Source organism: Nerophis ophidion, linkage group LG03, assembly GCF_033978795.1.
Source record: "Nerophis ophidion isolate RoL-2023_Sa linkage group LG03, RoL_Noph_v1.0, whole genome shotgun sequence".
Lineage (NCBI taxonomy): Eukaryota > Metazoa > Chordata > Actinopteri > Syngnathiformes > Syngnathidae > Nerophis > Nerophis ophidion.
The window spans coordinates 10,872,604-11,003,800 of record NC_084613.1 but is presented as its reverse complement, the minus strand read 5'-3'; the positions used below and the strand labels follow the sequence as shown (position 1 = coordinate 11,003,800).

At 40.4% G+C, this 131,197-nt stretch overlaps 3 protein-coding genes and 3 non-coding genes across 6 annotated transcripts; 4 read left to right on the top strand and 2 right to left on the bottom strand.

Annotated features, from left to right (window-relative positions):
- The first annotated feature begins 1,661 nt into the window (after window positions 1-1,661).
- trnas-uga (transfer RNA serine (anticodon UGA)) lies at window positions 1,662-1,743 on the top strand. The gene has a single exon. It is a non-coding gene; the product is annotated as a tRNA-Ser (tRNA).
- A 9,465-nt stretch (window positions 1,744-11,208) lies between these two features.
- On the top strand, window positions 11,209-54,990 carry cnot1 (CCR4-NOT transcription complex, subunit 1). The gene is given in 51 exon segments (XM_061894251.1): window positions 11,209-11,362; window positions 19,612-19,906; window positions 19,990-20,097; window positions 20,348-20,446; window positions 22,380-22,448; window positions 22,547-22,601; window positions 22,680-22,883; window positions 22,955-23,047; window positions 23,050-23,122; window positions 23,198-23,324; window positions 26,068-26,178; window positions 27,620-27,790; window positions 28,223-28,350; window positions 28,475-28,715; window positions 28,826-28,945; window positions 29,881-30,003; window positions 30,082-30,233; window positions 30,319-30,469; window positions 31,636-31,837; window positions 31,973-32,098; window positions 32,541-32,665; window positions 32,802-33,088; window positions 33,157-33,235; window positions 33,372-33,611; window positions 33,736-33,876; window positions 33,956-34,135; window positions 34,239-34,355; window positions 34,421-34,531; window positions 34,616-34,693; window positions 35,322-35,499; window positions 35,738-35,892; window positions 35,998-36,294; window positions 36,372-36,512; window positions 36,649-36,753; window positions 39,320-39,439; window positions 39,522-39,716; window positions 39,813-39,955; window positions 40,149-40,257; window positions 41,278-41,447; window positions 41,529-41,760; window positions 41,834-42,082; window positions 42,159-42,322; window positions 42,398-42,515; window positions 42,595-42,696; window positions 42,849-43,022; window positions 44,783-44,932; window positions 45,008-45,188; window positions 45,264-45,396; window positions 45,476-45,610; window positions 47,531-47,614; window positions 54,135-54,990. Coding segments are annotated over 50 exon segments (7,227 nt in total). The 5' UTR covers window positions 11,209-11,362; window positions 19,612-19,804; the 3' UTR covers window positions 54,214-54,990.
- A 3,992-nt stretch (window positions 54,991-58,982) lies between these two features.
- Window positions 58,983-85,161, bottom strand: setd6 (SET domain containing 6, protein lysine methyltransferase). The gene is made up of 9 exons (XM_061894252.1): window positions 84,855-85,161; window positions 76,960-77,024; window positions 76,747-76,891; window positions 76,548-76,689; window positions 71,596-71,790; window positions 64,453-64,576; window positions 64,188-64,368; window positions 60,231-60,361; window positions 58,983-60,172 (listed from the first exon to the last, which is right to left on the bottom strand). The coding sequence occupies exons 1-9, from the start codon at window positions 84,883-84,885 to the stop codon at window positions 59,843-59,845; spliced, it is 1,344 nt and encodes a 447-aa protein (XP_061750236.1). The 5' UTR covers window positions 84,886-85,161; the 3' UTR covers window positions 58,983-59,842.
- On the top strand, window positions 71,968-72,039 carry trnap-agg (transfer RNA proline (anticodon AGG)). The gene has a single exon. It is a non-coding gene; the product is annotated as a tRNA-Pro (tRNA).
- Window positions 85,162-85,512: 351 nt separating the features above from the next.
- On the top strand, window positions 85,513-85,584 carry trnap-ugg (transfer RNA proline (anticodon UGG)). Its single transcript has one exon. It is a non-coding gene; the product is annotated as a tRNA-Pro (tRNA).
- A 26,957-nt stretch (window positions 85,585-112,541) lies between these two features.
- On the bottom strand, window positions 112,542-118,269 carry LOC133549112 (galactose-specific lectin nattectin-like). Its single transcript, XM_061894250.1, has 4 exons — window positions 118,124-118,269; window positions 115,467-115,601; window positions 113,002-113,113; window positions 112,542-112,897 (listed from the first exon to the last, which is right to left on the bottom strand). The coding sequence occupies exons 1-4, from the start codon at window positions 118,256-118,258 to the stop codon at window positions 112,821-112,823; spliced, it is 459 nt and encodes a 152-aa protein (XP_061750234.1). The 5' UTR covers window positions 118,259-118,269; the 3' UTR covers window positions 112,542-112,820.
- Window positions 118,270-131,197: the final 12,928 nt, after the last annotated feature.

Sequence of the window (131,197 nt, the reverse complement as noted above, 5' to 3'; positions counted from 1 at the left end):
AACTTAATTTTAAACATTTCCTCACAAAAAATAAGAAATCTGTAACATCAATATTTACGGAACATGTCCACAAAAAAATCTAGTTGTCAACAATGAATATTACATTGTTGTATTTCTTTTCACGGTTTATGAAGTTACAGGCCTACTGAAATGAGATTTTCTTATTTCCACTAAAGACGCCGAGATCATTATCCATGCGTTTGTTACGCCTCGTCTCGATTACTGTAACGTATTATTTTCGGGTCTCCCCATGTCTAGCATTAAAAGATTACAGTTGGTACAAAATGCGGCTGCTAGACTTTTGACAAGAACAAGAAAGTTTGATCACATTACGCCTGTACTGGCTCACCTGCACTGGCTTCCTGTGCACTTAAGATGTGACTTTAAGGTTTTACTACTTACGTATAAAATACTACACGGTCTAGCTCCATCCTATCTTGCCGATTGTATTGTACCATATGTCCCGGCAAGAAATCTGCGTTCAAAAGACTCCGGCTTATTAGTGATTCCCAAAGCCCAAAAAAAGTCTGCGGGCTATAGAGCGTTTTCCGTTCGGGCTCCAGTACTCTGGAATGCCCTCCCGGTAACAGTTCGAGATGCCACCTCAGTAGAAGCATTTAAGTCTCACCTTAAAACTCATCTGTATACTCTAGCCTTTAAATAGACTCCCTTTTTAGACCAGTTGATCTGCCGTTTCTTTTCTTTTTCTTCTATGTCCCACTCTCCCTTGTGGAGGGGGTCCGGTCCGATGACCATGGATGAAGTACTGGCTGTCCAGAGTCGAGACCCAGGATGGACCGCTCGTCGGGACCCAGGATGGACCGCTCGCCTGTATCGATTGGGGACATCTCTACACTGCTGATCCGCCTCCGCTTGAGATGGTCTCCTGTGGACAGGACTCTCCCTGCTGTCTTGGATCCGCTTTGGACTGAACTCTCGCGGCTGTGTTGGAGCCACTATGGATTGAACTTTCGCAGCATCATGTTAGACCCGCTCGACATCCATTGGTTTCGGTCCCCTAGAGGGGGGGGGGGGGGTTGCCCACATCTGAGGTCCTCTCCAAGGTTTCTCATAGTCAGCATTGTCACTGGCGTCCCACTGGATGTGAATTCTCCCTGCCCACTGGGTGTGAGTTTTCCTTGCCCTTTTGTGGGTTCTTCCGAGGATGTTGTAGTCGTAATGATTTGTGCAGTCCTTTGAGACATTTGTGATTTGGGGCTATATAAATAAACATTGATTGATTGATTGATTGATAGCAGGTCCATTCTGAATTGAATTGATGGGGATAGGTTGATTGGCAACACTAAATTGGCCCTAGTGTGTGAATGTGAGTGTGAATGTTGTCTGTCTATCTGTGTTGGCCCTGCGATGAGGTGGCGACTTGTCCAGGGTGTACCCTGCCTTCCGCCCGATTGTAGCTGAGATAGGCGCCAGCGCCCCCCGCGACCCCGAAAGGGAATAAGCGGTAGAAAATGGATGGATGGATGAAATATACATTTAAAACCTGCACAATACAACTAAAACACAGTTTTGTTTTGTTTTTCACATGTTGGCAAAGATATTTACGCAAGGCTTGAAAAGGGGTTGGATGAAGCAGCTGCTTATAATAGCCCAACCCCTCTCACTCATTCCACATTTAACATAAACAATATAATACAAGTGTTATCATGGCCGAGTGGTTAAGGCGATGGACTTGAAATCCACTGGGGTCTCCCTGCGCAGGTTCAAACCCTACTGGTAACGTGTCTGTGCTTGGGAAACTAGACGAGTTGGAGAAGGGTTAGTGCGTCTGCCTCACAATACGAAGTTCCTGCAGTCCTGGGTTCAAATCCAGGCTCGGGATCTTTCTGTGTGGAGTTTGCATGTTGCAAGGAATTTAGCAATTTCACCATCTACGCTCCGTGATATCATCAAAAGGTTCAGAGAATCTGGAGAAATCACTGCACGTAATTTATGATATTACGGACCTTTGATCCCTCAGGCGTTACTGCATCAAAAAGCGACATCAGCGTGTAAAGGATATCACCACATGGGCTCAGGAACATTTCAGAAAACCACTGTCAGTAACTGGGCTTCACGGTGGCAGGGGGGTTAGTGCGTCTGCCTCACAATACGAAGTTCCTGCAGTCCTGGGTTCAAATCCAGGCTCGGGATCTTTCTGTGTGGAGTTTGCATGTTCTCCCCGTGAATGCGTGGGTTCCCTCCGGGTACTCCGGCTTCCTCCCACTTCCAAAGACATGCACCTGGGGATAGGTTGATTGGCAACACCAAATTGGCTCTAGTGTGTGAATGTTGTCTGTCTATCTGTGTTGGCCCTGCGATGAGGTGGCGACTTGTCCAGGGTGTACCCTGCCTTCCGCCCGATTGTAGCTGAGATAGGCGCCAGCGCCCCCCGCGACCCCGAAAGGGAATAAGCGGTAGAAAATGGATGGAATATAATACAAGAACAAAACTCTATAAACAAAACAAGAAAAACTCCTGTACACTAACAATAATATGAGACAAAACACACACACACAATTTTGCAAAACTCATTCAAAGCAAAATCCATCCATCCATCCACCCATCATCTTCCGCTTATCCGAGGTCGGGTCGCGGGGGCAACAGCCTAAGCAGGGAAACCCAGACTTCCCTCTCCCCAGCCACTTCGTCTAGCTCTTCCCGGGGGATCCCGAGGCGTTCCCAGGCCAGCCGGGAGACATAGTCTTCCCAACGTGTCCTGGGTCTTCCCCGTGGCCTCCTACCGGTTGGACGGGCCCTAAACACCTCCCTAGGGAGGCGTTCGGGTGGCATCCTGACCAGATACCCGAACCACCTCATCTGGCTCCTCTCGATGTGAAGGAGCAGCGGCTTTACTTTGAGTCCCTCCCGGATGGTAGAGCTTCTCACCCTATCTCTAAGGGAGAGCCCCGCCACACGGCGGAGGAAACTCATTTCGGCCGCTTGTACCCGTGATCTTATCCTTTCGGTCATGACCCAAAGCTCATGACCATAGGTGAGGATGGGAACGTGGATCGACCGGTAAATTGAGAGCTTTGCCTTCCGGCTCAGCTCCTTCTTCACCACAACGGATCGGTACAACGTCCGCATTACTGAAGACGCCGCACCGATCCGCCAAAGCAAAATTTGCGCAAAAAATGCTATTTTTGCCTGTTTGAGCTGCAATTTGACCCCCTTAAAATGCTTCAAAACTCACTAAACTTGGCCCAAACACTCCCCGACCATACACCTCTCTCCCATCGCTCTGTGCTGCGGGCATCACTCTCTTTCCTCCTCGTACTTCTTCAGTACTTCTTTTTTAAACAGCTTTTTAAATTGAATCATGCTAGAACACGTTTTTAACTCGTCCCCTAAGTTGTTCCACGGACTGACTCCACGCACTGAAATGCACATTGATTTTAAAGTGCTACATATACATTTACTGTACAAACATTCATATACACATTCTGTTCATATACATACATACACTCAAGCACATAATCATGTTTCATCAAACATATATCAACGTTGTTGCCCTAGGGCAGGGGTAGGGAACCTATGGCTCTAGAGCCAGATGTGGCTCTTTTGATAACTGCATCTGGCTCTCGGATAAATCTGAGCTGACATTGCTTAACAGGATAAGTCAGGGGTCGGGAAGCTTTTTGGCTGAGAGAGCCAAAAAGCCAAATATTTTAAAATGTATTATAATATTTTTTTTAACACTGAACACAACTAAACGCGTGCATTTTTAAGTAAGACCAACATTTCTAGAGTATAATAGGTCTCTTATTCTTTGTAATAACATTGTTATTCTGAAGCTAACTGTGGAGGGGGCGTGGCCCGCGGGCCTGCAGCGACCCGGGGTGTGCCAGGACCGGCCTCAAAATCAGCAAGAGCTGCGTAGATGGCCCACCTGAGCCTTGTTATCTAATCACCTGTTGCTCTGTTATAAGCAGCAGCCAGGAGGAGAGACGGGGTTGGGGCTGGAGCCAGAGCGTTAGCGAGAACGAAAATGAAAAATACAATTGCTGGAAAGCAACTGAGAGACTTATTGAAAAATAAAACAATAGTGTAACCCTGAAACGGGCTCTCGTGTCGGTGCTTGGTGGTCTGAAGAACCCCCAGGAGGGCAAGCCCCACACTAACCAATAATAAATAAATAACTTCTTAACGCAACTTCTTGAACAGGTGCGGTAGTAAACGGATGGATGGACTAAAAATGCATGAAAATGTTTTATGTTTTGAACATTATTTTTAATGCTTATTACAAGTGGAATTATTCATTACTTATCATGTTAAGCAATGTCAGCTCAGATTTATCCGAGAGCCAGATGCAGTCATCAAAAGAGCCACATCTGGCTCGCGAGCCATAGGTTCCCTACCCCTGGTATAAGTAATGAATAATTCCACTCGTAATCATAGTGTTAAAAATAACATTCAAAATATAAAACATTCTCATGCATTTTTATGTTCAAGAAGTTGCTTTAATGGTAAGAAGTAATTTATTTATTATTGGTTAGTGTTGGGCTTGCCCTCCTGGGGGTTCTTCAGACCACCAAACACCGACATGAGAGCCTGTTTTAGGGTAAAATATTGTGTGTTTTTTTTCAATTAGTCTCTCAGTTGCTTTCCAGCATTTGTCTTTTTCTCTTTCGTCCTCACTCGCGCTCTGGCTCCAGCCCCAACCCCAACCCTGTCTCTCCTCCTGGCTGCTGCTTATAACAGAGCGACAGGTGATTAGATAAAAAGGCCCAGGTGGGCATTCTATGCACCCGTCGCTGATTTTGAGGCCGGTCCTGGCAACATCCCGCTTTGCTGCAGGCCTGCAGGCCACGCCCCCTGCACAGTTGGCTTCAGAATAACAATGTTATTACGAAGAATAAGAGACCTATTATACTCAGGAAATGTTGGTCTTACTTAAATATGTACGTGTTTAGTTGTGTTCAGTGTTAAAAAAATAAATAAATTATATGGCTCTTACGGAAATATATTTTAAAATATTTGTTTTTTTGCTCTCTCAGCCAAAAAGGTTCCCGACCCCTGCCCTAGGGTAAACTGGGTAACACAAGGCATATTGACAGAGCTTAAACCATTGTTACTATAACAATCTACAAGATTAAAATAGGTTGCCTCTCTCTGTATTCCTTCTTTTTTTTTTTTTCATTTATTTATTTATTTTTTTATTATCTTTCTAGCTATCATTATGTATACGTATCGTTGCATTTGAACAACTTTATTGTTGATAATAGAGGTAAACTATTGGTTTTGTTCATGATCAATAGCGCTTTTTCTATTGGTATTTGTATTGTTCCAGTTTTAGAGTAAAAATGCTCATTGTCATTACTATATTATTTATTTCACTAACTGTTTCTTTGCTATCACTTTTACGATCATATTTGTACATATCGTATGTGCTGGTGTTGTTCTATTGTTGTTGTTTTTGTTGTGTTTGCTATTGTTGTTTTTGTCTCTCTGTCTAATCCCCCTTTTATCCCCACAATTTCCCCCTATGTCTTCCTTTTTTTCTCTTTCTATCCCCTCCTGCTCCGGCCCGGCTGCACCAAATGATAATATAAATACATTAAATAAAGTCACATTCAAATAAGACAACAAGAGAAGTATCCTACACTTCTCTTTTGTAAAGTAAATCTGAACAGCCGATACGGGCATCTACATCAACTATATGATTTGCCCGAGAAGCTGGACAGGACAAAAAAAAAGTGGTCCTAAATTCCATCCATCCATCCATTTTCTACCGCTTATTCCCTTTCGGGGTCACGGGGGGCGCTGGCGCCTATCCCAGCTACAATCGGGCGGAAGGCAGGGTACACCCTGGACAAGTCGCCACCTCATCGCAGGGCCAACACAGATAGACAGACAACATTCACACTCACATTCACACATTAGGGCCAATTTAATGTTGCCAATCAATCCTAAATTTAGGCAAATATAATTTGTTGTTTCCTCTTAAACTGTAACCGTGGTGATCATCTCTGTCATGGAATAGGTTCTGTATTTTGGATGGTAGAAGTGAAGTGAATTATATTTATATAGCGCTTTTTCTCTAGTGACTCAAAGCGCTTTACATAGTGAAACCCAATATCTCAGTTACATTCAAACCAGTGTGGGTGGCACTGGGAGCAGGTGGGTAAAGTGTCTTGCCCAAGGACACAACGGCAGTGACTAGGATGGCGGAAGCGGGAATCGAACCTGCAACCCTCAAGTTGCTGGCACGGCCACTCTACCAACCGAGCTAAACCGAGAGAGTTTTGGGATGCCCTAAACATAATTTGAGCAGTTTTGAAATTGATCACATCGTTCAGTTTAAGTTGCTTTAAGTTCATAAATAGTTGATTTGAATGATGAACATTGGAAACAATCCTGATGGCCTTTTTCTGCAGAGTGACTAAAGGCTGTACATGTGATTTATAACAATTTCCCCGGACTTCAACACAATAGTTTAAATATGACACGATAAATGAATGATATAATAACAGCAGAGCATTGGTGTTCAATAAATGACATGATCTCCTCATCATTCCAACACATTTAGCAACTTTTTTCGCCAGGTAACTTATATGAGGTTTCCATGAGATATTTTCATCTATTACTACTCCTAAGAAAGAATTTTGATGAACATATTCTATTGGTGTATCATCAATAACAATCCTCATCAATCAATCAATCAATGTTTATTTATATAGCCCCAAATCACAAATGTCTCAAAGGACTGCACAAATCATTACGACTACAACATCCTCGGAAGAACCCACAAAAGGGCAAGGAAAACTCACACCCAGTGGGCAGGGAGAATTCACATCCAGTGGGACGCCAGTGACAATGCTGACTATGAGAAACCTTGGAGAGGACCTCAGATGTGGGCAACCCCCCCTCTCTAGGGGACCGAAAGCAATGGATGTCGAGCGGGTCTAACATGATACTGCGAAAGTTCAATCCATAGTGGCTCCAACACAGCCGCGAGAGTTCAGTTCAAGCGGATCCAAGACAGCAGCGAGAGTCCCGTCCACAGGAAACCATCTCAAGCGGATCAGCAGCGTAGAGATGTCCCCAACCGATACAGGCGAGCGGTCCATCCTGGGTCCCGACGAGCGGTCCATCCTGGGTCTCGACTCTGGACAGCCAGTACTTCATCCATGGTCATCGGACCGGACCCCCTCCACAAGGGAGGGGGGGACATAGGAGAAAGAAAAGAAGCGGCAGATCAACTGGTCTAAAAAGGAGGTCTATTTAAAGGCTAGAGTATACAGATGAGTTTTAAGGTGAGACTTAAATGCTTCTACTGAGGTAGCATCTCGAACTGTTACCGGGAGGGCATTCCAGAGTACTGGAGCCCGAACGGAAAACGCTCTATAGCCCGCAGACTTTTTTTGGGCTCTAGGAATCACTAATAAGCCGGAGTCTTTTGAACGCAGATTTCTTGCCGGGACATATGGTACAATACAATCGGCAAGATAGGCTGGAGCTAGACCGTGTAGTATTTTATACGTAAGTAGTAAAACCTTAAAGTCACATCTTAAGTGCACAGGAAGCCAGTGCAGGTGAGCCAGTACAGGCGTGATGTGATCAAACTTTCTTGTTCTTATCAAAAGTCTAGCAGCCGCATTTTGTACCAGCTGTAATCTTTTAATGCTAGACATGGGGAGACCCGAAAATAATATGTTACAGTAATCGAGACGAGGCGTAACAAACGCATGGATAATGATCTCGGCGTCTTTAGTGGACAAAATGGAGCAAATTTTAGCGATATTACGGAGATGAAAGAAGGCCGTTTTAGTAACGCTTTTAATGTGTGACTCAAAGGAGAGAGTTGGGTCGAAGATAATACCCAGATTCTTTACCGTGTCACCCTGTTTTATTATTTGGTTGTCAAATGTTAAAGTTGTATTATTAAATACAACTTTTAATATCCTGATCGGTATATTACTTTTGCGATTGCTAAAGAGCATTATTTTGGTCTTCTTTAAATTCAGAGACAATTTCTTCGTATTAAACCAAGTTTTTAACTTTATCATCTGCTCAGTTACAGATGTTACAGATTCTATGTGTCATACTTGATCATTTCGCGATATTGCCATATTTTGGCTGAAAGGATTTAGTAGAGGGTGTGTTCCAACTATCGCGGGATCACACTCCTCAGCCTTCCCGGTAAGGTTTATTCAGGTGTACTGGAGAGAAGGCTACGCCGGATAGTCGAACCTCGGATTCAGGAGGAACCGTGTGGTTTTCGTCCTGGTCGTGGAACTGTGGACCAGCTCTATACTCTCGGCAGGGTTCTTGAGGGTGCATGGGAGTTTGCCCAACCACTCTACATGTGCTTTGTGGACTTGGAGAAGGCATTTGACCGTGTCCCTCGGGAAGTCCTGTGGGGAGTGCTCAGAGAGTATGGGGTATCGGACTGTCTTATTGTGGCGGTCCGCTCCCTGGACGATCAGTGCCAGAGCTTGGTCCGCATTGCCGGCAGTAAGTCGAACACATTTCCAGTGAGGGTTGGACTCCGCCAAGGCTGTCCTTTGTCACCGATTCTGTTCATAACTTTTATAGACAGAATTTCTAGCCACAGTCAAGGCGTTGAGGGGTTCCGGTTTGGTGACCGCAGGATTAGGTCTCTGCTTTTTGCAGATGATGTGGTCCTGATGGCTTCATCTGACCGGGATCTTCAGCTCTTACTGGATCGGTTTGCAGCCGAGTGTGAAGCGACCGGAATGAGAATCAGCACCTCCAAGTCCGAGTCCATGGTTCTCGCCCGGAAAAGGGTGGAATGCCATCTCCGGGTTGGGGAGGAGACCCTGCCCCAAGTGGAGGAGTTCAAGTCACTAGGAGTCTTGTTCACGAGTGAGGGAAGAGTGGATCGTGAGATCGACAGGCGGATCGGTGCGGCGTCTTCAGTAATGCGGACGTTGTACCGATCCGTTGTGGTGAAGAAGGAGCTGAGCCGGAAGGCAAAGCTCTCAATTTATCGGTCGATCTGCGTTCCCATCCTCACCTATGGTCATGAGCTTTGGGTCATGACCGAAAGGATAAGATCACGGGTACAAGCAGCCGCAATTAGTTTCCTCAGCTGAGTGGGGGGGACTCTTAGAGATAGGGTGAGAAGCTCTGCCATCCGGGAGGAACTCAAAATAAAGCCGCTGCTCCTTCACATCGAGAGGAGCCAGATGAGGTGGTTCGGGCATCTGGTCAGGATGCCACCCGAACGCCTCCCTAGGGAGGTGTTTAGGGCACGTCCAACCGGTAGGAGGCCACGGGGAAGACCCAGGACACGTTGGGAAGACTATGTCTCCCGGCTGGCCTGGGAACGCCTCGGGATCCCCCGGGAAGAGCTAGACAAAGTGGCTGGGGAAAGGGAAGTCTGGGTTTCCCTGCTTAGGTTGTTGCCCCCGCGACCCGACCTCGGATAAGCGGAAGAAGATGTATGGATGGATGGATGGATGGATGGATGGATGGATTTAGTAGAGAACATCCACAATAAAGTTTGCAACTTTCGGTGCTGATAAAAAAAGCCTTGTCTTTGCCGGAAGTCGCAGACGATGACATCACAAGGGTGAGGGCTCCTCACGTCCTCACATTGTTTTTAATGTGAGCCTCCAGCAACAATAGCTATTCAAACCGAGAAAACGACAATTTCCCTGTTAATTTGAGCGAGGATGAAAGATTTGTGGATGATGATATTGATAGCGAAGGACTAGGAAAAAAAAAAAAGCGATTGCATTGGGACGGATTCAGATGTTTTTAGACACATTTACTAGGATAATTCTGGGAAATCCCTTATCTTTTGTGTTGCTAGTCTTTTAGTGAGATTAAATAGTACCTGATAGTCGGATCGGTGTGTCCACGGGTGTCTTAAGGCCAGTGTCTGAGGGAAGATACAAGGACGGCGCAAACTCCACAGATCTCCGGTAAGAGGCGACTTTTTAACACAATTTTCTCACCGAAACCTGCCGATTGACATGTAGTCATGATCCATGTCCGCTTGACTGCTCTGATCCATATTAAAGCTTCACCTCCGGGAATTTTAAACAAGGAATCACCGTGTGTTTGTGTGGCTAAAGGCTAAAGCTTCCCGACTCCATCTTTCTACTGTGACTTCTCCATTATTAATTGAACAAATTGCAAAAGATTCAGCAACACAGATCTCCAAAATACTATGTAATTACGCGGTTAAAGCAGACGACTTTTAGCTGCGTGTGTGCGCGGCGCTCATATTTCCTAACAGCCCGTGACGTCAAGCACACGACGTTTTCAAGAAGAAACTCCCGGGAAATTAAAAAATGCAATTTAGTAAACTAAAAAGGCCGTATTGGCATGTGTTGCAATGTTAATATTTCATCATTGATATATAAACTATCAGACTGCGTGGTCGGTAGTAGTGGGTTTCATCCATCCATCCATCCATTTCCTACCGCTTATTCCCTTTTGGGGTCGCGGGGAGCGCTGGCGCCTATCTCAGCTACAATCGGGCGGAAGGCGGGGTACACCCTGGACAAGTCGCCACCTCATCGCAGGGCCAACACAGATAGACAGACAACATTCACACTCACATTCACACACTAGGGCCAGGTGCATGTCTTTGGCGGTTTAGCTCGGTTGGTAGAGCGGCCGTGCCAGCAACTTGAGGGTTGCAGGTTCGATTCCCGCTTCCGCCATCCTAGTCAATGCCGTTGTGTCCTTGGGCAAGACACTTTACCCACCTGCTAGAGAAAAGCGCTATATAAATATAATTCACTTCACTTCACTTTGGAAGTGGGAGGAAGCCGGAGTACCCGGAGGGAACCCACGCAGTTGGGTTTGAACCCAGGACTGCAGGACCTTCGTATTGTGAGACAGACGCACTAACCCCTCTGCCACCGTGAAGCCTAGTAGTGGGTTTCAGTAGGCCTTTAAAATAATTTGCGCATGCTTACTTTTACCACATGCCTTTGGTGAGCGCAGGAGTGAGAAGAGGTTTTAAATTAATTAGCGCCCCCGGCGGCAATTCCAGGAAATACGGTATTTTTAGAACAGGCCAGCGGGCGAATCATCTGGTCCTTACGGGCGACCCGCGGTGACCCCTGATTTAATAAAATATTACGATTTTTATTTTCTTGTTGTTGAAAGCGCCTTGACTGTTGAGTGAATTATAAATGTATTGTTTGTTGTGCGATAAATTAAAAATAAATAAATAAATAAAAACAGGTGAGCGCGTCCACGCACGCCGCGCGCGCACCCTCCCCTCGCAGCGTGAGCGCGCCGCGGCGGTGACAGTCGCCATTTTATTTTGAAAATCAAACTGCCCCGAGAGGCGCCGCGACCCCCTTCGGTTTCGCCAAGTTTGCCGGGAGAAACGTGGACGAATGAGCCAGTGAACCGCCTTCGAGGACGCACGGTGAGACGGTTATATCAGCCTGAAAGCGGCGATATTAACCGGGACGGCGTTTAGCTTGCCTCAACCGAGGGGGGGGAGTCTATTTACTGGAAAGCAGCTGTCACATTAGCCACAACGTGAGGGTCTTATTTTCCCATTTACAGCGTCATTTGTGTATGGTACTCAGTTGAGACCTTTCATTTGTATCCCTACTATAATCACGCCATTTTGTGTTCTACTCGTTGATGCAAAATGGTTGGATATTTAGAGCTGAAAGGAGTGCAATATCACGGATTAGCCGTAGCCCTCGGGAGCTAAGCTAACAAGGGTAACGCTAGCTTAATATAACCAGTGGATTTTTACAAGCTACGTTTATATTTACTAACCGAACGTCAGTCGCTTTACCTTTTTAATTGTCTTCCTGGATAGTTTAGTTTCATTTCCAGTTTAATGAAGAGCTTTCGTTTAAAAAAAAAAGCTGTGGTTTACTCGGGCCGCGACACAGCAGCAAGGTTAGCTTCCAGCCGCTGTTTGCTACTCGGTTGCAGGTAATATGCAAGCCCACCTCCTCCTTTATAAGTGTCCACATTTCAACGTGACGTCACATAGACCGGTTGATTACTTTAAGCCAAGTTCAAGCGCTAAACGGGCGCTAACTGAAGCATTCGCGGCTAGCGTGGCGGCTTCCGTGGGAACGTGGGGGGTTTCCTGCAGACAACATTGGCTCTACCGTATTGACTGAAAAAAAGTTGTAATATGCCCGCGGTTTTGTCCGACGTCTTTGTGAAGGTATCCCCCCCCCCCTAAACCCCCCTCGACGATAATGGCGAGGTTACGTTTCCATGTTTATGGTTTGTGCTGTAGTGCAGTGTTTTTCAACCACTGTCCTGCCGTGAGATACAGTCTGGTGTGCCGTGGGAGATTATCTAATTTCACCTATCTTTTTTCTTTTCTTAGTTTATTTCGAACATGACATACATACATTATACATCAAGTAATTTCATCATTTCGCAATACACAATACATCACGTCCGAAAAGGAGTAGGAAGAAGCAAAGCTTATTTAATCCTACCCCTTTTCCACTTCAGAGCGCCCACAAATATATACATTCATTCACTGACATTCTTTACAGCAAAATATCAAATAGCAAAATGACATCTGTGAGTCATATGTCACCTATTTGGGTTAAAAATATTTTTTTTAGCAAACCAGTAATTATATGCAAATTATGTGGTGTTGTTGTTTTTGTAATAATGTATTTATTAATCAATCCAACAAAACAATACATAATAGGGCTGGGCGATAATGGCTTTTATTAATATTCCGATATTGTTATGCCATATTGCGATATACGATATCCATCCATCCATTTTCTACCGCTTATTCCCTTTTGGGGTCGCGGGGGGTGCTGGCGCGTATCTCAGCTACAATCGGGCGGAAGGCGGGGTACACCCTGGACAAGTCGCCACCTCATCACAGGGCCAACACAGATAGACAGACAACATTCACACTCGCATTCAAACACTAGAGCCAAATTTAGTGTTGCCAATCAACCTATCCCCAGGTGCATGTCTTTGGAAGTGGGAGGAAGCCGGAGTACCCGGAGGGAACCCACGCATTCACGGGGAGAACATGCAAACTCCACACAGAAAGTTCCCGAGCCTGGATTTGAACCCAGGACTGCAGGAATTTCGTATTGTGAGGCAGACGCACTAACCCCTCTGCCACCGTGAAGCCCCATATACGATATATATTGCGATATTTTGCCTTGGCCTTGAATGAACACTTGATGCATATAATCACAGCAGTATGATGATTCTATGTGTCCACATTAAAACATTCTTCTTCATACTGCATTAATATATGCTACTTTTAAACTTTCATGCAGATAGGGAAATCACAACTAAGTCAATTGACCAAAACTGTATTCATTAAATACTCTTCATTCTCTTACGGGTGACTTTTTAAATGAAAGAACAAATTAATAGTGTTGTCACCTTTTTCGTAGTAACACTTCTGCTGCATACTTTGCATCAATTGATTCTTTTATTAGTAGATTGCACAGTACAGTACATATTCCGTACAATTGACCACTAAATGGTAACACCCCAATAAGTTTTTCAACTTGTTTAAGTTGGGGTCCACGTTAATCAATTCATGGTACAAATATATACTATCAGCATAATACAGTCATCACACAGGTTAATCATAATATATACATTGAACAGCATATTGCTGTTGTCTGCTGAATATCTTCCCACTTGGAGCCAAACCACCGCCAGATGATGGAACCCCTGCTCTTTACGTTGGGCATTTATTGTTCTTCCTCCATTTGTGATCAGTTTGGCACCATCTCTTTCTCTCCCTGATTGGCGAGAGCTATGACGAAAGACTCGCGAAAGTATGTGACGTACTGTATGTAAGAAGGCGGGCTTGTTTTCCGTATCCGTCAGAATAAGAGACGAGGAGGAGTGAGAAACGCCTGTTGTGTGATGCACGCAGCTAAATGCAACTTGACCTGCCTCAGCTAACGTTAGCCATGCTAATGTTAGCTCTCGGCGAGAGCGTGTGACGCTACATGCGTGACAGTATGTGACGTATGTAAGAAGGCGGGCTTATTTTACGTCTCTGTGAGAAGGACAGACGAGAAAGAGTGAGACACGCCAATAATGTAATGCACGCAGCTTAAAGCAACGCTGTGAGAACATATCGAATATTACGATATAGCCATTTTATGTAGCGCACAGAGACAAACCTGCGATATGTTGTATATATCGATATATCGCCCAGCCCTACTTGAAGGTATGCCAAGGGGTACGTGAGATTTTTCTAAAATATTCTAAAAATAGCAACATTTAAAATATATTTTATATATATATATATTTATTTATTTATTGAATAATTATTCATCAAAATATGAATGTAAGTTCATAAACTGTGAAAATAAATGCAACCAGTGCCCTCCCGCGACCCCAAAGGGAATAAGCGGTAGAAAATGGATGGATGGAAGAAATGCAACAATGCAATATTCAGTGTTGACAGCTAGATTTTTTTGTAGACATGTTCCATAAATATTAATGTTAAAGATTAATTTTTTTTGTGACAAAATGTTTAGAATTAAGTGCATGAATCAGATGGATCTCTATTACAATCCCCAAAGAGGGCACTTTAAGGTGATGATTATTTCTGTGTAAAAATCTTTATTTGTAATTGAATCACTTGTTTATTTTTCAACAAGTTTTTAGTTATTTTTATATCTTTTTTTCCAAATAGTTCAAGAAAGACCACTTCAAATGAGCAATATTTTGCACTGTTTTACAGTTTAATAAATCGGAAACTGATGACATAGTGCTGTATTTTACTTCTTTATATCTTTTTTTCAACCAAAAATACTTTGCTCTGATTAGGGGGTACTTGAATTAAGAAAATGTTCACAGGGGGTACATCACTGAAAAAAGGTTGAGGACCACTGCTGTAGTGCATGCACTTTCCCTTTGTTTCGGCTTGTTTGTTTTCAGTTTTGTTTATTCAGCCATCTTCTTCCGCTTAGCCGAGGTCAGGTCGCGGGGGCAGCAGCCTAAGCAGGGTAGCCCAGACTTCCCTCTCCCCAGACCATACTCGCCAACCTTGAGAGCTCCAAATTCTGGAAATGGAGTGTGTTGAGGCCGGGGTGTATATATTTTTAAGTAGGGCTGGGCGATATGGCCTTTTTTTAATATCGCAAAATTTTTAGGCCACATTGCGATATACGATATCCATCCATCCATTTTCTACCGCTTATTCCCCTTTGGGGGTCGCAGGTGGCGCTGGTGCCTATCTCAGCTACAATCGGCCGGAAGGCGTCGTACACCCTGGACGAGTCGCCATCTCTTCGCAGGGCAAACACAGATAGACAGACAACATTCACACTCACATTCACTCTCTAGGGCCAATTTGGTGTTGCCAATCAACCTATCCCCAGGTGCATGTCTTTGGAAGTGGGAGGAAGCCGGAGTACCCGCAGGGAACCCACGCATTCACTGGTAGAACATGCAAACTCCACACAGAAAGATCCCGAGCACGGAATTGAACTCTACTCAGGACCTTCGTGTTGTGAGGCAGACGCACATATTTTACGATATTTTGCCATGGCCTTGAATGAACACTTAATGCGTATAATCACAGCAGTGTGATGATTATATGTGTATACATTAAAACATTCTTCTTCATACTGCATACATATATGCTACTTTTAAACTCTCATGCAGAGAGGGAAATCACAACAATCAAGTCATTTCCAAAACAAATTGCAATATTGTCGGAGACATTTTGAGTGTCAAATTGAAATGAGCTGCATAATAGGAAATCAAGTAGTATTCGTGCTTCACTATGTGGTAGGTTACGACGAACGTTATGAAATTGTCTTCATTCTCTAGCGCGTGACTTTTCAAATGATGCTACATATTAGCAGTAATGCTACTTTTTATAGCAACACTTTTGCCCCACACTTGACAAGTTATGGTTGTCTGGTCGACATATTCCCACTTGAAGCCGAATCACTGCCAGACGATGGATTCCCTGCTGTTTTTATTGGGAATTAAGTCTTCCTTTATTTGTTACCAGATCCGCACCTTCTTTCTCTCGTATTCCCACTCGTACGGCTATGTTAGCAGCTAACGTAGCCCAGTCTGCTTCCTCTCTGTTGGGCGAGGGCGTATACGTATGTGACGTATGACGTGACAGTATGTGACCTATGTATGTGCGCCTGCTTGTCTGTGAGGAGAGACAGGAAAGAGTGAGAAGAGCCTGAAGTGTAATGCCCGCAGCTTAAAAGCAACTGCGTAAGAACTTATACTCAAATATTACGGTAGTCATTTTCTATATCGCACAGAGACAAACCCGCGATATATCGCCCAGCCCTATTTTCAAGTATTTCTTATACTTGTCTATTCAGGTCTACTGGAGATGAGGCTACACCGGATAGTCAAACCTCGGCTTCAGGAGGAACAATGTGGTTTTCGTCCTCGTCGTGGAACTGTGGACCAGCTCTATATCCTTGGCAGGGTCCTTGAGGGTGCATGGGAATTTGCCCAACCAGTCTACATGTGCTTTGTGGACTTGGAGAATGCATTCGATTGTGTACCCCGGGAAGTCCTGTGGAGAGTGCTCAGAGAGTATGGGGTAACGGACTGTCTTATTGGGGCAGTCCGCTCCCTGGACGATCAGTGTCAGAGCTTGGTCCGCATTGCCGGCAGTAAGTCGGACACGTTTCCAGTGAGGGTTGGACTCCGCCAAGGCTGCCCGTTGTCACCGATTCTGTTCATAACTTACATGGACAGAATTTCTAGGCGCAGTCAGGGCGTTGAGGGGATCCGGTTTGGTGGCTGCAGGATTAGGTCTCTGCTTTTTGCAGATGATGTCTTCTTCTGGCCAGGATCTTCAGCTCTCACTGGATCAGTTCGCAGCCGAATGTGAAGCGACTGGGATGAGAATCAGCAACTCCAAGTCCGAGTCCATGGTTCGCGTCCGGTAAAGGGCCATCTCCGGGTTGGGGGAGGAGACCCTGCCCCAAGTGGAGGAGTGCAAGTGCCTAGGAGTCTTGTTCACGAGTGAGGAAAGATTAGATCGTGAGATCGACAGGCTGGTCAGTGCGGCGTCTTCAGTAATGCGGACGCTGTATCGATCTGTTGTAGTGAAGGAGCTGAGCCAGAAGGCAAAGCTCTCAATTTACCGGTTGATCTACGTTCCCATCCTCACCTATGGTCATGAGCTTTGGGTCATGACCGAAAGAAGAAGATCACGGGTACAAGCGGCCGAAATGAGTTCCCTCCGCCGGGTGGCGGGGCTCTCCCTTAGAGATAGGGTGAGAAGCTCTGCCATCCGGGAGGAGCTCAAGGTAAAGCTGCTGCTCCTCCACATGGAGAGGAACCAGATGAGGTGGTTCGGGCTTCTGGTCAGGGTGCCACCCGAACGCCTCCCTAGTGAGGTGTTTAGGGCACGTCCAACCGGTAGGACGCCACGGGGAAGACCCAGGACACGTTGGGAAGACTGTCACTTGTTGTACAGATTGCCACTCCAATAGTTTAAAACAAAGTGCACTTTTGTGCATGGTGTCACACAATATATTTCAATAACTGTCATATAAAAATGAGCTGCATAATAGGAAATCAAACAGTGTTTGTCCTTTGCTATGTGGTCGGTTATTGTGGACATTATCTCCTTTTATTGTTGACTATTTTTTTCATACCGTGTTGATTTGGAAATGTTTGCCTCCGCATTTTGATGGTGTGGGCGTGTGGCACCGAAATAAGATGTTGAAATGCGGAGAAATCACTCTTCATTCTTGAGGAGGTGACTTTTCAAATGATGCTACATATTAGCAGTAATGCTACTTTTTGTAGCAACACTTTTGCCCCACACTTGACAAATTAAGGTTGTCTGTTCGACGTATTCCCACTTGAAGCCAAACTACCGCCAGACGGACGCCCTGCTGTTTTTGTTGGGAATTAATTCGTCCTTCATTTGTTACCAGATTCGCACTTTCTTTCCCTCGTACTACCACTCGCACAGCTGCGCTAACATCACAGCTAACTTTATTCATGCCGCTACCTCTATGCTCTGCGAGAGCGTATATGTATGTGATGTATGTAAGAAGGTGCGCTTGCTATCTATGAGAAGGAGAGACAACAAAGTGATAAAAGCCTGTAGTGTAATGCCAGCACCTGAAATCAACTGCGTGAGAACGTATACTCAAATCTCACGATACAGTCATTTTCTATATCGCAGAGAGACAAACCCGCGATATATATCTTCTCGCCCTTATCTCAGCCGCTTCTACCCGCGATCTCGTTCTTTCGGTCGTAACCCAAAGCTCATGACCATAGGTGAGGATGGGAACTTAGATCGCCCAGGGTTTCCCACACATTCATTTATTTGTGACGGCCCGCCACGAAAGAATTACGGCCGCCACAAATAAAATAAAAATAAAAATATATATATATTTTTTTTTTTTCCGGCTTTTGACTCGCTCGACCACTCATGTGAATGGAGCTTGTAGTTACATATTATATAAAAATGTAAATATTATATAGATATGTACATAAAGTGTTGTAATTATATTCCAACTCCGCGTTCTTCTTGGTCATCGCCGCCGCCAGAGGAAGAGGCAAAGGAGGACGGTCGGCGCAGCGTGTCGAAGACGGGACACACATTTATTTCTACTCTATGAACTCGGAGGTGCTTCATCATGTTCGACGTACACCTTCCTAAGCACGAAACAGTCCTGTCGCACGTGTTACATTTCGCCGATATTTCATTTTTTTTTGGTAAAAAGAAGCCACACTTTCGACCGCCGACACCCGCTATCCATGCTTGACTGACTCGCTCGGCTACGTAGGCTTGGCTATGCTAACACTTCCGGCGGTGGGCGCTTCTTCGTTGGTGTTCAACTTCTTCTTCTTCCGGTCGGCGGAGTTATTCTTTTTTTCCGGTCGGCGGACTGGGTATCGAAACTAGGAATCGAAATTTAAACTTTTGAATGATTCCGGGAGAATCGGAAAGTTACTCGATACCCAACCCTAATCATCACTGGTTACTACTCACTGCAGACTTTGTGAGAGCCAACAAAACATCACTTACTGCTCAATGTCTGCTGTGACCGGTACGACGAATGATGGGACATTGATAATCTTTCCTTATTTATCATAATCCTCCTTTCACGAGGATTATGATCCTTAATCATAATTCTCGTTAAAGAAAAAAGGGGGGTGAAACTAAACGTCATTTCGTGTCTCTCTCGCCATTCCCGCATCTAAATTGGACGCCAAAGTTGACCAATTTGTCGGAATTTGTCTTCATCCTTCTACTATCAAGGTGTAATGCGTTATTTGTTTTCTAAAATAAACTTTCCCGAGCTCCAAGGTGCGAAAGCAGCTCATTAGCTGATGTCAATTTAGCTGCACGAGCTAGTTGGCAGTGAAGTTGGCACATTGTGTAAATCGTAAATAAAAACAGAGTACAATGATTTGCAAATCCTTTTCAACTTATATTCAATTGAATAGACTGCAAAGACAAGATACTTAATGTTCGAACTGGAAAACGTTGCTATTTTTTGCATTTATTAGTTCGTGTAGGCCTCAAAAGCCTCTCATGTTTTGTCATAACATGCATTGGTAAATATTGTGCTGCATGGTGACATGGTTTGAATAGGGACATGCTAATTTACTTATGATATAAAGAGTAGATGCCTTTTCAACAATGTCACTTGAAATCTGTTTTTGTCTTTCTCACAGATGCTGAACCTTATTTTAAACTGAAAGACTCCATCTGGGACCGGGAGCCACTGACAAAGTTTCATTTGGACTCCAACATTTTTTACACCTTTTTGGGGGGGGGGAGGAAAAGTAACCTATCACTGAGGTGACCAAAGGGGAATAATGGTGATTTTGCGCCGTGCTCGGCCGCCTGCTTCCGCCCCAACCAGCAATGAATCTTGACTCGCTCTCGCTGGCTTTGTCTCAAATCAGCTATCTGGTGGACAATTTGACAAAGAAAAACTACCGAGCCAGCCAGCAAGAAATACAGCATGTAAGTGGTATTTTGAGGGGGGGGGGTCTAATATCTTGTCTTGGTAGAGTTGATATTTGACTGTGTCCATACCGTTTCCCCAGATTGTAATTCGTCACGGCCCTGAGGCAGACAGGCATCTATTTCGCTGTCTTTTCTCACATGTGGATTTTAGTGGCGATGGTAAAAGCAGTGGCAAGGACTTTCACCAGGTACTTGGTTTTTTACCAGGCGTTTTTTGGAAGCAACATTATTTTTACATTCACTTGTTTTTGTCATAAGATAAACATAGCCTGACATCCAGTGTTATAATAATAACAGACCTTTTTAGTTAAATGTGCCACCATTTTTTTTTTTTTTTTTTACTCTTCAAATAATGCAGTTTTCCCCTATGTTGTTCTTCATATGCTTCTGTTCTCTTTGCTTTCTTCCTTCCCGGTATGTTTTGTCAACTTGCCCAAGACACAGTTTCTGATCCAGGAGTGCGTGTCGCTGATATCAAAGCCCAACTTTGTCTCTACCCTGTGCCACGCCATTGACTATCCCCTGCACTACCAGAAGGTAAGGAGCTGGTTTTGCTGTGTGAAAGTAGCCTGTAAAATACACCATATGTCCATGTACAAAAAAAATACTCGCAAAAATTGAAGGCGGTTGTTAAAAATATAGCAACACCCGGTATCAGTGTTTCCCATACAATTATTTGTGGAAAAAGAATTCGGCACAACCTTCGCTCATAAACACATTAGAATGGCACCGTCTGTGAGTGGAGCTTGTCGTAATATCGTGTGTATATATATGTAATATACATATACAGTGGTGCAAAAAAGTATTTAGTCAGTCACCGATTGTGCAAGTTCTCCCTCTTAAAATGATGACAGAGGTCTGTAATTTTCATCACAGGTACACTTCAACTGTGAGAGACAGAATGTGGAAAAAAAATCCAGGAATTCACATTGTAGGAATTTTAAATGATTTATTTGTAAATTATGGTGGAAAATAAGTATTTGGTCAACCATTCAAAGCTCTCACTGGTGGAAGGAGGTTTTGGCTCAAATTCTCATGATACATGGCCGCATTCATTCTTTCCTTAACACGGATTAATCGTCCTGTCCCCTTAGCAGAAAAACAGCCCCAAAACATGATGTTTCCACCCCCATGCTTCACAGTAGGTATGGTGTTCTTGGGATGCAACTCAGTATTCTTCTTCCTTCAAACACGACGAGTTGAGTTTATACCAAAAAGTTCTATTTTGGTTTCATCTGACCCCATGACATTCTCCCTAATCTCTGCTATATCATCCATGTATCCATTTTGGTCATGACCGAAAGGACAAGATCACGGGTACAAGTGGCTGAAATGAGTTTCCTCCGCCGGGTGCCGGGGCTCTCCCTTAGAGATAGGGTGAGAAGCTTTGCCGTCCGGGAGGAACTCAATGTAAAGCCGCTGCTCCTCCACATCGAGAGGAGCCAGATGAGGTGGTTCGGGCATCTGGTCAGGATGCCACCCGAACGCCTCCCTAAGGAGGTGTTTAGGGCACGTCCAACCGGTACGAGGCCACGGGGAAGACCCAGGACACTTTGGGAAGACTATGTCTCCCGGCTGGCCTGGGAACGCCTCGGGATCCCCCGGGAAGAGCTAGACGAAGCGGCTGGGGAGAGGGAAGTCTGGGCTTCTCTGCTTAGGTTGTTGCCCCCGCGACCCGACCTCAGATAAGCGGAAGAAGATGGATATATATATATATATATATATATATATATATATATATATATATATATATTGCTTGTCGTATAATATATTTGGAATATTTACATATGAATAATGCTGTGTAATAGACTGTATTTATATTATTTACGTGTAAAAAATACCTAAGTGTTTATTGTCTATTGTGAGCAAATTGTGGTGCTGAATTTCCCTCAGGGATCAATAAAGTACTTTCTATTATATTCTATTCTATTACGATTCCTTACACTAGATGATATCATAACTGCTCTTCTTAACACATCTCATACGCACCTGGTCTGCCAAAGCATAAGACCATGTAGAAGGGATGGATCAGTGTAGCCAATTTAAACTATTGCTTTATTCAAACCCCACTAGATTGTTTTTCCATAAAGCGACTAAGAAAATCATCTCACAACTTTTTCTTGTCGAACTTAAGCATGAAACCTTAAATCATTCTTAATGTGCAACAACACTTGTTTTGGAATGTTGCCTATCATTCACAATCCTTTTGTGGGACAAGTGCACATGTTTTTCTTATTTTCTTCATGCATTCTAACTTGTAATTAAACATTAGTAAAAGTCAGCTTACAATGGAGCCGGTAGAAGTCTATTTTGCCTAAAAAGCACTCATAAAAAAAATCTACCAGCCCCCAATGTTTTATGTACATGTAATTATATATGTAATGTTGTAACAGTTTTTCAACTCTTTTATTTCCTATGTGGTAAAAATGCAACCATCTACATGAAACTGCTTTTTTTTTTTTTGTTTCAGAGCTTAAAACCATCTACCCACTTATTCACTCAACTAAGTAAAGTTCTTAAACTCAGCAAGGTCCAAGAGGTAAGCCAGTCTGGTCTACTATTGCACTATAAAAGAGTTGTAAAATCTCCATATGAAATGGAAAAACATGTTTGATTAATGATTCAATGCTTTTGTAGGTGATTTTTGGCCTCGCTCTGCTCAACTCCTGCAACACAGATCTTCGTGGATTTGGTAAGCAGAATTAATCAAAACCTTAATTGGGGAAAAAAAAAACTTTTTTCTCACCACCACCCTTTCTTTTTTATTCAGCGTCGCAGTTTATCAAGCAGAAGCTTCCGGACCTCCTGCGGTCATACATCGACGCAGATCTCGGTGGAAACCAAGAAGGTGGCTTCCAGGACATTGCGATAGAGGTCTTGCACCTTCTGCTCTCCCATTTACTATTTGGTCAAAAGGGAGCTAGTGGTGTGGGACAAGAGCAGATTGAGGCCTTCTTGAAGACACTTTGCCGAGGTACGTTGGACCTGTTGTCTGACTTAGGTCTTCTACTGAACTGCTTTGTTGATTCCAAATGGTGGTTTCAGATTTCCCGCAGGAGCGCTGCCCTGTGGTGCTTGCACCACTGTTGTACCCTGAAAAACGGGACATTCTCATGGACAGGATCCTGCCTGACTCGGGGAGTTAGCTAAGACCATAATGGAGAGTTCACTTGCGGAGTTCATGCAGGAAGTGGGCTACAGTTTCTGTGCTAGGTGTGTTTTATACTCTAGTGTTTGGCTCCAGTGGCACCTCTTTGTCAGCACTGACCTGTGTCCTTTTGTCCTCAGTCTGGACGAGTGCAGAAACATCATCCTCCAGTATGGGGTGAGGGAGGTGACAGCCAGCCAGGTAGCCAGAGTCCTGGGCATGATGGCTCGCACGCACTCTGGCCTAACTGATGGCATTCCTCTACAGGTGAGTTAATCACCTTGCTATTGACTTAAGGTGGACATCTTTGGGTACCTCAAGATTCGATTACCATTCAGGAGCTATGATTCTATTATAAATCAATTATTTATACATATTTTATTTTATATTGTCATTATATTGTTAATACCATAGTTATATGACGCATAAATAACCAACTGAGTAGGTGCCTGGTATGTTAACGTAACATATTATGGTAAGAGTCATTCAAATAACTATAGCTTATAGAACATGCTATACGTTTACCAAACAATCTGTCACTTCTAATCGATAAATCTGATGAAATTTTTTTCCTCAATGTCGCTTCTAAACAACTCTGCCAACTCCAAAGGTATGCACCGCTCCCTCTTGTTGTTTTCTGCTGCATATTTCACTACGTCCGGCTTGTAATCTGCAGTATATGGTTTCCTTTTTGGTGCCATTTTTGTTCAGTCCTTCTCAGTTTTTATAAGTTACCGCCAACAATGAAATGATCCATTTTAATAGCTAAGGCAGTAGCATATAGCAGTTAGCATTCCATGACCCTCCCCCGCCAAATTCTTATTGGTTGACGTTTATGTGACGTTTGCTGATGTGTGTGTGTGACGTTTGCTGCCATTTTTATCGTCTCTTCCGCGAATGAGATAAATAATATTATTTGATATTTTACGGTAATACGTTAATAATTTCACACATAAATCGCTCCAGAGTATATGTCGCACCCCCGGCCAAACTATGGAAAAAAACTGTGACTTATAGTCCGAAAAATACCGTATATACCACAGAGTTTTCCCCATGTGGTACGATCCATGGCAAAATAAATGCCGCCATGCCCTCAAAAATATTTTTTTTTGCATAAACACATGTAAATAATTTATATTATTGGATATACTTTATAATTGTAATTATTTATATAATATTGGCCATAATAAGTTAGAAAAACATCTCAAATTTCATAAAAATGTTCCTACAAGCTTTGCTGGGGAAAAAAACTGCATCAAAGTCGCCTGTCAGGATTACCACAGCTGGCCGCGCACCTAAACTGAAAGTAAGGAAAGAAATTTAAACACAAAAGTATTTCAAGTTAATGAATGCATTTCTCCTTCAAGTTTGTGTAAACTACCCTAATTATTTTTGACGTAACTACCAAAAATAACGTTTAAAGTTTACGCCGGATGTCTGTGTGCTCGAGCTTACCCCCACATTCTATAAAAATACATGTTAGGTTAAGTGGAGACTGTAAATTGTACGTAAGTATGAATGTTGGAGTGAATGATTGTTTGTCTACATGTTCCCTGGGATTGGCCGTGCTAATTTGGGTTTGCTTGTCAATGAGCTAGTCCATTGTACGTTAGCATTAAGCTAGCGGCATTGGCGTCAACCTTCATCCTGCCGAACTGTATTTTTTTTTTCCAGTTTATTTTAAACTATATCCATTTATCCTGATTCCTACACCTATGTGCACTTCATGTGTGTTTATATAATGTACTTCCTGTAGTGTGCTTGGTTTTACAGGGACTTCATTGTGGAAAATAACAGCAAAACAAAGTTCTTGTTTTTTTCATTTCTTATTCAAAAGACTGTTTACATATTTGACGAGCTAAATTGCAACATTCAGGGAGGGCGGAATATAGTGTAGCCTGTGTTTTCTTTTACACTAAGCTGCAACAATTGACAATTGGATTGAACAAAGAGAGCACTCTACCAAGTCAGATTTCTTGTGTGTTAAACATACTTGGCCGATTAAAGCTGATTCTGATCATTTAAAGAAATGTTATTAACTAAACAAATGTTTTAAAAAAGGTTTCATCTGACTACAGAACTATCCTCCAGAAGGTCTTATCTTTGTCCATGTGATGTCAGTGATGAAACAAAAATTGAGCTGTTTGGCCACAATACCCAGCAATGTATTTGTAGGAGAAAAGGTGGGGCCTTTAATCCCAGGAACACCATGCTTTGGGTGTTCCAACAGGACAATGACCCCAAACACACGTCAAAAGATGCAAAGGAAGGGCTAAATCAGGCTAGAATGAAGGTTTTAGAATGGTCCTTACTTAAACGTCTGGACAATGCTGAAGAAACAAGTCAATGTCAGAAAACCAACACATTAAGCTGAACTGCACCTATTTTGTCAAGAGGAGTGTTCAATAATTAAACCAGAAGTTTATGGATGGCTACCAAAAGCGCCCTTTCCAAGGGACATGTAAGCAAATATTAACATTGGTGTATGTATACTTTTGACCCAACAGATTTGGTCGCATTTTCAGTAGACCCATAATGAATTCATAAAAGAACCAAACTTCATGAATGTTTTTTGTGACCAACAAGTATGTGCTCCAATCACTCTATATCACAAAAAAAAATAAGAGTTGTAGAAATTATTGGAAACTCAAGACAGCCATGATATTATGTTCATGACTATACAAAGCATGTCTTGTTTTCTGGTTTCACGACTTCACATTCAATCAGGCTTTTAGCGTAGTGGCGAGCATAGCTTGTCCTTTTCTCCATATTTGTCCACCCTAACAAATAACATTAAAATAATGTTAAGTAAAGGTTGTCCCATTGTTCTAAAATGCCGCATTTTAGAATTTTCTATAACTTTAACATTAAAAAATAATGGATGTTTGGACATTTGCCCATTAACACATGAATCGCCCATATTCTAACTATTTACTGTGTTTTATGTAAATGAGATGTTGGTGTGAAAAGATGATGATAGCTGATTGTTGGATTTTCATTTTTTTTCCAGTCCATCACTGCACCAGGAAGTGGTATCTGGAGTGACGGAAAAGATAAGAACGATGGCTCACAGGCACACACGTGGAATGTCGAAGTGCTCATCGATGTCGTTAAAGAAGCCGTAAGTCTCTACACTCTTGTGTTTTTTTTTTTAATGCATACAGTGCTTCGAATATTAGTGCGCTATCCCCCGGATTTTTACCTGATGCCCTAAAGGCTGCGAAACAGAGCCGCCACAGAAAATCCCCGCCATCGGGCAATCCTCACCGCCGTTCTGACGCGCACTGTGGCGGCTCCACTGTGTAGCGCGGTAGTGCAGACTCACGTTATTGACCGTATCCAATTAGCATCCATTGCATCAGTCACCCCGGGACGAGGGTGGGGGTCCCTTCCAAGGTTTCTCATTGTTCCTATTGAGTTGAGTTTTTTCTTGCCCTGATGTGGGACCTGAGCCAAGGATGTCGTCGTGGCTTGTGCAGCCCTTTGAGAGATTTGTGATTAAGGGCTAAATAAGTAAGCTTTGATTGACTTTTTCAAAAGAGATTGCGAGTTCACATGTAATCACGTGATAAGGGTAGTTTTAGTAAAGTGAGCCACAAACAGTTTGTCCCGTCCTTCCAGGGCCCTGGCATTCGAAACACGTTTCAGCTGCTGATTACCATGGCTCATACTTTGCAGTTTAATCGTAAATTAAATTTAGCTTTGCAGAACAACTATTTTATTTTTCTATTAGTAGCAAGAAACAACACAACATTAACATCAACCCTGACGAGTGTTGAGCAAACACACACGCATACATATAAACATCTCATTCAACTACTTAAAACAACTCCCCTGCTTCTCCTGCATCCTGTATCAGATGTTGTTTGACACAGGACCCCAAATAGCTGTCAAGTATATTCCTGGAATATGTTTCTTTCATTTTGGACCTCCAGAATCAGAATGCCCTCATCCATTTGCGTCAACAAGGTGATAATTCCGCCTAAACACTTCTGACAACTCATTCAGGTCTGTCCCCACACATTAGGATTTTTCAACGTGTAAAATGCAATCCGCTTTGAACACGGTGTATATAACTTTGAAAGTGAACCCGATTATTTTGTTTGTGCATGATTTCCTTTACCACGCAGGCAGATTTTACCTAAAGTGATTCGTCTTCTTGAGCCGTCTAGCAAATATGGAAGCCCTCCACATATTTAGTGCAGGGATGCGGTACGTGGCGGCCGTACGCAAGGCCGGTGGAAATCGACACATTCGCTTCCAGAGGAATTATGGGGTAATCCTGGTGCTTTAGGGCTTTCTGCACCCTGTGTAAATAATACATGTATGGCTTAATGCCAATCATTTAAAAAGCTCTGCAGAGTAATATTATCATTGGTTTCCTCTAGCTTTCTGTAAAATGAAACTTGGCACAGTCAACTTGAGTCGGATGGCTTCTTTGTGTCTTCATAAAGTGATTGTATATTGTTTGGATTCTTTTCCTCAACTTTGTTCAACTAACCTGTGATTAAACTCCATCTACTCAGTCTTAAAGTTTTTCACTTTTATTGTCAATACCCTAGAATCCTAACCTGAACTTCAAAGAGGTGACATACGAGCTGGATCACCCTGGATTCCTAATCCGGGACAGTAAAGGCCTGCATATAGTGGTGTACGGCATTCAGCGGGGTTTGGGTATGGAAGTCTTTCCTGTTGATCTCATATATCGGCCATGGAAACACGCAGAAGGACAGGTATCAGTACAATAACTTCTCCATTATTGTAATTTTACATGTTGAGTTCATATTATGCTATTTTGTACATGTCTTAATATGGTCAAAAGGTTATTTATATATTTTTTTGCAAAGACTAGAGGCAGTTATTGTAGCGCTATCCTACCATTTGTTAAATGTTTATTGTTGTTGGGGCGGTATAGCTCGTTTGGTAGAGTGGCAGTGCCAGCAACTTGAGGGTTGCAGGTTCGATTCCCGCTTCCGCCATCCTAGTCACTGCCGTTGTGTCCTTGGGCAAGACACTTTACCCAGCTGCTCCCAGTGCCACCCACACTGGTTTAATTGTAACTTAGATATTGGGTTTCACTATGTAAAGCGCTTTCAGTCACTAGAGAAAAGCGCTATATAAATATAATTCACTTCACTTAAACCCCTTTGTTTTTTCCCCCTTAGTTATCATTCATTCAACACTCTCTAATGAGCCCTGAAGTATTCTGCTTTGCTGACTACCCTTGCCACACGGTAGCCATTGACATCCTAAAAGCCCCACCAGAGGATGACAACAGGGAGATTGCTACATGGTATGGAACAAGTCACTTCCAAACACGTTCTTCACTCCCTTTTTGGCAAATTGAGTTTTCTTCTAGCCTTAGCACGAGTGTCTGTGCTTCACCATGTGTTTGATTTCCACATTGTTCCTTACAGGAAAAGCCTGGACTTGGTGGAAAGCCTGCTTCGGCTTTCCGAGGTTGGACAGTATGAGCAGGTGAAGCAGCTCTTCAGTTTCCCCATCAAGCATTGCCCAGATATGCTGGTACTGGCACTGCTGCAGATCTCCACCTCCTGGCACACACTGCGCCATGAGCTCATCTCTACCCTGATGCCCATCTTTTTGGGCAACCACCCCAACTCTGCTATTATCCTGCACTATGCCTGGCATGGACAGGTTGGTTTTATGTCATTTACCAAATAGTAGTTACGGTATTGTCAAGGCACATTAGTCTTGGGCTATTCTGTGTAAACCTCACACATATGAACTGGGTGGTTATTTTTTAGGGACAGTCTCCTTCCATCCGTCAGTTAATTATGCATTCAATGGCCGAATGGTATATGAGAGGTGAACAGTATGACCAGGCCAAGTTGTCTCGCATCCTCGATGTGGCTCAAGACTTGAAGGTGTGTGGGAATATAACAAACTGTTTTATATACCGTATTTTTTGGATTATAAGTCGCTCCGATGTATACGTCGCATCGGCTGAAAATGGATAATAAAGAAGGAAAAAAACATTTACGTCGCACTGGAGTATAAATCGCATTTTTGGGGGATTTTTTTTAAATCCAAGAATAGACATTTGATTGACAATTTAAAATAAAGAATAGTGAACAGGCTGAATAAGTGTACGTTATATGACGCATATATAACAAACGGAGAACGTAACATTATGGTAAGAGTCAATAAAATAACTATAACATACAGAACATGCTATACGTTTACCAAACAATCTGTCACTCCTAATCGATAAATCCGATGAAATCTTCTTCCTCGATGTCTCTTCTAAACAACTCTGCCAACTCCAAAGGTATGCGCCGCTTCCTCTTTTCGTTTTCTGCTGTATATTTCACTACGTCTAGCATGTAATCTGTAGTACATGATTTCCTTTTCGGGGCCATTTTTGTTCAGCCCTTCTCAGTTTTTATAAGTTACAGCCAACCGTGAAATGACCCATTGTAATAGCTACGGCAGTAGCATAAAGCAGTTAGCATTCTATAACCCACAATGCACTTCTACCATGACCCTCCCCCGCCGAATTCTTATTGGTTGACGTGTTTGTGACAATTGCTGACGTTTTCTTCGTCTCTTCCGCGAATGTGATAAATATTATTTTATATTTTACAGTATTGTGATAATTTCACACATAAGTCACTCCGGAGTATACGTCGCACCCCCGGCCAAACTATGAAAGAAATTGCGACTTATAGTCTGAAAAATACGGTAGTTAGATTTGCCAGTCTAAACAAAGCTGCCTTGTATGATTAATTACTTTCTTCAAATTGTAAGATACTATTTTTTAGGTTGCATAAAAGCCACCGTGATTTTGTTTCTCCTGCAGTCTCTATCGATGCTGCTGAATGGTACTCCATTTGCCTTTGTTATTGACCTTGCTGCACTTGCCTCTCGACGTGAATACCTCAAACTTGACAAATGGCTGACTGACAAAATAAGAGAACACGGGGTATGTGAGCTTCTGAATGAACCAATACATTTGTATTGTCAATTTTTTTAAGCATACATTTTGTTTGCTTTGGATCAGGAACCGTTTATCCTAGCTTGTGTTACATTCCTAAAGAGGCGTTGTCCATCCATTATGGGTGGTCTGGCCCCTGACAAGGACCAGCCGAAAAGCTCTCAGTTGCCGCCAGAGACCTTAGCCACCATGTTGGCCTGTCTTCAGTCTTGTGCTGGGTATGATACTTTGTGGGACAACTGCTGTTTATTTTTGTGTTAAAAGAATATTCTCTTAAACTTGTTTGTTTCACTCATTCCTCAGGAGTGTTTCGCAGGAGTTGTCGGAGACAATCCTGACCATGGTTGCCAACTGCAGCAACGTTATGAACAAAGCCCGGCAGCCACCACCTGGGGTCATGCCGAAGGGTCGGGCCCCAAGCACCAGCAGCCTGGATGCCATCTCACCCGTTCAGGTGTCAATCAATTAAAAATGCACTTTGTGCTATGGCTGCACGGTTTTGAGAAAAGACTTATTCGCATCTTTCCTCGCCAAAATTGCGATTCGCCTTTTTCAAATTTTATTCATAAAACTGCAAAAATAAGGAGTGAAGGAAGACTTGTTACTTTTAGATAGTCGATTAACATTCTTGTCTTAAGGTGTCGCACATTAAAACAATATGCAATAATTTACTGTAAAAAAATATAATTTACCTAATGCAGACGCTCAGAGCTTTTGTTTACATCATGCTCTCAAACTAAATATATTACCAATTCAACTATACAGTGTTTATAATGTAATGTAATCAAAATATTTAATAATAATGGACGTAGTCTCTGTGTTGGCCTTGAGGTGGCGACTTCCGCCCTAATGCAGCTGGTATAGGCTCCAGCACCACCCACAGTAGAAAATCAATGGTGTAAATGGTCTCAATACGCCCTTTATTTAAAATGGTATAAACTTATTTTTCATTAATGTAGACTGTAGAAATTGATGACCGTTTTACTGTAATTACAAAGAAATTAAATAGACTAATTTCTATAAGAAAAAAAGTACATAAATATGAAACCTAAGAGCATTTTTCTTACCCAGTTGAAAAAATGAGATCAGATGTTGTCTTTCTGTTTATTGCCATCACATGATCTCGGCATTGTCGCTCATTGGTCCGTGTTAATGAGACATTGCCCATCCAATTTGAAGCAAGTCGAGAAGCTCTCTGGACGTGCTGCGTTGCGTGCAAAGCTGGTGCCCAGCTCTCCGCCTGCTGAGACAGTGTGAACGACTGAAAAATGGGGTCACTGTGTTCAGTTAATTCTACTGTTAAATAAATGCTGGGCACAGAGTGAGACATCTTTCTCCCTTTTTGAAACGAGAGACGAATAAATGAGAGGCGCAACAATTCAAATTGGTGAACATGCCTGTTACTCAAATGCGGGTAACAGCTGAGAGAGAAAAAAGTGGAAAAAAACTCAGCCTCTTGCTGTTATTTGCCGCACAAATTAAAACTTTAATGATGAATAATCGTACTGCACCTACTTTGTACATAGTTAGCATTACATGCAGAGACCTTAAAGGAATGTAATAGTGGAACCACTTCCTGCCTCATTTGCAATCATCGTCTCTTTCTTTCGCTTTCTTTAGATGGACCCTCTTACTGGTATGGGTTCATTGAACCTGGGGGGCACAGCCACCTCCCACACTCAGAGCATGCAGGGTTTCCCCACATCCCTAAGTTCAGCTTTCAGTAATCCCCAATCTCCAGCAAAGGCATTTCCACCACTGTCTAACACCAATCCAAGCACACCATTTGGGGGCATTGGCAGCTTGTCCTCGCAGCTTCCTGGTATGGACTCTGGTACTATGCTTTTTTTTTTTAACATCTTACACTAATATCAGCCATGCGGAAGTCCGGAGGAAAATTAGTTTTTGTTACAATGGCAGGGTGGTAGTGAAACAAAACATCCAATGTTTCTTCCAGGTCCCTTGGGCTCAGGCATAGGCTCTGGTATTGGTTCTAGTCTAGGAATGCCAGCAGTAAGCACTGATCCATTCGGCACCAGGAAGATGAGCACACCGAGCCTGAATCCACCTACCTTCCAGCAGAGTAAGATGAAGGCCTGTAAGTGGTGGTGGTAGTGGTGTGACTGTGAGCCTGCCCTGCGCTGCTCAGCACTGTATTTCCTCTGCAATAGTTGGGATTATTGCTAGTGTTGAAAACATATCTTTCAAAGAACTATTGTTTACCATATAGGAAGTTGGTTTTCAATAGACATGGACAGTTTCCGCTTACATTTCTCTTCCTTTTCTGAAATATTATTGAACATCACATTTGTAGAGGAAATACAGGCCAGTCTTCCATTCCTTGTCTGTTAAAGCTGACAGCCCCACTTAATAATCTTTTAATTTGTACATTATTTTAAGCATTTTCAACTCATTGTCTATTTTCAGTGAATAATTAATTTGGCTCATGCTTTGCTCACATTAAGTTATTGCCTTCCTCTGAAGGGGTTTGTCAAATAATATCTTTTTTTTTTTTTTTTTACCAGCTGATCTTTCTCAGGTTTGGCCTGAAGCAAACCAGCACTTTAGTAAGGAGATAGATGATGAAGCCAACAGTTACTTCCAGCGTATCTACAACCACCCACCTCACCCGACTATGTCTGTGGATGAAGTGAGTAGCATTGTGTGTTTGTTGTTGGTTGTAAATCAAACCACATAGATATTACCTCCATTTTGTTACAACCACATATTATTCAGCCGAACTGAAGGAGCAATGAAAACTATGGGGAGCAATTGTCTTCTTCCAGGTTCTGGAGATGCTGCAGAGGTTCAAAGATTCAACAATCAAGCGGGAGCGAGAGGTGTTCAATTGCATGCTTCGGAACTTGTTTGAGGAGTACCGTTTTTTCCCCCAATACCCAGACAAAGAGCTGCACATCACGGCCTGTCTGTTTGGTGGGATCATTGAAAAGGGGCTGGTCACATACATGGCCCTCGGTCTGGCACTCAGATATGTTCTTGAAGCCTTAAGAAAACCTTATGGATCAAAAATGTATTACTTTGGGATTGCAGCCCTAGACCGCTTCAAAAACAGGTATTTGATTTTGTTGTTTGGTATTCATTCAGCAGATTAATGGATAACATTGACTTATCTACTTTAAGGTTGAAGGACTACCCTCAGTATTGTCAACATCTTGCTTCAATTACACATTTTTTGCAATTTCCCCACCATTTACAAGAGGTAACTAGGTTTCCCTAATTTATCTTCATGCATTTTTGGAGTTGCTCTTTTGCACCCAGCATTGTCTGCAGGGAGAGAATAATGACAGATAAATTAAATCCTCCACTCTGCATCTTCCAATATCCTGTGTGTGCAGTATATTGAGTATGGCCAACAGTCACGAGACCCTCCGGTGAAGATGCAAGGCTCCATCACCACCCCTGGCAGTCTAGCGCTGGCCCAGGTTCAAGCCCAGTCACAGCAGCCCAGTATCCCTAAAGCGCCACCGCCAGGCCAGACGAGCACCCTGGTCACCACAACTACGACGACGACGACGGTCGCCAAGACAACTACCATCACAAGACCAACACCCAGCGGTTTCAAGAAGGATGTGCCTGTTAGTTTGACTAATTTCTGACTCGACATCAATCTGCTTGTCAACGTTCACAAATGGGATGGCTTGTGCAACCTTTATCAATTTATTGTTGTTATGGTAAAGTTAATGTCTTTTGTACTTGCAGCCTTCAATTAACACTACAAATATTGATACGCTGCTGGTGGCCACTGACCAAACGGAAAGGATTGTAGAACCTCCAGAGAACGTCCAGGAGAAGATTGCTTTTATCTTCAATAACCTTTCTCAGTCAAACATGACACAAAAGGTAAATGTAATTGATAAAACATACCTGTTGTATTTACTTCCACATACAGAGAAGCTGATCTCAGTGTCTGCTTCAATAGGTTGAGGAGTTAAAGGAGACTGTAAAAGAAGAGTTCATGCCATGGGTGTCTCAATACCTGGTGATGAAACGTGTCAGCATTGAACCCAATTTTCACAGTCTGTATTCCAACTTTCTGGACACACTCAAAAATCCAGAGTTTGTCAAAATGGTCCTCACGGAGACTTACAGGAATATCAAGGTGAGGTGAAAGCTCCCCACGAATGATGTTTGGCAAGCGCTTATTTTGTCTGTTTGTCGCCTATTATAAATGTTGCTTTTTCCCTTTTTGTGGTTTATTTTAGGTTTTGTTGACCTCTGACAAGGCTGCTGCCAATTTCTCTGATCGCTCACTGCTAAAGAACTTGGGCCATTGGCTGGGCATGATTACACTGGCTAAAAACAAGCCTATTCTCTACACAGTAAGATTTATTTTCTGTGTGTGAAAATGTTCAGTTGGTCTTGCTGACACATGTCTTTTTTTCAGGATTTGGAAATTAAATCTTTGCTTCTGGAAGCCTATGTGAAGGGCCAGCAGGAGCTACTGTACGTGGTTCCCTTTGTGGCCAAAGTTCTGGAGTCTAGCTTGCGAAGCATGGTGAGCAACATTGGTTTTCTATACCTGGAAGTACAGTATACGAGCCCATTTCTTCCACTTACTGATGTTATTCTGATTTTGTAGGTTTTCAGGCCCCAGAACCCTTGGACCATGGCTATTATGAATGTTCTTGCTGAGCTACATCAAGAACATGATCTCAAGGTAAGGATCTGTTAATGTTACTCCACAAATAATTGGGGGGGTACTGACTCCTCAGTTAATGTGTGGAAACTCCCTGGCTGTTTTGACACTGACTGTTTGTTTCATAATGTTGACTTTTGCTTAATTAAAAATGGTTTCTTGTTTCTCCTCTCCCTTAAACGACCAATTGTGGTCAGTAAGCAAAAAGGAAAAAAAGAACATTTACCTTATTTGACAAAATACCCTCAAAATTAGTTCCATCTTGGTTTAATTTCTGTTGAGGATGGCGACAAAAACCGATGTCACACGCGGCACGCCACTCCTCCGACTTTAATTTAGTACAACCTGTTGCTTGTGATCCAAAAGATCCAAACTGACAAACAGTTTGGCACTTCACAGTCCAACGGCAGAGGAGCTGTATCGGTCGCAAGTTGTTTTTTCCCTAAAGTGAGACAAACATCAAGGGTTGTAGTTCAACTCCTTGTGTTTCATAATGCATTGATGCTTCAGTATCGCTTAACCTATCACTACTTTTAACCTAATACTGAATTGAAACCATTTCTGAAATAGAAATATGACAGTTTAATGTTATCTGAGAACCCTGAGGAATGGGGGCCACTTTGCTCACTTTTATTTGGTCTCTTTGCAGCTTAATCTGAAATTTGAGATTGAAGTGCTGTGTAAGAACCTGTCTCTGGACATCAATGACCTGAAGCCAGGAAACCTGTTGAAGGACAAGGAGAAGCTTAAGAGTCTTGAAGAGCAGTTGTCCGCACCAAAGAAAGAGGCAAAGCCTCCAGATGAAATGCTCCCTGTTACTTCATCAGGTAAATCAATTTATATTTATATTGATTTTTGTTATATTTGAACATGTAATTCGGTTTCTCATAACAAACTTGAATTCCAAGTGTCTGTTTAGTTTTTACGTGTTTTTTACCCCTGTGATTTTAATCAAAAATAACATTTTGTGTACTCATAACAAACTTGAAGTCCAAGTGTCCGTCTAGTTTTTACGTGTTTTTCCCCCCGTGATTTTAATCAAAAATAACATTTTGTGACCGACAGGAGACTTTGTTCCGTTTGCAGCTCCACCCTCAACTCCATCTGCCACCACCACCACTTGCACAACCACAGGACCCCCGACCCCACAGTTCAGTTACCATGACATCAATGTGTATGCCTTGGCAGGCCTGGCACCACACATTAATATCAACGCTAGCGTAAGTATTTGCGAGTTCACATACAGTATTACAAAGTATATTTGAATGGTCCGCTACAAGCCTCTTTATCATATAAATCATTGTTCCACTTGTATTTCTCTTTAGATCCCTCTACTACAGGCTCATCCTCAGTTGAAGCAGTGTGTAAGGCAGTCAGTTGAACGGGCTGTCCAGGAGCTGGTGCACCCTGTGGTTGACCGCTCTATCAAAATTGCAATGACAACATGCGAGCAAATCATCAGGAAGGACTTTGCCCTGGATTCAGAGGAGTCCCGCATGCGTGTGGCGGCCCACCACATGATGAGGAACCTGACTGCTGGTATGGCCATGATTACATGCAGAGAGCCTCTGCTTGTGAGCATTGCTGCTAATCTCAAAAACAGTTTTGCTGCTGCACTGAGGGTAAGACGACTTCAGCTGCTACTTGATCCCTAAACTGTACAATGCCATCCTATTGACAATCTGCTACTATGTTTTAGGCACCTACTCCGCAACAAAGGGATATGATGGAGGAGGCTGCAGCGAGGGTTGCTCAAGAGAACTGTGAACTGGCATGCTGTTTTATTCAGAAAACAGCTGTGGAGAAGGCTGGCCCTGAAATGGACAAAAGGCTTGCCACTGTGAGGATTGTACATTACAATATATGTGGCCTGTACAAAATCATGAACTGTTTAGACCCAAAAAGATGACAAATTTCTGGCCACTAAGAAGTCACAAATTGTTTTGTAATACGTAGCTGTGTCTCTTCTCTTTAAGGAATTTGAGCTCAGAAAGCATGCACGCCAAGAAGGACGACGTTACTGTGACCCAGTTGTTTTGACTTACCAGGCTGAACGTATGCCTGAGCAGATAAGACTCAAGGTAAAGGTGTTAACACGGGACTCATTGCTATCAGTGAACATATGCAGTACATTGTGGATAAAGTTAGTATTTGGCTAAAAACTAGGTATCCCTTGGTACTAGGGCTGCGAATCTTTGGGTGTCCCACAATTCGATTCAATATCGATTCTTGGGGTTACGGTTCGATTCAAAATCGATTTAATTTTTTTTTCAATTCAATACGATTCTCGATTCAAAAACGATTTCCTTCCCGATTTAAAAGGATTCTCTATTCATTCAATACATCGGTTTTCAGCAGGATATACTCCAGTCTGCTGACATGCAAGCAGATTCGTAGATTTTTGTAAAAAGCTTCTATAATTGTAAAGGACAATGTTTTATCAACTGATTGCAGTAATTTACATTTGTTTTAACTATTAAACGAACCAAAAATATGACTTATTTTATCTGTGAAAACATTGAACACAGTGTGTTGTCAAGCTTATGAGATGCGAAGCAAGTGTAAGCCACTGTGACACTAGTGTTATTTTTTTTATTTTTATAAATTTCTAATGATAATGTCAATGAGGGATTTTAAATCACTGCTATGCTGAAATTATAACTAATATTGATACTGTTGTTGATAATCATTTTTGTTTCACTACTTTTGGTGTGTTCTATGTCGTGTTTGTGTCCTCTCAATTGCTCTGTTTATTGCAGTTAGGAGTGTTGCTGGGTCAGGTTTGGTTTTGGAATTGGATTGCATTGTTATTGTATTGCTGTGTATTGTTTTGTTGGATTGATAAAAAAAATAGATATTTTAAAAAATGAGAATCGATTCTGAATCGCACAAGGTGAGAATCGCGATTCAAATTCGAATCGATTTTTTTCCCACACCCCTACTTGGTACCACTTATTCATGTCCGATACAACCATATTACACATCTACCAATTAGTATGCATGCACTTTGCTAAATTGTAGACATTGGAAAAAACAACCTGCTATTACTACTATGCATCAAATTATCTGAAGTGATCAATTAAATTGCCCTCAACATGATCCAAGTAATGCAATAGGAGGGTTGCATATAATTTTTTCATCTTAGTGGCTAAATTGACACGATGGTCAAGCAGCTTGAGCGTAGCATTGAAACAAGTGAGTGAGTGTAGAGTTTGATCAGGGAATGCCATATTTCTGTTGTTTTTGGGTGTTCCAATTGTTTAAGTAGAGATAGGAAATAGCTTTCCTAGAGTCCCGAAAGAAGTGTTACATAAAGGTAGGAAAGTCAGGAAAAAACTAAAGTGCGTCGAAGGAAATGGCTCTTAAAAATGTCACTTTCGTTGTCTTGTGGAATGCAATCGGACCGCTTGTGTCTGCAGCAATCACTCTGTATAATGTTTGAACATATGATTTGTTTGAGAAACTTTCTGTCATGCAATCAAGTTTATTCTCTATATTAGTGTTTGATAGCAGAACTTAACGCAAAGAAATGACAAGCGATTGTATTAGTTTGTTCTTTTGTGGTTGCAATGCCTAAATATAACTACAAAGACCTGCATGGGCAAATAAACTATCAAGTTATGGACGGCGTGGCGCAGTGGGAGAGTCCCTGGTTCAAATCCCACCTAGTACCAACCTCGTCACGTCCGTTGTGTCCTGAGCAAGACACTTCACCCTTGCTCCTGATGGGGGCTGGTTGGCGCCTTGCATGGCAGCTCCCTCCATCAGTGTGTGAATGTGTGTGTGAATGGGTAAATGTGGAAGTAGTGTCAAAGCGCTTTGAGTACCTTGAAGGTAGAAAAGCGCTATACAAGTACAACCCGTTTATCATTTAAGTAAGTCCTAGTAATAAATATTGTGATTGTTGGTCCAATGCACTGTTTTTTGTTGTCGATTTTCATACCAGAAACTAAACGCTTAGCTAGTTCTTTGTCATTGCACAAGTACAACATTTGTTTTAGTTGTTGTGCAGGAAAGCAATGCACAAATAACTCCCAACTTTTTCTTTCACCGATTAGTGTTTTATTTGTGGACCTCTCAGATGTAAAAACCTGATGTGCTTGCAATCTTTTCTTTAAATACCGTGTCAAGTTAAGTGATGTTGCAGTAACCTTTTTGTGGTGAAAAATGGTCTAAATCTTTTTTTTTAAATCCAATCAATCCCATTGTAAATATATTTTCAGGATCGCTTTTATATTTGCTTCTAAACCTTTCAAAATATGTCTCAGTGCGTGGACTTAGGTAAATAAACAGCCTAATGGTGTTTAGAACATCGACAGAAACCCAGCAACCCACCTACATTTGCTCCTACATATATAAAGTCTTCGTACATTTAGCTTTTAAAAGCATTTTTAATTGGTCACATGACACAGCAAAATTTAAAAATTCAAAATAGAGGTGGATAAATAGAAAGTTTGTGCAAAAATCTAACTTGAGCGTTAAAACAAAAAGATGAAAGGACATTTAAAAAGTATTATTGTACAGTGAGAAACTTTACAATAAAGTGATGACTTTAGGCATATAAGTGAGCATGTTTTAGTGGACACTTTAGTTTTCAACATACCATAATGTGAATTATAAAAACATATTCTACACGTTAATTTTCAGGTGGGAGGAGTAGACCCCAAGCAACTCGCTGTGTATGAGGAATTTGCAAGGAACGTTCCAGGTTTCCTACCAAGTAATGATCTTTCTCAGCCAACTGGTTTCCTGGCGCAGCCAATGAAAGTGAGTTTTTATTTTCCTTGTTGTCAAGTCAGGAAACTATGGGATAATGTATGATTTTTCCTGCCTGCAAATGTGTGTACAGCAACAAGCGTGGGCTACAGATGACGTTGCACAAATCTACGATAAGTGCATGGCTGACTTGGAGCAGCACCTTCACGCAATCCCTCCTGCTCTGTCTCTAAACACTCTCACCCAAGCCCTGCGCAGTTTGCTAGAGACTGTGGCCTTGGCGAGGAACTCCAGAGATGGCATTGCAGCACTTGGGCTGCTACAGAAGGTAGGATTTTATTCTTTTTTTTTTTTAATTCCTTGGTAGGATAGACATGTTTTCCAAATTGTGGGCTAGATGCTATGTTTTTTCTTATTTCCCCAGGCTGTGGAAGGTCTTCTGGATGCCACTAGCGGGGCTGATAATGACTTGCTTCTCCGGTACAGGGAATGTCACCTGCTGGTTCTCAAAGCCCTACAGGACGGTCGTGCTTATGGGCCACAGTGGTGCAATAAACAAATCACCAGGTGTGTACAGATGGATTTGAATAAATGATCCTCTGGCTTCAGTTCCCTATTTCGTTATTTCAGGGTGCCTATCCAGATGGTTTTATTTAAAATCCCTGGACATTTAATCTGTAAAAAATGTCAAGGCAACATTGATTTATTGTACAGGGTAGTACAAATGGGGCATATTTGCTTTTGTGTTTTTGATTAACAGGTGCCTCATTGAGTGCCGGGACGAGTACAAGTACAACGTGGAAGCGGTGGAGCTTCTGATCCGAAACCATCTTGTGAATATGCCACAGTATGATCTGCACCTTGCTCAGGTACTCACAACCTGCTTTAGCGTTTGCTATCCTCAATAACCTCTCCCTATTTTTCGGATTATAAGTCGCAGTTTTTTTCATAGTTTGGCCGGGCGTGCGACATATACTCCGGAGCGACTTGTGTGAAATTAACACCTTACCGTAAAATATTACATAATATTATTTATCTCATTCGCGGAAGAGACAAAGAAAATGTCAGCAATCGTCACACACACGTCAACTGATAAGAATTCGGCGGGGGAGGGTCATGACAGAAGTGCATTGTGGGTCTTGGAATGCTAACTGCTATATGCTACTGCCGTAGCTATTAAAATGGATCATTTCAACGTTGGCGGTAACTTATAAAAACTGAGAAAGGCTGAACAATAACGGCACCGAAAAAGAAATCATGTACTGCAGATTACAAGCTGGACTTAGTGAAATATGCAGCAGAAAACGACAAGAGGAAGCGGTGCATACCTTTGGAGTTAGCAGAGTTGTTTAGAAGCGACATCGAGGAAGAAGATTTCATCGGATTTAGCGATGAAATTGATTGGTAAACATATAGCATGTTCTATATTAGTGGTTCTCAAATGGGGGTACGCGTACCTCTGGGGGTACTTGCTCTGATTAGGGGGTACTTGAATAAAAAAATGTTCACGGGGCATCACTGAAAAAAGGTTGAGAACCACTGTTCTATATGTTATCGTTATTTGAATGACCCTTACCATAATATATTACGTTAACATACCAGGCACGTTCTCAGTTGGTTATTTATGCGTCATATAACGTACACTTATTCAGCCTGTTGTTCACTATTCTTTATTTATTTTAAATTGCCTTTCAAATGTCTATTATTGGTGTTTGATTTCATCAAATACATTTCCCCCAAAAATGCGACATATATTCCAGTGCGACGTATATAGGTTTGTTTCCTTCTTTATTATGCATTTTCGGCCGGTGCGACGTATACTACGGAGCGACTTATAATCAGAAAAATAGGGTTTTAACACTTAAACGCATTTCATTGTTTTCTTGCAGTCGATGGAGAATGGACTGCATTACATGGCAGTTGCATTTGCTATGCAGTTAGTGAAGCTGTTGCTGGTGGACGAGCGCAGTGTTAGCCATGTCACAGAAGCTGACCTCTTCCACACAATCGAGACCTTAATGAGGACATGTGCACACTCCAGAGCCACTGCACCTGAAGGGTATATACAGTTCTGAAGATGCAAAAATATTTTCTTTATTTGTGCACTTTTGATGATTTATGTGGTTTGTTCTTCATCTAGTCTATCCCAGCTGATGGATGTCGTACGCTCCAACTATGAGGCCATGATTGACCGGGCCCACGGTGGACCAAACTTTATGATGCACTCTGGGATTTCCCAAGCTTCAGAGTACGATGATCCCCCAGGCCTGAGAGAGAAGGCGGAATATCTCCTGAGGGAGTGGGTCAACCTGTACCACTCAGCTGCTGCCGGCAGGGATAGCACGAAAGCCTTTTCCGCATTTGTCGGCCAGGTAGTCGTCCAAAGTTATTACCTTTTTATCGCGACATCTATCAATTCCGTGTCTTGCTCATTCCCCATTTCAGATGCACCAGCAAGGTATTTTGAAGACAGACGACTTGATCACGCGGTTCTTTCGTCTGTGCACTGAAATGTGTGTGGAGATCAGCTATCGGGCACAGGCTGAACAGCAGCACAACCCAGCAGCAAGTGCAGCCATCATCAGAGCAAAGTGCTACCACAACCTGGATGCCTTTGTTCGACTAATAGCCCTGCTAGTCAAGCACTCTGGAGAAGCCTCCAACACCGTGACAAAAATCAACCTCCTCAACAAGGTACAACATTGTCCTGACAACACGAGTTAGATTTGAAAACCCATTGATAGTCACCTGCTGTACTTTCTGCCAATAGGTGCTGGGTATCGTCGTTGGGGTGTTGATCCAGGACCACGATGTTCGCCAGACAGAATTCCAGCAGCTGCCCTACCACCGCATTTTCATCATGCTGCTATTGGAGCTCAACGCTCCAGAGCATGTCCTGGAGACCATCAACTTCCAGACGCTCACTGCTTTCTGGTGAGACAGGCAACTGACTTATCAGAAGAACCCCTCCTTGCCTAAACCTAATCAAATGTTCCCTTTTTCTTCCAGCAATACTTTCCACATCCTGAGACCCACTAAGGCCCCTGGCTTTGTATACGCGTGGCTTGAACTCATCTCCCATCGCATCTTCATCGCACGCATGCTTGCGCACACACCACAACAGAAGGTTTGCATTCAAACTAAGAAGTTGTACTTAGTTTAACGGTTTGTCAATTCATTAAATTGTAATTGTTTGATATCTTCAGGGTTGGCCCATGTATGCACAGTTGCTTATTGATCTCTTCAAATACCTGGCACCTTTCTTGAGGAATGTAGAGCTCAACAAACCTATGCAAATCCTCTACAAGGTACCTTTTAAATCTGAACTATTATTTCTCTTCTTTTGATTAAGATATTTACTATATAAACCCTCTGATTGCAAATGATCACGACTGCTGTCATTAGGCTTCTTGCACAGTCCACTTTCATCATGTCCCGTCTTCTTAATGATCTGTTGCAGGGCACATTACGAGTACTACTGGTCCTGCTGCACGACTTCCCCGAGTTCTTGTGTGATTATCATTATGGTTTCTGTGACGTGATCCCTCCCAACTGCATTCAGCTTCGCAACCTCATCCTGAGTGCCTTTCCACGCAACATGAGGCTTCCTGACCCTTTCACGCCCAATCTCAAGGTTGAAAACTCTTGCTCACACACACAATATGGACTTTTTTAACAGTGTATGCAAATATAGGGTCCTTCAAACATTGTTTTAAGTCAGTGGTTCTCAACTTATTTGGCTGTGGGACTCGTCATCACCCCTAAATGACAAGCGGCAACCCAAATAGCGGAAATGTTTAAACTTAATTTTCCTCTTATATAGCATTACATTTCAGCTCATTAAAAGATGGTGTGCCCGGACAAAGTATATTTATTAAACAGTTAAAAACTCAATATTAACCAAAAAAGGTCCATTCTGCATCCACTGGAGCTTGGTCTCTATTCGCAAACTCTTCAGACTTAAAACACATTTTCAATAAAGACTCCAGTTGAATTCAACTATAGAATTGACTGCAAAAGTGAACATACTAGGGATGTAAAGATATCAAAATCTTTTCGGTACAATATAAATGCCACGGTCTGATATTATTGTGGTCTATGTCTAAAAAAAATTCTTAAAAGCTATAGTGTGTAATAAAATTAAGTGGCAGGGATGTTAAAAATGAACACAATTACTTGAATTTGAACATAATGCTAAAATGTTTTAATTATCCTACAAACATGTATTTTTAAGTTCAAAGAATTGTGCAAGAACATCCACTGTTTCAAGCAAATATCAAAAAAACTTGAGTGTCGTTAAAATGACCAGGTAACAATCAGTGTAAAACAATAATGTTAACTTTAGTGTCTTTCAACTTTTTCTTTCTGAGCAACGGTGTCTTCTACAGTGGACCATGTTCATATCAGTCTGGTATAAGCGGTTCCTTAGAAAAGTTAACTAACAATATAACTTAATGTAACTACCACACTAACTGATGTTGGGCCTTGCTGGCTTCTAATATCTTTTTTGGGTGACTGTTTATGAGGTGGTGACCTCTCCAGGGTGTACACTACCTTTTCTCCCTGACTGCAGCTGCACAGATGAAAGTGGTGTGCTTTGCTTTGCAGGACGCAGACTTTCTTACCAAAAAGTAATGTTTTCACTAAGGTTTGTTTCTGTGTTCGTGAGCAACATAATTTAAAAAGTTATGGATAGTTTGATGAAATGTCTGAAAACAATTCCTCTCATTTACTACGAACACACTTGACTTCCTGCTTGCGGCATTCCACACTTCCACCTTGCCGGTCCTGCGCTGCGCGGAAAATATATTCTGAAAACTTTGAAACCGAAATACCGCATTATCTACAATATCGTTACACCCCTAGAACATACAGAAATAAAGCATGTCAATCATATCTTACATCAAATGCTAAATATTTCCCTCATGAACTAAATGCATTTAAACAAATGCCCTAGCTTGATGCCAATTTACAGTGAAAATACCAAATACATGTGGTGATTAGCATAAGTGATTTTAGATGCTGATTTTGAATATCTCAAAATGTGTTTATTAAATAGAAAACTAAGATGTACAGTCCACTTACACAGCCGATCTATAAATACTTAAAGGCAAACACTTTCTAAGACAACACTGGCACATTTAAAATATTAAAGGGAATACAAAACTTTCTGGTCCTACTGAATGGAAGTTTAAAATCGCAGCACAAAACGTTGTCGCCATCTTTACAAAACTTAATAATGACCCCCCTCTGCATAAAGGATTGCATCCCCTTCAGATTCAAAGCAAGTTTATTTGGCCCTGGAAACGACCAAGAGCCCAAGCCTCCAGTTGAGAATCACTGTCATAAATCATGCTGGCTTCCAATTTGAGTCCCTCATTTACTCCCCTGCAGGTTGACATGCTGAGTGAGATCAACATCGCTCCCCGCATCCTTACCAACTTCACAAGCGTCATGCCTTCCCAGTTCAAGAAGGATCTGGACTCCTATCTCAAAACACGGTCCCCCGTCACCTTCCTCTCTGAGCTTCGTAGCAATCTACAGGTAGGCTTCATTCATCACGAGAGTATCGGTGCTTGAACTATTTTGGACATTGTTTATCTCCTTTCTGTCCTTCAGGTTTCAAATGAGCCAGGGAATCGCTACAACATCCAGCTGATCAACGCTTTAGTGTTGTACGTGGGCACACAGGCCATCGCTCACATCCACAACAAAGGCAGCACCCCTTCCATGAGCACCATCACACACTCTGCACACATGGACATCTTCCAGAATCTGGCTGTGGATCTGGACACAGAAGGTAACGTGTAATAGCATGCTGGCTCTACTTATTCAAGCTTGAACATGCATTTGACGTGATCCCATGGTTCTCTAGGCCGCTACCTGTTCTTAAACGCCATCGCCAATCAGCTGCGCTACCCAAACAGTCACACTCACTACTTCAGCTGCACCATGCTCTATCTGTTTGCTGAGGCCAACACTGAGGCAATCCAGGAGCAGATCACCAGGTCGGTTGGAGTGAGCGTAAAAGTCAGTACTGTTGGCAGTGACCTTTCAGTGCATTAACACGCCAACGCCTCCTTGCAGGGTTCTGTTGGAGAGGCTGATAGTGAACAGGCCTCACCCATGGGGTCTCCTCATCACCTTCATCGAGCTGATCAAGAATCCGGCCTTTAAGTTCTGGAGCCATGACTTTGTGCACTGTGCCCCTGAGATTGAAAAGTAGGTCCAAACATTTTTCGGACTGCACTAGTGAAATGTTAGCTAGATATGCAAAGAATATCAGGGGTAAACGTGTCTTTTCAACCTCGGAAAAAAAATCCCCGCTTTTAAACTGCTTTTATACAAAATTATATTGCAAGAAATGTCGGCCATGAATAGGGATCGATACAGAGTACAGGTATTTTTGGTACCGGTTTCAAATTGGGTCGGTCCAGGTGGATCGTAAAGATTCTGTAGAAATGATACGGCTACCTGGATTTTTATTTATTTTCATCCAGCTGACTGATGTAAATATGACACACGCGCTGTCACATTCACTTTAGGTGCCGCTGTTACACATAAAAAAAGACAAGGGTAGGATCTGCTAATTAGGTTGGTATGATCACAAAGACGCAACACCACACAAATCTAACAAAACATTTCCTCCGCAGTCACGCACGCTAATAAGAGTTAGTGTTAGTTTGAAGTGAATGCGCTTTACTCACGATCGGTGCTACAGCACTTCATCCAGACCAATATCAATCCACTCAAAAAAGTGTAAATTGAAGTATTATAATAATCCTTAAAGTTGCTCTGAGCCAAGATGGCATCCACTGACAGGACTGTCGTCACTGTCTGATATCACTCTATTGAACTGCCTTTGCATGGCATCAAAACACACCTCGCTTGAATGCAGAGCTACCTAACATGCAATTTGATTGTATTGATTTATATTATATATTTTATTATATCATGTAAAAGATATGTGTTCTACACATGAATGCCGTGCATAAATAGTATTTCCAACGGAGTGTTAACTGCAAAGACATGGAAACACAGTGAGGGATCTGTGTGGTCTTTACAAGATGACCTAATATGGAGGTTAATTTGTGTCTTTGTTACGAAAACTTTTTTTTTTTACACTGAATTAATGCAACTGAATTTTTTGTATTTGAATTTTGTGATCTGATTTTTTTTACATCAAATAATGCAGACAATTTCATTGAATATTATGTATACAAAGCTTTGGGAACAGAGTGAGCAGGGCTTGTTTACAGAGCAAAAAAGCAGACTGAGCCCCAATTCTACAGCAAAGTTCTGCAGAACAGGGATATTATATTCAATATGTGGATGTTTTATACCCTTTCAAAGGTGTTCATGTTGCACAGTGTTTGTTGCATCTTTGTTATTCTTGCTCGATTATAAAAGATGGCGATGGTCACATTTTCTAAATAACTAGTGTTTTATTGTTTATATTGTAAATCCCACGTTCTATATTTTATGTACATTCTAACTGTCGTATAATTCGGTAACATAACTAAAGTTTTACTTTTGAGAGTCTAATTTTTTTACTGAAAAACACACTGGAATGTACATGAACACAGAATGGGGGAGTTACAATTAACTATGAACGATAAAACACTGAATAGTTCAAATACACGAACGTTGCTCCTCTACTGCAGACCACCTTGATCGACATCTTTTGTAATCAAGCAGGATCAACAAAAATGCAACAAACACGGCAAAAAATAAAAAGCATCCACTTATTCTTCATAATATCTCTGTTCCTATGGTCACCATAGTGTGTTGTTCATCAATTAATGACCAAACCGTGTCTTGTGAACAAAAAAGCTTATGTTCAAACATTTATTCCTCCCTCTGAATGCATCCTAAGATCTACAGCTCTTGGCGTCGTCTTACCTTTACCTGAACATCAGTATCCAGCACCAGCTGCTGGTCACATTGTGTATCACAGTCAGTTTAGCTGCATATCATGACACGTAAAAACCGTATGTCACTCTAAAGTGAAGATTTTAACCAACAAAATCATTTATATAGTTTGAAAGTATCTAGCGGGCCACATTGAAATGTTAATTATGTTGTATTAGTATGCCAAGGTAGCCAAAGTAACTACTTTTTTTTTTTTTGCTGTTTTGCAAGACCAGTGTTACGTGACTTCGAACTTGACACTTCATTGGCTGAATCTGAGACAGGATCGATTGCTTCAGTCTTAATTTACCAGAAGTGAGTCTTGCTTTTTGAAGAGGCAATTTTTTCGACACTGAATTTTTTTGCACTGACTTTTTATACATTGAACTTTAAAACACTGAATTATTTTAAATTAAATTGTCACCATATTTTGATGTAAAAATACAAATAAAAATCTGTTTGCAAAATTCAAACAAAATATTCAATCAGTTAATTTATATAGCCCTTAATCGGTGTCTCAAAGGGCTGCACAAGCCACAACGACATTCTCGGCTCAGATCCCAAATTCAGTGTCCAAAAAAAAGCTTTCGTAATAAAGACACAAATTAGCCTCCATAACTTACAATTACATTGCACTTTGCCTAAAGGCTTGTTTTAAGGGGTCGCATCATGATTTTTTTCTACATTTAAAACACTTCCTTGTGGTCTCATAACATGTCATGGTAATTATTTGGTGAAACATTTGCACAGATTTTGTTACACAGACCTATTTTAAAACCACTTTTTTTATTTTTTTTTTATCTCCCTTTCAAAATAGCTCGTTTTGTGAGACTGAGTTGTTGGATGCAAATGAACCTCTCAGCACGCCCGGCAGAAATTTTTTGTAGTTTTTATTTTTTCTTAGCTTTTTTGCTTTTATTGTGCACTGTGGACATCGGTGACCGCGTCCAGACATCTTTTTTGAGTAACTTTCATCACAACACAACATCCCAGATGATATAGTGAGATGTTGTCGGCACTAAGGTAGGAGGCGATGCGGGCAGACGAAAGCGAGGAAGGAAGCTCGGCTGACACACAGGTCTGGAACTATGTATACAGGCTGGATAAGCTTAAACTTCTACATAGTCTAAATTTCTAATGCTAGATGCTGTACTTATGCATGTTTATATTGACAATAAAAAGCTTTTATATTGTAAATCATGTAAATAGTGCCACTGCTTCAAGTTATAAACAGATAAAGGTTGAACCCAGTAGGCACTGATCCAATTGAAAGTACTTTTTGGATTAATCAATCTTTATTTTGCTGAAAAACGGTGATGCTATTGTCTTACATGAGAGTTAAGATAGCTAGCTGCACATGAACTCAAGTGGAATATAAAGACAATATAACAAAACTCCATAAACGTGGATGCATATGCAAAAGTTCAATATATTCATCTGTACAGTAATCTATTTATTTATATCTGCACCTTGATGATTTTTTTTATCCTGCACTACCATGAGCTAATGCAACGAAATTTCGTTCTTATCCGAACTGCAAAGTTCGAATTTGAATGACGATAAAAAGGAAGTCAAAGTCTAACAGTGCCGGCAATTCATTCACACACTATGATTTACTGTTATTTACCAGTGCTGTGCAGTGTGACAAATTGAATTGCAAATACGCATAAAAAACGACAGTGTGACTTATCCCCCAAAAAAACTGTCACACGTGCGAAAAGGAATTTCAACCCTTTCATTGCATTGTGCTCAATATACATAAATTAAAGATGCATCAATTGGTTTTTAAGCGAATCATAATCTAATAGTGAGGTATCCCAAAGATTCCCACCTCTCATGTTAGCAGAGTTTAGGGATGTTCACTGTTTATTTATGATGGAATTGTGTTTATATCTATGAATTTACCTTGTTCAAGTGTAAATTATGAAATTGTGATATTCAAGGCATGTCATATTGCTACCAAATGTTGTCTGTGCTGCAAAAAAAATTCTGGGCTATTTTTTTTTTCCCCATTTGGTAGCACCGGTGCTACTAGAGAAAAGGCTAAGCGTACAAAACTGTTTACCGTTTCATCGTCTCCGCTGTTGCCATAAATACCGTATTTTTCGGATTATAAATCGCTCCGGAGTATACGTCGCACCGGCCGAAAATGCATAATAAAGAAGGAAAAAACCATATACGTCGCACTGGAGTATAAGGCGCATTTTTGGGGGAAATGTATTTGATAAAATCCAACACCAAGAATAGACATTTGAAAGGCAATTTAAAATATATAAAGAATATTGAACAGGCTGAATAAGTGTACGTTATATGAGGCATAAATAACCAACTGAGAACATGCGTGCTATGTTAACGTAACATATTATGGTAAGAGTCATGCAAATAACTATAACATATAGAACATGCTATACCTTTACCAAACAATCTGTCACTCCTAATCAATAAATCTCGATGTCGCTTCTGAACAACTCTGCCAACTCCAAAGATATGCACCTCTTCCTCTTGTCGTTTTCTGCTGCATATTTCACTACATCCAGCTTGTAATCTGCAGTACATGATTTCCTTTTCGGTGCCATTTTTGTTCAGCCCTTCTCAGTTTTTAAAAGTTACCGCCAAGGATTAAATGATCCATTCTAATAGCTACGGCAGTAGCATATAGCAGTTAGCGTTCCATGACCCACTATGCACTTCTACCATGACCCTCCCCTGCCAAATTCTTATTGGTTGACGTGTGTGTGACTGACGATTGCTGACATTTTCTTTGTCTCTTCCGCGAATGAGATAAAATTTGATATTTTACGTTAATGTGTTAATTTCACCCGTGTCGCTCCGGAGTATATGTCGCACCCCCGGCCAAACTATGAAAAAAACTGCGACTTATAGTCCAAAAAATACGGAAGTAGTCCCATAGCCGGCCATTAAAATTATATTTTTAAGAAAATCCAACTTTTGTGGAGGTTTGTGGGTGAAGCAGGACTTTTCTTTTCACACGCTCTGAGCAACTGTTTTCACAGTTGAAGGCTCATTGCCGCAAAAAACAAGTTAGCCAGGCACTTCTTACTTCTTCAGATGAGACTCGAGGGTGGAATAGTGTCCTGTGTTGAGTAATACAACCAATAACAGCATTCTCGTTGTTCGAGTCTTGTTTTTGCCATTTTGTTGTTTAAACTACAGTTATGTGTGAACAAACTAAAATTGGTATACGCGCACAAGGCAGTTTGGGTAGATTTATTCCATATATGGATAATCTGCTAACGATGTTCCCAATCGGTGACGTCACTAATTGTACACATTCCTAACGGATTGTTTGGAGGAAGAAGTTAAGAAGGCCGGAATGTTTTGTAAAAATCTCCGCAATGTCTCCACGCTGTGATCTAAAAATCTTCGGACTTATGCAGGTCCCAATCAGCAGGTACCTAAAGGTAAGAAAAGTTAGTTTTGCATTGTAGAACCCCTTTTAAGACTTATAAAAGCAGGTGGTGATAAGAATTGCTGTGAGATGTTATATGATGTTGGTGGTGTACAACCTCCTTTTGTTAATAAAAATGCATTGTTTCAAATCTTTATACAGTTCAGTGAGCATCAAAAAATTTTTTATTTTATTTTATTAAGAACAAGAGTTACAACTTAAAGGGGCTATATTACACAAAACCTTATTTTTGAATATTGGATCTGCAAAAGACCCAAAAATGATAATCGCTTTGCACGAATCTGCCATTTGTATTCAGTTATAGTTAATAAGCTCTGTCTTTTCCTTAATCCTCTTGCTGTGGGGCAGACTGGATCGTACATGCATCCTCCGCTGTTGCCATTTTTAATACAAAGTAACGTGTAGTTTAAATCTATATTTGTCAGTCGATTCCATATGAAAAATGTTGAAAACCTCAACATGGCTTACGAGAAGACTGAGACAAAGTAGGCTTGGCCTGAAGGAGGACTCTGGCTGTAAATAAGACCGCCCACTAAACGACACATTCTGAAGGGACAGTCAAAGTGTCACGAAGATGGTCTGTAAAACAAAATCTTTGCAAAATTTTGACCAATGCAAAGGGATGGAAGATACGGAAAAAATAATCATATTTTTGATATTAAAAACATGATTGTTCATTAATTTGAAAACATGAGTATTCATTTTACCACCAGGACTCAACTTTGAATATAATTTACAAAAACAAAGGATATAAATTAATAAAAAATAGGTAAAATGGTAACAATAAATTAAAATAATAGTTTACTTTTTACACTTATTTTACCACCATAGAATCTGTGCTTTGTCATAATTTAATAGTCTTTAAAAGTCCTCTCACATTGGTGCAACACATCTTTAATTTTGAAGAATATTTTAAGTCAAAGTGCAGTAATTGTTTGTATGTATCCACACGTGCTTTAAGTACATTATGGCTATGTAACATTATTTTTTTAACTTCTCAGCGCTGTTATTGCGAATGTGGTAAGTGTGCTGTTGTTCCGAGCTTCACATGTGTTGACTTGAGGCTGTTGAAAACCCAAAAAAGCCAGCCTTTAAGGATACAACGGCTGTCCTGTTTGTACATTGATCTTACATCGATGATGTCGTTCTTAACAACACAAGCAGATGAGATGTGTTGTGGGTGTATGGATTGTGCTTGCTAGCTGTAGTTTATAGTCAGTGTTTCATGTGGCCATCTCGATTGTTTTATAGACCTGGGCCGATATTGGATAAGTAAATTTTTGGAATGATGAATGAACTTAACTCTGACAACCTCTGCCGGTGTTGATACCGTATTTTTCGCATTATAAATCGCTCCGGAGTATAAGTCGCACCGGCCGAAAATGCATAATAAAGAAGAAAAAATATATATATGTCGCACTGAAGTATAAGTCGCATTTTTGGGGGAAATTTATTTGATAAAATCCAACACCAAGAATAGACATTTGGAAGGCAATTTAAAATAAATAAAGAAAAGTGAACAACAGGCTGAATAAGTGTAAGTTATTTGACGCATAAATAACCAACTGAGAAGGTGCCTGGTATGTTGACGTAACATATTATGGTAAGAGTCATTCAAATAACTATAACATATAGAACATGCTATACCTTTACCAAACAATCTGTCACTCCTAATCGATAAATCCCATGAAATCTTCTTCCTCGATGTCGCTTCTAAACAACTCTGCCAACTCCAAAGGTATGCTCCGCTTCCTCTTGTCGTTTTCTTCTGCATATTTTACTACGTCCAGCTTGTAATCTGCTATATGTGATTTCCTTTTCTGTGCCATTTTTTTTCCAGCCCTTCTCAGTTTTTATAAGTTACCGCCAACGATGAAATGATCCATTTTAATAGTTTTGGCAGTAGCATATACAGTGGGGCAAAAAAGTATTTAGTCAGCCACCGATTGTGCAAGTGCTCTCACTTAAAATGATGACAGAGGTCTGTAATTTTCATCAGATGTAACAAAAATAGAGCTGTTTGCACACGTCAAAAGTGGTAAAGGAATGGCCATATCAGACTAGAATGAAGGTTTTAGAACAGCCTTCCCAAAGTCCTGACTTAAACGTGTGGACAATGCTAAAGAAACAAGTCCATGTCAGAAAACCAACAAATTTAGCCTGTGTTATCTTTTACACTAAACAGCAACAATTGACAATTGGATTGAATAAAAGAGAGCAGTCTACCAAGTCAGATTTATTGTGTGTTAAACATACTTGGCCGATTAATGCTGATTCTGATCATTTAAAACAATTTAATTATTAACTATCCATCCATCCATCTTCTTCCGCTCATCAGCCTTAGCAGGGATGCCCAGACTTCCTCTCCCCAGCCTCATCGTTCAGCTTTTTCCGGGGGATCCCGAGGCGTTCCCAGGCCAGCCGGGAGACATAGTCTTCCCAACGTGTCCTGGGTCTTACCCGTGACCTCCTACCGGTCGGACGTGCCTTAAACACCTCCCTAGGGAGGCGTTCGGGTGGCATCCTGACCAGATGCCCGAACAACCTCATCTGGCTCCTCTCCATGTGGAGGAGCAGCGGCTTTACTTTGAGTTCCTCCCGGATGACAGAGCTTCTCACCCTATCTCATTTCGGCCGCTTGTACCCGTGATCTTGTTCTTTCGGTCATGACCCAAATGGATACATGGATTTTTGTAAAAAGCTTTTATAATTGTAATGGACAATGTTTTATCAACTGATTGCAATAATGTAAATTTGTTTTAACTATTAAACGAACCAAAAATTACTTATTTTATCTTTGCGAAAACATTGGACACAGTGTGTTGTCAAGCTTATGAGATGCGATGCAAGTGTAAGCCACTGTGACACTATTGTTTTTTATAAATGTCTAATGATAATATCAATATTATAACTAATATTGATACTGTTGTTGATAATATTAATTTTAGTTTCACTACTTTTGGTTTGTTCTGTGTCGTTTTTGTGTCTTCTCAGTTGCTCTGTTTATTGCAGTTCTGCGTGTTGCTGGGTCAGGTTTGGTTTTGGAATTGGATTGCATTGTTATGGTATTGATGTGTATTGTTTTGTTGGATTGATTTAAAAAAATAATAAAAAAGAGAGAATCGATTCTGAATCGCACAACGTGAGAATCGCGATTCAAATTCGAATCGATTTTTTTCTCACACCCCTAGTAGACACATACAATGATCATACTGCTGTGATTACATGCATCAGGTGTTCATTCAAGGCCAAGGCAAAATATTGAGATACATATCATGTATCGCGATATGGCCTGAAAATATCCAACTCCAAATAATTTTAACAGATTTTGTCCAAGTGGTCTCTTTTTCTTGTCTCCTTTTCGCCAGTGGCGGTCAAAGGTGAAAAGTTGTGGTCTGATTGCAGGTTGTTCCAGTCGGTGGCCCAGTGTTGCATGGGCCAGAAGCAGGCCCAGCAGGTGATGGAAGGCACGGGCGCCAGCTAGCCTGGCTCGCATCCGCCCGAGCCGACCCCCTCGCGCACACACTCGCGCCCCCTCTCCCCACTTCACTGGATAAACGACACGTGGACGTAAGGACTACTGCTCCAGGTTGGAAAGGTTTACATTTCTGTTGATCCTGAATTGCCATGGAGGAAATGGATTGAGAAACTCTGTTGAATAAGACTTTTTTTTTTTTTTTTTTTTTTTTCGATGTACATAACGGGGGAAAAAGGGAGAGTAGATGCTGTGGTGAACATGTCAAATCCAACGTCACCTGACATGTGGAAACATATGAACATATTTTCACTCTACCAAAGTTTTTTCTTTTTGCTTTGCTTCCCCTCTCACAATCCTTTTTCTCCCCACTTTGTTTGCTCTCAAGAGGCGGAAAAAGCTCAATGATTGAAGATAATAATGATTTTTTTTTTTGTTGTTTTCGAGTGGACACGAAGATGTAGACGAGTCTCCCAAGGGGGAGTGGGGGGGGGATCATCGTGCGTGTGTGTGTGTGTTCCGACGCTCAGTCCATCTGAAACGTCTCTCCCTGGCACTTGTAAAATTGTGCAAAGTGAGAATGGTTGACATTGTATCTTGACAATTTGTACAAAGATCCAAATTGAAGAACAATAGAAGGACCAATACAGCCCATTTTGTAACATTTTGAATGTTTTGTAAATGTATTGGTCCATGTGTATTTTGTAGTCCTTTCTAGTTTGCCTTTAGTTCTTGCTACTTAATTGCAGTATGCGTACATACAGTTAATAAAGCATTCAAACTGCAGCGCTGTAGCTTGTCTTGCCGACTGGGGGCGATGTGCAGCAGCCTTTTGACTTTTCTTAGCTTTCACCATCAAGCAAAAAAAAAGATAATTTTACGGATTAAAGCTTTATTTGCTTAAATTCTGCGTGTTTTATATCGCAAAGTTGACACTCGCCCTCCTGGGACACCATTATGCTATTTTTGTACATACTACAAACCCCAAAACCAGTGAAGTTGTCACATCCTGTAAATGGTAAATAAAAACAGAATACAACGATTTGCAAATCCTTTTTCAACTTGTATTCAATTGAATAGACTGCAAAGAGTAGATACTTAACGTTCAAACCGGAAATTTTTGCAAATGTTAGCTCTTTTGGAGCTTGATGCCTGCAACATGTTTCGAAAAAGCTGGCACAAGTGGCAAAAAAGACTGAGAAAGTTGAGGAATGCTCATCAAACACTTATTTGGAACATCCCGCAGGTGAACGGGCTAATTGGGAACAGGTGGGTGCCATGATTGGGTATAATAGAAGCTTCCATGAAATGCTCAGTCATTCACAAACAAGGACGGGGCGAGGGTCGCCGCTTTGTCAACAAATGCATGAGCAAATCGTTCAACATTTTCCCACCAGCTATTGCAAGGAATTCAGGGATTCCGCCATCTACGGTCCGTAATATCAAAAGGTTCAGAGAATCTGGAGAAATCACTGCACATAAGTGATATTACGGACCTTCACTCCTTCAGGTGGTACTGCATCAAAAAGCGACATCGGTGTGTAAAGGATATCACCACATGGGCTCAGGAACACTTCAGAAAACCACTGTCAGTAACTACAGTTTGTCGCTACTACTGTAAGTAAGGGCAAGTTAAAACTCTACTATGCAAAGCCATTCATCAACAACACCCAGAAACTCTGCCAGCTTCGCTGGGCCCCGAGCTCATCTAAGATGGACTGATACAAAGTGGAAAAGTGTTCTGTGGTCTGATGAGTGAAGTGAATGATATTTATATAGCGCTTTTTCTCTAGTGACTCAAAGCACTTTACATAGTGAAACCCAATATCTAAGTTACATTTAAACCAGTGTGCGTGGCACTGGGAGCAGGTGGGTAAAGTGTCTTGCCCAAGGACACAACGGCAGTGACGATGATGGCGGAAGCGGGGATCGAACCTGCAACCCTCAAGTTCCTGACACGGCCGCTCTACCAACCACAGTCCTCATTTCAAATTGTTTTTGGAATCTGTGGGCGTCGTGTCCTCCAGACCAAAGAGGAAAAGAACCATCTGGACTGTTCTAGGCGCAAAGTGTAAAAGCCAGCATCTGTGATGGTGTGGGGGTGTATTAGTGCCCAAGGCATGGGTGACTTACACATCTGTGAAGGCACCATTAATGCTAAAAGGTACATACAGGTTTTGGAGCAACATATGTTGCCATTCAAGCAACGTTATCATGGACGCCCCTGCTTATTTCAGCAAGACAACGCCAAGCCACGTATTACAACAGCGTGGCTTCATAGTGAACTAGTGCAGGTACTAGACTGGCCTGCCTGTAGTCCAGACCTGTCTCCCGTTGAAAATGTGGAGCCTACAATGTCAGAAGGGAGACTGTTGAACAACTTAAACTGTACATCAAGCAAGAATGGGAAAGAATTCCACCTGAAAATCTTCAAAAATGTGTCTCCTCAGTTCCCAAACGTTTACTGAGTGTTGTTAAAAGGAAAGGCCTTGTAACACACTGGTAAAAATGCCCACTTTTTTGCAATGTGTTGCTGCCATTAAATTCTAAGTTAATGATTTTTTGAAAAAACATTAAATATCTTGTCCTTGCAGTCTATTCAATTGAATATAAGTTGAAAAAGGATTTGCAAATCATTGTATTCTGTTTTTATTTACCATTTACACAACGTGACAACTTCACTGCTTTTGTATAATCTAGAGGTGGGGGGTTAAAATCTATATTTAGATGTATTGTAATTCGGACATGGACTATTATAGAATCGATTAGTAAACATTGATAATTGATTCATTCATCGTAAATAAAGTAATGCAGACTGTTGTCAAATTTGGCTTGACTGCAGCAGACAACCTCACCTTGGGGCGGTATAGCGCGGTTGGTTGAGGGTTGCAGGTTCAATTCCCGCTTTCGCCATCCTAGTCACTGCTGTTGTGTCCTTGGGCAAGACACTTTACCCACCTGCTCCCAGTGCCCACCCACACTGGTTTAAATGGAACTTAGATATTGGGTTTCACTATGTAAAAGCGCTTTGAGTCACTAGAGAAAAGCGCTATATAAATATAATTCACTTCACCTTTACTTTCAGGCACTTACTAGTCCAGGTTTTTTTTTTTTACACATTTTAATTCATTTTAAAAAATGGGAATTAATTTAACTGTTGCTTATTCCAAATTAATATTTTTTTAAAGTTGCAAGTGATAAACGCTTAATTAGTATGTACAACTGCATCAGTCAAAAGTTTACATACGCTTGTGAAGAACATCATGTCATGGCTGTCTTGAGTTTCCAATCATTTCTACAACTCTTTATTTTTTTGTGATTGGAGCACATGTTGGTCACAAAAAAACATTCATGAAGTTTGCTTCTTTTATGAATTTATTATGGGTCTACTGAAAATGTCTGGGTCAAAAGTATACATACAGCAATGTTAATATGTGCTTACATGTCTTCTTGGCAAGTTTCACTGCCAAAAGGCGCTTTATTGGCAGCCATCCACAAGCTTCCGGTTGAATTCTTGACCACTCTTGACAAAATTGGTGCAGTTCAGCTAAATTTGTTGGTTTTCTTCAGCAGTGTCCACACGTTCTAGCCATTCCTGTACCACTTTTGAGGTGTGTTTGGGGGTCATTGTCCTGTTGGAACACCCGACTCCGCCCAAGGCTGATGATTTTAGGTTGTTCGGAAGAATTTGGAGGTAATCCTCTTTTTTCATTGTCCCATTTACTCTCTGTAAAGCACCAGTTCCATTGGCAGCAAAAACAGGCCCAGAGCAAAATAATACCCCCACCATGCTAGACTGTAGGAGTGGTGTTCCTGGGATTAAAGGCTTCATCTTTTCTTTTCCAAACATATTGCTGGGTATTGTGCTCAATTTTTGTTTCACCAGACATCACATGTACAAAGATGACACCTTTAATCCCAGGAACACCATATTAAAATAATATATATATAAATTAAAGATGCCTCAGTAATCGAATTTTGAGGTGGCTAAAGATTCCTACCTCTAATACAGGGGTGTCCAAACTTTTTCCACTGAGGGCCGCACACTGAAAAATCAAAGCAAGCTGGGGCCATTTTCATCATTTTTATTTTAAAAACCAATACATGTATAAAAAACACACATTTAGGCCTCCCCTCAGTTATGATCCCAAGGACCCCAAAGTGTTTTGGTCAAAAAAAAATATTAATAGTGTCATTATTCAGTATTATTATTTTTATTATTATGCAAGTTTTAAATCTCTACATTAGAACAAAAAAAATGTAAACACAAAATATGCACTATTTTCACCCAATAACTTTTTTAGGTGGAATATTTGAGATTATATAATTGGAGCCTTAATTTGGGATTTTGATTCATTATTATTTTTGGAGCAATGACACTTAAAAACAAATCACACTAAAATAGTCCTACTCATTAAAGTGTTAAATAAATTATACATTTTTTTTACTGTTTACTTTTAGCACAATAATCTCAAGATCAACTTCTTTACCCACCTGCTCCCAGTGCCACCCACACTGGTTTAAATGTAATTTAGATATTGGGTTTCACTATGTAAAGCGGTTTGAGTCACTAGAGAAAAGCGCTATATAAATATAATTCACTTCATATATCCATCCACTTCCTACCGCTTATTCCCTTTGGGGTCGCGGGTGCCTATCTCAGCTACAATCGGGCGGAATGCGGCATACACCCTGGACAAGTCGCCACCTCAGATATATCCGTCAATTTTAAGTTTTGTCGTTTATGTTTTGTTTGTTTTAGGCCCTTCTTTCAAAAAAAAAAAAAAAAAAACAGCTCAGTTTTTTACATGGCAAAACAAAAAAATACGCAACATTTTCCCCCAAAAAATATCTCAAAGTGGAAAATTTAACATGACGTAATAAGAGCCTTGAATAGGTCAATAATTCAAAATGATATTGATTTTGATTCATTATTATTTTTTAAAGAAAGAAACAGCTTTGTGTTATTAAAGCATTGCAACATTTTCTTGTTACATTTCACCTGTTCGCTCTTTTATACCACTTTTTAAATTTTTTTCAATGGTATTTTTAAAATGTGCCGTGGTGTCGTTAAAAAATGACCCGTGGGCCGCACTTTAGATACCCCTGCTCTAATATAATTGCGATATTTTCTGATGCTTTTCCAATGACTACTGAATGAATCTGAATGTCCCTTCAAGGAAAATATTTTTTTAAGTGTAATGACCGTTCTTAACCACTAGATGGAGCCAGAAACATAACACTACTTACTCTGAAAGAATGCCATGAAACTAATTTTGGTAAATTGAGACTGTGAATGTTGTCTGTCTGTGTTGGCCCTGCGATGAGGTGGCGACTTGTCCTGGGCGTACCCCGCCTTCCGCCCGAATGCAGCTGAGAGCGGCTCCAGCGACCCCAAAAGGGACACGCGGTAGAAAATGGATGGAGACTGATAAAGAAGAAGAATGTGATTGAGGTTATGAATATACCGTATTTTGTATTTTGACAGAAAATGGCTTAAAAATGTAGAAAATGATGTGAAATGTTCAAGTCAAAGCTTATTTATAGCAAGTACAGAAAAGAGCCTCTTTTCTAACTGCTGTTGTTGCAGCGTCACCATGACGACCAATACAAGGTTTGCAGAGGAACAAACCCAGGTTCATGTCTGTGTGAGCTCCATCACTTTGTACAAGATGCTCTTCTGCCCGTAGCGGACCTGCAGTGCGTTCTTCTGCCTTCTGCTGAGTGGCGTCAGCGCGGCCGGGTCCTCCATCAGACTCCGGTCCCTGTCCACGCTCTCCTGGCCGTAGGACCTGACGGTCAGACGGGCGGCGCCGTGGAGGAGCCGCTTCCACTCGCTCCTCAGCCCGCACAGCCCCTTGTTGGAGAAAGCCCGGGCCATCCTCTCCTCCTCGTCTTCGTCCTCCTCCTCCTCCCAGCCGTCGTGGTCTCTGAACTCCGAGAGCTCCTCCTTGGACATGCACAGCACCTGAGCACCCCAGGGGGTAAGTTCACTCCGTGGCGACTTGGGACATGTCTGCACACACCTTCAGGACGGTGTGGAGCTCCGTATCAGTGAGGCAGCCATCTTTGCCGAAAACGAGCGCTCCTTTCTCCAGCGTCATCTCGCGTAGCATCTCCCACTTGTCTTTAGACAGCTGCGGGTCCACGTCGGGGTCTCGGGGGCACAAGACATGCGTGTGAGGTGAGGTGTGCGTTTTGTTACTAAGCAGCAGAGAATACCAGGCATTATCCAGGTTTGGCTTCATTAAATACAAGTGCCTTTAATTCAGCACTAAACCTGCGAGGAGGTGGCGACTTGTCCAGGGTGTTAGGGTTAACCCTAACCCTAACCCTTACGCCCGATTGTAGCTGAGATAGGCGCCAGCGCCACCCGCGACCCCAAGAGGGAATAAGCGGTAGAAAATGGATGGATGGATGGATAAAAAAAAAGTCATTTAAAAAGTTGAATACATACTGTGGATTTTTCATGGCTTTTAAAATGTAATTCGCAAGTTATTTCTTTTCAAATTTTATTTAAAAAAATAAAAAAATTATTAGATGTATTTTTTAAATCCACAATTTGGTACTAGTAGCTACAATCCACTTGTTTTCATATTTTTTTCCCTAAACTCCACGGACAAAATATACACTTTCATGTTTGCTTAATTTTAATTTTTTTTCCTAAAATCATAATTTGTTTCATATGTTTTATTGTTTAAAAAATGCTTGTATTTTTCTGAAAAATTGCATTTAATTAAACACAAAAATAAGTCATTTAAAAAGTTGAATACATTCTGTGGATTTTTAATGGCATTTTTTTTTAAGTAAAATCACGTGTTTTATTTTCAAATAAAATAAAAAATAAAAAAATTTAATACAATTCTTAGATATATTTTGTTATACTTTTAAAATCCAAAATTTGGTACTTGTAGCAACAATCCAATTTTTTCATATTTTTTCCCCTAAACTCCACAGACAAATAAAATATACAATTTCATGTTTGCTTAATTTTTTTTTTTTTTTTAATTAAAATTATTTTTTCCTAAAATCATAATTTGTTTCATATGTTTTATTGTTTGAATAATGTTGGTATTTTTCTGAAAAATTGCATTTAATTAAACACAAAAAAAAGTCATTTAAAAAGTTGAATACATTCTGTGGATTTTTCATTGCATTTAAAAATGTAATTCACAGGTTATATTTCTTTTAAAATTTTATAAAAAAAAAAAAAAAAATATTAGTTGTATTTTTTTAAATCCACAATTTGGTACTAGTAGCTACAATCCACTTGTTTTCATGTTTTCCCCTAAACTCCACAGACAAAATGTACACTTTCATGATTGCTTACTTTAAAAACATTTTCCTAAAATCATAATTTGTTTCATATGTTTCATTGTTTAAAAAATGCTTGTATTTTTCTGAAAAATTGCATTTAATTAAACACAAAAATAAGTCATTTAAAAAGTTGAATACATACTTTGGATTTTTCATTGCATTTAAAAATGTAATTCAAATGTTCTATTTCTTTTCAAATTTCATTAAAAAAAACATTTTTTCCTAGATGTATTTTTAAAATTCACAATTTGTTACTTGTAGCTACAATCCACTTTTTTTTTCATATTTTTTTACCTAAACTCCACAAACAAATAAAATATACAATCTCTTGTTTGCTTAATTTTTTTTTCTTCTTTAAAATTAAAATGTATTTTTTCCTAAAATCATTTTTTTTTCATATGTTTTATTTAAAAAATGCTTGTATTTTTCTGAAAAATTGCATTTAATTAAACACAAAATAAGTAATTTAAAAAGTTGAATACATTCTGTGGATTTTTAATGACATTTTTAGCTACAATCCACTTTTTTTTTTCAGATTTTCTCCACAGACAAATAAAATATACCATTTCATGTTTGCTTTTTTTTTCTTCTTTAAAATAAAAATTATTTTTTCCTAAAATCATGATTTGTTTCATATGTTTTAATATTTAAATAATGCTTGTATTTTTCTGAAAAAATGCATTTAATTAAACAAAAATAAGTCATTTAAAAAGTTGAATACATTCTGTGGATTTTTAATGACATTTTTATTTAAAAAAATGTTAAAGTAAAATCACATGTTTTATTTTCAAGTCAAATTAAAAAAAAAAATTACATTCTCAGATATATTTTCTTATATTTTTAAAATCCACAATTTGGTACTTGTAGCTACAATCCACTTTTTTTTTCCCCCCCTAAACTCCACAGACAAACGAAATATACAATTTCATGTTTGCTTAGTTTTTTTTTTTTTTTTTTTTTAAACTAAAATCATTTGTTCCTAAAATCATAATTCGTTTCATATTTAATTTTGTATTATTTAATAATGCTTTTATTTTTCTGAAAAAATTGCATTTAATTAAACACAAAAACAAGTCATTTAAAAGGTTGAATACATTCTGTGGATATTTAATGCCATTTAAGAAAAAAAAAGTAAAATCGTATGTTCAATTTCTTTTCAAATCAAAAAAAAAAAAAAAAAAAATTTTCCTAGATATATGTTCTTATATTTTTAAAATCTACAATTTGGTACTTGTAGCTACAGTCCACTTTTTTTCCCAGAATTTTTTCCTTGAACTCTGCAGACGTTAATAGAAGTAAAATATACAATTTCATGTTTGTTTAAAAAAAAATTTTTTTTTTCTTCTTTAAAATTTAAATTTTTTTTTCCTAAAATCATAATCTGTTTTATATTTTTTCTCATTTAAATGATGCTTGTATTTTTCTGAAAAATTGCATTTAATTAAACACAAAAATAAGTCATTTAAAAAGTTGAATACATTCTGTGGATTTTTAATGGCACCTTAAAATCACCTGTTGTATTTTCAAATCAAATTTAAAAATTGTTTTTTTAAAGTTTTTCCTAGATATATTTTGTAGCTACAATCCACTTTATTTTCATAATTTTTTCCCTGAACTCCACAGACTTTCAAACAAATAAAATCTACCATTTCATGTTTGTTAAAAATATATATATATTTTTTTCTTCTTTAAAATTAAAATATTTTTTTCATAAAATCATAATTTGTTTCATAGTTATTTATTATTTAAATAATGCTTGTATTTTCTCAAAAGTTGCATTTAATTAAACACAAAAACAAGTCATTTAAAAAGTTGAATACATTCTGCAGATTTTTCATGGCATTTAAAAAAACATTTAATTCACATGTTCTTGTTTCTTTTCCAATCAATTAAGTCCAATTTTATAAAGAAAAAAAAATGTCCTAGATATATTTTCTTATATTTTTAATATCCACAATTTGGTACAATACTAACTACAATCCACTTTTTTTTCATAATTTTTTCCCTGAACTCCATACACCTTCATACAAATTAAATATACAATTTCATGTTTGTAAAATATATATATATATATATATACATATATAAATGTAAATTATTTTTTTAAATTAAAATTGTTACTTTTTTTCCTAAAATCCATATTTCTTACATATTTTTTTTAGTTATTTAAATAATGATTATATTTTTCTGAAGTTGCATTTAAAAATATATATATATTTTTAAAGATTCCTAAAATAATTTATTTTTTTATTTAAATAGTGATTATATTTTTCTGAAGTTGCATTTAAAATTAAAATTAAAAAAAGTTTTCTTAAGATTCCTAAAATAATTATTTTAATTTTTTTAAATTTAAATATTTTTCATAATACTAAATAATATTCTTTGGAAATGCTGCATTAAAAAAAAGTAATAAAAAATGCTAAAAGCCACAATTTTCTCACATTTCTTTAAATGCTATTTATTATCATACAGTTTCTTAAAAGTGTAGATTTCCTTGAAATATTTCCGTCTAACATGACTAATTGTTAATGTATTTAAAAAGCTATTAAGTTGGACTAGTCTCCTGTATGGGATCTGTAGTGGGCGGGGCTAAGATGGAGGAAGTTCCAAATAAGGAAATGGCTCCTTGTCCCTCAGTCTGACCGTGTCGAGCGGTCGACATGTACCTGTGGCGGCCACGTGGTGCAAGTTGGCGACGGGGATGTCCGCCGTCTCGCTGCTGTTGCTAGGATACGGCTGTGTAAAGCCGTACATGTGCAGGAGCTGCCAGTTGGCCATCTCCCCGTACGTGTTGAACACCTCCTGGCCTTTCTCGATGTCGCGCACGCTCACCATCTTCAACGTGTCCTGAGAGGACCACATCGCCGTTAAAAGCAAAGAAAAAAAAATAACATTCTTTTAAATCTCGAGATTTTAAGAAAAGGGTTTTACTGGCGTGAACTCCAAGTTGGCGTTGTGGTCGGACACGTGGTTGAGCATGTCGGCCATGGGGACCATCATGGGGGGAGTGGAGACCTCCTCTTCCTCGTCCTCTTCTTCATGTGGGTCTTGGAAACTACAACATTGGATCAGTCAGACATTGGAAAAAATGATAGTTTGAATTTCCAGGATGAGTGGAATGTGTTGAAGATGGAATCGGTTGAAAAATGTGGAAATGGTGGAAGTTTGAAAAATGGCCAATTCATTTTGAATAGAGAAAAATGTCCAGGAAATCTGGGAATTTGTCAAAGGAAAGTTTGTGATTCCCAAAAAGGCTGAACAGTTTGAATCGGTTGAAAAAATGTGGAAACGGTGCAAGTTTGAAAAATGGCCAATTCATTTTGAATAGAGAAAGATGTCCCGGAAATCTGGGAATTTGTCAAGGGAAAGCCCGCGATTTCTCGAATAGGCTGAACAGTTTGAAGTTAAAACGGTTTGAATCGGTTGAAAACTGTGGAAATGAAGGAAGTTTGAAAAATGGCCAATTCATTTTGAATGGGAAAACCTGGAATTCTGGGAAATCTGGGAATTTTTGCAATCTGTCAAGGGAAAGCCCGCGATTTCTCGAATAGGCTGAACAGTTTGAAGTTAAAAGGGTTTGAATCGGTTGAAAACTGTGGAAATGGAGGAAGTTTGAAAAATGGCCAATTCATTTTGAACGGGAAAACCTGGAATTCTGGGAATTTTTGCAATTTTGTCAAGGGAAAGCCCGCGATTTCTTGAATAGGCTGAACAGTTTGAAGTTAAAAGGGTTTGAATCGGTTGAAAACTGTGGAAATGGAGGAAGTTTGAAAAATGGACAATACATTTTGAATGGGAAAACCTGGAATTCCGGGAAATTTGGGAATTTTTGCAATTTGTCAAGGGAAAGCCCGCGATTCCCTAAATAGGCTGATGAATTTGAAGTTAAAAGGGTTTGAATCGGTTGAAAACTGTGGAAATGGAGGAAGTTTGAAAACTGGCCAATTCATTTTGAATGGGAAAACCTGGAATTTCTGGGAATTTTTGGAATTTGTCAAGGGAAAGCCCGCGATTCCTGAATAGGCTGAACAGTTTAAAGTTGGAACGGTTTGAATCGGTTGAATAATGTAGAAATTGTGAAAGTCTGAAAAATGACCAATTCATTTTGAATGGGGAAAAATGTCCCGGTAAATCTGGGAATTTTTCAAGGGAAAGCCTGCGTTTCCCCGTATAGGCTGAACAGTTTGAAGTTAAAACAGTTTGAATAGGTTGAATAATGTGGAAATTGTAAAAGTCTGAAAAATGGCCAGTTCATTTTAAATGGGGAAAAATGTCCAGGGAAATCTGGGAATTTGGGGAATTTGTCGAGGGAAATCCCACGATTCCCCGAATAGGCTGAACAGTTCGAAGTTGGAACGGTTTGAATAGGTTGAATAATGTGGAAATTGTGGAAGTTTGAAAAATGGCCAAATCATTTTGAAAAGGGAAAAATGTCCTGGAATTCTGGGAAATCTGTGAATTCTTGGAATTTGTCAAGGGAAAGTTTGTGATTCCCAAAAAGGCTGAACAGTTTGAATCGGTTGAAAAAATGTGGAAACGGTGCAAGTTTGAAAAATGGCCAATTCATTTTGAATAGAGAAAGATGTCCCGGAAATCTGGGAATTTGTCAAGGGAAAGCCCGCGGTTTCTCGAATAGGCTGAACAGTTTGAAGTTAAAACGGTTTGAATCAGTTGAAAACTGTGGAAATGGAGGAAGTTTGAAAAATGGCCAATTCATTTTGAATGGGAAAACCGGGAATTCTGGGAAATCTGGGAATTATTGGAATTTGTCAAGGGAAAGCCCGCGATTCCCCGAATAGGCTGAACAGTTTGAAGTTGGAACGGTTTGAATAGGTTGAATAATGTAAAAATTGTGAAAGTCTGAAAAATGGCCAATTCATTTTGATTGGGGAAAAATGTCCCGGGAAATCTGGTAATTTGTCAAGGGAAATCCCGCGATTCCCCGAATAGGCTGAACAGTTTGAAGTTGGAACGGTTTGAATTGGTTGAATAATGTGGTAATTGTGGAAGTCTGAAAAATGTCCAATTAATTTTGAAAAGGGAAAAATGTCCTGGAAAACCTGTAATTCTGTGAAATCTGTGAATTTTTGGAATTTGTCAAGGGAAAGTTTGTGATTCTCAAATAGGCTGAACAGTTTGAAGTTGGAACGGTTTGAATCGGTTGAAAAAATGTGGAAATGGTGCAAGTTTGAAAAATGGCCAATTCATTTTGTATATAGAGAAAAATGTCCAGGAAATCTGGGAATTTGTCAAGGGAAAGCCCGCGATTTCTCGAATAGGCTGAACAGTTTGAAGTTAAAAGGGTTTGAATCGGTTGAAAACTGTGGAAATGGAGGAAGTTTGAAAAATGGCCAATTCATTTTAAATGGGAAAACCTGGAATTCTGGGAAATCTGGGAATTTTTGCAATTTATCAAGCGAAAGCCCGGGACTCCCCGAATAGGCTGAACAGTTTGAAGTTGAAACGGTTTGAATCGGTTGAATAATGTAGAAATTGTGAAAGTCTGAAAAATGGCCAATTCATTTTGATTGGGGAAAAATGTCCCGGGAAATCTGTGAATTTGTCAAGGGAAATCCCACAATTATCCGAATAGGCTGAACAGTTTGAATTGGTTGAATCTTGTGGAAATTGTGGAATTTTGAAAAATGGCCAATTCATTTTGAAAAGGGAAAAATGTCCTGGAAAACCTGGAATTCTTGGAATTTGTCAAGGGAAAGTTTGTGATTCCCAAAAAGGCTGAACAGTTTGAATTGGTTGAAAAAATGTGGAAACGGTGCAAGTTTGAAAAATGGCCAATTCATTTTGAATAGAGAAAGATGTCCCGGAAATCTGGGAATTTGTCAAGGGAAAGCCCGCGATTTCTCGAATAGGCTGAACAGTTTGAAGTTAAAAGGGTTTGGATCAGTTGAAAACTGTGGAAATGGAGGAAGTTTGAAAAATGGCCAATTCATTTTGAATGGGAAAACCGGGAATTCTGGGAAATCTGGGAATTTTTGCAATTTTGTCAAGGGAAAGCCCACGATTCCCCGAATAGGCTGAACAGTTTGAAGTTGAAACGGTTTGAATCGGTTGAATAATGTAGAAATTGTGAAAGTCTGAAAAATGGCCAATTCATTTTGATTGGGGAAAAATGTCCCGGGAAATCTGGGAATTTGTCAAGGGAAAGCCCGCGATTCCCCGAATAGGCTGAACAGTTTGAATTGGTTGAATATTGTGGAAATTGTGGAAGTTTGAAAAATGGCCAATTCATTTTGAAAAGGGAAAAATGTCCTGGAAATCTGTGAATTGTTGGAATTTCTCAAGGGAACGTTTGTGATTCCCAAAAAGGCTGAACAGTTTGAATCGGTTGAAAAAATGTGGAAATGGTGCAAGTTTGAAAAATGGACAATTCATTTTGAATAGAGAAAAATGTCCCGGAAATCTGGGAATTTGTCAAAGGAAAGCCGGCGATTCCCCAAGTAGGCTGAACAGTTTGAAGTTGGAACGGTTTGAATAGGTTGAATAATGTAGAAATTGTGAAAGTCTGAAAAATGGCCAATTCATTTTGAATGGGGAAAAATGTCCCGGGAAATCTAGGAATTTGTCAAGGGAAATCCCACAATTATCCGAATAGCCTGAACAGTTTGAAGTTGGAACGCTTTGAATTGGTTGAATAATGTGGGAATTGTGAAAGTCTGAAAAATGGCCAATTCATTTTGAATAGAGAAAAATGTCCCTGAAATCTGGGAATTTGTCAAGGGAAGGCCCGCGATTACTCGAATAAGCTCATTCAGACCATTCTGAAGTTTTTTTTAACATTTTCAAAACAATTCCCGCTAATCCCAAAATTCCCGAATTTTGGGGAAATTCCCATTGAAATGAATGGGACATTCTTCAAAGTTCCACAATTTCCACATTTTTCATCTGATTCAAACCGTTCCAACTTCAAAATATTCAACCTATTCAGGAATTATGTGCTCTACTTCAACAATTCTAAAAAAAAAAAATCCCTGATTTACAATAATTCTTTTTATTTAATTTTTTTTGCATTTTCCCCATTGAAAATGAATTGGCCATTTTTCAAACTTCCACATTCAAACCAGTCCACCATTCTGGACATTCAAACTACCCTTTTTCCAAGTCTAGAAAAATTCCCGAAATTCCTGAACACCATTTACTGCTTCAACATTTCTTGCCCGATTTAAACAATTCCAACACCAACCAATTCAGCTCATTCAGGACATTCATGCTTCTAATCATTTTCCAAAAAAATACAGCTTTTGCCAAAATTCCCACATTTTCAGGAAGTTCCCATTGAAATGAATGAGACATTTTTCCAAGTTGCACAATTCCCACATTTTTCAACCTATTCAAACCATTCCAACATCAACACATTCCACTCATAATTTTTCCAAGTTTAAAAAAAAATACCAGGATTTTCCAGAATTCCTGCTTTTCCAAAGCCCTATTTCCACCCTTTTTTCAGGCGACTACTCCTAAATTTTTCAACGCATTTCAACCGCTCCACCGTCAAAACATTCCTCTTAATCAGGACAAAAAACTGAGTTGTTTTTTAACTGGAAAATGTCCTGGTTTTCTCGAAATTCCGTATTACTCAATTCAACATTTTACTATTTCAACATTTCTTGACCAATTTGAAACATTTCAACACAAACCATTTCAACTCATTCTGACCATTCAAGTTGTTCTATTTTACCATTTTCAAAACAATTCCGGCTAATCCCTAAATTTTGGGGAAATCCCCATTGAAATCAATGGGGCATTCTTCAAAGTTCCACATTTTTCATCTGATTCAAACCGTTCCAACTTCAAAATATTCAGCCTGTTCAGGAAATATGTGCTCTACTTCAACAATTCTAAAAAATAAAAAAAAAATCCCTGATTTCCAATAGTTCCTTTTATTTATTTATTTTTTGGCATTTTCCCATTGAAAATGAATTGGCCATTTTTCAAACTTCCACAATTCCCACATTCAAACCAGTCCACCATTCTGGACATTCAAACTACCCTTTTTCCAAGTCTAGAAAAATTCCCGAATACCATTTACTACTTCAACATTTCTTGCCTGATTTAAACAATTCCAACACCAACCAATTCAGCTCATTCAGGACATTCATGCTTCTAATCGGTTTCCAAAAAAATCCCGCTTTTCTCAAATTTCCAGGAAGTTCCCATTGAAATGAATGGGAAATTTTTCCAAATTGCACAATTCCCACATTTTTCAACCTATCCAAACCATTCCTACATCAACACATTCCACTCATCCTGAACATTGAAACTAACACTTCCCCGAGTTCCGAACCAAATTCCCATTTTCCTGGAAATTCAAACTCTTCATCCTACATTCTGTCAGCTTTTTACTTCAACTTCAGCATTGGAGCCTCTTCTAGTTTCATTTCATGCCCTATAAGCCAGGGGTCACCAACCTTTTTCAAACCAAGAGCTACTTCTTGGGTACTGATTAATGCGAAGGGCTACCAGTTTGATACACATTTAAATAAATTGCCAGAAATAGCCAATTTGCTCAATTTACCTTTAATAAATAAATCTATAAATATATATAAAAAATGGGTATTTCTGTCTGTCATTCCGTCGTACATTTTTTTTCCTTCTACGGAAGGTTTTTGTATAGAATAAATGATGAAAAAAACACTTAATTGAACGGTTTAAAAGAGGAGAAAACATGAAAAAAATAGTTTATCTTCAATTTCGACTCTTTAAAATTCAACCCAAAAAAAGAGAGAAAAACTAGCTAATTCGAATCTTTTTGAAAAAATTTAAAAAATAATTTATGGAACATCATTAGTAATTTTAGAATTTTGATGACATGTTTTAAATAGGTTAAAATCCGATCTGCACTGTGTAAGAATATATGACAAATGGGACAAAGCTATATTTCTAACAAAGACAAATCATTATTTCTTCTAGATTTTCCAGAAGAAATTTTTTTAAAGTAATTCAAAAGACTTTGATTCTACAGATTTTATAAATTTGCCAGAATAATATTTTTGAATTATAATCATACAATAAGTTTGAAGAAATATTTCACAAATATTCTTCGTCGAAAAAACCGAAGCTAAAATGAAGAATTAAATTAAAATGTATTTATTATTCTTTAAAATAAAAATAAAACATTTTTGCTTGAACATTGATTTAAATTGTCAGAAAAGAAGAGGAAGGAATTTAAAAGGTAAAAAGGTATATGTGTTTAAAAATCCTAAAATCGTTTTAAAGTTGTATTTTTTCCCTAAAATTGTCTTTCTGAAAGTTATAAGAAGCAAAGTAAAAAAAATAAATTTATTTAAACAAGTGAAAACCAAGTCTGGGCTTCACGGTGGCAGAGGGGTTAGTGCGTCTGCCTCACAATACGAAGGTCCTGCAGTCCTGGGTTCAAATCCAGGCTCGGGATCTTTCTGTGTGGAGTTTGCATGTTCTCCCCGTGAATGCGTGGGTTCCCTCCGGGTACTCCGGCTTCCTCCCACTTCCAAAGACATGCACCTGGGGATAGGTTGATTGGCAACACTAAATTGGCCCTAGTGTGTGAATGTGAGTGTGAATGTTGTCCGTCTATCTGTGTTGGCCCTGCGATGAGGTGGCGACTTGTCCAGGGTGTACCCTGCCTTCCGCCCGATTGTGGCTGAGATAGGCGCCGGCACCCCCCGCGACCCCGAAAGGGAATAAGCGGTAGAAAATGGATGGATGGATGGATGGAAAACCAAGTCTTTCAAATATTTTCTTGAATTTTCAAATTCTACTTGAGTTTTGTCTCTCTTAGAATTAAAAATGTCGGGCAAAGCCAGACCAGCTTGCTAGTAAATAAATAAAATTAAAAAAATAGAGGCAGCTCACTGGTAAGTGCTGCTATTTGAGCTATTTTTAGAACAGGCCAGCGGGCGACTCATCTGGTCCTTATGGGCGGGCACCGCGTTGGTGACCCCTGCCCTACACCTACACGGCCCACTGTGGATACTTTAGAAAAGATACCAACGTTGGTTCCCACGTGACGCGTTCCCGGTGGGGTTTATTTATGAAAACACTTTCCCATTGTGAAGTACAGCAGTAAGTCGGACTGACCTGTAGGCCATGACAAAAGCCACCAGTTGCGTGTACAAGTCCAGAGTGTGCGTGTCAGGACTCCACAGGTCCGCATGCTTGGCCATGAAGGGCAGGACCAGGTCCTCGTACTCCCTCTGGATGTTGGTCAGGTCTGCATCCACGGCCTCGGGAACTCCGGTCCCCCGCAGCAGACTCTCTCGGTCCTCTTTGGACCTGGAAGTGCAGCAATTGAGAGTGGTGACCGCCAGAGGGCGCTGGTACACACACTTTGGACCTGTATGTGATGCAGTGGACAGTAGTGACCGCCAGAGGGCGCTGGTAGGCACTTTTGAATAATGCAAGATGCCACATCATCAAGACTTGAGGGGGCTTGCCTGGTTTTAACCTTGTGGCTCGTTGGTCTAGGGGCATGATTCTCGCTTAGGGTGCGAGAGGTCCCGGGTTCAAATCCCGGACGAGCCCATCTTTTGTTCTTTTGCAAGGTTTGCAAAATAAAGAAATTAAAAAAAAGTTGTATTTTTGGCTAAGAATCATGCTTGATTGGCCCTAGTGTGTGAATGTTGTTTGTCCATCTATGTTGGCCCTGTGATGAAGTGGTGACTTGTCCAGGGTGTACACCGCCTCCTGCCCGAATGCAGCTGAGATAGGCTCCAGCACCCCCCGCGACCTCAAAAGGGACAAGCGGTAGAGAATGGATGGATGAATGTAGTAGCGGACTTCAGTATGTAAAAACATGACTTCTGTGACATATTTACCGTATTTTTCAGACTATAAGTCGCAGTTTTTTTCATAGTTTGGCCGGGGGTGCGACTTATACTCCTGGGCGACTTGTGTGTGAAATTATTAAAACGTTACCGTAAAATATCAAATAATATTATTTATCTCATTCGCGGAAGAGACGAAGAAAATGTCAGCAATCGTCACACACGTCAGCCAATAAGAATTCGGCAAGGGAGGGTCATGGCAGAAGTGCATTGTGGGTCATGGGATGCTAATTGTTATATGTTACTACCGTAGCTATTAAAATGGATCATTTCAACGTTGGCGGTAACTCATAAGAACTGAGATGGACTGAACAAAAATGGCACTGAAAAGGAAATCATTTACTTATTACAGGCTGGACGTAGTGAAATATGCAGCAGAAAACGACAAGAGGACGTGACACAAATTACTTTTGGAGTTGGCAAAGTTGTTTAGAAGAGACATCAAGGAAGAATATTTCATGGGATTTATCGATTAGGAGTGACAGATTGTTTGGTAAAGGTATAGCATGTTCTATATGTTATAGTTATTTGAATGACTCTTACCATAATGTTACGTTAACATACCAGGTACCTTCTCAGTTGGTTATTTATGCCTCATATAACGTACACTTATTCAGCCTGTTGTTCAATATTCTTTATTTATTTTAAATTGCCTTTCAAATGTCTGTTCTTGGTGTTGGGTTTTATCAAATAAATTTCCCCCAAAAATGCAACTCATACTCCAATGCGACGTCTACCATATTTCCTTGAATTGCCGCCGGGTATACAGTATGCGCCTGCCTAGAATTTCCGCCGGGTCAAACTTGTTTCGCCAAATAATTAGCATATGCCTAGTATTTCCTCCGGGTCAAACTCGTCACGTCACGAGTGACACTTCCCTTGACATCATTTTCAAAATAGAGGAGGCTGATTTCAATAATTTCAAATCGCATAAAGGGAAAAAAAATTAAGAGCTATTCAGTAGGATTGAAGGTCCAAGCTATTGAATATGCTAAAAAGAACAGTAAGCAGCTATGTTTTATTAATATACCGTAGCTGCGTGTGTCAAATATGAGCCATTAAATGACTCCCTCCTCCTGGTGGTAGAGGGCGCTAGTGATCCTTCTTGCGACTACTCGGCTGCAGAAGAAGTGACAACAAGCAGCAAGAGTGAGCAGCGATCGTTTATTTTTTTCTCTCGCTTGCACTTTTAACATGGAGGATTACATATCTAAAAAAAAAAACTGTTTTCTAAACTGGACTTTCAATCGAGACAGAGAGACTTTTAAAACCGAGGAAAGATAAGGAAGACTTCTATAAACAAGTTGATCAGAAGGAGCTGCGCATGGACTTCATTTATAAGTAAAGGTAAGACCATAATAGCGTTTTTTTTAATTAAATGTGCTTTTCATGATGGTATCCTTACATCACACTCAAATTTTTAAGCGCAGGCCTAAATTTACCGCATGCCTTTGGTAAGTGCCGGAGTGAGAAGAGGTTTTAAATTAATTAGCGCCCCGGCGCTAATTCAGGGAAATACAGTATATGTTTTGTTCCTTCTTTATTACGCATTTTCCGCAGGTGCGACGTATACTCCGAAAAATACGGTAAGTATTTTATTTATTTTGTCACAACATACCGGGTGAAAAATGTCATTAGTTCTAAATTAAGTGGGGGTTTTTTTACACTTTTGACAGTTCAAGGCTCCATAAGTGTTGTATTATTGAACTCTGGAAATGATTATTTAGGTTTCCAATATCCATGGGGGAAGAAATAGTTTGCAAAACCTAACAAATATGAGGTTTTTATTTTGGTGACTGCAAAAAAAATAAAAAAACACCCGCCTTATATATTGGAGGCGGAGCCATTGCTGGGTCGCAATCACGTGACTTACTGGCACTTCCGGGTTTCAGGCCATTGTCTAAGCCCCACTAGTTCGTTTATTTACCCCGAATCAGTGCAGATGTACGATTATTTTGAAAGATTTCTTTGCTCACGGCTATTATGTTTTTTATTAAAAAATATATTTTCATATTACACCGACAAGGGACAGTGAAAAGGTGACATCTTTTGAAAATGCACTTCTTGTTTTGTCCCTCGAACCGAACGATCCGCATTCATCGCAACGCTATCAAGTTTTGCAATGTGACTAAAACGACTCTTGCTCACTAAACCGTCCCATTCGTCATGTCTGAAGGAATGTTTTCATACATATTTGTACTCGTTATCGTACCAAAATCAAGCTAGCGTCATTAGCAATAGCAAATATGCTAAAAGCGCCTGTGTTAGTATTATTAACTTAAAATGGCTTAATTTTAGTGTCGTAAAATTGACCGAAACGTCACGCTGGAGTTATTGAGTCTGTTTAGCCGATTGGAGAGCAAGCTTCCATGACGATGACTTCTGTTTTGTCTAATGAACTGTTTTACTGCCTTGGAACATACACCTTTTGTGAACAATTAAGCTATGTGAATAAGCATTTACAAAATTGTTCGCACTGGTCTATAGCCTGTTATTTATATTCTTGAATTATCCTGAATTAATTGATATCATTTCAGTATGATTTGGCTTATTTATTTGTTGTCTGTTTAGTTTGGTGTTTTGTGTTAACATTTAGGCACTTTTAATGTTTTTTTCTTTCTTGCTTTGTTTTGGACATGATGTTTTCCCCAAAAACTCAGTAGATGTTCTTCTATTTGTGAAAAGTTTGATTTTAAAACTTGTTTTTTTTATACAAAACTTAAAACCAGTGAAGTTGTCACGTTGTGTAAATGGTGAATAAAAACAGAATACAATGATTTGCAAATCCTTTTCAACTTATATTCAATGGAATAGACTGCAAAGACAAAATATTAAACATTCGAACTGGAAAACATTGTTTTTTTGCAAATATTACCTCATTTGGAATTTGATGCCTGCAACATGTTTGCAAAAAAGACTCAGAAAGTTGAGGAATGCTCACCCAACACTTATTAGGAATATCCCACAGGTAAACAGGCTAATTGGGAACAGGTGGGTGCCATGATTGGGTATAAAAGTAACTTCCATGAAATGCTCTGTTATTTACAAACAAGGATGGGGCGAGGGTCACCACTTTGTCAACAAATTGTTCAAGAACAACATTTCTCAACCAGCTATTGCAAGGAATTTCGGGATATAACCATCTACGCTCTGTAATATCATCAAAAGGTTAAGAGAAATTGGAGAAATCACTGCAAGGTCGAAAACCAACAATGAATGCTCGTGACCTTGGATTCCTCAGGCGGTACTGCATCAAAAAGCGACATCAGTGTGTAAAGGATATCACCACATGGGCTCAGGAACACTTCAGAAAACCACTGTCGGTAACTAAAGTTGGGCGCTACATCTTTAAGTGCAAGTTAAAACTACTATGCAAAGCCAAAGCCATTTATCAACAACACCCAGAAACGCCGCCGGCTTCGCTGGGCCCCGAGCTCATCTAAGATGGACTGATGCAAAATGGAAAAGTGTTCTGTGGTCTGACGAGTCCACATTTCAAATTGTTTTAGGAAACTGTGGATGTGGTGTCCTTTCGACCAAAGAGGAAAAGAACCATCCGGACTGTTATAGACGCAAAGTGGAAAAGCCAGCATCTGTGATGGTATGGAGGTGTATTAGTGCCCAAGGCATGGGTAACTTACACATCTGTGAAGGCACCATTAATGCTGAAAGGTACGTACAGGTTTTGAAGCAACATATGTTGCCATCCAAGCAATGTTATCATGGACGCCCCTGCTTATTTCAGCAAGACAATGCCAAGCCACGTGTTACAACAGCGTGGCTTCATAGTAAAAAGAGTGCGGGTACTAGACTGGCCTGCCTGTAGTCCAGACCTGTCTCTCATTGAAAGGGAGACCGTTGAACAACTTAAGCTGAACATCAAGCAAGAATGGGAAAGAATTCCACTTCAAAAATGTGTCTCCTCAGTTCCCAAACCTTTACTGAGTGTTGTTAAAAGGAAAGGCCATGTAAAACACTGGTAAAAATGCCCCTGTGACAACTTTTTTGCAATGTGTTGCTGCCATTAAATTCTAAGTTCTAGATTATTTGCAAAAAACAAATGAAGTTTCTCAGTGTGAACATGAAATATCTTGTCTTTGCAGTCTATTCAATTGGATATAAGTTGAAAAGGATTTGCAAATCATTGTATTCTGTTTTTATTTACCATTTACACAACGTGACCCACTGTTGGAAGTTGCTTCATACCAGAACATAGGATGATCCAGAGTCTTGAAGTCGGTCCAGAGCGACAGATAAGGTCTCCAGTGAGATTGAGGCGAGGTGTATTCATACATCAGCGCCAGGAGGAGGGGCACCCAGCCTGACGAGCTCTCTAGGGCCCCCTTCTCTGCAAGCAGAACGTGCATCAGGCCTGGCTATTTTCACTTCCTGTCTGACAACTCACCCCGCTCAAGCAGGGCGGAAACTTTTGTTGTCCCTTGGTGAAGAAGAGCCGATCTGGGAATGGTGAACAGGACCTCGCCTTCCTCGATGTGGTCCTTGGCAAACATCCCATAGTCTGCCACCGAGCCCTCTTTGCTCACGTAGACCTGCATAGAGACCAACAATGAGAGAGCAGCTAAAAGTTAGAGACGAGTGTTAGATTGGGGCTACCCACCTTGCTGCTGAGTACCAGTCTGACGCTGTCGCACCAACGCAGGAAGTTCTGCAGAGGAACATCATCTACCTGCATGGGAACAATAGTATTAAATGGCACAGCATTGGAATCTAATGTAACATTTTGAGACCTATATTTGTGTTGTAGTGACAATAGTGTTTAAAATATGGTCCGAACTAAACATAGCATTAAATTAACAACAGAACAGCATTTCTTAACAGTCTAGAGAGGCCCCATGTTGTTTGTTTACGTGTTGGGACAATAAAGTTTTGTGAAAAAGATAGTCGGAACTAAACGTAGCATTAAATTAACAACAGAACGGCGTTTGTTTACAATCTACAGAAGCGCTTTGTTGTTTACTTGTTGGGACAATAAAGTTTTGTGAATTAGATAGCCGGAACTAAATGTAGCATAATATCAACAACAGAATGGCGTTTCTTTTACAGTCTAGAAAGGTGCTATGTTGTTTGTTTACTTGTTGGGACAATAAAGTTTTGTCCAAAAGATAGTCGGAACTAAAGGTAGCATTGAATTAACAACAGAATGGCGTTTGTTTACAGTCTAGAGAGGCCCCGTGTTGTTTGTTTACGTGTTGGGACAATAAAGTTTTGTGAATTAGATAGCCGGGACTAAATGTAGCATAAAATCAACAACAGAATGGCGTTTGTTTACAATCTAGCGAGGCGCTATGTTGTTTACTTGTTGGGACAATAGTTTTGTGAAAAAGATAGTCTGAACGAAATGTAGCATTAAATTAACAACAGAACAGCGTTTTAAAGTCTAGACAGGCCCTGTGTTTGTTGATGTGTTGGGACAATAAAGTTTTGTGAAAAAGATAGTCGCAACTAAACGTAGCGTTAAATTAACAACAGAACAACGTTTGTTTACAGTCTAGGGAGGCCCCATGTTGTTTGTTTACGTGTTGGGACAATAAAGTTTTGTGAAAAAGATAGAACTAAATGTAGCATTAAATTAACAACAAAACGGCGTTTGTTTACAGTCCAGAGAGGCTCCATGTTGTTTGTTTACATGTTGGGACAATAAAGTTTTGTGAATTAGATAGTCGGAACTAAATGTAGCATTAAAATAATAACAGAACGGAGTTTGTTTGCAGTCTAGAGAGGGCCCGTGTTGTTTGTTTACTTGTTGGGACAATAACGTTTTCTGAATTAGATAGCCGGAACTAAATGTAGCATTAAATTAACAACAGAACAGCGTTTGTTTACAGTCTAGAGAGGCCCGATATTGTTTGTTAACTTGTTGGGACAATAAAGTTTTGGGAAAAAGATAGTCGGAACTAAATGTAGTGTTAAATTAACAACAAAACGGTGTTTACAGTCGAGAGAGGCTCCATGTTGTTTGTTTACTTGTTGGGACAATAAAGTTTTGTGAAAAAGATAATCTGAACTAAACATAGCGTTAAATTAACAACAGAACAGCATTTGTTTACAGTCTAGAGAGGCGCCGTGTTGTGTGTTTACTTGTTAGGACAAAGTTTTGTGAAAAAGATAGCCGGAACTAAATGCAGCATTAAATTAACAACACAACAGCGTTTGTTTACAATCGAAAGAGGCGCTACATTCTTTTTTTACTTCTTGGGACAATAAAGTTTTGTGAATTAGATAGCCGGAACTACATGTAGCAGAAAATCAACAACAGAACGGTGTTTGTTTACAGTCTAGAGAGGTGCTATGTTGTTTGTTTACTTGTTGGGACAATAAAGTTTTGTGAATTAGATAGCCGGAACTAAATGTAGCATTAAATCGACAACAGAACGGCGTTTGTTTACAGTCTTAGAGAAGCGCCGTGTTGTTTGTTTATTTGTTGGGACAATAAAGTTTTGGGAAAAAGATAGTCGGAACTAAATGTAGCATTAAATTAACAACAGAACGGCGTTTGTTTACAGTCTAGAGAGGCCCCATGTTGTTTGTTTATATGTTGGGACAATAAAGTTTTGTGAATTAAATAGTCGGAACTAAATGTAGCATTAAATTAACAACAGAACAGCGTTTGTTTACAGTCTAGAGAGGCTCCATGTTGTTTGTTTTTACACGTTGGGACAATAAAGTTTTGTGAAAAAGATAGTCGGAACTAAACTTAGCGTTAAATTAACAACAGAACAGCATTTGTTTACAGTCTAGAAGGCGCCGTGTTGTTTGTTTACTTGTTGGGAAAATAAAGTTTTGTAAATTAGATAGCTGAAACTAAACGTAGCGTTAAATTAACAACAGAACAGTAAATATTCTGTCCAAATCAACATGTTCTACTTTGAAGAAACATTCTGTCCAAGTCACCATCTTTTACTTTGAAGAATCATTCAGTCTAAATTTAACATATTTTATTTTGTTAATACTTTCTTCTGTCCAAAGTGAAATATTTTATTTTGTACAAAAAAAAAAAAATTCTAATTAAATCAACATATTAGAAAAAAAAAACAGCATTTGTAACAATCCAGAGAGGCGCCATTTTGTTTGTTTACGTGGGACAATAAAGTTCTGTAAAAATGATAGCCGAAACTAAACGTAGCAATAAATTAACAACAGAACAGTAAATATTCTGTCCAAATCAACATATTTTACTTTGAAGAAACATTCTGTCCAAGTCACCATCTTTTACTTTGAAGAATCATTCAGTCTAAATTTAACATATTTTATTTTGTTAATACTTTCTTCTGTCCAAAGTGAAATATTTTATTTTGTACAAAAAAAAAAAAATTCTAATTAAATCAACATATTAGAAAAAAAAAACAGCATTTGTAACAATCCAGAGAGGCGCCATTTTGTTTGTTTACGTGGGACAATAAAGTTCTGTAAAAATGATAGCCGAAACTAAACGTAGCAATAAATTAACAACAGAACAGTAAATATTCTGTCCAAATCAACATATTTTACTTTGAAGAAACATTCTGTAAATCGACATCTTTTATTTTGTAGAAACATTCTGTCCAAGTCACCGTCTTTTACTTTGAAGAAACATTCGGTGTAAATTAACATATTTTATTTTGTAAAAACTTTCTTCTGTCCAAAGTGACACATTTTATTTTGTACCAAAAAAACATTCTAATTAAGATAAACATAGGGACAAGCGGTAGGAAATGGATGGAATGGATATTTAAAAACATCTAAATAAACAGAACAGCGTTTGTTAACAGTCTTGAGGAGCCAATGTGTTTGTTTACGTCGGACAATAGTTTTGTGAAAAGGATACCACGTGACCGGAAGTGGCGTGTCCCCGCTACATTTGTCAAATATCAGGCAAATACAGTTTAATATGTCTAAAATACAGTTGAATATGTCTAAAATACAATTTAATATGTCTAAAATACAATTGAATATGTCTAAAATACAGTTGAATGTGTCTAAAATATAATTGAATATGTCTAAAATACAGTTGAATATGTCTAAAATATAATTGAATGTGTCTAAAATACAGTTGAATATGTCTAAAATACAGTTGAATATTAGTAAAATATAATTGAATATGTCTAAAATACAGTTGAATATGTCTAAAATACAGTTGAATATGACTAAAATACAGTTGAATATGTCTAAAATACAGTTGATTGTGTCTAAAATATAATTGAATATGTCTAAAATACAGTTGAATATGTGTAAAATATAATTGAATGTCTAAAATACAGTTGAATATGTCTGAAATGCAGTTGAATATGACTAAAATATAGCTGAATATGACTAAAATACAATTGAATATGTCTAAAATACTTGAACATGTCGAAAATACAGTTGAATGTGTCTAAAATATAATTGAATGTCTAAAATACAGTTGAATATGTCTAAAATACAGTTGAATATTTGTAAAATATAATTGAATATGTCTAAAATACAGTTGAATATGTCTAAAATATAATTGAAAATGTCTAAAATACAGTTGAATATGTCTAAAATACAGTTGAATATGTCTAAAATACAGTTGAATATGACTAAAATACAGTTGAATATGTCTAAAATACAGTTGAATGTGTCTAAAATATAATTGAATATGTCTAAAATACAGTTGAATATGTGTAAAATATAATTGAATGTCTAAAATACAGTTGAATATGTTTGAAATACAGTTGAATATGACTAAAATATAGCTGAATATGACTAAAATACAATTGAATATGTCTAAAATACTTGAACATGTCGAAAATACAGTTGAATGTGTCCAAAATATAATTGAATATGTCTAAAATACAGTTGAATATGTGTAAAATACAGTTGAATATGTCTAAAATACAGTTGAATATTTGTAAAATATAATTGAATATGTCTAAAATACAGTTGAATGTGTCTAAAATACAATTGAATGTCTAAAATACAGTTGAATATTTGTAAAATATAATTGAATATGTCTAAAATATAATTGAAAATGTCTAAAATACAGTTGAATATGTCTAAAATACAGTTGAATATGTCTAAAATACAGTTGAATATGTCTAAAATACAGTTGAATATGACTAAAATACAGTTGAATATGTCTAAAATACAGTTGAATGTGTCTAAAATATAATTGAATATGTCTAAAATACAGTTGAATATGTGTAAAATATAATTGAATGTCTAAAATACAGTTGAATATGTCTGAAATACAGTTGAATATGACTAAAATATAGCTGAATATGACTAAAATACAATTGAATATGTCTAAAATACTTGAACATGTCGAAAATACTGTTGAATGTGTCTAAAATATAATTGAATATGTCTAAAATACAGTTGAATATGTCTAAAATATAATTGAAAATGTCTAAAATACAGTTGAATATGTCTAAAATACAGTTGAATATGACTAAAATACAGTTGAATATGTCTAAAATACAGTTGAATGTGTCTAAAATATAATTGAATATGTCTAAAATACAGTTGAATATGTGTAAAATATAATTGAATGTCTAAAATACAGTTGAATATGTCTGAAATACAGTTGAATATGACTAAAATATAGCTGAATATGACTAAAATACAATTGAATATGTCTAAAATACTTGAACATGTCGAAAATACAGTTGAATGTGTCTAAAATACAATTGAATGTCTAAAATACAGTTGAATATGTCTAAAATACAGTTGAATATTTGTCAAATATAATTGAATATGTCTAAAATACAGTTGAATATGTCTAAAATATAATTGAAAATGTCTAAAATACAGTTGAATATGTCTAAAATACAGTTGAATATGTCTAAAATACAGTTGAATATGACTAAAATACAGTTGAATATGTCTAAAATACAGTTGAATGTGTCTAAAATATAATTGAATATGTCTAAAATACAGTTGAATATGTGTAAAATATAATTGAATGTCTAAAATACAGTTGAATATGTCTGAAATACAGTTGAATATGACTAAAATATAGCTGAATATGACTAAAATACAATTGAATATGTCTAAAATACTTGAACATGTCGAAAATACTGTTGAATGTGTCTAAAATATAATTGAATATGTCTAAAATACAGTTGAATATGTCTAAAATATAATTGAAAATGTCTAAAATACAGTTGAATATGTCTAAAATACAGTTGAATATGACTAAAATACAGTTGAATATGTCTAAAATACAGTTGAATGTGTCTAAAATATAATTGAATATGTCTAAAATACAGTTGAATATGTGTAAAATATAATTGAATTTCTAAAATACAGTTGAATATGTCTGAAATACAGTTGAATATGACTAAAATATAGCTGAATATGACTAAAATACAATTGAATATGTCTAAAATACTTGAATATGTCGAAAATACAGTTGAATGTGTCTAAAATATAATTGAATATGTCTAAAATACAGTTGAATATGTCTAAAATACAGTTGAATATTTGTCAAATATAATTGAATATGTCTAAAACACAGTTGAATATGTCTAAAATATAATTGAAAATGTCTAAAATACAGTTGAATATGTCTAAAATACAGTTGAATGTCTAAAATATAATTGAATATTTCTAAAATACAGTTGAATATGTCTAAAATACAGTTTAATATGTCTAAAATGCACTTGAATATGTCTAAAATACAGTTGAATGTCTAAAATACAGTTAAATATGTCTAATATACAGTTGAATATGTCTAAAACACAGTTGAATATGTTTAAAATACAATTTAATGTCTAAAATACAGTTGAATGTGTCTAAAATACAGTTGAATATGTCTAAAACACAGTTGAATACGTTTAAAATACAATTTAATGTCTAAAATACAGTTGAATGTGTCTAAAATACAGTTGAATATGTCTAAAATACAATTGAATGTCTAAAATAAAGTTAAATGTCTAAAATACAGTTGAATATCTCTAAAATACAATTGAATATGTCTAAAATACAGTTGAATATGTCTAAAATACAGTTGAATATGTCTTAAATACAGTTTAATATGTCTAAAATACAGTTGAATATGCCTAAAATATAATTGAATACGTCTAAAATACAATTGAATATGTCTAAAATACAGTTGAATATGTCTAAAATACAGTTGAATGTCTAAAATACAGTTGAATGTCTAAAATACAGTTGAATATGTCTAAAATACAGTTGAATGTCTAAAATACAGTTGAATATGTCTAAAATACAGTTGAATATGTCTAAAATACAGTTGAATATGTCTAAAATACAGTTGAATATGCCTAAAATACAATTGAATATGTCTAAAATACAGTTGAATATGTCTAAAATACAGTTGAATGTCTAAAATACAGTTGAATGTCTAAAATACAGCTGAATGTCTAAAATACAGTTGAATATGTCTAAAATACAGTTGAATGTCTAAAATACAGTTGAATGTCTAAAATACAGTTGAATATGTCTAAAATACAGTTGAATGTCTAAAATACAGTTGAATATGTCTAAAATACAGTTGAATATGTCTAAAATACAGTTTAATATGTCTAAAATACAGTTGAATATGCCTAAAATATAATTGAATACGTCTAAAATACAATTGAATATGTCTAAAATACAGTTGAATATGTCTAAAATACAGTTGAATGTCTAAAATACAGTTGAATATGTCTAAAATACAGTTGAATATGTCTAAAATACAGTTGAATGTCTAAAATAAAGTTGAATATGTCTAAAATACAGTTGAATATGTCTAAAATACAGTTGAATATGTCTAAAATACAGTTGAATATGCCTAAAATATAATTGAATACGTCTAAAATACAATTGAATATGTCTAAAATACAGTTGAATATGTCTAAAATACAGTTGAATGTCTAAAATACAGTTGAATGTCTAAAATACAGCTGAATGTCTAAAATACAGTTGAATATGTCTAAAATACAGTTGAATGTCTAAAATACAGTTGAATGTCTAAAATACAGTTGAATATGTCTAAAATACAGTTGAATGTCTAAAATACAGTTGAATATGTCTAAAATACAGTTGAATATGTCTAAAATACAGTTTAATATGTCTAAAATACAGTTGAATATGCCTAAAATATAATTGAATACGTCTAAAATACAATTGAATATGTCTAAAATACAGTTGAATATGTCTAAAATACAGTTGAATGTCTAAAATACAGTTGAATATGTCTAAAATACAGTTGAATATGTCTAAAATACAGTTGAATGTCTAAAATACAGTTGAATATGTCTAAAATACAGTTGAATATGTCTAAAATACAGTTGAATATGTCTAAAATTGGAATATGAGTTGTCACAAGCCGGTACTTTCTTAACAAAGTCAGAAGAGCAAGTAAGAACTTGTTATTAGACTACTTGTCCAGGGTGTACCCCGCCTTCCGCTCAATTGTAGCTGAGATAGGCACCAGCGCCCCTCGCGACCCCAAAGTGAATAAGCGGTAGGAAATGGATGGATGTTGCTACTACCGCCATGTTAGCCGACGGCTAAATGTGCTCCGAACAAAAATAATTGAAACTGAACCTTCCTTGGGTCGCTTGACTTCCGATGCCATTCTTTTCCGTCAAGTTCAAACTTATCCTGGTCGCGTCCAAAACGGCTTTTATTGTTTATTTAAGTTGACATTTAGACGACACGCTGCTTGAGCAGAAATGAGGTCCTTTATGTACTTTAACCCCGAATGCGGACTTGCAGGCAGCCCGTCAACGCGGTGGCGTTTAATAAGACGCATAAACGTCACGGCGGTGTTCACACTGGCCTCTTGTTATTGTCTCCAAGTGACAAATGACACAAATGCCTGGTTTAAAACATTGTCAAATACGGACTGCTGTCCACGGTGGACGATATTAACCCTGATTTGAGGCTTGCAGGCAGCCACCGCGCGCTTTAAGCTTCACGGGGAACATGATATTAACCCTGATTTAAGGCTTGCAGGTAGCCGTCGGGCGCTTTAAGCTTCACGGGTACTATGATATTAACCCTGATTTAGGGCTTGCAGGTAGCCGCCGGGCGCTTTAACTTTCACGGGAAACAAAGACAATACTTCCAACTTATACTTAATGTACATTTCACCAAGATAATATATTTGTATACTAAGACCGAATAAACATTATAGTTATGTACGATTAACACGTGAATTGAGTGCTTCTATAAAATAATTTATATGATGTTGCATCGTTGTGGCTCGTTGGTCTAGGGGTATGATTCTCGCTTTGGGTGCGAGAGGTCCCGGGTTCAAATCCCGGACGAGCCCAATTTTTTTTTGTCTTCAGTCACCACATAATTTCACTTCTTTAATATTTCGTCATCAATTCACATTTTCGGAGAGAAATATGATGGAACGAGTAGTATCGCCCACTATAACATTCTCTATTTTGCAATAATAATAAGAGGGATGTATGTGTGCTATGGCCATGAGTTAATCTTTCCCTTGGCCTCAGTCTGGACCCCCTCCCCAGAGGCCCAGGCTTAGACCAAATTTTGAAGGAACTATTGGAGAACAAACAAGGATGTCAGACACGGAAGGGAAATGCAGAGAGAGAGGTCCACTGGTCCTTTATTCAGCTCCCTCTCACCAACCCAGGTGCGCTGATTACAGATTGTCTCCGACTGCGGATCTCCCAGCGGAGCCTCTCTTTGCTCCCGCAGAGGACGGAGAAGCAGACTGCGTGTGCGCCGTAACAGAATGCAGTTAATCATAGAAATGTTATTAAAGAAGTATTGATTTTGAATTGAGAATCAAATCGAATCGAATCGTGGTGTGGTGCCCTTGAAAATAAGAAAAGTAATACATCATAAACAGGCTTTTACTGTTTATTTTATGTTCATACAGACGAGGGCTTGTCTAATACCGGTACCAAAATGTATTTCCACACTTTTCAAAATAAAGGTGACCACAAAAAGTGTCATTATAAACTTTATTTTACATTTTTTATTGCATTTAAAGACATGTGGCCTCTAATAAAATAGTGAACATACAAGACAACTTGTGTTTTAGTATTAAAGGCCTACTGAAATTAGATTTTCTTATTTAAACGGGGATAGCAGGTCCATTCTATGTGTCATACTTGATCATTTTGCGATATTGCCATATTTTTGCTGAAAGGATTTAGTAGAGAACATCCACGATAAAGTTCGCAACTTTTGGCCGCTAATAAAAAAGCCTTGCCTGTACCGGAAGTAGCAGACGATGTGCGCGTGACGTCACCGGTTGTGGAGCTCCTCACATCCTCACATTGTTTATAATCATAGCCTCAAGCAGCAAGAGTTATTCAGACCGAGAAAGTGACGATTTCCCCATTAATTTGAGCAAGGATGAAAGATTTCTGGATGAGGAAAGTTAGAGTGAAGCAGAAAAACAAAAGAAGAAAAAGCGATGGCTCCGGGCGGCAGCAGTGTGAGCATTTCAGATGTAATTACACACATTTACTAGGATAATTCTGGAAGATCCCTTATCTGCTTATTGTTTTAATAATGTTTTGTGAGATTGTAAAGTCGTACCTCAAATTCGGATGGCTGCGGTGACGCCAGTGTCTTTGATGAAGCCATGAAGGAGCACAAGATCACAACTGCCTTTTTTGACAGCTGCTGCAGGAGGAGGCCCAGTAATCCACTGATGTCTCCGGTAAGGGCGGACTTAATATCACAATTTTCTCATCCAAAAACATGCTGGTTGACGTAGAGAAACATGTTCGCTCGGCCGCTCTGTGTTAAAGCTTCACAACAAACAAAGAAACACCGGCTGACCAACGGCATTCTTCTTTGACGTCTCATTATTAATTGAACAAATTGCAAAAGATTCAGCGACACAGATGTCCAAATTACTGTGTAATTATGCGATGAAAAGAGACAACTTTTAGCTGTAAGTGGTGCTGGGCTGATATGTCCGCTCCAACCAATAACGTCACAAACACGCGTCATCATTCCGCGATGTTTTCGACGAGAAACTCGCGGGAAATTTAAAATTGTAATTTAGTAAACTAAAAAGGCCGTATTGGCATGTGTTGCAATGTTAATATTTCATCATTGATATATAAACTATCAGACTGAGTGGTAGTAGTAGTGGGTTTCAGTAGGCCTTTAAAGACCACGCAGTCTGATAGTTTATATATCAATGATGAAATATTAACATTGCAACACATGCCAATACGGCCTTTTTAGTTTACTAAATTGCAATTTTAAATTTCCCGTGGAATTTCTTGTTGAAAACGTCGTGGAATGATGACGCGTGTTTGTGACGTCACGGGTTGGAGGGGACATATTAGCCCAGCACCACACACGGCTAAAAGTAGTCTCATTTCATCGCATAATTACACATTATTTTGGACATCTGTGTTGCTGAATCTTTTGCAATTTGTTCAATTAATAATGGAGACGTCAAAGAAGAATGCTGTTGGTCTAAAGCAGTGGATTGCAGCTGCCTTTAGCACAGAGACACAGCCGGTGTATCTTTGTTGTGAAGCTTTAACACAGAGCGGTCAAGAGAACATGTTTCTCCATGTCAGGGGTGTCAAAGTCAAATACAGAGTGGGCCAAAATTTAAAACTGAACAAAGCCGCGGGCCAAGGGTTGAACAAATGAACCTTTTAATAGGGACCCAAACAAGGGGGGGGGGGGGGGGGGGGGGGGCGTTGGGGGTGTCAGTCGATCTCCAGCCAGGCTTTTAAAAAAAATAGACCTAAAAATTTGTGATCATCAATCTTCACCAAGACGTCACTTAAATGACATTCGCGGCACCGGAGGGTCTTGTGAGATGACGCTGGCTGCTGCAAGATCATTATTATGAAAATATGACCGAGAGGAAGGCGAGAAACACTTTTTATTTCAACAGACTCTCGCGCCGTACCTTCCGTCAAAACTCTAAAGGCCGACTGCACATTTCCTATCTTCACAATAAAAGCCCTGCTTCATGCTGCCTGCGCTAACTAAATACAGAGTCTCGGAAAACTGGCGTGCACAAGCGATCCCTCAGATAACTGGCGTGCACATCACTTGTGCACGCCAGCTTTCCGAGACTCTTATTTGGTTAGCGCAGGCAGCATGAAGCAGGGCTTTTATTGTGAAGATAGGAAATGTGCAGTCGGCCTTTAGAGTTTTGACGGAAGGGACGGCGCGAAAGTCTGTTGAAATAAAAAAGTGTTTCTCGCCTTCCTCTCTGTCATTTTTTTCATAATAATGAACTGGCAGCAGCCAGCGTCATCTCACAAGACCCTCGGGTGCCGTGAATGTCAATCAAGCAAGCTACGGAATTTGCCGCCAATGTTTTTCTTGTAAAGTGTATGGAAGCTGGATGAATTAGATGCCAAAAACCGGCGTTATCATCATTACTGTCTGATTCCAATCAATGCAAGTCATCAGAATCAGGTAATACACCAACTTATATTCTTGTCTTCGTGAAAGAAAGACATCTATATGTGTTACACATGCTTGTATTATCATTAAACACATTTAACTTGTTTACAAAAATGTCTCTTTCATAAATAAATAAATATAAATGATATATATAAATGAGGTAGATCCCCTCGGGTTGGTCAATTGAAAAGTAGCTCGCCTGCAGAAAAAAGTGTGGGCACCCCTGTTGTAAACTATGTTCAGTCTTGTCAGCTCTGCATAGTTGGGAAGACACCCGAGCCAGAACATCGTCACCTATGGAGTTGGTCTTCATAGACTTTTGGACTGCTGAGCATGGGAACAAGTCTGCGGATGTTCTAGTTGTGACCGATTACTTCTACAAGATGGCACAAGCCCTCCCATGCAAGAATCAAACGGCCAGGCAAGTCGTTCGTCGTCTCTGGAATGACTTCTTTCTAATTTATGGCTTTCCTCGCCGCATCCATTCGGACCAGGGAGCCAATTTTGAGAGCAAGTTGATTAAGGAGTTTGTAGAGATGGCTGGGGTACAGAAGTCCCATACAACTCCGTATCACCCCATGGGAAATGGTGTCACAGAGCATTTTAACAGAACCCTGGGAGATATGTTTAGGTCTCTTCCCCTTCAGGCCACAAATGCTGCAGCAACTTACCTTTTGCTACAACTGCGCAGAGCATGAGACAACAGGGTTTGCACCCTTCTACTTAATGTTTGGAAGAATCCCTTCTCTACCTGTCGACGTCATGTTTCAGCCCAGTCACTCAGACTTTGTGTCCCAACTGAAGAAAGATCTACATGAAGCTGCTCAGATTGTGCAGAGGAACAGAGTCAGGGAACAGACTCGCCACGCTAAGTTGTACAACCGCAAGGTCAAGGGCTCACCCCTCGTCGTTGGAGACAGAGTGCTGATTGCCAACAGAGGTGTGCCAGGAAAACCCAAGGTTGCAGACAAATGGGAGTCGACCCCTTATGAAGTCATCTCAGTCAGACCTGAACTCAATGTCTACAGAGTCAAGGATTGCCTGACCGGCAGAGAGAGAGTCGTTCACCGGAATCGACTACTCTCTGTTAGCTTCCTGCCCTGTGACAGAGATCTGGACAATGTCTCTGACGTGCCTGATCTGGTGGAAGAGACACAGTCAACTGGCTGAGGCGGACAAGTGAAGAGGAAGTCCATTCAGAAGACGAAATCCATTCTGAAGAGGAGGATGACTCGGTTGAACGGAGGTCGGATGCTGCTCAGTCCGACTCTCTCTCAGTCACCGCATCCAGTCAGGACAGTCAGCGAGTCCCTGAAGATGTTGACCATGCTGCTGTTAATGGTGCGGAAGGTTCACCACAGTGCTCTGAAGATAGAGTCATTGACACAGAAGTTGCCCCTCCTGTCCGTTCAGATGTGACCCCCTTTGGACACCAACTCTGACAATATCCCCACAAACGTTGCTCCTCCTGACAAAGACTCTCAACAAGGCATTGACTCCCCGGACAATGACATTCTGAACAGTGATGTTCCAGGCCCTTTAGCTCAAGCGATTTGCACACAGCCCGGCCGTTATGGTCTCAGAGATCGTAGTTCCAAGAACCCTCCGCAACGCCTTATTCGTCAGATGAATAAGCAAGTCGTGGATGAGGATTCTGTGTCCACAGTATCAGTTAGTAACTTGTTAAAGTTCTTTAAAGATGCAATTTCAGTTTGAGTTATGAAAGTATTTGACCAAAGAAGAGTCCAAGTCGTACTTGAAGATATAGGAACAACATATTGCATTTCAGAGGTGTAACAAGCATCCCTGAGTCTGTGTTTAGATAGATAGTACTTTATTGATTCCTTCAGGAGAGTTCCTTCAGGAAAATTAAAATTCCAGCAGCAGTGTACAGAGTTGAAATCAATTTAAATAAATTAAAGTAAAAAGTAAATAATGGGGGTTTAAAAGGAAACAAAATAGAGAAATATTACAAAAAGAATAAAAACAATGGGAATAACAATATAACAGTAAAATAAGAATATAACAAGACAAAGTAGGCAGTAGTGACCATGTTATGAAAACGTATCGCACTGTTAATGTTTTGCATCCCCTGTCATCCTAGTACCGACCCCCGTCCCAGAGAGGAGTTGTACAGTCTAATGGCGTGTGGGACAAAGGAGTTCTTGAGTCTATTAGTCCTGCACTTGGGATGAAGCAGTCTAGCACTGAACAGGCTCCTCTGGCTACTGATAACGCTATGCAGAGGGTGACTGGCATCATCCAGGATGCTCACTAGTTTGTCCACAGTCCTCTTCTCTGCCACCGTCACCAGTGAGTCCAGTTTCATTCCGATTGTAGAACCGGTCCGCCTGATCAGTTTCTCAAGTCTGGAGCTGTCCTTCTTAGATGTACACTACCATGTAGAACAGAACACTGGCAACCACAGACTGGTAGTACATCCACAGGAGTTTTCTACAAATGTTGAAGGAGTGCAGTCTCCTGAGGAAGTACAGCCTGCTCTGTCCTTTCTTGTACTGGTGGTCCGTGTTAACAGTCCAGTCCAGCTTATTGTCCACCCAAACCCCAAGGTACTTGAATGAGTCCACGGTCTGTACCTCAACTCCCTCGATCACAATAGGTTGTGACCGTGGACTCGACCTCCCAAAGTCAATGACCAGCTCCTTGGTCTTTGACGGATTGAGCTGCAAGAGGTTCGTGTGGCACCAGACAACAAAGTCTCTCACCAGCTTCCGAAACTCCTCCTCTCTGCCGTCCCTGATGCACCCGACGATGGCTGGGTCATCCACGTACTTCTGGATGTGACACAGCTCTGAGTTGTAGCAGAAGTCAGCGGTGTACAGGGTGAAGAGAAGAGGGGCCAGCAGCGTTCCCTGCGGTGCTCCGGTGCTGCTGATCACAGTGTCAGTGTTTAGTCAGGAGATTGATCACCTTCTTTCTTTCCACACTCCTTTTTGAGAGAGTTTTAGAACTGACATGCAAACCAGTTTTGTTTCCTAGTAATGCACTTATTATTTTTGGTATTTGTCTCAAGTGGTGCACTCCTAAATTTAGCAGAATTTCAGGGGGTTGTATGTAACGGGTTTAAAAAATACTATAATTATTTGAGTCAAATTCCTGCTAAAATATGTATATTGTTTTGTAATGCAATGAGGTCCAACTGCGCCATCTGCTGGTTCCTAAAAGTCTATAAATATGACCGCAGACCGGAAGCTATTAGCCGACTTCCTGCACTCTGCTAATGGTAAGAGATGTTCTGAAATTACTCCGCAAAATATTGTAAATTACACTAAAGCTAACGTGATATTTATTGTAAGATACACAGTTATTTAACAGCAGTTGAAATGCTATGTTGTGGAATCTTCGTTTGGAATTGGTTGTTGCTCACATTAGATGTACGTAATATCGCTAAAATTCGCTCCATTCTGTACACTAAAGATGCTGAGATCTTTATCCATGCGTTTGTTACGCCTCGTCTCGATTACTGTAACGTATTGTTTTCGGGTCTCCCCATGTCTAGCATTAAAACATTACAGTTGGAACAAAATGCGGCTGCTAGACTTTTGACAAGAACAAGAAAGTTTGATCACATTACGCCTGTACTGGCTCACCTGCACTGGCTTCCTGTGCACTTAAGATGTGACTTTAAGGTTTTACTACTTACGTATAAAATACTACACGGTCTAGCTCCATCCTATCTTGCCGATTGTATTGTACCATATGTCCCAGCAAGAAATCTGCGTTCAAAGGACTCCGGCTTATTAGTGATTCCTAGAGCCCAAAAAAAGTCTGCGGGCTATAGAGCGTTTTCCGTTCGGGCTCCAGTACTCTGGAATGCCCTCCCGGTAACAGTTCGAGATGCTACCTCAGTAGAAGCATTTAAGTCTCACCTTAAAACCCATTTGTATACTCTAGCCTTTAAATAGACCCCCTTTTTAGACCAGTTGATCTGCCGTTTCTTTTTTTTTACTCCTAAGCCCCACTCTCCCTTGTGGAGGGGGTCCGGTCCGATGGCCATGGATGACGTACTGGCTGTCCAGAGTCGGGACCCAGGATGGACCGGTCGTCCAGAGTCGGGACCCAGGATGGACCGCTTGCCTGTGTATCGGTTGGGGACCTCCCTGCGCTGGTGATCCGCCTCCGCTTGAGATGGTTTCCTGCTGGCTCCGCTTTGGACTGGACTCTCGCGGCTGTGTTAGATCCACTATGGATTGAACTTTCACAGTATAATGTTAGACCCGCTCGACATCCATTGCTTCCGTCCTCTCTAAGGTTCTCATAGTCATCATTGTCACCGACGTCCCACTGGGTGTGAGTTTTCCTTGCCCTTATATGGGCCTACCGAGGATGTCGTAGTGGTTTGTGTTGTGTTTTGTGCAGCCCTTTGAGACACTAGTGATTTAGGGCTATATAAGTAAACATTGATTGATTGATTGATTGATTGATTGATTGATTGATTGATATTACTATTTTGCACTGAAGTCGATATTATTTTCCCCTATAGACATCGAAACCAGCAGAGGTGCTAACCACATCTTTTGTGTATGTGCATTCCAATCACTCATTGCAGGTAATAATTGTTGCACTATGTGCGTGTTACGTGTCCGTACGTTCATATTTAAGTTTGAATTGTCCACCGTTTTGGCATGAACACAACGTGGTCTGTCATTTTCGCTAGTCGCCACCAGAGGGTGCTAAAAGTCCATTTAATTATTTGTCATGTCAATTTTGGCATGAACACAACGTGGTCCGTCATTTTCCCTAGTCGCCACCAGAGGGTGCTAAAGGTCCATTTAATTATTTGTCATGTCAATTTTGGCATGAACACAACGTGGTCTGTAATTTTCGCTAGTCGCCACCAGAGGGTGCTAAAAGTCCATCCAATTATTTGTCATGTCAATTTTGGCATGAACACAACGTGATCTGTAATTTTCGCTAGTCGCCACCAGAGGGTGCTAAAAGTCCATCCAATTATTTGTCATGTCAATTTTGGCATGAACACAACGTGGTCTGTAATTTTCGCTAGTCGCCACCAGAGGGTGCTAAAAGTCCATCCAATTATTTGTCATGTCAATTTTGGCATGAACACAACGTGATCTGTAATTTTCGCTAGTCGCCACCAGAGGGTCCTAAAAGTCCATTTAATTATTTGTCATGTCAATTTTGGCATGAACACAACGTGGTCTGTCATTTTCCCTAGTCGCCACCAGAGGGTGCTAAAAGTCCATTTAATTATTTGTCATGTCGTTTTTGGCATGAACACAACGTGGTCTGTCATTTTCGCTAGTCGCCACCAGAGGGTGCTAAAAGTCCATTTAATTATTTGTCATGTCAATTTTGGCATGAACACAACGTGGTCTGTCATTTTCGCTAGTCGCCACCAGAGGGTGCTAAAAGTCCATTTAATTATTTGTCATGTCAATTTTGGCATGAACACAACGTGGTCTGTCATTTTCGCTAGTCGCCACCAGAGGGTGCTAAAAGTCCATTTAATTATTCGTCATGTCAATTTTGGCATGAACACAACGTGGTCTGTCATTTTCCCTAGTCGCCACCAGAGGGTGCTAAAAGTCCATGTAATTATTTGTCATGTCTTGTATTGTATTTTTTTATTTTCTATTTCATAAATACATAAAAAAGGATGATGTTGGTTAAAAAAGAAGTTAAAAATATATTGTATTGAATTGATTGTAATACCATTGAAGATAAAAGCAAGTTAAAACCACTATACGATTACAGAAAAAAAAGCAAGTTAAAACCACTATAGGATAATAGAAAAAAAGTATACTGTTAAAAACCGTTGTATTAAGTTACACCTCTAATTGCATTTCATGTAATTGTAAAAATATGAAAATGTTATGTACTTGGCCGGACTTCCTGCACTCTGCTATAGGCATCGAAACCAGCAGAGGTGCTGACCACATATTGTGTGTATGTGCATTCCGATCACTCATTGCAGCTACCAGTAAAGAACCACATCATCCAAACCAGCCTGTGTGTGGATTCTTGGCGGGACATGTAGACAGCAGTTACATATATATATATATATATATATATATATATATATCCATCCATCCATTTTCTACCTACCGCTTATTCCCTTTTGGGGTCGCGGGGGGCGCTGGCGCCTCTCTCAGCTACAATCGGGCGGAAGGCGTGGTACACCCTGGACAAGTCGCCACCTCATCGCAGGGCCAACACAGATAGACAGACAACATTCACACTCACATTCACACACTAGGGCCAATTTAGTGTTGCCAATCAACCTATCCCCAGGTGCATGTCTTTGGAAGTGGGAGGAAGCCGGAGTACCCGGAGGGAACCCACGCATTCACGGGGAGAACATGCAAATTCCACACAGAAAGATTTGAACCCAAGACTGCAGGAACTTCGTATTGTGAGGCAGACGCACTAACCCCTCCTCCACCGTGAAGCCACACCCAACAAGATTGACAAACACATTTCGGGAGGACATCCTCACAGTAACACAACATAAACGCAACACAACAAATACCCATAATCCTTTGTATCCGTGACAATATATATATATATATATATATATATATATATATATATATATATATATATATATATATATATATATATATATATATATATAAAATGTAGTAACAGACACCTTCATAATAATATGGACAATGTACACACTGCAAGTACATATATATATATATATATATATATATATATATATATATATATATATATATATATATATATATATATATATATATATATGTCACGCCTATGGTTCATGTTATGTTTTGGTCATGCTATGTTCAGTTTGTTGGACATTTAGTTCTGTTTTGCATTTCCCTGTTTTTCTTACCATGCCACCTGCTTTAGTTTTCAGTCATATCTGAACATGAGTTTTGTATGGCCGTACTACCCTGAGCATCCCCAATCTTATCTGCTCTCGAAACTAAGCAGTGTCTGGCCTGGTTAGTACTTGGATGGGAGACTGCCTAGGAATACCAGGTGCTTTTGACCCTTTGGACTCTTAAGTTCCTTTTTTTTTTCACTCCCTGTTTTGTTACCATGACAACCAATCAGTTCACCTGTCTTGCCTCACCCCTGTTTTCACTTATCATGTTCATTATTTAAGCCACAGTTACCAGTTAGTCAGTTCCGGCAACATCACCTCATTCACGCCCTCGATTATCTGCTTCATGCCTTGCGACGCTCTCCATTTTTGTCCACGTAAGTTTTTGTTATTCATGCCACCGGGCAAGTGTTTTTTCTTTCATGTTTGTAGTGTATAACTTTTGTGCTAGTCTTTTGTTTCATAGCCCATTGTGCGCGATTTATTGTTGATTCCTGTTTTTAGTTTTAGTGTTGAAATAAAGACGTACCTACCTTCACGCCGTTTCCACTCCATTCGCTTTGCACCTCGGGAAAACAACCCAAGACCAAGTCCAAGCCTGACTATATATATATATATATATGTATATATATATATATATATATAATGTAGTAATAGACACTTTCATAACAATATGTATTATGTACACTAAACACACTGCAAGTATATATATATATTTTAAAATAAATAGATAAATTAAAATGTGCCCACAGGACTGCAAATGCGACCTGAAAGCGTGCGGCATCTACCCGATGCACCTGAAAGCAGCAACATCAGATTGCACCAACTGCCGATTTACCACCAAGGCCAACATCCTGCTGGCAGAGAGAGAAGGAGGGGGAAGAAAAATGCAGATCATCCTTTGCCAACAATGATTATAAGCCTCATAAACTCAAGTATGTGTTCAGGATAAACCGGGTGTGGAACAATGAGCAAAAACATAAAGGGTCTGTGCGTGACGAAACAATACGCAAAATAGAAACTGTAATTAAGAACTAGGTAAACAATGACTGGACCTGCAGGGTCACATGCCTTTCTTGTGCTATGAAAATAAAACTGTCATCGGTTTAGCAGTTTCGCCAGGCTGTCGGCAATTTGCGTCAACCCTGACGCAGATTGGCAACTAGATTATACGTTTGAAAGTAAAATAACAATAAGGAATGAATCAAACATTCAAGCTTTGAAGTAGCAAGAGGAAGTGCGTGAATAAAACGTTAATTATTGCTCAGTTTGCTACACTGATTTGATTAAACAACGCTTATATAACTTAATAGTGCAAAATCAACTTTAAAAAAACAAACGAAAAAGCATCACAGAAATAAAATTTGAATAAAAAATGTGATGCCTCTTTTCTATTTGGAGCCTTCTAATGTAAATATCAACATTAACTTTTCCACAAGCTAATACATTTGAAAATAAAATAACAATGAGGTGGCGGGGTTTGGTGTTAGCGGGGGGTGTATATTGTAGTGTCCCGAAAAGTTAGTGCTGAAAGGGGTTCTGGGTATTTGTTCTGTTGTGTTTAGGTGCGGTTGTTCTCCCGAAATGTGTTTGTCATTCTTGTTTGGTGTGGGTTCACAATGTGGTGCATATTTGCAACAGTATTAAAGTTGTTTATACGGCCACCCTCAGTGTGACCTGTATGGCGGTTGATCAAGTTTGCGTTGCATTCACTTGTGTGTGTGTGTGTGTGTGTGTGTGTGTGTGTGTGTGTGTGTGTGTGTGTGTGTGTACAAGCCGCATATACTATGCGACTTGGCAAGAGAAAGTGCGTGAATAAAACGTTAATTATTGCTCAGTTTGCTACACTGATTTGCTTTAAGTACACTTATATAACTTAATAGTGCAAAATCAACTTTTAAAAAACAAACAAAAAATTTAATGCCTGTTTTCTATTTGCAGCCTTCTAATGTAAATATCAACATTAACTTTTTCCACAAGCTAATAAATTAGAAAATAAAATAACAATGAGGTGGCGGGGTTTGGTGGTAGCGGGGGGTGTATATTGTAGCGTCCCGGAAGAGTTAGTGCTGCAAGGGAGTTCTGGGTATTTGTTCTGTTGTGTTTAGGTGCGGTTGTTCTCCCGAATTGTGTTTGTCATTCTTGTTTGGTGTGGGTTCACAATGTGGTGCATATTTGTAACAGTGTTAAAGTTGTTTATACGGCCACCCTCAGTGTGACCTGTATGGCGGTTGATCAAGTTTGCGTTGCATTCACTTGTGTGTGTGTGTGTGTGCGACATGGCAAGAGAAAGTGCGTGAATAAAACATTAATTATTGCTCAGTTTGCTACACTGATTTGCTTTAACAACACTTATATAACTTAATAGTGCAAAATCAACTTTAAAAAAACAAACGAAAAAACATCACAGAAATAAAATTAAAATAAAAAATGTGATGCCTCTTTTCTAGTTGCAGCCATCTAATGTAAATATCAGCATTAACTTTTTCCACAAGCTAATAAATTTGAAAATAAAATAATGAGGTGGCGGGGTTTGGTGGTAGCGGGGGGTGTATATTGTAGCGTCCCGGAAGAGTTAGTGCTGCAAGGGATTCTGGGTATTTGTTCTGTTGTGTTTAGGTGCGGTTGTTCTCCCGAAATGTGTTTGTCATTCTTGTTTGGTGTGGGTTCACAATGTGGTGCATATTTGCAACAGTGTTAAAGTTGTTTATACGGCCACCCTCAGTGTGACCTGTATGGCGGTTGATCAAGTTTGCGTTGCATTCACTTGTGTGTGTGTGTGTGTGTGTGTGTGTGTGTGTGTGTGTGTGTGTGTGTGTGTGTGTGTGTGTGTGTGTGTGTATACAAGCCGCATATACTATGCGACTTGGCAAGAGAAAGTGCGTGAATAAAACGTTAATTATTGCTCAGTTTGCTACACTGATTTGCTTTAACAACACTTATATAACTTAATAGTGCAAAATCAACTTTAAAAAAACAAACGAAAAAGCATCACAGAAATAAAATTTGAATAAAAAATGTGATGCCTCTTTTCTATTTGGAGCCTTCTAATGTAAATATCAACATTAACTTTTTCCACAAGCTAATACATTTGAAAATAAAATAACAATGAGGTGGCGGGGTTTGGTGGTAGCGGGGGGTGTATATTGTAGTGTCCCGAAAAGTTAGTGCTGAAAGGGGTTCTGGGTATTTGTTCTGTTGTGTTTAGGTGCGGTTGTTCTCCCGAAATGTGTTTGTCATTCTTGTTTGGTGTGGGTTCACAATGTGGTGCATATTTGTAACAGTGTTAAAGTTGTTTATACGGCCACCCTCAGTGTGACCAGTATGGCGGTTGATCAAGTTTACCTTGCATTCACTTGTGTGTGTGTGTGTGTGTGTGTGTGTGTGTGTGTGTGTGTGTACAAGCCGCATATACTATGCGACTTGGCAAGAGAAAGTGCGTGAATAAAACGTTAATTATTGCTCAGTTTGCTACACTGATTTGCTTTAAGTACACTTATATAACTTAATAGTGCAAAATCAACTTTTAAAAAACAAACAAAAAAGCATCACTGAAGTAAAATTTAAACAAAAAATGTAATGCCTGTTTTCTATTTGCAGCCTTCTAATGTAAATATCAACATTAACTTTTTCCACAAGCTAATAAATTAGAAAATAAAATAACAATGAGGTGGCGGGGTTTGGTGGTAGCGGGGGTGGATATTGTAGCGTCCCGGAAGAGTTAGTGCTGCAAGGGAGTTCTGGGTATTTGTTCTGTTGTGTTTAGGTGCGGTTGTTCTCCCGAAATGTGATAGTCATTCTTCTTTGGTGTGGGTTCACAATGTGGTGCATATTTGTAACAGTGTTAAAGTTGTTTATACGGCCACCCTCAGTGTGACCTGTATGGCGGTTGATCAAGTTTGCATTTCATTCACTTGTGTGTGTGTGTGTGTGTGTGTGTGTGTGTACAAGCCGCATATATTATCTGACTTGGCCGGCACGCTGTGTGTACAGAGGAAAAACAGACATAAGGACAGGTTGTGGAGAACGCTAAAGACAGTGCCTTAAAGGCACGGCCCCAATATTGTTGTTTGGGTAGAAATTCGGGAGAATGGTTGCCCCGGGAGATTTTCAGGAGGGGCACTGAACTTCGGGAGTCTCCCAGGAAAATCAGGAGGGTTGGCAAGTATGAGTATAAGCGGTAAATGCGGTGTTATAAAACCGGCGGGCCAGCTCTAATGCTAATTTGATATTGCCTCAAGGGCCAAATGAAATTAGAGTTTGACACCCATGTGCTACAAAGACAACATATTTGATGTTCAAACTGATGAACATTTTATTTTTTTTTGCAAATAATCATTAACTTTAGAATTTGATGCCAGCAAAACGTGACAAAGAAGTTGGGAAAGGTGGCAATAAATACTGATAAAGTTGAGGAATGCTCATCAAACACTTATTTGGAACATCCCACAGGTGTGCAGGCTAATTGGGAACAGGTGGGTGCCATGATTGGGTATAAAAGCAGCTTCTATGAAATGCTAAGTAATTCACAAACAAGGATGGGGCGATGGTCACTAATTTGTAAGCAAATTGTCGAACAGTTTTCGAACAACATTTCTCAACGAGCGTTTGCAAGGAATTTAGTGATTTTACCAACTACGGTCTGTAAAATCATCAAAAGGTTCAGAGAATCTGGAGAAATCACTGCTTGTAAGCGATGATATTACGGACCTTTGACCCCTCAGGCGGTACTGCATCAAAAACTGACATCAGTGTATAAAGGATATCACCACATGGGCTCAGGAACACTTCATAAAACCACTGTCAGTAACGACAGTTGGTCGTTACATCTGTAAGTGCAAGTTAAAACTCTACTACGCAAAGCGAAAGCCATTTATCAACAACACCCAGGAACGCCGCCCAAGCTCATCAAAGATGGACTGATGCAAAGTGATAAATTGTGCCGTGGTCTGACCAGTCCACATTTCAAATTATATTTGGAAACTGTGGACGTGGTGTCCTCCGGAACAAAGAGGAAAATAACCATCCGGATTGTTATAGGCGCAAAGTTGAAAAGCCAGCATCTGTGATGGTATGGGGGTGTATTAGTGCCCAAGGCATGGGTAACTTACACATCTGTGAAGGCACCATTAATGCTGAAAGGTACATACAGGTTTTGGAGCAACATATGTTGTCATCCAAGCAAAGTTATCATGGACACCCCTGCTTATTTCAGCAAGACAATGCCAAGCCACGTGTTACAACAGCGTGGCTTCTTAGTAAAAGAGCGCGGGTACTTTCCTGGCCCGCCTGCAGTCCAGACCTGTCTCCTATCGAAAATGTGTGGCGCATTATAAAATACGACAGCGGAGACCCCAGACTGTTGAACGACTGAAGCTCTACATAAAACAAGAACGGGAAAGAATTCCACCTTCAAAGCTTCAACAATTAGTTTCCAGAGTGTTGTTAAAAGAAAAGGGGATGTAACACAGTGGTGAACATGCCCTTTCCCAACTACTTTGGCATGTGTTGCAGCCATGAAATTCTAAGTTAATTATTATTTGCAATAAAAAATAAAGTTTATGAGTTTGAACATCAAATATCTTGTTTTTGTGGCATATTCAACTGAATATGGGTTGAAAATTATTTGCAAATCATTGTATTCCGTTAATAGTTTGTACTAATAAAAGTTTCAAAGGCTGCTTTGACGGCTAAGGTCATACAGGGTATATCCCGACTAACCTTATCCCTGACCACACACACACACACACACACAATGCAGTTGTTTAAGACCACCTCCGCCTCCGTCCGCCGGCGCAACGCGACCTAGTACGCATGCGTGGAAAATGCGCACGTCGTAGTCACCTCCAGTGTCGCTTTGTGTGCAAGTTCTTTCATTAAATGTAACTTATCTGTCAAAGTTTGTTGCTGACAAACCCCAAGATGCAGAGAAGGAGGCAGGCAAGGAGTGAGAAAACATGGTTTTAATATTTCAAAAAAACTACAACAAAACCAAACAAAGGGTTCAAACCAAAAGCGTGCACGTGGGCGGATAACAAACAAAAGGCCTAGCGTGGAAGCTATCAGGTATCTAGCAGGAAACAGAAAAAACTGGAAACAGTTAATGGCTAACAACAAAACACGAAACCAAAAAGCTAGGAGAAAACAACCTACAAATGGCTAACCGGAACAGCTTACCGCTACGACGACAAGGACAAATAGTAGCACGACAGGTAGTAGCTGTAATGATGACATCGACACGACACGACAGGTAGCCACGACACAAGAGCGACAAGAAGTGACATCGACAACTCATACAACAATCCAGCACTGACTGGAAGACAAAGCAGGTACAAATAGGAATCGGGCTGATTGACACCAGGTGTGGCCAGGTGCCGATCAGCCGCAGCTGAGGGGAAACAAAGCACTCGGGGAGACAAACAGGAAGCTGAACCAAAATAAGAGTGCTGACAGGAACTAAGGACAGGAAATACTAAACACACAGAGGAAAAACTAAAACACAAACAAACTGTCCGTGGCAAGCCTGGCATTATCTGAACAATACCCAGTGTTGTGGTATTTCAATTAACTGGAATCCGGTCTGTTGTGGGGCCCTATTGTAGTGAATCACACCTGAGCCTTTATAGATTCATCAAATCTTTAATGGACATTGTACATCAATTAATCTAAGACAGGGGTGCCCATTACGTCGATCGCGAGCTACCAGTCGACCGCGGGGGGTGTGTCAATCGATCTCCAGCCAGGCTTTTAAAAAAAATAGACCTAAAAATTAGTGATCATCAATCTTCACCAAGACGTCACTTAAATGACATTCACGGTACCGGAGGGTCTTGTGAGATGACGCTGGCTGCTGCAAGATCATTATTATGAAAATATGACCGAGAGGAAGGCGAGAAACACTTTTTATTTCAACAGACTCTCGCGCCGTACCTTCCGTCAAAACTCTAAAGGCCGACTGCACATTTCCTATCTTCACAATAAAAGCCCTGCTTCATGCTGCCTGCGCTAACTAAATACAGAGTCTCGGAAAACTGGCGTGCACAAGCGATCCCTCAGAAAGCTGGCGTGCACAAGTGAGACTCTGTATTTAGTTAGCGCAGGCAGCATGAAGCAGGGCTTTTATTGTGAAGATAGGAAATGTGCGGTCGGCCTTTAAAGTTTTGACGGAAGGGACGGCGCGAAAGTCTGTTGAAATAAAAAGTGTTTCTCGCCTTCCTCTCTGTCATTTTTTCATAATAATGAACTGGCAGCAGCCAGCGTCATCTCACAAGACCCTCGGGTGCCGTGAATGTCAATCAAGCAAGCTACGGAATTTGCCGCCAATGTTTTTCTTGTAAAGTGTATGGAAGCTGGATGAATAAGTTGCCAAAAACCAACCACTTTCATGTGGTATTGTACAGAAAGGACAACTTTTTTTCTCCTCCATTTGAAAATGTGGGCGTTATCATCATTACTGTCTGATTCCAATCAATGCAAGTCATCAGAATCAGGTAATACACCAACTTATATTCTTGTCTTCGTGAAAGAAAGACATCTATATGTGTTACACATGATTGTATTATCATTAAACACATTTAACTTGTTTACAAAAATGTCTCTTTCATAAATAAATAAATATAAATGATATATATAAATGAGGTAGATCCCCTCGAGTTGGACAATTGAAAAGTAGCTCGCCTGCAGAAAAAGTGTGGGCACCCCTGATCTGGGGATCTAGTTATTTGGTTCAGACACTCCTCACTCTTTTGCCTTCACCTTCAATCAATTAATCAATGTTTATTTATATAGGCCTAAATCACAAGTGTCTTGAAGGGCTGCACAAACCACAAGGACATCCTCGGTAGAGCCCACATAAGGGCAAGGAAAAACTCACCCCATTGGGACGTCGGTGACAGTGACAATGATGACTATGGGAAACCTTGGAGGGGACCGCATATGTGGGCAATCCCCCCCCCCCTCTAGGGGACCGAAGGCGATTGATGTCGAGCGGGTCTAACATGATACTGTGAAAGTTCAATCCATAGTGGATCCAACACAGCCGTGAGAGTCCAGTCCAAAGTGGATCCAACACAGTAGCGAGAGTCCCGTCCACAGGAAACCATCCCAAGCGGAGGCGGATCAGCAGCCCAGAGATGTCCCCAATCCATACACAGGCGAGCGGTCCATCCTGGGCCCCGACTCTGGACAGCCAGTACTTCATCCAAGGCCACCGGACCGGACCCCTTCCACAAGGGAGAGTGGGACAGAGGAGAAAAAGAAAAGAAACGGCAGATCAACTGGTCTAAAAAAGAGGGTCTATTTAAAGGCTAGAGCAGTGGTTCTTAACCTGGGTTCGATCGAACCCTAGGAGTTGGGTTAGTCGGCCTCAGAGGGCCAAATACACCCGACTCATCGGGTCAATACAAACTTCTCCCTATTAGGGTATTACGGATCCGGCAACAGCAGAAGTCACACTGATTTTCAGGTGTGTAATTTGTTGTGAGTTTATGCACTGTGTTGCTTTTGTTCTTTGAAAAAGATGATGTTCATGCACGGTTAATTTTGTGCACCAGTAAAAAAAAACATGGTAACACTTTAGTATGGGGAACATATTCACCGATAATTAGTGTCTTATTAGCATGCAAATTAGTAACATATTGACTCTTAACTACTCATTATTAAGTACTTATTAATGCCTTATTCGGCATGGCCTAATTATAACCCTAATCCTGTAATCCAAATAACTCTAAATTATCAATCAATCAATCAATGTTTACTTATATAGCCCTAAATCACTAGTGTCTCAAAGGGCTGCACAAACCACAACACAAACCACTACGACATCCTCGGTAGGCCCACATAAGGGCAAGGAAAACTCACACCCAGTGGGACGTCGGTGACAATGATGACTATGAGAACCTTGGAGAGGAGGAAAGCAATGGATGTTGAGCGGGTCTAACATGATACTGTGAAAGTTCAATCCATAATGGATCCAACACAGTCGCGAGAGTCCAATCCAAAGCGGATCCAACACAGCAGCGAGAGTCCCGTTCACAGCGGAGCCAGCAGGAAACCATCCCAAGCGGAGGCGGATCAGCAGAGTCTTTGTTACTTAAAACATGTTCCCCAAGTGTCCAAAAACCTCTAAATTAAGTCTTTGTTACTAACATGATAATGTGAAAGTTCAATCCATAATGGATCCAACACAGTCGCGAGAGTCCAATCCAAAGCGGATCCAACACAGCAGCGAGAGTCCCGTTCACAGCGGAGCCAGCAGGAAACCATCCCAAGCGGAGGCGGATCAGCAGAGTCTTTGTTACTTAAAACATGTTCCCCAAGTGTCCAAAAACCTCTAAATTAAGTCTTTGTTACTTAGTATATCTTCTCCGTACTAAAGAGTTACCAAAAGCACATAACTTTGTCTACAATTTGGAAAAAAAACTTTTTTTTTTTTCATTAAGAAGGGTTCGATAAATGCGCATATGAAACTAATTGGGTTTCGGGACCTCCAACAAGGTTAAGATCCACCGGGCTAGAGTATACAAATGAGTTTTAAGGTAAGACTTAAATGTTTCTACTGAAGTGGCATCTCGAACTGTTACCGGGAGGGCATTCCAGAGTACTGGAGCCCGAACGGAAAACATTCTATAGCCCGCAGACTAGAGATGCGCGGATAGGCAATTACATCATCCGCATCCGCATCACCAAAGTCGTCATCCACCCTCCGTCCACCCGAACCAACATTTTATCAGGACCGTACCCGCCCGCCAAAAAACGTCAGAGGTTGTCCGCCTTTACCACTCACAGAGCTATTTAAACCTGTTTCACAGAGCAATTATGACAATTGGAGCCATTAACGTTCCCGCGACAATCTAATAGCGTTCATCCTGATTACAAAAATATGGGCGTGCTGTGTAGTCATTGTCTTAGACACCTTCAACAACACGTACCAACCGATTGTTGATCCGGCAACATGTTGTGTGCAGCTTCCGCAATTACACGTTCAAGACTGAAAGGCATACTGGGTGACACAGAGTACACTGATGGTTGTGATATAAACAACCTTAACACTTAGTAATATGCGCCACGCTGTGAAGCCACACCCAACAAGATTGACGAACACATTTCGGGAGGACATCCTCACAGTAAGACAACATAAACGCAACACAACAAATACTCATAATCCTTTGTCCATCCATCCATTTTCTACCGCTTATTCCCTGGCGCCTATCCCAGCTACGATCGGGCGGAAGTCGGGGTACACCCTGGACAAGTCGCCAACTCATCGCAGGGCCAACACAGATAGACAGACAACATTCACACTCACATTCACACACTAGGGCCAATTTTAGTGTTGCCAATCAACCTATCCCCAGGTGCATGTCTTTGGAAGTGGGAGGAAGCCGGAGGACCCGGAGGGAACCCGCGCATTCACGGGGAGAACATGCAAACTCCACACAGAAAGATCCCGAGCCTGGATTTGAACCCAGGACTGCAGGAACTTCGTATTGTGAGGCAGACGCACTAACCCTTCTGCCACCGTGAAGCCACACCCAACAAGATTGACAAACACATTTCGGGAGGACATCCTCACAGTAAGACAACATAAACGCAACACAACAAATACCCATAATCCTTTGTATCCGTGACTCTTCCTGAATATATTTTACACCCCCGCGACCGCAACGCCGGCCACCTTACCGACGCACGGGGTTTGCTGCTCGCGGGGTGTATAAAACAGTCAGGATGTGTCATGAATACAAAGGATTCTGGGTATTTGTTGTGTTGCGTTTATGTTGTGTTACTGGGAGGATGTTCTCCCAAAATGTGTTTGTCGTTCTTAGTTGGTGTGGCTTCACAGCGTGGCGCATATTACTAAGAGTGTTAAAATTGTTTATATCACAACCATTAGTGTACTCTGTGTCACGCAGTATGTCTTGCAGTCGTGTGCGTGTTGCCACGGAAGCCACACACAACATGATGCTGGACTGACAAGCAGTTCGTAAATGTTTTAGTAGGCGACAAAGTCAATGACTTCATAGCACGCCCTAATACTTATTATCTGGGTGACTGCCGGCAGTCAATCATGAGAATTCTAGCGTCTCTTGTTGTCTTCTTCGCTTTGTGACCCGGGTCTTGAATGGCACTTTGAATGGCAAAGGATACCGATCACAGAACCATGCATATCAAATATTTTCCGGATGGTTCAACCGCCACCCGCCCGGATCTAATTAAAATCGTATTTTTTCGTCATGTCACCCGCCCGACCCGTGGTTTACCCGCGGACTCCGCGGATGAGACCGCAAACCGCGCATCTCTCCCGCAGACTTTTTTTGGGCTCTGGGAATCACTAATAAGCCGGAGTCCTTTGAACGCAGATTTCTTGCCGGGACATACGGTACAATACAATCGGCAAGATAGGATGGAGCTAGACCGTTTATATATCAATGATGAAATATTAACATTGCAACACATGCCGGTTTAGTTTACTAAATTGCAATTTTAAATTTCGCGCGGAAGTATCATGCTAAAACGTCGCGTTATGTTGACGCGTGCGCGTGACGTCACGCATTGTGGAGGACATCTTGTTCCAGCACCGTTCCCAGCGATAAGTCGTCTGTTTTCATCGCATAATTCCACAGTATTCTGGACTTCTGTGTTGCTGAATCTTTTGCAATTTGTTCAATGAATAATGGAGACGTCAAAGAAGAAAGCTGTAGGTGGGAAGCGGTGTATTGCGGCCGCCTTTGGCAACACAAACACAGCCGGTGTTTCGTTGTTTACATTCCCGAAAGATGACGGTGAAGCTTTACTATGGAACAGAGCGGTCAAGCCAACACGGTATTATGCAGCGATCATTTCGAAGGATCGTGTTTCGAAGAGGGTCCCTTGCGAGGGGCGGAGATGGGCATCGCCACCATCCGTCGACTGGTGCTGAAGAAAGGTGCGGGGCCGACCTTCAGGTTGTACAGGTACGACCATATAATCTCACTAAAACACTAGTAACACAATAAGCAGATAAGGGATTTTACAGAATTATCCTAGTAAATGTGTCTAATAACATCTGAATCGCTCCCACTGTATAGTCTTTTTTTTTTTATAGTCCTTCACTCTCACTTTCCTCATCCACGAATCTTTAATCCTCGCTTTAATTAATGGGGAAATCGTCACTTTCTCAATCTGAATCGTTCTAGCTGCTGGTGGCCATGATTGTAAACAATGTTCAGATGTGAGGAGCTCCACAACCCGTGACATCACGCGTACATCGTCTCCTACTTCCGGTACAGGCAAGGCTTTTTTATCAGCACCAAAAGTTGTGAAATTAATCGTCGATGTTCTCTATTAAATCCTTTCAGCAAAAATATGGCAATATCGCAAAATGATCAAGTATGACACATAGAATGGACCTGCTATCCCCGTTTGAATAGGAAAATCTAATTTCAGTAGGCCTTTAATCAATGTGATGGGAATTTCTGCTTTTAAAAGTTGCAAGTGAAAAACGCTTACTTAGTGAAAGGAAAATAAATGTAAAACTGCTTCAATAAACATATATGAAAGAAGCATCAATCATCCATTTTTAATCGAACCTAAGCCAGAGAATCCCACCTTTAGCTGCTTCTGTGCGAAAAACAACAGAAATAGGTCGTAACTGAAATGCTGTAGTCTTTTCTCACGTTTAGGGTTATCACCTTTGCATACCGAGGTCCCATTTTATTGCCTCTTCTCCTAAGAGAACTAATCCAGTACACATGCAAATGTCCAACAAAGGGACCCAATTTAGTTATGTGCTCAAACGGAAATACTACTATTTACTTAAACTGATGGTTCGCTTACTCCAAGATGAATATAAACATTCCCCATATGCAAAACAATGAGTTCATTAATTCCCGTCAGAGACTTATTTGTTAAAGTTCCCTTTCTGTAATGTTTTGAATTACACTGACATATTTAAACTTGGACAATAGTTTCTATCTTTTTTATTTTTATTTTTCAGAAAAAAATGGTCTTCTGGTTTCCAACAATGTATTGACATTCTAGACCAGGGGTCAGCAATCTTTTCGAAACCAAGAGCTACTTCTTGGGTACTGATTAATGCGAAGGGCTACCAGTTTGATACACACTTAAATAAATTGCCAGAAATAGCCAATTTGCTCGATTTACCTTTAATAAATAAATCTGTATATATATATAAAAAAATGGGTATTTCTGTCCGTCATTTCATCGTACATTTTTTTCCTTTTACAGAAGGTTTTTTGTAGAGAATAAATGATGAAAAAACACTTAATTGAACGGTTTAAAGGAGGAGAAAACACGGAAAAAATGAAAATAAAATTTTCAAACATAGTTTATCTTCAATTTTGACTCTTTAAAATACAAAATTCTACTGAAAAAAAAGAAGACAAAAACTACCTAATTCGAATCTTTAAAAAAAAATAATTTATGGAACATCATTAGTAATTTTTCCTGATTAAGATTAATTTTAAAATTTTGATGAGATGTTTTAAATAGGTTAAAATCCAATCTGCACTTTGTTAGAATACATAACAAATTGGACCCAGCTATATTTCTAACAAAGACAAATCATTATTTCTACTAGATTTTCCAGAACAAAAATTTTAAAAGAAATTCAAAAGACTTTGAAATAAGATTTAAATTTGATTCTACAGATTTTCTAGATTTTCCAGAATAATTTTTTTGAATTTTAATCATAATAAGTTTGAAGAAATATTTCACAAATATTCTTCGTCGCTAAAACAGAAGCTAAAATGAAGAATTAAATTAAAATGTATTTAATATTATAGACAATAAAAAAATTAATTTACTTGAACATTGATTTAAATTGTCAGGAAGGAACTTAAAAGGTAAAAAGGTATATGTGTTTAAAAATCCTAAAATCATTTTTAAGGTTGTATTTTTTCTCTAAAATTGTCTGTCTGAAAGTTATAAGAAGCAAAGTAAAAAAATAAATTTATTTATTTAAACAAGTAAAGTCCAAGTCTTTAAAATATTTTCTTGGATTTTCTAATTCTGTTTGAGTTTTGTCTCTCTTAGAATTAAAAATGTCGTAAAGTGCTGCTATTTGAGCTATTTTTAGAACAGGCCAGCGGGCGACTCATCTGGTCCTTACGGGCACCGCCTTGGTGACCCCTGTTCTAGAGAGAAGAATACATATGACATACATATTCTGTGTGGTCTTCAACACCTGCCGAGCAGTCGGATTTCACGGAGCTGAAACAAGGCGACCCACCGGCTGAAGCAACCCTGTAAAACTGTGTTAATGCCGGCTGTTGATGTCGTCGACGTGATCGTGGGACTCTGTTGCATCAGACAAGTCTTCCTTTCATGGAATAAAAGTCACTGGTCAATCCCAAATTATTGTGGATGACATATATGTTGAGTAAAAAGGACCATCAAGACAGAATAGGAATATTACCAATTTTTACTAAACCTTTAGGAGACCAGTCCTTACAATGCCTTCATAGCGGCATCAAGAAGCCGTCTAAAAATCATAAGGAAAAAGTCAGCTTGTTTAGTACGCAAACAGAAAGGAATACAGCCTCATTGTTCTGAACAGGTTACAAAGTTAGTCCGGGTTTGGGAGGAGATCTTGCTCCAAGTGGAGGACTTCAAGTACCTTGGATTCTTGTTCACGAGTTAGAGAAGAGCGGATTGTGTTTTCAGTAATGCGGACGCTGTACCGATCCAGTGTGGGGAAGAAAGAGCTGAGCCGGAAGGCAAAGCTCTCATCCTCACCTATGGTCATGCGCTTTGGGTTAGGGACGGCATGGCGTAGTGGGTAGAGCAGCCGGCCAGAAACCTGAGGGTTGCAAGTTTGCTTCCTACCTATTGACATCCAAAAAAATTGCTGCCGTTGTGTCCTTGGGCAGGACACTTCACCCTTTGCCCCCGGTGCCGCTCACACTGGTCAATGAATGATGAATGAATGATAGGTGGTGGTCGGAGGGGTTGTAGGCTCGAACTGGCTTCCGTCAGTCTACCCCAGGGCAGCTGTGGCTACTGATGTAGCTTACCACCACCAGGTGTGAATGAATGTCGAGTACCACTTCTCTCTGAGCGCTTTGAGTGTTTAGAAAAGCACAATATAAATCTAAGTTATTTATGACCGAAAGGACAAGATCACGGGTACAAGCAGCCGAATTGTGGCGGGTCTCTCCCTTAGAGACTGGGTGAGAAGCTCTGTCATCCGGGAGGAGCTCAAAGTAAAGCTGCTGCTCCTCCACATCTAGAGGAGCCAGATTGTCCTGATCCCCTGCTCGGATCATGTCATATTCTGGTTTTGTTCCGTTTCTGTATCGTATTCTGTTGGTATTTGACTTCCTTAGTTCCTGGTGGCACTTCCTGTTTTGTTCTGTTGCCATAGTTATGCATTAATGTCACCTGCCTTTTGTTTTTTACGCGCACCCGCCTCGTAATTACTCTCCTTATTTAAGCCTGCGTTTTCCGTTTACTCGTCCTCGCATCCTAGTTTCTGTTCCATGCAACAGGTGACGACGCTGATTCCCGATTGTGGTAAAGAACTGTTTTTGTACTTGCTAGCTTCCGCGCTATGCTTCCTTGGTTTGTTCCCTAGCTCACGTGCTAGCGCTTTTAGTTCTTTTTAGCTCCCAAGCTAGTTCTGTTTGTTTTTCCCTTAGTGCCTTGTGCAAGTTTTTCTGTTCTTAGTCTGTTCTTTAGTATGAATTAATCATAATTTCTTACTATCACGCTGTGTCCAAGTCCGATTGCATATTAGAGAGAACGAACCCGCACCACGATGCCAGCTAACCGTCACACACTCAACTTACCAGTCGATCTACGTTCACATCCTCACCTATGGTCATGAACTTTGGGTTATGACCGAAGGGACAAGATCACGGGTACAAGTGGCTGAAATTAGTTTCCTTTACCGTGTGGCGGGGCTCTCCTTTAGAGACTGGGTGAGAAGCTCTGTCATCCGGGAGGAGATCAAAGTAAAGCTGCTGCTCCTCCACAACTAGAGGAGCCAGATTGTCATGAACCGCTGCTTGGATCATGTCATATTCTGGTTTTGTTCCGTTTCTGTATCGTATTCTGTTGGTATTTGACTTCCTTAGTTCCTAGTGGCACTTCCTCTTTTGTTCTTTTGCCATAGTTATGCATTAGTGTCACCTGCCTTTTGTTTTTACGCGCACCCGCCTCGTAATTACTCTCCTTATTTAAGCCTGCGTTTTCCGTTTACTCGTCCTCGCATCCTAGTTTCTGTTCCATGCAACAGGTGACGACGCTGATTCCCGATTGTGGTAAAGAACTGTTTTTGTACTTGCTAGCTTCCGCGCTATGCTTCCTTGGTTTGTTCCCTAGCTCACGTGCTAGCGCTTTTAGTTCTTTTTAGCTCCCAAGCTAGTTCTGTTTGTTTTTCCCTTAGTGCCTTGTGCAAGTTTTTCTGTTCTTAGTCTGTTCTTTAGTATGAATAAATCATAATTTCTTACTACCACGCTGTGTCCAAGTCCGATTGCATATTAGAGAGAACGAACCCGCACCACGATGCCAGCTAACCGTCACACACTCATTTTACTGATCGATCTACGTTCCCATCCTCACCTATGGTCATGAGCTTTGGGTTATGACCGAAGGGACAAGATCACGGGTACAAGTGGCTGAAATGAGTTTCCTTTACCGGGTGACGGGTCTCTCCCTTAGAGATAGGGTGAGAAGCTCTGTCATCCGGGAGGAGCTCAAAGTAAAGCCGCTGCTCCTCCACATCTAGAGGAGCCAGATGAGGTGGTTCGGACATCTGGTCAGGATGCCACCGGAACGCCTCCGACCGGTAGGAGGCCACGGGGAAGACCCTGGACACGTTTGGAAGACTATGTCTCCCGGCTGGCCTGGGAACGCCTCGGTATCCCCCGTGAGGAGTTGGAAGAAGTGGCTGGGGAGAGGGAAGTCTGGGCTTCCCTGCTTAGGCTGCTGCCCCCACCACCCGACCTCGAATAAGCAGAAGAAGATGGATGGATGCATGGATGGATGTTTTAAACAGATAAGGTAAAAAGGGAGTACACGCGTTCAAGGCAAAGCACAAGAGTTTATTTTTGCGGACATAAGATTCAAGAACAAAGTGTGGGGAAAAAAAGGGGGAAACTTTAGCTGCTGTAAATATGACTAATGATCAAGAAAGATAGAATATATGTTTTCTCCACAGTACTCGGACACCATGGCCTCTGGCGTAGGCGGAAGCTGTCAGGCTGGTCCCTGCTCTTGAAATAATGTAAGCCAAGAGCAATTAGCGTAAAGAAGTTGTTTTAGCGGCCAGTGGAAAACGCTAGAAGATATCAGAGGGGATCTTAATGGAGAGATTTCAGATCCATGGCACAGACATAAGTTCTTAACAAGCTGCAACTGTTATCGTTCCATTCATCCACTGCAAGTAAACACAAACATATGCGTCAGTGTCGGTGTAGAATACCAAGACTACGTCACTGCATGTTGACTTATCGAACTGTTAATGACAAGGTGTATTGATACCTCCTCTGAAGTTGATTATCACACAGTCCTGTTCTCCAAAATTGTTAGGGCGGCCACTTGCAAAGCCGGTGAAATCCACAACTGAGCCGTCGGTCCAAATAAAGGAATCCTCCTGGAAGACACAATCATCCACAACAATTCTGAGTCTGCGTCGTCAGTCCTGAACTTTACAGGGCAGTGGTGTCGATCTAGCACGCACCGACACTCCATCGGTGTTGGCGCTCGGAATTTTTCAAAACGGGGTCCCGGGGACCCCATGACGTCGTAAAAATGGGGTGCCACGGTAAATTTTTGGGGAAGCCCCTTTTTTGTGAGTTGGGGAACTTTGGAGAATGTCCTATTGATTTCAACAGGAATTTCACCCAAAATTGGGATTTTCGGGAAAAGCGGGAATTTTTATGGAAAATTTTGAAAAAAAAAACATGAGTGGTGTTGGATTTTTTTAAAATCGTTTGAGAAATGTTGAAGCAGCAACAGTTTTAATTGAAAAATGGTATTAAGAAAGTCCTGGAATTTTGGGAAAACCGTGAATTATTCCAGTTAAAAAAAACAACTTTGAAAAATGTGGAAGGGGAAAAAAAGAAAAAAGTGTCAAAAAATGGTTTAAAAAAACCTGAATTCCAGAATTTCATGGAATTTTTTTGAAATTAGAATTTCCAGAATAGTTTAATGTGTTGAATGTAGAATGATTGAAAAATGCGTAAATGGCGGAAGCTTGAAAAATGGCCAGTTCGTTTTGAAATGGAAAAATGACCCGGAAAGCCTAGAATTTGTGGAAATCTGGGAATTTTTTGAATTTTTCAAGGGAAATCCCGCTATTCCCAAATAGGCTGGAGAGTTTGAAGTTGGAATGGTTTGAATTGGTGGAAAATGTGGATGTTGTGGAACTTTGAAGAAGGTCTCATTGATTTCAACGGGAATTTCTCCCCAAAATGGGATTTTCGGGAAAAGCGGGAATTTTTTGGAAAAGTTTGAAAAAAAACCAACCTGAATGGTCTGAATGACTTCAATGGTTAGTGTTGGATTTTTTAAAAATCGTTTGAGAAATGTTGAAGCAGTAACATTTTTAATTGAAAAATGGTATTGAGAAACTCCTAGAATATTGGGAAAACCGTGATTTTTTCCAGTTAAAAAAACAACTTTGAAAAATATGGAAGGGGTAGTCGCCAGGAAAAAGTGTCATGAAATGGTTTGAAAAAACATGAATTCCTGGAATTCATGGAATTTTTGGGGAACTTGGAAAAATAATAGTTAGAATTTCCAGAATAGTGTAATGTGTTTAAGGTAGAATGATTGAAAAATGCGGAAACGGTGGAAGTTTGAAAAATGGCCAATTAGTTTTGAATGGGAAAAATGTCCCAGAAAGCCTGGAATTTGGGGAAATCTGGGAATTTTTTGAATTTTTCAAGGGAAATCCCGCTATTCACAAATAAGATGGAAAGTTTGAAATTGGAACGGTTTGAATTGGGTAAAAAATGGGGAATTAATCATCCCTGGCTCCTTGATTAGTGTTAGAACCGGCCCACAGGCCACAGCCGGCTGCTGCTGTTTTGCACGCACCTATACTCCATCGGTGATGATGCTCGGAATTTTTCAAAATGGGTTCCCGGGGACCCCATGACGTCGTAAAAAATGGGGTCCCACAGGAAATTTTTTGGGGTGCCACTTTTTTGTGAGTTGGGGAACTTGGAAGAATGTCCCATTGATTTCAACAGGAATTTCCCCTCAAAATTGGGATTTTCGGGAAAAGCGGGAAAGCTCTCAATTTGCCGGTCGATCTACATTCCCATCCTCACCTATGGTCATGAGCTTTGGGTTATGACCGAAAGGATAAGATCACGGGTACAAGCGGCCCAAATGAGTTTGGGGCTCTCCCTTAGAGATAGGGTGAGAAGCTCTGCCATCCGGGAGGAACTCAAAGTAAAGCCGCTGCTCCTCCACATCGAGAGGAGCCAGATGAGATGGTTCGGGCATCTGGTCAGGATGCCACCCGAACGCCTCCCTAGGGAGGTGTTTAGGGCACGTCCAACCGGTAGGAGGCCACGGGGAAGACCCAGGACACGTTGGGAAGACTATGTCTCCCGGCTGGCCTGGGAACGCCTCGGGATCCCCCGGGAAGAGCTGGACGAAGTGGCTGGGGAGAGGGAAGTCTGGGTTTCCCTGCTTTGGATGGATGGACCCCGACTTAAACAAGTTGAAAAACTTATTGGGGTGTTACCATTTAGTGGTCAAATGTACGGAATATGTACTGAACTGTGCAATCTACTAATAAAAGTATCAATCAATCAATCAAAAGAATCAATCAATGGATGGATGAATAGTACCGCGATACAAACTCCCATCACACTCGCACTTATGGTCAGTTTCGAGACTCTACTTATTTCGGGGTCAATAGGAAACTGGGTACTTGGAGACTTGTTTTCTCGGCACAAAGTGTAGTGTTGTCGTGTCGCTGGATGTTTTACCTCGATTGCGTCAGTGAATCCGATCCAGGTGCGAGTGTTGTCGCCGGTCACATCAAAAATCAACTGTCGCACGAGTTCGTTCTCCAGACTGCTGTGAATGGACACCAGGTTCCCGCCCAGAATTATGCAGGTGGTCTGCAGGGCACAGAAGAATTCAAACGAACATGATGTCATTAATAGCTTTTTTTTTTTTGCCCTGTCCAGCTTCTCAGGCAAATCATATAGTTGATGTAGATGCCCGTATCGGCTTTTCAGATTTACTTTACAAAACAGAAGTGTAGGATACTTCTCTTGTTGCCTTATTTGAATTTGACTTCATTAAATGTGTTTATATTATCTTTTGGTGCAGCCAGGAAGGGACAGAAAGAGAAAAAAGGGAAGACAGAGGGGGACATTTTGAGGATAAGGGGGGGGATTAGACAGACAGCAAACACAACAAAAACAACAACAATAGAACAACACCAGCACATACGATATGTACAAATATGATCGTAAAAGTGATACCAAAGAAACATTTAGTGAAAACAAAATAAATATAGAAATGACAATGAGCATTTTTACACTACTGGTGCAATACGAATAGCAATAGAAAAAGCCCTATTGATTATGAACAATACCAATAGTTTACCTCTATTATCAACAATACAGTTGATCAAATGCAACATTAAGAGCTTAAGTCAGGGGTGCATGTGGGGGCATTTTTTATAGTTTTCATTTTCAAAGTCTGTCTATCTGTGTTGGCCCTGCGATGAGGTGGCGACTTGTCCAGGGTGTACACTGCGTTCCGCCCGATTGTAGCTGAGATAGGCGCCGGCGCCCCCCGCCACCCCAAAAAAAGGGAATAGGTGGCAGGAAATGGATGGATTTTCAAACCATAACAAAATCTATGGATTTTTTAAAAATTTTGTTCTACCTTTAGGGGGTAAAACAAATAAAGGGTCTCAGTCATTAAAAAGTAAAAAATAAGTCAAATTATTATTGTTTTTATCATTATTATTTAACGCCTACAGTAAATCTCTATATTGACTTCAAGTTGAAATAAAGTAATAAAAAAATATTTAAAAAAAGGTTTTATGGCTTTTCTGTTCAAAACAACTTTGTTTTTAATAGTAAAAAAAAATAAGTAATTAGAGCCCTAAAAGATGAAGTGAATTATATTTATATAGCGCTTTTCTCTAGTGACCGAAAGCGCTTTACATAGTGAAACCCAATATCTAAGTTCCATTTAAACCAGTGTGGGTAGGGTAAAGTGTCTTGCCCAAGGACACAACGGCAGTGACTAGGATGGCGGAAGCGGGAATCGAACCTGGAACCGTCAAGTCGCTGGCACGGCCGCTCTACCAAACGAGCTATACCACCCCAGATCAATAATGCAGGACACCATTGATTTTACTTCTTTAATATTTCTGCGTAATCACAGTGAAAAGTTAAATGAAAAAAACATTAAATATATTAGGGATCCAAAAGGTGCCCCACTCATAAAGTGATACAATTTTATTAGGTTTTTCTTTTACTTTCAACACGATTTTACGTTTGAATGATTATTTTGCTTGTTTTATGCGCTTTCGTCAAAGAAAACTTTGATGTTTTTAAATGGCAACCACACAATATTTGCAATATTTACCACATGAAACTTTTTTGTCACGCCTGCGGATTATGTTGTGTTTTTGTTATGTTTGGTCAGTCTACCCCAGGGCAACTGTGGCTACAGATATAGCTTACCACCACCAGGTGTGGACTAATGATGCATTCCCACTTCTCTGTGAGCGCTTTGAGTATCTAACAATAGAAAAGCGCGATATAAATATAATCCATTATTATTATTATTATTATTATTATGTTATGTTTTGCTTTTTTGGACATTCAGTCCTGTCTTTTCGCTTCCTGGTTTGTTTTCGTCTCCATGCCAACCCATTACTATCACCTGGTCTCCTAGTCTCGTCCCTGTTTCCAGCCTCACGCCTGTTTTTCACTAATGATCATAGCTACTATTTAAGCCATTCTTTTTCTTGTCTTCGTCCTGGCATCTTCACACCCTACCCGTGCTGGTCCTACCTTCATGCCCTCGTTCACTGTTCCATGTCGTGTAAGTTTTTGTTTATAGTTCATAATTTATGTCCATAGTTTATGCCACAGTGCAATTGTTTGTTTCCATAGCCAAGTTTTGTACCTCCACTGTGAGCGCCTTTTGTTAGTTTTGTGTTAAAATAAAAAGATGCACTCACATTCCCGTCTCGCTCGCACTAACTTCCCTCTGCGTCGGAGAAACAAACTTAATCCAAGTCACAGTCTGACAATTTTAAAGTGAAATATTTGAAGTAATTGGATACTTGAAAATAATTCATTATAACATGGATTTTTTTGGTCGTTATTTTTTTTGGGGAGCAATGGCAAAAAAATTTAAATAAAGAGACAAACGGAAAAAAAAAACAGCCTGCATGGCAGTTTTGTGTCAACATTGCAACTTTTTCTCCTTAGATTTCACCTCATTCTACTTTTTTTTATTGTTTATTTTTTAAATTTTTGTAATAGCATTTCCACTTTGGACACCCCTGTCTTAAAGGGTCTACGAGACCGTGACTGTGTAAATAGGCAGCATCACAACCCGGAAAGTTCCATTTACTATTTCATTAATGTGTTTCCACCAGTTCCCGTACCTCCGCAGACAGGAAGTCGACTTGTTGGTTTTGGAAGATGAAACAACGCCGGTTCAACTGAGTCCAGCCCTTAGGACAGCAATCATCTGCGACACAATCAACACATGTATTTATTTGCAACTTGTTCAAAAACATGCACAATAAACAATCACACTTATAACACAGGAATATATAATATCTGTCTATTACTGTCATGTCGAGGGGTTTTCGCAGCTTACTGCCCGACAACTCTGGACAAAGCGAGCAGGTAGGAACATGATTTATTCCTCGAAATCAAAGCGTTACAAAAAAACAAACAGAAAACAAGCCGACAGCTAAAGCAAATACTTAGCATAGACCAGGGGTCAGCAACCTTTTTGAAACCAAGAGCTACTTCTTGGGTACTGATTAATAATGCAAAGGGCTACCAGTTTGATACACACTTAAATAAATTGCCAGAAATAGCCAATTTGCTCAATTTACCTTTAATAAATAAATATATATATATATATAAAAAAATGGGTATTTCTGTCTGTCATTCCGTCGGACATTTTTTTTCCTTTTATGGAAGTTTTTTTTGTAGAGAATAAATGATGAAAAAAACACTTAATTGAATGGTTTAAAAGAGGAGAAAAGACGAAAAAAAATGAAAATTCAATTTTGAAACATAGTTTATCTTCAATTTCGACTCTTTAGAATTCAAAATTCCACCGAAAAAAATGAATAGGAAAAACTAGCTAATTTGAATCTTTTTGAAAAAATTATAAAAAAAAAATTTATGGAACATCATTAGTCATTTTTCCTGATTAAGATTAATTTTAGAATCTTTAAGACATGTTTTAAATAGGTTAAAATCCAAACTGAGGGAGCGGACTGCCACAATCAGACAGTCCGATACCCCATACTCTCTGAGCACTCCCCATAGGACTTCCCGAGGGACACGGTCAAATGCCTTCTCCAAGTCCACAAAGCACATGTAGACTGGTTGGGCAAACTCCCATGCACCCTCAAGAACCCTGCTGAGAGTATAGAGCTGGTCCACAGTTCCACGACCAGGACGAAAACCACACTGTTCCTCCTGAATCCGAGGTTCGACTATCCGGCGAAGCCTCCTCTCCAGTACACCTGAATAAACCTTACCGGGAAGGCTGAGGAGTGTGATCCCACGATAGTTGGAACACACCCTCCGGTCCCCCTTCTTAAAGAGAGGCACCACCACCCCGGTCTGCCAATCCAGAGGTACCGCCCCCGATGTCCACGCGATGCTGCAGAGTCTTGTCAACCAAGCCAGCCCCACAGCATCCAGAGTTTTAAGGAACTCCGGGCGGATTTCATCCACCCCCGGGGCCTTGCCGCCGAGGAGCTTTTTAACTACCTCAGCGACCTCAGCCCCAGAAATAGGAGAGTCCACTACAGATTCCCCAGGCACCGCTTCCTCAAAGAAAGACGTGTTGGTGGGATTGAGGAGGTCTTCGAAGTATTCCCTCCACCGATCCACAACATCCGCAGTCGAAGTCAGCAGAACACCATCCGCACCATACACGGTGTTGATAGTGCACTGCTTCCCCTTCCTGAGGCGGCGTATGGTGGTCCAGAATCGCTTCGAAGCCGTCCGGAAGTCGTTTTCCAAGGCTTCCCCGAACTCTTCCCATGTCCGAGTTTTTGCCTCCGCGACCGCTAAAGCTGCACACCGCTTGGCCCGTCGGTACCCGTCCACTGCCTCCGGAGTCCTATGAGCCAAAAGAACCCGATAGGACTCCTTCTTCAGCTTGACGGCATCCCTCACTGCTGGTGTCCACCAACGGGTTCTGGGATTACCGCCACGACAGGCACCAACAACCTTGCGGCCACAGCTCCAATCAGCCGCCTCGACAATAGAGGTGCGGAACATGGTCCACTCGGACTCAATGTCCCGCACCTCCCTCGTGACATGTTCAAAGTTCTCCCGGAGGTGTGAGTTGAAACTCTCTCTGACAGGAGACTCTGCCAGACGTTCCCAGCAGACCCTCACAATGCACTTGGGCCTGCCAGGTCTGTCCGGCATCCTCCCCCACCATCGCAGCCAACTCACCACCAGGTGGTGATCGGTAGAAAGCTCCGCCCCTCTCTTCACCCGAGTGTCCAAAACATAAGGCCGCAAATCCGATGACACAACTACAAAGTCGATCATGGAACTGCGGCCTAGGGTGTCCTGGTGCCAAGTGCACATATGGACACCCTTATGCTTGAACATGGTGTTTGTTATGGACAATCCGTGACGAGCACAAAAGTCCAATAACAAAACACCACTCTGGTTCAGATCCGGGCGACCATTCTTCCCAATCACGCCTCTCCAGGTTTCACTGTCGTTGCCAACATGAGCGTTGAAGTCTCCCAGTAGGACAAGGGAATCACCCGGAGGAGCACTTTCCAGTACTCCCTCGAGTGTACCCAAAAAGGGTGGGTATTCTGAACTGCTGTTTGGTGCGTAAGCACAAACAACAGTCAGGACCCGTCCCCCCACCCGAAGGCGAAGGGAAGCTACCCTCTCGTCCACTGGGTTGAACTCAAACGTACAGGCTTTGAGCCGGGGGGCAACGAGAATTGCCACCCCAGCCCGTCGCCTCTCACTGCCGGCAACGCCAGAGTGGAAGAGGGTCCAATCCCTCTCGAGAGAACTGGTTCCAGAGCCCTTGCTGTGCGTCGAGGTGAGTCCGACTATATCCAGCCGGAACTTCTCTACCTCGCGCACTAGCTCAGGCTCCTTCCCCCCCAGTGAGGTGACGTTCCACGTCCCAAGAGCTAGCTTCTGTAGCCGAGGATCGGACCGCCAAGTGCCCTGCCTTCGGCTGTCGCCCAGCTCACAATGCACCCGACCTCTATGGCCCCTGCTATGAGTGGTGAGCCCATTGGAGGGATGACCCACGTTGCCTCTTCGGGCTGTGCCCGGCCGGGCCCCATGGGAACAGGCCCGGCCACCAGGCGCTCGCCATCGTGCCCCAACTCCGGGCCTGGCTCCAGAGGGGGGCCCCGGTGACCCACGTCCGGGCGAGGGAAATCTGAGATCATTTTGTTGTAATTCCATAGAAATCTTTGAGCTGCTCTTTGTCTGATCACTCACCTAGGACCTGTTTGTCTTGGGAGACCCTACCAGGGGGCTTGAAAGCCCCCAGACAACATAGCTCCTAGGATCATTGGGACACGGAAACTCCTCTACCACGGTAAGGTAGCAGCTCAGAGAGGATATATATATATATATATATATATATATATATATATATATATATATATATATATATATATATATATATATATATATATATATATATATATATATATATATATATATATATATATATATATATATAATGTAGTAACAGACACTTTCATAACAATATGTAATATGTACACTAAACACACTGCAAGTATATATATATTTAAAAATAAATAAATAAATTAAAATGTGCCCACAGGACGTCCCAACCTCCACTACAAGGAACGTCTGCAAATGCGACCTGAAAGCGTGCGGCATCTACCCGATGCACCTGGAAGCAGCAACATCAGATTGCACCAACTGCCGATCTACCACCAAGGCCAACATCCTGCTGGCAGAGAGAAAAGGAAGGGGAAGAAAAATGCAGATCATCCTTTGCCAACAATGAGGATAAACTGGGTGTGGAACAATGAGCAAAAACATAAAGGGTCTGTGCGTGACGAAACAATACGCAAAATAGAAACTGTAATTAAGAACCAGGTAAACAATGACTGGACCTGCAGGGTCACATGCCTTTCTTGTGCTATGAAAATAAAACTGTCATCGGTTTAGCAGTTTCGCCAGGCTGTCGGCAATTTGCGTCAACGCTGACGCAAATTGGCAAATAGATTATACATTTGAAAGCAAAATAACAATAAGGAATGAATCAAACATTCGAGCCTTGAAGTAGCAAGAGAAAGTGCGTGAATAAAACGTTAATTATTGCTCAGTTTGCTACACTGATTTGCTTTAACAACGCTTATATAACTTAATAGTGCAAAATCAACTTTAAAAAAACAAACGAAAAAGTATCACAGAAATAAAATTTAAATAAAAAATGTAATGCCTCTTTTCTATTTGCAGCCTTCTAACATTAACTTTTTCCACAAGCTAATACATTTGAAAATAAAATAACAATGAGGTGGTGGGGTTTGGTGTTAGCGGGGGGTGGATATTGTAGCGTCCCGGAAGAGTTAGTGCTGCAAGGGTTCTGGGTATTTGTTCTGTTGTGTTTAGGTGCGGTTGTTCTCCCGAAATGTGTTTGTCATTCTTGTTTGGTGTGGGTTCACAATGTGGTGCATATTTGTAACAGTGTTAAAGTTGTTTATACGGCCACCCTCAGTGTGACCTGTATGGCGGTTGATCAAGTTTGCCTTGCATTCACTTGTGTGTGTGTGTACAAGCCGCATATATTATGTGACTTGGCCGGCACGCTGTATGTACAGAGGAAAAACAGACGTAACGACAGGTCGTGGAGAACGCTAAAGACAGTGCCTTAAAGGCACGGCCCCAATATTGTTGTTTGGGGAGAAATGGTTCAAATCCAAAGCCCTGCTTCATGCTGCCTGCGCTAACTAAATACAGAGTCTCGGAAAACTGGCGTGCACAAGCGATCCCTCAGTAAGCTGGTGTGCACATCACTTGTGCACGCCAGCTTTCCGAGACTCTTATTTTGTTAGCGCAGGCAGCATGAAGCAGGGCTTTTATTGTGAAGATAGGAAATGTGCAGTCGGCCTTTAGAGTTTTGACGGAAGGGACGGCGCGAAAGTCTGTTGAAATAAAAAGTTTTTCTCGCCTTCCTCTCTGTCATTTTTTCATAATAATGAACTGGCAGCAGCCAGCGTCATCTCACAAGACCCTCGGGTGCCGTGAATGTCAATCAAGCAAGCTACGGAATTTGCCGCCAATGTTTTTCTTGTAAAGTGTATGGAAGCTGGATGAATAAGTTGCCAAAAACCAACCACTTTCATGTGGTATTGTACAGAAAGGACAACTTTTTTTCTCCTCCATTTGAAAATGTGGGCGTTATCATCATTACTGTCTGATTCCAATCAATGCAAGTCATCAGAATCAGGTAATACACCAACTTATATTCTTGTCTTCGTGAAAGAGAGACATTTGTGTTACACATGCTTGTATTATCATTAAACACATTTAACTTGTTTACAAAAATGTCTCTTTCATAAATAAATAAATATAAATGATATATATAAATGAGGTAGATCCCCTCGAGTTGGTCAATTGAAAAGTAGCTCGCCTGCAGAAAAAGTGTGGGCACCCCTGATCTAGGGATCTAGTTATTTGGTTAGGACACTCCTCACTCTTTTGCCTTCACCTTCAATCAATCAATCAATGTTTATTTGTATAGGCCTAAATCACAAGTGTCTTGAAGGGCTGCACAAACCACAACGACATCCTCGGTAGAGCCCACATAAGGGCAAGGAAAAACTCACCCCATTGGGACGTCGGTGACAGTGACAATGATGACTATGAGAAACCTTGGAGAGGACCGCATATGTGGGCAACCCCCCCCCCCCCCCCCCCCTTGTAGGGGACCGAAGGCGATGGATGTCGAGCGGGTCTAACATGGTACTGTGAAAGTTCAATGCATAGTGGATCCAACACAGCCGTGAGAGTCCAGTCCAAAGGGGATCCAACACAGTAGCGAGAGTCCCGTCCACAGGAAACCATCCCAAGCGGAGGCGGATCAGCAGCCCAGAGATGTCCCCAATCCATACACAGGCGAGCGGTCCATCCTGGGCCCCGACTCTGGACAGCCAGTACTTCATCCAAGGCCACCGGACCGGACCCCTTCCACAAGGGAGAGTGGGACAGAGGAGAAAAAGAAAAGAAACGGCAGATCAACTGGTCTAAAAAAGAGGGTCTATTTAAAGGCTAGAGCAGTGGTTCTTAACCTGGGTTCGATCGAACCCTAGGGGTTCGGTTAGTCGGCCTCAGAGGGCCAAACACACCCGACTCATCGCGTCAATACAAACTTCTCCCTATTAGGGTATTACGGATCCGGCAACAGCAGAAGTCACACTGATTTTCAGGTGTGTAATTTGTTGTGAGTTTATGCACTGTGTTGCTTTTGTTCTTTGAAAAAGATGATGTTCATGCACGGTTAATTTTGTGCACCAGTAAAAAAAAACATGGTAACACTTTAGTATGGGGAACATATTCACCGATAATTAGTGTCTTATTAGCGTGCAAATTAGTAACATATTGACTCTTAACTACTCATTATTAAGTACTTATTAATGCCTTATTCGGCATGGCCTAATTATAACCCTAATCCTGTAATCCAAATAACTCTAAATTATCAATCAATCAATCAATGTTTACTTATATAGCCCTAAATCACTAGTGTCTCAAAGGGCTGCACAAACCACAACACAAACCACTACGACATCCTCGGTAGGCCCACATAAGGGCAAGGAAAACTCACACCCAGTGGGACGTCGGTGACAATGATGACTATGAGAACCTTGGAGAGGAGGAAAGCAATGGATGTCGAGTGGGTCTAACATGATACTGTGAAAGTTCAATCCACAATGGATCCAACACAGTCGCGAGAGTCCAATCCAAAGCGGATCCAACACAGCAGCGAGAGTCCCGTTCACAGCGGAGCCAGCAGGAAACCATCCCAAGCGGAGGCGGATCAGCAGAGTCTTTGTTACTTAAAACATGTTCCCCAAGTGTCCAAAAACCTCTAAATTAAGTCTTTGTTACTAACATGATACTGTGAAAGTTCAATCCATAATGGATCCAACACAGTCGCGAGAGTCCAATCCAAAGCGGATCCAACACAGCAGCGAGAGTCCCGTTCACAGCGGAGCCAGCAGGAAACCATCCCAAGCGGAGGCGGATCAGCAGAGTCTTTGTTACTTAAAACATGTTCCCCAAGTGTCCGAAAACCTCTAAATTAAGTCTTTGTTACTTAGTATATCTTCTCCGTACTAAAGAGTTACCAAAAGCACATAACTTTGTCTACAATTTGGAAAAAAAACATTTTTTTTTTTCATTAAGAAGGGTTCGATAAATGCGCATATGAAACTAATTGGGTTTCGGTACCTCCAACAAGGTTAAGAACCACCGGGCTAGAGTATACAAATGAGTTTTAAGGTAAGACTTAAATGTTTCTACTGAGGTGGCATCTCGAACTGGAGGGCATTCCAGAGTACTGGAGCCCGAACGGAAAACATTCTATAGCCCGCAGACTAGAGATGCGCGGATAGGCAATTATATCATCCGCATCCGCATCACCAAAGTCGTCATCCACCCTCCGTCCACCCGAACCAACATTTTATCAGGACCGTACCCGCCCGCCAAAAAACGTCAGAGGTTGTCCGCCTTTACCACTCACAGAGCTATTTAAACCTGTTTCACAGAGCAATTATGACAATTGGAGCCATTAACGTTCCCGCGACTATCTAATAGCGTTCATCCTGATTACAAAAATATGGGCGTGCTGTGTAGTCATTGTCTTAGACACCTTCAACAACACGTACCAACCGATTGTTGATCCGGCAACATATTGTGTGCAGCTTCCGCAATCACACGTTCAAGACTGAAAGGCATACTGGGTGACACAGAGTACACTGATGGTTGTGATATAAACAACTTTAACACTTAGTAATATGCGCCACGCTGTGAAGCCACACCCAACAAGATTGACAAACACATTTCGGGAGGACATCCTCACAGTAAGACAACATAAACGTAACACAACAAATACCCATAATCCTTTATCCATCCATCCATTTTCTACCGCTTATTCCCTTTCGGGGTCGCGGGGGGCGCTGCCGGAAGTCGCCACCTCATCGCAGGGCCAACAGAGATAGACAGACAACATTCACACTCACATTCACACACTAGGGCCAATTTAGGGTTGCCAATCAACCTATCCCCAGGTGCATGTCTTTGGAAGTGGGAGGAAGCCGGAGTACCCGGAGGGAACCCACACATTCACGGGGAGAACATGCAAACTCCACACAGAAAGATCCCGAGCCTGGATTTGAACCCAGGACTGCAGGAACTTCGTATTGTGAGGCAGACGCACTAACCCCTCTGCCACCGTGAAGCCACACCCAACAAGATTGACAAACACATTTCGGGAGGACATCCTCACAGTAAGACAACATAAACGCAACACAACAAATACCCATAATCCTTTGTATCCGTGACTCTTCCTGAATATATTTTACACCCCCGCGACCGCAACGCCGCCCACCTTACCGACGCACGGGGTTTGCTGCTAGCGGGGTGTATAAAATAGTCAGGATGTGTCATGAATACAAAGAATTCTGGGTATTTGTTGTGTTGCGTTTATGTTGTGTAACTGGGAGGATGTTCTCCCAAAATGTGTTTGTCGTTCTTAGTTTGTGTGGCTTCACAGCGTGGCGCATATTACTAAGAGTGTTAAAATTGTTTATATCACAACCATTAGTGTACTCTGTGTCACCCAGAATGCCTTGCAGTCGTGTGCGTGTTGCTGCGGAAGCCACACACAACATGTTGCAGGACTGACAAGCAGATCGTACATGTTTTAGTAGGCGACAAAGTCAATGACTTCATAGCACGCCCTAATACTTATTATCTGGGTGACTGCCGGCAGTCATTCAGGAGAATTCTAGCGTCTTCTATTGTCTTCTTTGCTTTATGACCCGGGTCTTAAATGGCTCTTTGAATGGCAAAGGATACCGATCACAGAACCATGCATATCAAATATTTTCCGGACGGTTCAACCGCCACCCGCCCGGATCCAATTAAAATCTTATTTTTTCGTCATGTCAACCGCCCGACCCGCGGTTTACCCGCGGACTCTGCGGATGAGACCGCAAACCGCGCATCTCTCCCGCAGACTTTTTTTGGACTCTGGGAATCACTAATAAGCCGGAGTCCTTTGAACGCAGATTTCTTGCTGGGACATACGGTACAATACAATCGGCAAGATAGGCTGGAGCTAGACCGTTTATATATCAATGATGAAATATTAACATTGCAACACATGCCGATACGGCCGGTTTAGTTTACTAAATTGCAATTTTAAATTTCGCGCGGAAGTATCATGCTAAAACGTCGCGTTATGTTGACGTGTGCGCGTGACGTCACGCATTGTGGAGGACATCTTGTTCCAGCACCGTTCCCAGCAATAAGTCATCTGTTTTCATCGCATAATTCCACAGAATTCTGGACTTCTGTGTTGCTGAATCTTTTGCAATTTGTTCAATGAATAATGGAGACGTCAAAGAAGAAAGCTGTAGGTGGAAAGCGGTGTATTGCGGCCGCCTTTGGCAACACAAACACAGCCGGTGTTTCATTTTTACATTCCCGAAAGATGACGGTGAGGCTTTACTATGGAACAGAGCGGTCAAGCGAACACGGTATTATGCAGCGATCATTTCGAAAGATGGTGTTTCGAAGAGGGTCCCTTGCGAGGGGCAGAGATGGGCGTCGCCACCATCCGTCGACTGGTGCTGAAGAAAGGTGCGGGGCCGACCTTCAGGTTGTACAGGTACGACCATATAATCTCACTAAAACACTAGTAACACAATAAGCAGATAAGGGATTTTACAGAATTATCCTAGTAAATGTGTCTAATAACATCTGAATCGCTCCCACTGTATAGTCTTTTTCTTTTTATAGTCCTTCACTCTCACTTTCCTCATCCACGAATCTTTAATCCTCGCTTTAATTAATGGGGAAATCGTCACTTTCTCAATCTGAATCGTTCTAGCTGCTGGTGGCCATGATTGTAAACAATGTTCAGATGTGAGGAGCTCCACAACCCGTGACATCACGCGTACATCGTCTGCTACTTCCGGTACAGGCAAGGCTTTTTTATCAGCACCAAAAGTTGCGAAATTTATCGTGGATGTTCTCTACTAAATTTTTTCAGCAAAAACATGGCAACATGGCGAAATGATCAAGTATGACACATAGAATGGACCTGCTATCCCCGTTTGAATAAGAAAATCTCATTTCAGTAGGCCTTTAATCAATGTGATGGGAAACTCTGCTTTTAAAAGTTGCAAGTGATAAACGCTTACTTAGTGAAAGGAAAATAAATGTAAAACTGCTTCAATAAACACATATCAAAGAAGCATCAATCATCCATTTTTAATCAAACCGTAGCCAAAGAATCCAACCTTTAGCTGCTTCTGTGCGAAAAACAACAGAAATAGGTCGTAACTGAAATGCTGTAGTCTTTTCTCACGTTTAGGGTTATCCCCTTTGCATACCGAGGTCCCATTTTATTGCCTCTTCTCCTAAGAGAACTAATCCAGTACACATGCAAATGTCCAACAAAGGGACCCAATTTAGTTATGTGCTCAAATGGAAATACTACTATTTACTTAAACTGATGGTTCGCTTACTCCAAGATGAATATAAACATTCCCCATATGCAAAACAATGAGTTCATTGATTCCCGTCAGAGACTTATTCATTAAAGTTCCCTTTCTGTAATGTTTTGAATTACACTGACATATTTAAACTTGGACAATAGTATCTATCTTTTTTATTTTTATTTTTCAGAAAAAAATGGTCTTCTGGGTTCCAACAATGTATTGACATTCTAGACCAGGGGTCAGCAATCTTTTCGAAACCAAGAGCTACTTCTTGGGTACTGATTAATGCGAAGGGCTACCAGTTTGATACACACTTAAATAAATTGCCAGAAATAGCCAATTTGCTCAATTTACCTTTGATAAATAAATCTATATATATAAAAAAATGGGTATTTCTATCCGTTATTTCGTTGTACATTTTTTTTTCTTTTACAGAAGGTTTTTTGTAGAGAATAAATGATGAAAAAACACTTAATTGAACGGTTTAAAGGAGGAGAAAACACGAAAAAAATTAAAATAAAATTTTCAAACATAGTTTCTTTTCAATTTTGACTCTTTAAAATACAAAATTCCACTGAAAAAAAAGAAGACAAAAACTACCTAATTCGAATCTTTAAAAAAAAATAATTTATGGAACATCATTAGTAATTTTTCCTGATTAAGATTAATTTTAGAATTTTGATGACATGTTTTAAATAGGTTAAAATCCAATCTGCACTTTGTTAGAATATATAACAAATTGGACCAAGCTATATTTCTAACAAAGACAAATCATTATTTCTTCTAGATTTTCCAGAACAAAAATTTTAAAAGAAATTCAAAAGACTTTGAAATAAGATTTAAATTTGATTCTACAGATTTTCTAGATTTGCCAGAATAATTTTTTTGAATTTTAATCATAATAAGTTTGAAGAAATATTTCACAAATATTCTTCGTCGCTAAAACAGAAGCTAAAATGAAGAATTAAATTAAAATGTATTTAATATTATAGACAATAAAAAAATTCATTTACTTGAACATTGATTTAAATTGTCAGGAAGGAATTTAAAAGGTAAAAAGGTATATGTGTTTAAAAATCCTAAAATCATTTTTAAGGTTGTATTTTTTCTCTAAAATTGTCTTTCTGAAAGTTATTAGAAGCAAAGTAAAAAAAGAACTTAATTTATTTAAACAAGTAAAGTCCAAGTCTTTAAAATATTTCTTTGATTTTCTAATTCTATTTGAGTTTTGTCTCTCTTAAAATTAAAAATGTCGTAAAGTGCTGCTATTTGAGCTATTTTTAGAACAGGCCAGCGGGCGACTCATCTGGTCCTTACGGGCACCGCCTTGGTGACCCCTGTTCTAGAGAGAAGAATACATATGACATACATATTCTGTGTGGTCTTCTACACCTGCCGAGCAGTCGGATTTCACGGAGCTGAAACAAGGCGACCCACCGGCTGAAGCAGCCCGTTAAAACTGTGTTAATGCCGGCTGTTGATGTCGTCGACGTGATCGTGGGACTCTGTTGCATCAGACAAGTCTTCCTTTCATGGAATAAAAGTCACTGGTCAATCCCAAATTATTGTGGATGACATATATGTTGAGTAAAAAGGACCATCAAGACAGAATAGGAATATTACCAATTTTTACTAAACCTTTAGGAGACCAGTCCTTACAATGCCTTCATAGCGGCATCAAGAAGCCGTCTAAAAATCCAACGGAAAAAGTCAGCTTGTTTAGTACACAAACAGAACCCGCCTCGCCCAGAAAAGAATACAGCCTCATTGTTCTGAACAGGTTAGAAAGTTAGTCCGGGTTGGGGAGGAGATCTTGCTCCAAGTGGAGGACTTCAAGTACCTCGGATTCTTGTTCACGAGTTAGAGAAGAGCGGATCGTGCGGCGTTTTCAGTAATGCGGACGCTGTACCGATCCAGTGTGGGGAAGAAAAAGCTGAACCGGAAGGCAAAGCTCTCATTCTCACCTATGGTCATGCGCTTTGGGTTAGGGACGGCATGGCGTAGTGGGTAGAGCGGCCGGCCAGAAACCTGAGGGTTGCAGGTTCGCTTCCTACCTATTGACATCCAAAAAAATCGCTGCCGTTGTGTCCTTGGGCAGGACACTTCACCCTTTGCCCCCGGTGCCGCTCACACTGGTGAATGAATGATGAATGAATGATAGGTGGTGGTCGGAGGGGCCGTAGGCGCAAACCGGCTTCTGTCAGTCTACCACGGGGCAGCTGTGGCTACTGATGTAGCTTACCACCACCAGGTGTGAATGAATGTCGAGTACCACTTCTCTGTGAGCGCTTTGAGTGTTTAGAAAAGCACGATATAAATCTAAGTTATTTATGACCGAAAGGACAATATCACGGGTAAGAGCAGCCAAATTGTGGCGGGTCTCTCCCTTAGAGACTGGGTGAGAAGCTCTGTCATCCGGGAGGAGATCAAAGTAAAGCTGCTGCTCCTCCACATCTAGAGGAGCCAGATTGTCATGAACCGCTGCTTGGATCATGTCATATTCTGGTTTTGTTTCGTTTCTGTATCGTATTCTGTTGGTATTTGACTTCCTTAGTTCCTAGTGGCACTTCTTCTTTTGTTCTGTTGCCATAGTTATGCATTAATGTCACCTGCCTTTTGTTTTTTACGCGCACCCGCCTCGTAATTACTCTCCTTATTTAAGCCTGCGTTTTCCGTTTACTCGTCCTCGCATCCTAGTTTCTGTTCCATGCAACAGGTGACGACGCTGAT

Excerpts from the sequence above, each read along its gene's own strand:
- setd6 (XM_061894252.1), bottom strand. The coding sequence starts at position 84,885 with ATGGCATCGGAAGTCAAGCGACCCAAGGAAG. Across the intron at positions 77,025-84,854 it reads AGTCAAGCGACCCAAGGAAG|ATGATGTTCCTCTGCAGAAC; the intron begins GTTCAGTTTCAA and ends CCATGCAGGTAG. Across the intron at positions 64,369-64,452 it reads CCAACTTGGAGTTCACGCCA|GACACGTTGAAGATGGTGAG; the intron begins GTAAAACCCTTT and ends TGGTCCTCTCAG.
- LOC133549112 (XM_061894250.1), bottom strand. The coding sequence starts at position 118,258 with ATGTTTTTGAACAAGTTGCAAATAAATACATGTGTTGATTGTGTCGCA. Across the intron at positions 113,114-115,466 it reads GATTCACTGACGCAATCGAG|GAGGATTCCTTTATTTGGAC; the intron begins GTAAAACATCCA and ends TGTGTCTTCCAG. Across the intron at positions 112,898-113,001 it reads GATAATCAACTTCAGAGGAG|TGGATGAATGGAACGATAAC; the intron begins GTATCAATACAC and ends GTTTACTTGCAG.